Below are 144,179 nucleotides of genomic sequence, written 5' to 3'. Positions count from 1 at the left end.
CAGTGTGCCAGCAGCACCTCTGTTTCCAAGATGGCAGAGGTCTGGAGCACACTGGAGGAGCTCTGGACACCTCCCAGGGGAGGTGCAGGTCAGGGGAGTGGTCACTCCCCTTTCCTTTGTCCAGTTTCGCGCCAGAGCAGGGCTAAGGGGTCCCCTGAACCGGTGTAGACTGGCTTATGCAGAATTGGGCACATCTGTGCCCAAGAAAGCATTTCCAGAGGCTGGGGGAGGCTACTCCTCCCCTGCCTTCACACCATTTTCCAAAGGGAGAGGGTGTCACACCCTCTCTCAGAGGAAGTTCTTTGTTCTGCCATCCTGGGCCAGGCCTGGCTGGACCCCAGGAGGGCAGATGCCTGTCTGAGGGGTTGGCAGCAGCAGCAGCTGCAGTGAAACCCCAGGAAGGGCAGTTTGGCAGTACCAGGGTCTGTGCTACAGACCACTGGGATCATGGGATTGTGCCAACTATGCCAGGATGGCATAGAGGGGGCAATTCCATGATCTTAGACATGTTACATGGCCATATTCGGAGTTACCATTGTGAAGCTACATATAGGTAGTGACCTATATGTAGTGCACGCGTGTAATGGTGTCCCCGCACTCACAAAGTCAGGGAAATTGGCCCTGAACAATGTGGGGGCACCTTGGCTAGTGCCAGGGTGCCCTCACACTAAGTAACTTTGCACCTAACATTTACCAGGTAAAGGTTAGACATATAGGTGACTTATAAGTTACTTAAGTGCAGTGTAAAATGGCTGTGAAATAACGTGGACGTTATTTCACTCAGGCTGCAGTGGCAGGCCTGTGTAAGAATTGTCAGAGCTCCCTATGGGTGGCAAAAGAAATGCTGCAGCCCATAGGGATCTCCTGGAACCCCAATACCCTGGGTACCTCAGTACCATATACTAGGGAATTATAAGGGTGTTCCAGTAAGCCAATGTAAATTGGTAAAAATGGTCACTAGCCTGTTAGTGACAATTTGGAAAGAAATGAGAGAGCATATCCACTGAGGTTCTGATTAGCAGAGCCTCAGTGAGACAGTTAGTCACTACACAGGTAACACATTCAGGCACACTTATGAGCACTGGGGCCCTGGGTTACCAGGGTCCCAGTGACACATACAACTAAAACAACATATATACAGTGAAAAATGGGGGTAACATGCCAGGCAAGATGGTACTTTCCTACACAGCGCTAGCGTAAATCAGCAGCCGGGGCTGCGGTGGTGAATTTTCTTTAGAAATAAAAGGAGCAACTTTGGAAAAACGCTGTGGGCAAAGTTGTAGAGAGGGTTTGCAGGGGTGAGGGGCCACAGCACCCTGCCCCTGGGAGCAAACCAAAACAAGAAGGTGCACAGGGCTGGTGGGCCCAGCTCAGGCCAGCACAAGGGGTGCAGATGGTGGCAGTTCCTCCTAGTGACCAGGCAGGTCACAGGTAAGCACAACAGCAGCAGTCCAAGGTGGTTTCCTGGTGAGTCCATTCATCAGCGTTCTGTGTAGTTTCAAGTTCCAAGAATGTTCAAATTGTGGGGAAAATTCCCCTGTACTTATAGTCAGTTCTTACAGTGTTTCACAATGGTAGGGAGAGGAGGTTCCAGCCAGTTACAACTGGTTCGGGGAGTGCCCCTTCTCTCCTTTCAGCACAGGCTCCAAACATCAGTGGGGGGTTAACGACCCTATTGTGTGAGGCCAGGGCACAGTCTTTACAAATGCAGGTGTGCCCCGTCTTTCCCTTCTCTCAGCCCAGGAAGGCTTTACAGCATGTAGATGCACCTCTGTGTCACCTTCACCCTCCCTGTGTTCAGGCTGTCTGAGAAGTATGCACAAAGCCCCAACTGTCAGTCTGCCCAGACGTTGATTGGAGACAAGCTGCAAAACACCAAAGTTATAAGCACAGATAAATGCGCACTTTCTAGAAGTGGCATTTCTGTGATAGTAATAAAAAATACACCTACACCAGTAAGCAGCATTTCTTACCACTGTCACAACCATACCAATCATGCCTACGCTACCCCTCATAAATCAGACAATACCCCTTACACCTAAGGCAGGGCATTCCCAATGCAATCCTATGAGAGGGCAGCATTCACAGCAGTGAGACACCAAGTTAGGCTGTTTGTCACTACCAGGACAGGCCATGCAACATGGCACATGTCCTGCCTTCTACATACATGGCACCCTGCCCAAAGGGCCAGGTAGGGCGTACCTTAGGGGTGACTTACATGTAGTAAAAGGGGAGTTCTGGGCCTGGCAAGTAAATTTATATGCCAGGTCCCTGTGGCAGGAAACTGCGCACACAGGCTCTGCGCTAGCAGGCCTTAGATAGGTTTGACAGGCTACTTCAGTGGGTGGCGTAAGCAGCGCTGCAGGCCCACTAGTAGCATTTAATTTACAGGCCCTGGGTATAGAGATACCACTTTACAAGGGACTTATAGGTAAAGTAAATATGCCAATCATGTAGAATCCAATCATACCAAATTTGTAAGAGAGAGCACATGCACTTTACAGTGCTCAGAGTCAAAACGTCAGCCAACAAAGGTCAGAAAAATAGGGAGGCAAAAGCAAAAAGTCTGGGGCATGACCCTGTAAAAGGGCCAGGTCCAACAGATGGTCTTTGTTAATAATAATGTACTTCTAGCAGTTGATCATGAAATTGAATGTTTGGTTGATTGTGCCAATACTTTAACCAAAGCCTGTCTGAAGATGCAACAATACCTAATGTTCTTTCATCGAATCCTGTAGGTGAAGCACAACTTCTCTACAGAAAACCTTCTGGGTATTGTCAACAAGGCAAATTGGCCTGTAATTTGCAAAGGTGTCTTTTGGGGCATTTTTGTGGCTGGGCCATGTCATGACACTGGCTGTGGAGTTACTTAAAGTATTCAAATAGGGGATCCAGATGTCTGGTTTAGAATAGAATAAATCCACTGGTATACTGTGACGGCCAGGGAATTTTTCCATCTTGATATATGAGAGAGCCACCCTGGTTTCCTCTAGGTAAATACAATTGAGGATTCACTTGAAGGGTCAGTTGTCGCCAAGGGACAAACCATCCTAAAATCCTTCTTTGAGCCAAGTCCCATGCTGGAAGTGGCCCTGTATAATGCTTTGAAGTGGTCAGCTCACTGGTCAATAGGAACAAACACATCAGAAGCAGTTGGAGCACAGTTATTGCCAGCAGCGATAATTTTCCAAAATGCTCTATGATTTTGTGCCTCTATTAATTTAGCCTACTTTTCCTCCTCCCATTGTCCCTTGGTTTTGGTCAGTATTGCCTTGTAAGACTTCCTGCCTTGCAATATGCATTGTTTTAACCTCTCCTTAATGGCCCAAACGTTTACATACCTGCATTCTTGGGTGAACCAAGGGGATTTCATGTATTTTTCCCTTGTTTTCTAAAGTGCTGTTTAAGAAATTTAAATAATTCAGTGTGTTTAAGACTAAACCTAACTGAATTTGAACTAAGGCATAAATAAAAGTGATTCACTAGTGTTTGGTATATCTTACTCTTAGCATGAGTCACACGTTATTTGGAAGAGAGCGAGTCCAATACCATATGGCATAAGTGGAATGCACAGTTAATCCCCTATTGAAAGTAGGACAGTTGTTTTGGTTGTTTTAAACAGCCACCATAATTGTCTATGGGCCTTCTCTACTTAGAAGCATGAAGACCACCTTACCAGATTTATTTCCTCCTCTATGCAGCTTTATTTCCTCCTCTATGCAGCAACTGACAAAAAGATTCTAACTGGAACACCTGCAGCAATTCCATAATTCTGACAAGGCAACATTGCTGTGCAGGAAACTGTGTACTGTGGTGCTACATCCTAAAAGCTGTTTCCACCATACAGTTTTTTTCACCTGAATCTGCATCACATAACAAACCAAATTTTGTCTGATGCCCATCATTTTGCAAACCTAAGACCATTGCCTTCGCAGATTCCCATTTTGCTCATCGGAGGACTGCTGCCATCATTAAGTTACCAATGTGTTAGCTCCATACTTCAGCTGGAGTACATCTTCAAGACAGTGCCTTAACTCTAATAGTCTCCATAACAAAGCTAAAAGTGAGAAGGGATATGAGCGAACTCTACCCAGGCAATGAATATCTCCCCCATATTCCCATATTTTTGGGAAATAAAAGGAGTAGATTTTGTCTGTTCCTTCTTTAAGTCTGTTAAACCCAAGTCCTATAAAGATCCTTTCGCAAAATGTCTGCTTTGGAAGAAGTGGATCTAGCTCCACTTTAGTGCTTATCTGTTGCACAGTCCTCTGCACAGTTGAAATCACTCACTCATAGTGAAAAAAGAGTCAACACAGGGGCACACAGTCCTAAGAAAGTGAGATAAAGCCCACCTTCATCTCTGTTAGATATATATGTATATAATAATAAGACATTTATGCCATCCACCTTACCACTTATGGACTCAACAGGTCAACCTGTGAGAATGTTATTGAGTGTAGGGTTGCTGACATCACTTAGATACAGATCCCACTACAGATGGATGATGTTGGATGAAATATACATTTGGCCCAATTATTATTGCCTGACTTTAAGGTGTTTATTCAGGATCAAATGCAGTTTATGAAGGAACAAGATTTTCACCCTTTGATATTTCAGGATGAATCACACCCTTTGGTATCATTTCAGTGATATTGATGTCTGCTCTGCCACTTTACTGGTGATTTGTCAAGTAGCGGATTGTACTTCTGAGACACTGTCTGACACCTTACAGAGATTCACTTTAAGATCAACTGGTGCTGCACTGATACAAGACTCCTTTAAAGACACAATGCCTCCCTTGAAGAGCCTGAATCCTTGTTCTTTGCCAGTATATCACTGTTTGTTGGTTATACCACCTGAGAGGTCTTGTGAAGGGGATCTTGTCAAACAGCACTGCATTCCCCTTCACAATAGCAGTGGCACTGTGCTATTATCCATCTGGTGAGAATACTGCAATTCTGAAGATTTATCCTTTAGCATGTTCACCAACCTTCCTGGATGATCAATCCTTTAATGTGGTCAGACATGGACTGAGACAGCCAAATGAAGTTAAGCCTACGTTAATAATATTCAATTGTTCAAGGAAAGTCAGACATAGGTTTTACTGGGTTGGTGTGCCATGAAAGTTCTACTGGCCTGTCATTGTTCACTTCTTAAATCAAGTGACATTGTCAGGTTGAGGTCCGGCCCTTCAAAGCTTCATATGTTTGGTGCTAATGATTGTCATAGATGGTCACAATTGCAACAACAGTGTACACCACTTAGTCTTTATTATCAGTGCCCAACAGTGCCTCCAGGATGATAAATGTGAGAGATCAGGTTATTGGTGGAGGAGGTAGAAGCCCCACTCAGTCAACAAAAACAGTCCTTGTCAAAGTTAATAATAAAAGTCACTAAATTAACATGTGATCAACCCTCCTGTAGCTTGGCACAAAGCAGTCAGGTTTAACTTGGGGGCAAAGTCTAACATATGTATGCAGCACACAAGCAGTAATAAACTGAAAACAAAGCACACGAAAATTCACAAACCAATTTAGAATAATAGAGTAAATTAAAAAAAATAAAATGATGCCAGAACAACAAAAATCTATTCAGTATAACAGAGATATGCAACTTTAACGTTTTATATAGATTTAGTACTTGAAAGCACAAATTGCCACTCACGGCCATGTGGTCATGTAAGACTGGCAAAAAGTCACAAATTCAGGTTGTCAACGATGGAGCATGGGACGGATACAGGGACCAAGTTAGTCTTGCTGAAAAAGTTACTTTTTCAAATTCTGGGGTCAAGAGTTCCGTTCACGGTGGAGAAGACCGCAAGGAGCAAGGAAAGTGTGGCAGAATATTGTTGCTATAGAGTGAGGAGCAGGCAGGGAGTCGCAGATGGTCATAGCTGTACCAAAAAGATTCAGTCAGGTATGCTAGATTGCCTTTGATGGAGCTTTGTGTTGGTGGTTACAGCGGGCTGTCATTGCTGTAGCGGTAAGTACAGATCTTGTGTTTCTGGTCATCGCTGGAGGCCACTGGAACTTCAGACTGGCAATCATCACGAGTGGCGCAGTTTCAGCACAAATGGGCCCATTCATGGTCGCTAAGACCCCAAAAGGTCAAGATTTCACCTTCTTTCACAGGAGGAACTCAACTGATGCCAACCAAGGCTCCAAGACCTGGGGGGGGTGTCATTTCTTGGGGATCAGAAACTCACTCCAGCAGCAGCTAGCAGGGCTGAGGTAGATCCATTGCGGGTCCAGTACAGGAAGTCAGCCCGGTAGTTGAAAGGAGACCTTTGGGGTCTGTTCTGTCAATCAACTGACTCTTGGAGTCACCCAGTTAGCCTGGAATGAAGGGAGCAGATACAGTCTTCCTTCCCAGCAAGCAGGGCCATTCAACTAGCAAGGCAGCCCTCTGCAGGACATCGCAGTTCTCAAGCAGCAGGGAAGTCCCCTGGTGACAGCAGGACAGTCCTCAGGGGAACAAGGCAGGCTTCTAGCAGAAGGGCAGGCTCTAGGGAACAAAGCTGTCCTTCTTCTGTAATTTCACCGGGTCCAGGAGGGTACTGAAGGGTGGCTCTGGATGTCCAACATATATACCAGGTACCAACCTTAGGAGTGTGGGATTCCCGATAATACCCCTCACATCTGCAAAGTTCCTCCCTTCCCCTGTCAAGGCTCCAAGAAGCCTGGGGTGACAAACTCCACCCACAAACCATCCTGGTAGGATGACCCATCCTGTACACAAAGAATTCCCTTTTTTGACACTGTCTAATGCAACACACAAAGCCTTACAGCAGAGCAATTCACAGTCATGTGACAGAGGATCCTGGAAGTAGACAGAACTGGTTGGGAAAAGAAAATGGCAACTTCCTAAGAGTGGCAGTTTCAGAATTGTGACTTAAAAATTGGCTTTACCATTAAAGAGGATTTCAAATTACAATGTATTTGAGTCTAAACAGCATATCCCTACCTGTTCTCAATGAAAAGTTATGACTTATTAAACGTGATGAGGTATCCCGATGGTAGTCGGAGGTAGAGATAGGCTTTCCAGTAGTGAAAATGGCTTGAGGGCTTTTTCACTACAGGACATGTAAAACTTAAACCACATGTCCTACTTTTAAGTTACAATGCTATAATCCTTTAGGTCCTACCTTAGGAGCGATCTGTATGTATTAAAAGAAAGGTTTAAACCTTGCAAAAGGTCTACATTTCCAGGTAGAAATGGCAGTTTAAAACAGCATTTCAGGCTGCCGTGCAGGGTCTGAGACATGTTTTAAAAGGCTACATTAGTGAGTGGAACAATGAGTGCTGTATGCCAACTAACAGCATTAAATTTACAGACCCTAAGTACATGGAGAACCATTTACTAGGGATTTACAAGTAAGTTACCTGTACCAATTAGGGTAAGGCAATTTTACCATGTTTTAGAGAGAGAGCATGTGCACTTTAGCATTGGTTATCAGTAGTAAAATGTACAGAGCCCTAAAGCCAACACAAACTAATTCAGCAAAAGGAGAAACGAAGGCAAAAGGTTTGGTGGGGACACCCTGGATAGAGGGCTATGTCTAACAGTAACAAATCCAAAAAGCCTCCAGCAGTGTTTCACTCTGTAGTGCAGGGTTATGACTGACAACCCTTAATGTAGCCTTCAGTTTAAATCCAGAGAAACATATGTATGCTTACACAGTATAATGCGTATCAGCCTCCATGACCGTCCACACCGCAAGAGGCGAAGGAAAACATGGCCCTTACTTTTCAAGTCAAAAGGCAGGCTCAGGTAAACATTGGCAAGGGTCATAAAGGACAGTTAGTAGTCACTTTACAAGGTGCCAATTTCAGTCACACAGCAGTTCTACATCAACATGCACAGTGTTTGACCTCACTGTGCCATCTCCACTAGGGATAAATACGAGTCTCTGATTGACCTTGTGCCGATGGGCAGTTCATATGGTCCTCCTACACTCCCACAATGTTTCCAGTCCCCAGGTTTCAGGCCCATCCCAGTTGGCTTTTCTGTGGATCCTTAACATTCATATGACTAACAGAGCCTCTGTAACGATCACCACTGCTTGGCCTGACGCTGCATAACAAAGTGCAGTCATTGGAGCATAGGACTCTGCTTTGTCCCAAAAATTAGCCTCTGTCTGGTAGCAGCAATGCACCATTGTGCCAAATGGTAAAGCTGCTCCCAGAATACTACAGTGATCCAGCCCTCTGATCACCCCCCATCGTCACCTTCAATCTCAGATTTGGATAATTCCTCCTATGCCTGGCAGCCATGTTGCAGGAGACCACACTGCCACAGATGGTGTTGCTTAAGGATGCTTCAGTGCTTTAAGGGCCATGAGCTGTCCACGCCAACAGAATATCCCCAATTGAGTCTCTACAGAAGGGACAGATTTGATATGTTTTAGGAGTATTTTTCAATGAAACCAAGACACTTTTGTATGAGGCTTGGTTTCTTCTGTCTCTTAGTGCTGCTCACTATTATTATGTTGTAGCAGGATACAGGTTCATAAAAGGGATCCACAAAGCACTTGCAGGGTGAGCGTTCCCCACTCATTACATTTCAGAGGGGCCCACCACAGACCCAGCTGGCTGCAAAAGAAAATGAAAAAAAGCAACTTAGAAATTGCAGTGAGAAGGCCAGCCATCTGTCTTGACCTACATCATCTTAATACATGTGTGTTCTATGTCCACATCATGGCAAACCAGATGATAAATCATGCATTTTTAAAGTTCCGTTTTTTGGTTACCTTGCAGCCAAGAGAATGTGCTAAACAATCACTATGCGTCCTCTGATAACTTGGCCTTTCTACTTTTGAGAGAAATCGACTGGAGCAGTTCCCTCAGAACCATCTCTGCTCTTAGGCTGTGACAGGTGGCAAGCAGAACATGATCAGGTAGTACACGAGCAGGCAGCACACTAAGAGAGCCAGTAATGGCAGAAGATCAACTTGAACATGGAATCAGCATCTGTGTTCTGCTTAGAGAGGAAGCTTCTGCTTGAGTCCACTCAATAGGGCTTAGAGCAGAAACGTAATGTCAGCCTGCAGCCAGTGATGTTCTTCAAATAATTGAGATGCCTGCTGTATTTCCACATAGCTTAATATGGTGAGGCAGAGGCACTGAGTACCTTGGGATGGGTTTGGTAGGTCTCACCTACCCAGAGTACATGTGCTGTCGCTGCAGTGAGGGGATTGTTTAAAATTAAGGGTTTGAAGCCCATCCATTGCTTGCTATTTGTTGGCTTCATTGTTACTCTTTTTTTCTGCCTTCTAATTGGCCAACACATTCCAGATGTCAATTTCTGTTTCTTCTGATGAACATGGACTAAGCACAGATTGCTTTCTCTTGATTAGTGTCCATCCATTGCTAACACTGTGAATGAGGCACTAATTCTTTCCCACCCATTCCCCCCTTGTCCATGGTGCTTCTTTCCCCTCCCAGCCCTTTCCATATTTTTTCATTCAGAATGTAGCTACTGTTCCTAAAATGCCCTTGTAAACTCGCCAATCTTGTATATTCACAGTCTTATCCTGAAAACGTTATGGCACTTTATTAATCAGCAGAAGATGCTGTTTTCTTAACATCTGCAGTGTACAACTCATAGGTCCGGCACATTGCATTTCATTGCATTTCATTGCTGTAATTTAATCTATGTGCAAACATCCATTGTCTTTGATAATGTTCAGTTTAACATCTGTAAAAAGGAAAAGCTCCTCGCATTTTAATTTCTGATGCTTCATACTTTGTTGAACCATTTTTCATCAGAAACACACATTTTCTCTGGAAAATAAGAAAAAGACATTGAAAAACTCCACAATGGTCTGCGTGCCCTGTGCATTGGAACAAATGTAATACAACCATCTGAGCAGCTCTGGTGAAATGTGACAGCAGTTGTACAACTTAGATGAGAGAGAAAGCGACCGAGATATGTGTGCACACTACACAGTCCCACCTTATTCCATTCTAGTCCACTCAGCGACTCACAATTCCACATCATGCCACACAATCTCCCACAATGCCACTCCATTCCATTCCACAGCACACAATGCCACAGAATTCCACTCCACTTCACCCCACTCCACTCCACAAAATGTCTCACCACTCCTCTCAATGCTACACAATTCCACTTCATTCCATAACATACAGTGACTCACAATTCCACTTCACTCTTCCCCATGCCACAAAATGCCACACAATTCCACCATACTCCGTGCCAGACAATTCCACTCCACTCTACTCAATACCACACAATTCCACTTAACTACTCAATTCCATACAATGCTTCACTGCTCCACTCCACTCCACAGAAAGCCGCAAAATTCCACTTCACTACACTCCACTCCACGCAATTCTACTTGACTCCATTTCATACAATGCCACACAATTTGAATCCACTCCACATTATGCCACACCATGCTACAAAATGTCACTTCAACAATGCTGCACAGTGCCACACAACTCCACTCCATTGCACTCCACTCCAGACAATGCCTCACAATTCCACTCCACTCCACTCCACATAATACGACAATTCCACTCCACACCACACCACACCACACAAGGTCACACAATTCCACTACACACCCAGTCACAAAATGCCACACAACTCCACTCCACTTCACTGCACTCAACTCATTTCCACACAATGCCACAACATTCCATTCCACACAATGCCACACAATTCAACTCCACTCCTATCCACTCAGTACTACACAATTCCACATAATTTTTTTCAACTCCAAGCAATGCCACACAATTCTTCTCCATTCACTCCACTCCACTTCACACAATGCCACATAATTCCACTTCACTCCATACCATGTCACAAAGTGCCACGTAACTCCACTCTACTGCACTCACCTCCACACACTGCTACAAAATTCTACTCTACTCCACAAAGTGCCACACAGTTCCACTCCACTCAATGAACCATATTTTAAATACACGCCACTCCACTCCACTCCATATCACACAATTCCACACACGTACACACAACTCCATGCCACAGAATGTCACACAGTTCCACTTCACTCCACTACACTGCACTTCACTCTATATAATGCCACACAACTCCAACACACTTCAACCCCACATCATACTGCACATTGTCACACATTTCAAATCCACTCCATGCCACACATTCCACTCCACTTTATACCACACAATGCCACTCCACTCCAGTCCACTACACTCCACACCACACACTGCTGCTCCACTCCACTTCACATCACTCCATGCCACACAACACCACACAATGCTACACAATTCCACTCTACTCCATGCCACACAATGCCACTTAACCCAACCCCACTCCACTCCACACAATGCCACACAATTGCACTCCACCTCACTCCATGTACCACAGTTCCAATCCACCCCACTCTACAGAACACAATACATCAAAATTCATTCCATGCTACACAATGTCACACAGTGCCACACAATTGCACTCCACTCCGGACAATGCTACACAGGTCCACTATACTCCGTACCACACAATGTCAGAAAAATCTACTCCACTTCAATCCACTACACACCACACAGTGCCGCTCCCCTCCATGCCACTCCATGACACACAACACCACAAAATGCTACAAAGTTCCACTTCATTCCGCTCCTAAGAATCCAACCTAATTCCAGCCCACTTCACTTCATACAATGCCACACAATACCACTCCACATCACACAATGCCATACAATTCCACTGCACTTCACTTCATGCCACAAAATTCCACTCCACCCCACTCCACAATACACAATGCAACAAAATTCACTCCATGCCACACAATTCCACTCCACACAATGTCACACAATTCCAATCCACGCCACACCTCACATCAGACTATTCAACTCCACTCCATCCCACTCTACGCTACACAATTCCATGCCACACAATGCCACTCCACACCAATCAACTCCAAGGGACAGAATGCTTCTCCACTCCATGCCACTCACTTCCCCACAATGCTACTCCACAACATAAAATTTCACACAATTGCAATCTTCTCCATGTAACACAATTCCACACAGTCCACTCCACCTTAAGCCACCCCACTTCAATCCACTCCAAACCACTCCACACTACATAATGCCACTCCACTACACTCCAGCCACTCCAGGCAACATAATGGCACATGGTTTCACTCCAATCCACAACACAAAAATCCACACAATCCCACCCCACTCCACTCTACTCCACACCACTCCACAGAGTGCCACACAGGCACTCCACATTAATCAATGTCACACAATGCCATTCAATTCCACCACTGTACATGAAACAATGCCACACATGTCCACTCCACTCAATGCAGCAAAATGTCACACAATTCCAAACCATGCAATGTCATACAATTCCGCACAACTCCACACCACACATCTCCACTCCACTCCACACAACACAATGCCTCATAATTTCATTCCATACACAACAATGCCACACAATTCTACTCTACTCTGCATAACATAATGCCACTTCACAGCACTTCAATCAACTCCACTCCAAACCACATAATCCTGCTCCACTCAGTGCCAGTGCATGCCACACACTGGCACACAATTACACTCCACTTCACAAAATGCCACACAATTCACTCTATTCTACTTCACTCCACTCTACTCCATTCTACTCCATTCCACACAAAGCAACTCAATTTCACTTCACACCACTTTTTATCACACAATGCCAACAAATTCCAGTCCAGTCCACTCCACTCCACTCCACTCCATAGCACACAATGCCACACAGTTCCACTGTACTTCACACTATGCAATGCCATTCAATTCCACTCAACTCCATGCCACACAATGTCACATAGTTCTACTCCACTGTATGCCACACAATTCATCTCCTCTCCACAGAATGTCACACAGTTGCACTCCACTCCAGCCTACACAATGTCATTTCACTAATCGTGGCACTAAACATTGCCACTCCACTCTACTCCCCACCACACAATGCCACACAGTTCCACTCCACTCCACATCACACAATGCACATTAGACTCCATTCCATTCCACACCACACAATGCCACATAAATGCACTCCATACTACAGAAAGTCACAAAATTGCACTCCACTCCACACAATAACATCCAATTCCACACAATGCCGCTCCACTCCACAGTCCACATTGCCACACAATGCCACTTAATGTCATACAGTTCCACTTCACTCGACACCACATGTCACACAATTCAACTTCACTCCAAAAAACTTCACTCCCCTCCATGCCACACAATGCCACTCCACTACACTTCATGCCACAAAACGCCACACAATTTCACTCCATTACTTTCCGCAAAATACCATACATCTCCACTTCCCCACATGACACACATTTCCACTCCACACCACTCCTCAGCATATGAGGTACTGGGTTTTTCAGAACCGGTACTGATCCGGTAACCCAGCGGTGCCAGGGTACACCCAAAGACCTCGGGTACTTTCCTGATTCAGACTACAGAAACTCAGAGTCTTCTAGGTGAAGTCAAAGATCGAATTTATTGGCTGCAACCAATTGACAAGTGTCCTAGAAGTACAACAGCACGATTTGTATGTTCTCAGGAGACTGTGTGTCAATGCAAAATCAGGTTTCCTTATATACAGTTTTTTAAGCTTCAGGCAAACATTCTTGACATTTTGGTTGGTCATTCACATGTTTTCACTACAAAGGAAAAACCAGTGTCATGATGAAACCTCATATTTCATGTCATCCAGCCCATAATAAATTACCCGGCAAGGCCTAGAATTTCACATCAGATAAGTGTGGACCCCCAATAAAAACGGGCACCTCCCCCTCGTAAAGTAAGAAGAAGAAAAGAGCAGGTGCAGGTGTGAGCAAGTTAGGCAGGGTGTGTGAGCGATAATAAGGGTTTTATGGCCTGGTGTGCCTTGATGCTATCTGATTCGGCCACTGGGAGAGGGACTGACCAAACAGGTTTGGCCTGAGGCAATGGTTCCAGCTTGCCCAGGTCAGAGAAAAGTCAATCAAGGTGTACGTGTCCTTGGAATCAAATCTGACTGTATTATAAGCCTATGTGAGGGCAACTTTTAAAAATGGCTGCCGTGTATAAAATGGGAGCCATGAGTGCAGGACGAAAATGGCGATTTCGAGGTGAAAACGCTGCTGGAATTGAGCGAAAATGCTCATGCTTAGTGTACTAGTCATTATCGGTCTTTTGATACTAAAATCGTACTGCTGTGGCAAAGTAAATTACATGGGTCCAGAATTTTTAGAACCACACATACAATGAGAACAATTTCCACTCCACTCCACACATGCCACTTGATGCCACATAAAGCCACACAATTCCATTCCACGCCACATAATTCCACACAATTCCACTCCACTTCACACAATGCCACACAGTTCGATTCCACTCCACACAATACAATTTCACTCCACTGTAGCCCACATTATACCACACACACTGAGACCACAGCAGGTCTTACATGCCTTCTAGTCATATCCCTATGTTATGAAAACAGATTCACTTGTTACCTATGGAGCATGGACATCATTTAGGGGTTGCCACACAGTTCCACTCCATGCATCACAAAGTCACACAATTCCACTCCACTCAACAGCACTCAATGCCACACAATTACACTCCACTCCACTCAACATAATATCACTCCACTCCATGCCAGTCCCACCACACAATGTCACACAATGCCATACAATTCAACTTCATACACACCACACAATGGCACACAATTCCATTCCATTCCACTCCAAGACACATTATACCACACAATTACAATCCATTCCATCTCACACCACTCCACACCACACAATCCCACTCTACTCTACTCCAGTGTGCTGAACTCTACTTCATTCATTCCACTGTACTCCATTCCACTCCACTCCATGGCAGTCCCAACGCACAATGCCACACAATTCCTCTCCCTTCCATGTCACTCTCTACCACGCAATGCCACTCCACTAGAGTCAATGTCACTCCACTCCAATCACTGCCACTCTGCTCAAAGCCACTCAACTGCACTCCTCTCCATGCCACACAATATCACTCTGTTCCACCCCACCCAATGCCACTCCACTTCACACCCCACAATGTCACTCCACTCCACTTCTCACAGAACCACTCTAAGGCACACAATGCCACTCAATTCAATGCCACTCAATTCAATGCCACATGACACCATTGCACTCCATGCCATAAATGCCACTCCAGTCCATGGCACAGAATGCCACTTCACTCCAAGCTGCACAGTACATTCCCTACCACACAGTGCAACTCCGCTCTGCGCCACCCAGTGCCACTCCACTCCTTACCACACAATGCTGTTCTATTCCATGTAACTCCATGCCAACCCACCCCAATCCACACCACTCCACTCCAACGAGGCCAATAGATCTCTCATAGGAACAACCTATTGGACTTTCCAATGCTTGTTTTTGTGTTATGACAGGTAGTAAGTTGTGGGCCTTGCTCGGCTAGGAAACATTAAATCAGCAATTTAGCTTTTATTTGCACTGTGAAAAATGATAAACATGTTCACTTTTGTGGAAGCACTGCAAAGTTGCCACATGCAATGTGTGACTGAGTAACTCCTGGCTCTTTAATCAGCACTACTATTCATCATGGGATTTAAAGTTTCATTTTAATCATTTTAAGGACCAACTCGAACATGCTGTTGGCTAAAATGTGTATATAACTACTTGCCATCTTTACAGATGCAGCTCTGGAGGTGCACAAGCTAATAGATTAACAGGGAGATCCAAGCCAAGGGTCTGGTTCAGATCTTAGAGCTAGTGCACAAGTCGAGCCCTGAAAATATGTGTTATGTAAATCATACAAAAAACTATGTAAAAATTATAAAGTCTCTTCAAAGTTCAAAACAGTGCACTTCTTTAACATGTAGCAGCTCCGATGACATTAATAGGGCACAAAATAGCACTGTCCTGAGAAGTGCTTCTTAAAATTAATAGTTTTTTAATACTGGTGGTCTGATCTCACATATTCAAAGGAGTTGTCATACGCGTAATGAAGAAAAAAGAGATTTGGAAAAATAAAATACATAATTTAAGCAGGGAAGCTGTGATTTATATCGGGTTTTCTAGTTTCACTCTGCACAAATCAGCCAGTGAATGGGTATATATTTGTCTTCCCTCATGCTAAGGTTTTGTTTTTACATTTAGTAAATTCTTCTGCAGTTTTTAAAATATAGCACATATTCAAGCTGGAGGTATTGGAGTCTGTTACATGAGCACTAGTTACTTTATATAAGATCATGTGCATTGTTAATAGGCATGGGGAGATTAAGTGATTTGCCCAGAATCACATGATGTTGAGCCAACGGCAAGACTTGTGCCTGGTTCCCGAGTTCCATAGCTGGCAGCTCTGACCATACCACCACATCTCAGTATGGGCATCAATTCACCAAAATGCCAGGGGTAGCAGAAGTGCACCCTTTGACCTCCACTTTCAGCCTCAAACACATACCTACACATACACAGAAATTCACGCTTACACACACACTCCCCCAGATAAACACGCCCTCACCCACAAACATGCACACAACATACATTTAAAATCATTTATCTTTACTACAGCTGCCATCGAAGGGCATATTCAAATTTTTAGTTCCAAATAGTTTATTTTTCACTATTAGTGTAATAAAAAATTGACAGAAAACAAAGAGAGCGGTGCCCCAACTGACGTCCATAAGGACAAGCTGCCACAGTTCATGGCACTGCATTTGCCACCTCAGAAGCCAGGGGTCGCAAAGACAGTGCCATGGGTAGCAAATGGCAAGCCAGAAGTTGCAGCTGCCACTCCTGGCAACCCTTAAATGACATCCATGCACCCCAAGCAGAAGGAGGGAGGCTGAAGCCACATGAAAGCTCAGCTTGTTGTGGGCTCGAGATTTCAATAAGACCTTGAGCAGAGTCACAGACAGGCTTCAGGCTTGAGTCCAGCTCAAACTTTTAGTGGCTCGCTCACATCTAGTTAGGAGCAGGGCAGTCGCATCTCGCGGGGCGCAGAAAGGGCGGGGCGGCGCATGGAGAGGGAGGGGAATAAATATTAAATTAAAATTAAAAAAACACTTACCTGCACCCTGCCGCTCCGCTCCTCCATCTCCTCTGCTTCTTCGCTGCAGGCACAGGCTCCCAGCCTGCCCCACGGCCAATCCTGATGCTGCTCAAAGCAGCATCAGAATTGGCAGGGAGCGTCCACCCAGGGTGCTCCCAGGCAGACTGGGAGCCTGTGCATGCTCTCTCTAAACCCGGCAACTGTTTTGCTGGGCTTGAGAGAACCTACTGCACATGTGTGTTTGGCAGGCCCAAGACGGCCAGCCAAACACACATGGGCTCTGAGGGGGAGTGCTGTGCACTTCAACTCACTGCTCATCACCCTGTGGCCCGCCCCTTTACAAGAAAATGATAATAAACACATGGGGGTCACGCGCCTCCGCCCTGGAGCAGGGTACAAAAGTGTGCCTGAAACCATTTGTAATTTCATCTTAAAATCTGCGGCAAATGTCATATCAAAATAAAAAGATAAATGCTAAAATTTACTGAAAAGATTACATTTGTGACTGGTGATTTTATGTGTGTAGGCCCCTCCTAGTGCTGGCAGGAGGACCCCTCAAGTTTTTGCCACACTAATGATAGGATAAGTTAGGGTTTTCCCAACCAAGCGGAGGAGCCAGAGCACAACACATCTTCTTTGCATGACCCCCGTCATGTCCTGTGACCCTATGTTATGAAAACAGGAGCATGGACGTCATTTAGGGGTTCTGGCTTGCCCCATGTACACCCTGGAACTGCCTTAGTGACCCATGGCCTCAGAGATGGCAAATTCAGTGTCATAAAGACAGGAGGCAACTCATCTGTAACGTTTGGGACTCCAGTTTCCTTGCAATTTTTATTACACGAATAGTGAATATTTTATACTATATTATTCACTATTAGTGTAATAAAGAATGGAGAATGGTGTACAGTTAGTTGGAATATAACTCACCCTGGCAGCAGAGGTAAGTAAAAAGTGCTTTTAAATGTATGTTGTGCGCATTCTTGTGGGTAAGAGTGTGAGAATGTGAGAGAATGTGAGAGAGAGTGTTTGTGTGAATGTGTGTGTATGTGTTAGTCTGTGTGTGTCAGTGTGTGTGTGAGTGAAAGTAAAGGTCAAACGGCATGTGATGTCACTTCCACACCCCTAGCATTTTGGTGAATTGATGTTCATGCTAAGGAGTCTATAGTTATATCCAAATGAGTAATTCCAGTGCTTAATTGAAGCTGGTGGTTGCCTGAAGGGCCCACTCAGTTTTTGGAAAATACATGTATTTTTCCTCATGAGGTATTGACTGAAAGCAAGAGCAAGAAAAACAAAGGGGAAAAAGGAAGAAGAGAAAATGGAATTACCTTTACAAATGCATATAGCAGGAAACTCAAAGAGAGAGATAAAGTGTCAAGGTGTGGCAGGTAGTGTGTTAAAGAGGCATGACCTGGATCTAAGATTAGGAATTGGGGCTCCGACAGTGCCACAAGTATCTGAGCAGAGCTTGGAGCAATTCTTGTACAATTTAGGCATTCTTTAATTCTTCTGTATAAGGACCTTTGTTTTCAGTTCCCTGTGTATCATGTCAAACTGCATGTTCTTTTGAAAAACAAATATGGGCTGCGGCACAAAACTTTATTCCTTTAGGTCTCCCAAAAACAGTGGTGAATTTATCAAGTGGTGGGCATGCATACATATCAAAGCGTGAAAACCCTGTAAGACTGGCCTCTCAAAAACATTTTTGAAAGAAATAGGGCAGATTGGCACATTTTTGCCTCATTTTTGCAAACACCTCATATCCCTTGGAGGTTGCTATCAATGTCACAATGTGATTTTCAAACACCTCAGCCAAAAAATGCAAAGGGCTGAATGCCATAACATCAACAACTGTCTCCAAACCTGAATAGATTATCACACAAATGGCATCTTTCTAAATATTTGAACCACCAGCTTGTCGTTTTTAGTTCGAGCCTGGGAAGGGCGCATCACTGTCTGCAAGACATGCTGCATTCATTCTATGGGCATTAACCACGCCCTCTCTTGCCATTTGTTCTTTGTTGTGCTTGTCTTAAATGCTTCTTTTTTATTGGTGTATTTGTCTAAATGTCCCTCCTTTGTGTGCTGAGTTCCCTCCCAGGCTATTTCACTAAGAGAACATTTTTGTTGGCCATCACACTACATTCACGCTTCCTCCTGTTACAGCGTGTGATGGCCCCTCCTGTCTCCTCCCAGCGGACTTCACTGATTGATCTTTTTGGTTGGCCACCCCTGGCCACTTGTTGCTTCCTCGCTCACATGCCCGCCCTCCCTCCCGTCATCACTGCTGTCCTTCCTGCACTGCTGCTTGATATTGCTTGTGATAAAAACACTGGTCAGCATGGTGTGAAGGGAAAACCTTGAGGCACACATCTAAACAAGCTGTCAGCATTGACGCTCTGCCACCTATTTACATTGGCACAAACAGGAATTCATTGTTAAGATTAAAGAAAAAATACAAGAGTACCACATGCAAAATTACAGAAACAGTGTTTGTGAGAGATGAGGAAAAGAGGCTTTATTTGAGACTGCAGAGCTGCTCTCATTTTGACTTTTTAACTAGAAGGCTCCCTGCAAAAGCAGAGCAAAGATGAGGCCACATCATATCTCAGTGTAGGATGACAAAAGGATTTAAACAGTCCTCGTTAAAAATAGCAGCCAGCTGAGAAGCCTTAAAATGACATTCATAGGAAATCAGTATTCCAAATAAGTCCTGCTGATTAAGAACGGTAACAATGTTCTACTCGTTCTTGCAAGTACACAGATATAAATGGATTTTACTAGTTTGTGAAGATTTTGCCTATGTCCGAGAAGGCTTTTATGTCAGGAGCTGTGATGACTTTCAAGAACGTTTCACAGACTAAATAATCACTGCATCCTCTGCTCCTCAGACTACTGACAAATCTAAAAACATTATCTTTACCTTTTATAAAATGTCTACAATTTCTAGTTTTCTTTCCTCACTTAGTTCATATTTTTACTTGAATCTCATTCTTATTTTGTTTATGTACTGCGATAATGATGTAGCTCTCTAACCTTCTTTTTCTATTAAGTGAAGGTCTTAGTTTATATAAATCAAAAATGTGTGAGAGTGTGCATAAAAAGACATCTGTGCTTCGGGATACTTGAGTGCATTTTTATGGGCACAGAAAAGCTCTCCTTGTGGGAGGATGAGGATATCTTTACTTCCTCCTTACCAGTAGACTGGGAATTACCAGCAGTCAAAACGAACACTGGAACAAATTGTCTGTAAAAGTTGTTGTTACTGTTAAGTTTTTGCATTCAAGCTCACTTGAACATCAGTGACTATGATCACCCAATTTCTGTGTTTTCCTTACATCAGGCAGTTTGTAATGATTGCTGCACTGGCACTTTCTCCCATTTGGGTAGAGCTCTGTGTTTTCCTCCTTGTTGTCTGCAATTTCAAGAGGACATTTTTACAAAAAAATCTTTCGTTGGTTTAGTACTCCAAAGAGGTAAAACATAATTAAGGCAATGATATGGTGGCAAACAGTCCGTAGGGAAACACTCCTTAACTGTAATATCAACAAGGAAGTTTGCTTGAACATTGCTTCGCTGATGACATATTTGCCATTTCACACTGATCATCCATCTACACCCTTCTGGCCACTTCATCTGGTCATGCTAATGGATGTCCTACACCTTCTGTCTCTCCCAATACTGGACCCTTCCGCTTTGATCAAAACGATATCTTGTTTAAAAAATCTTTTTGACCATCAAATAGGTCTAATTTACGGGCTTCAGGATCTTAGGTTTAGACCTAAATTACAGTAGACCATTCTTGTGGTCGTAAATCTTGCACTGTACTGAGTTGTGATTCTCTCTCCTATCTTTGTTGATATTCACAGACACCGAATATCACTGCCACCTTGTGGCATCTCATAAAACTTCTGTCGAGGTAAATATCTATTTTACAACACTTAAAATATTAAAACCGTACACAACCTAATTTGCTCTCTTGTTCAATATGTTAGTCAGCCAGCAACTCTGATGGTGGGACGGTGAAAGTGGTATTCTATTCTAATTAGCATAGCAGATTAAAATTAGGATGTTAAATATTTAATTTTTTGCTGCCGATAGAAGAAGAAGGTAAATGAAAGTGCTTTAGTTATGTGCTCGGCCACTTGAATTATGTGGCAGAGATGACCAAATTATGCGGCAAGGTTGACAAATTTATGTGGCAAGAAAAGTTCAGTTATGCAATTCCAACACCAATAGCTCTAACTTAAGCTCTTAAGCAAATGTGATACCTCTTGTATTGCAAATGCTTGTTTAACAGTGCACCGATGCCATATACAAATGTCAGTTTTACATTTTAACAACGAACTTTGCGCTAAAGATCTCATCATCATCATCATCATTCTATGAATGTACACTTTTGTGCCCACAAATACCAATTTGTATTTGTTTGTAAAGTCCCAAGCATCAGCTAGTCATTTTCTGAAACCCCCCTGGTCGATATTCATACTTTTTGATGCAAAACTGCACAAACTCAGTTTTGCTGCAAAAATTTTACCACTGGCTTGCGTCATTCCTGAGTGGCAGCTGGGTGCCATATTTATAGAATGGCAAAAGCGGGAACTAAGGATCAAAAGAAAAGATGCTAGCCGGGGGGGGGGGGGAGAGGGGAGAGACGGGTACCGGGTAGGGGAGTATGGCGTTAGGGCACCAAAAATGATGCAATAGCACCCAAAATGACTCCTGTCTTAGTAAGTACAGGAGTCATGACCACTACCCCAATGGCCATGCCCAGGGGATGGCCATTACACCCAGTGCCATGCAGGGGGTGCCATGTAAGGGGCCCCCATGGCACAGAAAACAAATAAATATAATACTTACCTATCCTTACCCAGGATGGGGTCCCCCATCCTTTGGCGTCCCTCTGGTGTGGGTGTGGGTGTTCCTGGGGCATGGAGTGGGCACCTGTGGGCCTATTCAATGGTGTTTGGCCATGGCAATGGGTCCACAGGTAGCTTAATGCCTGGTCAGACCCATGCGTTAAATAATGATGTTAAGCAAGTTTACGACATTTCAGCGTAAAAAAATCTGACGCTAAAACGGCACAAACAAAGTATAAGCATGCCCCTAAGTTTAATTATTGGTAAATCAACTAATTTAGTCAATAATACAACCATTTTAAACGTTCAAAAAAACACTTTTCTGTACCAAGATTTCTATAAAAAAAAGTATTCAAGTTTCAGCTCAAGTTCTGAAAATGTGCTACTTTTGTTCCTAAGTGTTATATTATCAGTTTTAGAAAACTAATTTTGTCCTTGTGTAGTGGCTTATAATTTTCACACAGTAAATTATCTTTCTGTTCTCACATGCCACCATTGTGTTTTTACTTTGTATCCCCTACATTACGACTTGTCACTGGCAGCACATAATTACGTTTACTCCTGGCCCATAAGGACATGCGCAATCAACTTGCCATTGGCAGCACATACACAAATTTACTACTGCCCCACATGGACACATACTAACAACCAACTTGAAATTGACAACATATACTCAAATGTACTACTGCCCCACCTGACAGTTATTAACAATCACCTTGTCATTGGCAACATATGCTCAGATTTACTATTGCCCCACCTGGACCGCTACCAGCAATCATCTTGTCATTGGCAAAGTATACTAAAATGTACTAGTGCCCCACATGGACAAATACTAGCAATGAACTTTCCATCAACAGTCCATACTTAAATGTTCCACTGCCCTACCTGAAGAGATACTGTCTGACAATTCTGCATCACCATTATATGTCAGAGAAAAACATATGAGTCCAGATTATGCTCATATGCCATTGTAGTATCATTATGTGTGCTGAATGCAACAACAAAGTTGGAATTGCAGTCATATGCTTATGATTGCGATCACTTGCCATGTAATGATATAGGCAAAGGTTTTGCTAATAATGTGTAGTATTTATGTTGTTCAAATCTTTATTACATAGTTATTTAAAAACATTGCAAACAAATAAAACCACAGAGCAAACAACAAGGCAGGCTTTTTCACTTGGTCCTAATCTTTGACAGTTCCTTCCTTCCGGCCATAGTGAAAGCATTCCTTTAAGATAGCATCCTTTATTTTGACATCAGGATGTGTTCTACTGCTGCGCATTTAGACAGCAGCGGAAAACATCCTTATGGTCACACTACAGGGCTGCCTCTAGGCAGGCTGTTGATTCTGTTTGTCACACTTTACACAGTTTGCCACATGAACCACACAGGCAGACTGGGTCACAGCTTAGGCCAACTCTGGTTACGCTGCAAGTGCAAGTCCACCATTTTGGGTATTCTGCACACTGGGAATACATGTGAGCTTCTCCTTCTAGGCAGTCTCTTCCCCTGACGGGCACACACTGTGATTCCTTCTCCCAGTAGGCAAGCAGGCAGCTAGAAGCTAGGTAGATCCACAGCTTCTCCAGTAAGTCGCACAGACTTTAGGTGACGTCTTCTCACTTCTGCTGTGATCCAGACAATAGCCCTGGATCACAGTAGCTTTCAAGCACTCTGCAGAGCATTCTCTTCCTTGGTGAAGAGGCACTTGGAAATGGACTAATGTGGGATTGTTTGAGTCCCATCTTCATACTCATTTTCCAGAGAACAGAGTTTATCTTTTCTCTCAAGTCCAGGAGCCTGTTTGTGGTGATACCCATTCAAAACCAATTTTCTGGCTGATGTACAGAATCATATGTGTTGCAAGGTGATGACTGTCACAGCGGGCTGTAATGATGCTGGCCTCTTTCAGGACTATCCAGAACATAGGCAAAATAAAGTGTGAAAAGACTGCACCTGACTCTCCTTAGCATTCCTTAAGCAGCAATTATGGAAAGACAAACTGGAAGACCCTTCCAAAAAACTTCTTCACCCTTGAAGTCCTCAAGTAGGTACTCCCTCAACATTAACAGCAGAATATGCTTAATAACTGAACCTCCATTGCCATCAACGAAATGGCAGTGTTCAAGAAGGACTAATCAGCAACCCCCTGCTAAAAGGACCTTACAGAAATTATAGGAGTATCTGTGTCTCTACCCTCTCTCTCTTCAGTGCATGGGGCTTCCCCTTTCAGCTCCAGGAATGCAAGCAATATATTTCCATTGTTAAGAGAAGATGTATTCTATCTTTCATTTTGTGCCATATCAAACCACATCAAAATGGATCCGAATGGTCCAGGCAATTAGACAATGGGCTAGGAATAAGGGCTAATTAACCCCTTTTTACATTAGTAATAGCAATTACCAAATTGTGATTCTCAAAAAATCACTATTTGGTAATCAGTATTTCTTTTCTTCATACATCTATCCCTTTCTTTACAGCATGGAGGCATGTTACCGTCCACATCTTATAAAGGCCTACTCGACATGCACAGGGGATATCAGCACAGCTGTCTGGGCATCGCAGCTAAGTGGAAATTTACATGAATGGGGCCCATATTCTGCACTTTGTCTGAACCAGAACAAATTTATGTTCAGTTTTACAAATCCACAAAAATTGATATGTTGGTATACCACCTCCATTTAACTTGACCTACGCATGACAAAGACAGTAGTCCTACATTATGGCATGCTTGGTGCACCACTCCAGGTCACTGAACATGTCCTGGGCATTGCAGTCGCCACAGATAGGCATTTGGTCTGAGCTCATGTGCTAGATTAGCATGTCAGCTGAGCCAGCAAGAAGTCAGGAAACCAGTTTCACACACAATTGGGTCACCCAGTGCAGAGGAACTTGCCTGTGTACCATGCAGAGGACAGTCCCATCCCAAAATTCCTTAAAGAACAGCTTTGCTTTGGTAATATAAAATAATTCTGCATTGATACATCAGCTTGTAAGTTTTTCAAAACACAATAAAAATACATAATTGGCATGCTATATAATGCATAAATGGTGTCCCCAAATAATGCCTTAACATTTTTATCACACACTCAGTTTTACTGCTGTAGGTGTTAGAAGACTTCCCCTGAGGAATATACGGGAAGTATCTCACCAAGTGGGACAGCAGAAGTCTCTATCCCCCAATAAAATCAATATATTCCAGCAAGGTTAACATTATGGTTCATTCGTTAATTTCCTGTCTTTTGAGGGCTTGCATAGTAGGTACCTTTCATCAACACTAACTGAAAAAAAATCTTACAAATGTTATTTTCAGTGTTCAAACCACAGTTCCACACCTTCAATGGACAGTGGACTTAATGAGGATAAATTTCCCCTTTTATAAATGAGACTAGAGGCTTATTTAGATCTTGAGGGAGGGCAATACTCTATCAAACGTGGTGGATACCCTGTCAGCTGTATTACAATCTTATTATGTCCTATAGGGATCATAATACAGCACTTTTGTTTTGGAGTATTCCCTCCACCGAGATCTAAATCAGGCCCTTAATGACCAAGTACTTTCATGTAGTTTTTTTCCCTCACCAAGCACACATAGTTCTCTTTAAAGCTACAAACCCCATTCAAAGTACCCATATTTTGTAGCCAACTATTATTTGCATTGAGTCATTCATAAGAAAATTCAAGGCAAGTCCACAAGGAAAGATTTCAGAGTATTCAGAAATACAATCTCAGCAAGATTTTTTCTGGCAGAAAAAAAGTATTATGGACTCATCGGTGCAACATTATTTCAGGGTACTGTCAAGAAAAAAAATATGCAAGGAATGCATTAACATCGTAATGTGCTTGTGAGTTATGTGCAACTAACTAACACTTGGTGCTAAAACTATGGAATTCAAAAATTGTAGAAAAGGGTCCAATCAATATCTATGGTAGCCCAATAGTTGTGAACTGAACAAGAGTATGCTCACATAATAAAAACTTTGAACAGCCCTAGAGTCAAATAAAGTATGTGTTAATGAAACTCAATGGCCTCATACAGTAATGGCCATCAAAGGGAGCAAGCATTAAAGTCACTGAATGGCAACAGTATTAATAACATTTCCTTGTAGTAGTGAAGCTTACTGTGCAAAAGTAGAAATGAGCTTAAATAGCCCATTCAGTAATAACTGTTATGTTATGTTATGGGTAGAGCCCACAACTCATCCCAGAGGTATTCCGGTGCTGAAAAGCAGGGTCAGCATGGACGGAGCCAGGGTTTAGACTAGGTAAAGAGCCATGTCTTAAGTTTCTTGCATAATTGAAGAACTGAGTAGGTGGTTCTGGTGTGGCGGGGTTGGTTGTACTAGGCTTTGGGAATGAGGTAGAAGGTGGCACAGCTGCCAGATCTGGTTCTACGTTTGCAGGGGTTGTGTACCAATAGGAGGCCAGCTAAGCAGAAGTGTTGGGTAGCGTTAGAACTGGCATCCTAGGTGTGGGTTCCCCTAACCTTTTGCCTGCTGACTGCCTCCTTTTCTGACTTCAGTTTTTCTGGCTTTAGGGTTACATGCACTTTACCACTGCTAACCAGTGCTAAAGCGCAAGTGCTTTGCGCTCTAAAACACGATGATATAGGCTTATCCTCAACTGGCATATTTAATTTACTTGTAAATCCCTAGTAAAGTGCACTTTATGTGCCCAGGGCCTGTAAATTACGTGCTACTAGTGGGCCTGAGGCACTGATTATGTCACCCACTACAGCAGCCCTTTAAATACTTTAAATAGGTCTCAGGCCGGCCACTGCAGAGCCTGTGTGTTTGGTTTCAAACTGCCATTCCAACATGGCAAGCTTTTCAGTACTGCAAGGCCTACCTCTCCTGTGGGATAACCATAGGGTTACCTTGAAGTAGTCTTTAAATGTAACTTCCACTTGGGACAAAATGGAAACATGGAGTTTGGTGTCTCTGGACTCAAATATGCAATTTTCTTACTTTAATCATTCTGTGCCTCTGCCTGTGTCTGAATACACATCTGGGGAGGGTGACAGCTGGACTTTCTGCATTCCCTCTAGATTGCCACACACAAAGGGAGCTGGGGTGTGACATTTACATCCTGATTGCCCATTACAAGGCTGATGGGCATTTGTGGGCTAGATGGGAGGGAGGAGCTGACACTTACACCTGAATAGGGCTGTGCATATCCCATACAAAGAGCTTCATAACCCCCTGAAGAGTGTCTGGAGTCAAAGAAGGAGGGGTAGGGACATTGTGCACTTTAAATGCCCCTCTTTGAAGTCTCCACCAAATCAGTGCACTTCTGGATATGATGACATTTTGGGGGTGATTCTAACCCTGGCGGTCGGTGATAAAGCGGCGGCCAACCCGCCAACAGGCCGGCGGTCCAAAAAATGGAATTCTGACCCTGACGGGAACCGCCAACACAGCCCTCCACATTAACACTCCACCCGCCATGGCGGTACAAACAAACAGCGCGGCGGTCACCACCAACAGACAGGCGGCAGACAATGTACCGCCCACACTATCACAACTCACCAATCCACCACCTTTTCCGGGGCGGGAGCACCGCCGATAAAAACACGGCGGAAACAGACTACGAACGGGAAAACGCGCACCTCTACGCACTCCACGAGGAAGGAGGACAGCATGGAACCCGAATTAAACATCCTACCTGCTCTTGTCTACCTGCTCATCTACCACGAGTACGAACGCCGGCGCAGACGACAACGGTGAGTACCGCACCTACGACACAGGGGAGGGGCACACACATATATGCGATCCCCACCTCCCCCCCCATACTATGTACACACCAATGCAGAGCAACAAGTCACAGTGACACCACCCAAACCCCCGTGAAAAAAGCAAGGACATAATTAAATTGTGAATCGAAATTTATGGAAAAAAAAAAGCCACTGATAAGTCATGGTCAAATAGCAATAACAATTGTAAAAAATCAATTCAATATTTAGTGCATACGATAAACCGAGGCAATTAGTCCTGCACATCTAACGAAATTCCAAGTGTCCGTGGGCCAAAGTGTATCAACACAAGGGCAAAGCCCACACAGGGGACCTGAGTCCTTTGGAGAGAACACTGCAGGGGCATCTGATGACAAAACTACAGGCACCTCAGGGGGAAGGGAAGGGGGGGGGGCACCACAGCCACATGAGTCCACGACGCCAGATCCACGAAGGGGCCACCATGCCCACTGTGCCATCCTGGGGAGTGCAATGCCACAGTCTCTCAAGTCTCTACAGTGGGTGGCTTGCCCACTGTGCCATCCTGGGGAGTGCAAAGCCACAGTCTTTCAAGTCTCTACAGTGGGTGGCTTTCCCACTGTGCCATCCTGGGGAGTGCAAAGCCACAGTCCATCAGGTGGATAACAGTCTCCACCGGTCAAGGAGGAGGCATGGTGGGCACAGTGAACCGTGAACAGTAGCTCGAGACAGATCCGGCACTGTCATTGTGCCAGTGGTGCTTGAGACGGCGGGGCCCAGCGGAGCGGTGCTTGAGACGGCGGGGCCCAGCGGAGCAGTGCTTGACAGGAAGGGCCCAGCGGAGCGGTGCTTGAGACGGCGGGGCCCAGCGGAGCGGTGCTTGACAGGAAGGGCCTAGCGGAGCGGTGCTTGACAGGAAGGGCCCAACGGTGTGGTGCTTGAGACGGCAGGGCCCAGCGGAGCGGTGCTTGAGACGGCGGGGCCCAGCAGAGCGGTGCTTGACAGGAAGGGCCCAGCGTAGCGGTGCTTGACAGGAAGGGCCCAGCGGAGCGGTGCTTGAGACTGCGGGGCCCAGCGGAGCGGTGCTTGACAGGAAGGGCCCAGTGGAGCGGTGCTTGACAGGAAGGGCCCAGCGGAGCGGTGCTTGAGACGGCGGGGCCCAGCGGAGCGGTGCTTGACAGGAAGGGCCCAGCGCAGCGGTGCTTGAGACGGCGGGGCCCAGCGGAGCGGTGCTTGAGACGGCGGGGCCCAGCGGAGCGGTGCTTGACAGGAAGGGCCCAGCGGAGCGGTGCTTGAGACGGCGGGGCCCAGCGGAGCGGTGCTTGAGACGGCGGGGCCCAGCGGAGCGGTGCTTGACAGGAAGGGCCCAGCGGATCGGTGCTTGACAGGAAGGGCCCAGCGGAGCGGTGCTTGAGACGGCGGGGCCCAGCGGAGCGGTGCTTGACAGGAAAGGCCCAGCGGAGCGGTGCTTGACAGGAAGGGCCCAGCGGAGCGGTGCTTGACAGGAAGGGCCCAGCGGAGCGGTGCTTGAGACGGCGGGGCCCAGCGGAGCTGTGCTTGACACGAAGGGCCCAGCGGACCGGTGCCTGAGACGGCGGGGCCCAGCGGAGCGGTGCTTGAGACGGCGGGGCCCAGCGGAGCGGTGCTTGACAGGAAGGGCCCAGCGGAGCGGTGCTTGAGACGGCAGGGCCCAGCGGAGCGGTGCTTGAGACGGCGGGGCCCAGCGGAGCGGTGCTTGAGACGGCGGGGCCCAGCGGAGTGGTGCTTGACAGGAAGGGCCCAGCGGAGCGGTGCCTGAGACGGCGGGGCCCAGCGGAGCGGTGCTTGAGACGGCGGGGCCCTGTTCAGCGGTGCTCTTCTGTTCGGCGGGGCCCTGTTCAGCGGTGGTCTTCTGCACGGCGGGGCCCTGTTCAGCGGTGCTCTTCTGCACGGCGGGGCCCTGTTCAGCGGTGCTCTTCTGCGCAGCGTGGCCCTGTTCAGCGGTGCTCTTCTGCACGGCGGGGCCCGGTTCAGCGGTGCTTGTCCAGTAATTCAAGGGAGCCAGACCTGGCCTGGACTCCCTGCTCAGTCGCCCTCCGACCGTGCAGTCGCAGGACCCTTCGGTGACGGAGTCCTGGGCCCTTTGGTGTCCTTCCTTACAGCCGGGATGGGGCTTGTGGGGCCCTCCTGCTCAGCGCTCCTGCTGGCTGACTTCTCTGCCCTGCTGCCCTTTCGCTCCTTAGAAGACGCTCTCTGGCTCTTGCCTCCCCTGGATGTTGTGGCAGGTGAAGTGGCCGAACTCTGGTCCTTGGGGGCAGCCGTGTCAGTCCTCTCACGGCGGCCCTTGAGTTTCCGGGTCCTCTTGCCTGGGGGGGGGCTGGCTGTCCCCTTGCTGCTGATCGAAGTGTCACTGCTGCCAAAGGGTGGACTCCAGAACCCATGCACCACAGTGACACTCGAAGCTGGGCTGGTGGTGGCTGAGGTGCTCTTGGGACTCTTAGCAGATGGAGGGGGTGGGTCAGGGGAGGGAAAGAGGTTAAGATTGGAGAGGTAAACTTTTTTAGGACCAAGGTAAAGGGTGGGAGTAGTGGTGATGGGAGTGGAGGAACAGGATGTGGTTGTAGGAGAGTCAGGTGTGCTGTCTTTGGGTGCAGGTGATTGTGACGTAGGCTGTCGTGAGGTGGATGGCTGTTGGGTGGGTGGGTGGCTGCGTTTGTGTGTCTTGGAAGAGGGGGTGACAGACACAGTGGGAGAGGACACAGGGGACGTGTAAATGGCAGTGGGGGTGGTGACTGCACGTGTGCGGACTGTACTGGAGGGTGTGCTGGTGATGGAAGCACTGGCTGATGGTGGTGTGCATGCAGGTGTGAGTGTAGACGTCACAGGGAGGGAGGAGGGAGACGAGGAGGAGGGGGACACAGAGGTGGTAGTGACTGTTGGCATGTCTGCATCTGGATGTTGCTTGGGTGAGTGTTTGTGGGATCTGTGGTGCTTGTGTCTGGATGAGCTGACCTTGGGTGTTGACGTGTGTGCAGGCTGGTCTGATGGTGTGGATGGGATAGGCAGAGGAACAGGAGACAGAGACAGGCTGGAGGCAGTTAGAAGAGGGAGGCTGGAAACAGGGACAATGGCTGCCGTCAGTGCTGAGGCCAGAGCATTGAACGATCGTTGATGGGCAGCCTGACCCGAATGAATGCCCTCCAGGTAGGCATTGCTCCAATGCACCTCCCTTTCTACCCCCTGGATGGCATTCAAAAGGGTAGTCTGCCCAACAATGATGGTCTGAAGGAGGTCAATGACCTCCTCACTGAGGGCAGCAGGGGTGACAGGGGCAGGGCCTGAGGTGCCTGGGGCGAAGGAGATGCCCGCCTTCTTGGGCGAGCGGGCACGGACCGTAGGCTGAGGGGCTGCTGGGAGGGCGGGGCTGGTGCGCTGGGTGGCGGCTGTACCTGTAGAGGCGGGGGGCCCGGATGTTGCCGCCACCGCTAGGGAGCTCCCATCCGAGGACGTGTCGGTGTCGCTGGTGTCACCACCGGTCCCCGTTGTGGTGCTCCCCTCGCCCTCCGGATCACTGGTGCCCTCGGTGTCTGTACCACGGCCCACCGGGGCCTTGTGACTTGCATCTCCCTCGTGCTCCGATGCCAAATCTCCTCCGCCTGATGATGCTAATGCACACATGCACAAGATGATCAAGAAAAAGGGTGGGGGGAGAAATAATAAAACAGGTTGAGTGCATGCAATGTCAACACCGTTGGCGGAGAGGACAGACACAGGGGCCTCATGCACTACGCTGCGCAATCGGGGTATACTACTCAGTACTTGTGACCAGGCCTACAGGTCTATGCACAACAAATACACACATGGATGATGCAGGACCATGGATAGCTGTACTTGGCACCCTACAGAGGTGGGGGGCGGGGGCACAGGGCCATGCCTAAAGTAGAGGACTACACTACAGAAAACACCCTGGCCTAATGTCACCCACAACCCTCCTCCCCCACCCAGACGCCTCTACTGCGCAGAATGATAGCAGAATGTGCTGATACTCACCCCCTTGTGTCTGCTGTGATGTCCTCAAGCGCCAATCCAAATCAGGGTAGGCCACCGCCAGGATCCGGGACATCAGGGGGGTCAGGGTACGACTGGCACCCCTCCTGGGTTGGGAGGCCATCCCCAGCAGTGACTCGGCGGTCTTCCTGGTCCCGCGGCGGATGTCCTCCCACCTCTTGCGGCAGTGGGTGCCCCGTCTGACGTGGACCCCCAGGGCCCGGACTTCCTTGGCGATGGCACGCCAAATGTCGACTTTCTGATGGGCGCTGACCTATTTGACATGTACAGGGTGTGAAAGGAAAATTCATCATTTATCTGCATGTTAAATGTGATTGCCCCCCCTCCCCAAATTTGCCATGTGGCACATGCTCTCATCTGTCGTGCGTTGCACTCCTCATTCGCTCCCCACCCCACCATCATACATCCATCCCACTCAACACAGGCATAGCCCATTCCATGTGCACCCAGTGTACTTACCTGTTGGTCTGGAGGACCGTAGAGTAACGCATACTGGGGGAGGACCCCATCCACTAGTTTCTCCAACTCTTCAGACGTGAAGGCAGGGGCCCTTTCCCCAGTCGCAGCAGCCATTGTATCTTCCAGACCGAGGTCACAGCAGCACTTGCAGTATAGGTCCTCTCCTGTGGATGATCAGGTCTCGAGTGATTAAGCAGATAGAAAATGGTGGTCACACCCGCGGCGGTGCGTACCGCGGCAGTGCGTACCGCTACCTCCGGCGCACCTCGTCATTGGCTCCAGAAACCCATAGGCTTCAATGTTAACCAATGCGGCTTCGTATAGCGGTCTTCGACCGCCTACCGCCACGGTGTGCCACGCCAGCGCATTGACCTCACATCCCATTGTCCCACTTCACAGGTCAGGCAGCCGCCATTTCAAGGGGCCACATGGCATAAATTGTACTGCGTCACACAGGCCTAGGCCTTGCATTGCCACACATACACGCCTTTCAATACATAGATAATCGTGTGCTATGCATGCTGTGGTGAACGTACCTGTGATTTGCTTGACTCTGTGCTCCATGTTGTCCTTCCTAGGCACCGTCCGCTGGGACTTGCGAGGAGAAGGATGAATCCTCGCGTGTACCGACCGCTGGTGGACCTGTCGACAATGGAAGAACGCCATATCATACTACGATACCGACTTGACCAAGCCACTATACATGAACTGTGTGCCCAGCTGGAGCCAGCCCTGATGTCCCCCATCCGCCAACCCACAGGAATTCCCCCTCTAGTGCAGGTTCTGTCAGTCCTCCATTTTTTGGCAAGTGGCTCATTCCAGACAACAGTGGCCATGTCATCTGGAATGTCTCAGCCTATGTTTTCAAAAATTTTGTCTAGAGTGTTGTCTGCCCTGACGAAACACATGCGGAGCTACATTGTATTCCCTGAGGAGGTTGATTTGGCCACTGTGAAGGGTGATTTTTATGCCCTTGGACATATCCCCAACATAATTGGTGCCATTGATGGGACCCATGTGGCTTTAGTACCCCCAAAAGACGATGAGCAGGTGTACAGAAACAGGAAAAGTTACCATTCTATGAACGTCCAGGTGGTCTGTTTGGCTGACCAGTACATCTCCCATGTAAATGCCAAGTTCCCTGGGTCAGTGCATGACGCGTATGTGATGCGTAATAGCAGCATCCCTTATGTGATGGAACAGCTACAGAGACAACGTGTGTGGCTAATTGGTGACTCTGGTTACCCCAACCTGCCTTGGCTATTGACCCCAGTGAGGAATCCCAGGACCAGGGCAGAGGAACGGTACAATGAGGCCCATGGGCGAACTAGGAGGATCATAGAAAGAACCTTTGGCCTCCTGAAGGCCAGGTTTAGGTGCCTGCATATGACAGGGGGATCCCTGATGTACTCACCAAAGAAGGTGTGCCAGATCATCGTGGCCTGTTGTATGCTTCACAATCTGGCATTGCGACGTCAGGTGCCTTTCCTGCAGGAGGATGGTCCAGATGGTGGTGTTGTGGCAGCTGTGGAGCCTGCGGAGAGTGAAGAGGAGGAAGACGAAGAGGACGACACAGACAACAGGGACAGAGTTATCCAACAGTATTTTCAGTAGCACACAGGTAAGAATCACCCACGCCATTTAACATTTACTGAAAGCCCCCTGCATCTTTACTTTGTGTATTTCCCCCCAGTTCTTTTAAACTGATGTTTGATTTTCCCTTCCCTTTTCAGTGCTGTATGACCCACTGCGTGACTTCTGCTTGGTTAGCCCATGGACTAATGCTTATTGACATCGGTATGTTGTCATCACAAAATTAACTGAACATTATTGATCAGTAATGTGTTATACATTTGTAAATAATACAGGCTGACTCCTGAATGATTTCAGTGCAATGAGTGATTTATTTTTAGTGCTAGATATTGGTACATGATATTAAAACGGTGATGGGTGAGGGTGGAGTTATGTCCATGGCAGAGTCCAGTTCTCAGTTTCACAGGTGCATTTTCCATATGCCTGTGGAAGGATGGAGCAGGGGCAGTTCAAGGTTGGACAGGGTGACAATGTGGGACAGTGGGATGACATCAGGGGGTATCTTATGCTGGCGGGGGTCTTGGCATCCTACTCTGTCTTCCTGTGAGATCTCAGGTTCCTCTTGCGGGGTGGTTGTTCTTCAGCAGGAGGTGGGGTTCTGGTGGCCCGTCGTTCTATGGGGGCCTCCTGACCACTAGCGCCGGCGGAGGTGGTAGGCTGTTCCTGGTCCTGGCTAGTGACAGGGGCCCTTTGTGGTGCCACATGGTCCCGCAATGTGGTTTCTATCCGGTTGAGGGCCTGGACTATGGTCCCCATAGCGGTAGCCATGTTCTTGAGTTCATTGCTGAACCCCATGTAGCGTTCCTCCTGCTGTGCCTGGATCTCGGTGAACCTGGCCAGTACCGTCGCCATCGTCTCCTGGGAGTGATGGTATGCTCCCATGATGGTGGTGAGGGCCTCTTGGAGAGTCGGTTCCCTGGGCCTGTCCTCCCCCCCCTGTCGCACAGCAGCCCTCCCAGTTGCCCTGTTTCCGCGGACCTCTGTCCCCTGGACGGTGTGCCCACTACCACTGCCCCCAGGTCCCTGTTGTTGTTGGGGTGTTGGGTCAGCCTGGGTGCCCTGTAGTGGCGGACACACCGCTGCTTGACGCATCCTGGAGACAGAGGCATGGGCCCGCTGGGTGGGAGCTGTGCTGGTGTTCCCAGAGGGGGTTGGGTCTGCTGTGGCCTGTGTCTGTGTGTGGGGAACCGACTGTCCAGAGGTCCCCGATGGTCCGGGCTGGTCATCAGGTTCTAGGTCGACAGAGCTGCTGTCCTCACTGGGGGCCTGTTCTGGGGGTGGGATGGACAAATCTGGACCCTCCGTGGCGGTGTGTTGGCGTTCGGGCCCTGCAGGGGTAAAAGAGTATGGTTATTGTTTCTGTGTGTGCCATGGCGTGCATTTTGAGTGCCCTTGTCCCCCAGTGCTGGCATTCCCTTGTGGGAGGTGTTGTGAGGGTGGTGGGGGGGGGGTGTATGGGTATGTGCAATGGTCATGCTTTGGTGGTGGCTGTCTATGGTTTGTGTTGGCATTCAGGGGTTGGTGTTGTTTAGGGTGGGTTGTGCTGGTGAGACATTGGCAGGGAGGTTGTGTGCTGGGGGGTTGAGATTGAGGGTGAGGGGGGGGTTGGCATGCTGGTGGTTGGGGGGGGGGTGAAGTAGTTGAGATTCGACTTACCAGAGTCCATTCCTCCGTGTACTCCAGCGAGGCCATCAGGATGCAGGATGTTTACTACCTCTTGCTCCCATGCTGTGAATTGGGGTGGAGTGGGTGGGGGTCCGCCGCCAGACTTCTGCACAGCGATGTTGTGTCGCGACACCATCGAGCGCACCTTCCCCCGTAGGTCGTTCCATCGCTTTCGGATATCTTCCCGATTTCTGGGATGCTGTCCCACAGCGTTGACCCTGTCTACGATCCTTTGCCATAGCTCAGCCTTCCTTGCTATAGTGGTGTGCTGCAGCTGTGTGCCGAAGAGCTGGGGCTCAACCCTTATAATTTCCTCCACCATGACCCTGAGTTCTTGGTCCGAGAACCTGGGGTGTCTTTGGGGTGCCATGGGGTGGTGTGGATGAGGTGTGGGGTGGTGTTTGTGGTGATGTGCGTGGTGATGTGTGGTGATGTGTGCGTAGATGTGGTGTGGGTGATGAAGTTGGGTTCCTGTGTGTGTTGGGGTTTTCGATTGCTGTGCTCGCTCTCTCTATCTCTATCTCTCTCGCCTTCTCTCCGATTTCCAACTAGTGGGGGATTGTGGGTGATGTGGGTGTGTGTTTTATAGTTGCTTGGATGTGTGGGAGTGTTGTTTGTATGTGTCTCAGGTGTGTGTATTTCAAATTGTCCAATGTGGCTGTGTTTTGGAGCTGTGTGTGTATTTTGAGCGCGGCGGTGTGTACCGCCAATGGAATACCGCGGTTGAAAGACCGCCGCGTGGATTCGTGGGTCAGAATGGCATGGGCGTGTTTGTGTTGGCGTGACGGTGGAGGTTTGGTCATCTCCCGTTTTCCTTGGATGTCGGGTTTTTGGCGGTTTCACAGTTGGTGGTCAGAATGACTGTGGCGGTTTACCGCGGCCGCGGCGGTAGAATGGCGGACTTCTGACCAGCAGTAAGGGCCTTTTACCGCCGAGGTCAGAATGACCCCCTTTGTCAGGAAGAAGGACTGCTGTGCTGCCAGGACGGACTTCCACTTTGTTGAACTGCTTTGCTGTGTTGGCCTGCTGACTGCTGCCTCTTGCCTGGGAGTAAAAAACTGGACACAACTCTCTACATCATCTACTGAACAAGTGACACCAATGACTTGCTGGCCTGCATCCTGTTTTGGAAGTCTCAGGACTATTGGACTCCCCTCAACTCTCCTTCAGCTGCTAGGCTTTTCCACTGTGAGGCCTGCAGCTATTTTTCTTTAAAAAGTGATGCATTAAGTTCATTGTGCCGGTTAGAACCGACGTAGTGCCCTTTAATGCCGATGCAGTGGTGATTCGCCAATGGTGTGGGTAACTTCTGCTAGGCTCGATGACGACGCAGCACTGATCCTAAGACATCACTGCACAGCTCGATAATGACACAGTGCCTGCATCAAAAAGGGTTCGACAATGACTCAGGACCCGATTGTGAGGATCAACAATAACACAACTACCTGCGTGAATCGGAACTGACGCATCAAGTCTTCAACGCCAACAGTTGCTCCATTCACTGTACTTTTTCAGCGGGCCCTGAATGGGTCCTCTAGCTGGCCTACCCTCTATCATGGTTTGCCTGATCTTTGGATTTATCCTGGTCTAGTGTGAACTTAAGTAGCCTGTTAGCTCTATTGACTTTAAAGTACTACATTGCAGTTTGTTCTTTAAAAATAATTTCTTGAGATCTATTTATTGGATTTTTGTCATTTTGGTCTTGTTTTACTCATAACTATTCTCAGTTTTTCTAAGTGGGTGTGGTGTGTTTTTCGTGATGTTTTCACTGTGTTACTGTAATTTAAGTGCTGCACAAATACTTTAGACATTGCCCTTTAAGGTAAGCTTGACTGCTCTGTGCCAAGCAAACCAGAGGATGAGCACAGGTTAATTTAGGATGTGTATCTGACTTACCCTGACTAGGCTTGTGGTCTCTACTTGGACAGGGTGCATACCTCTGCGAACTAGAGACCCAATTTCTAACATGAAGGAATGAAGAAGGTAATGTGATTGTTCAGGTAGGTGGGGTCATTGTTGTGCAAGGCTTTGTATGTGTGTGAGAGGGGTTTGAAGAGTGCCCGTTTGAGCATGGGGATCCAGTGAACTCTTTGATCTGAGAGATGATGTGGGTGCATGAGTGAAATCTGAGTGTGCATCTGGCAACTGAATTCTGTATAATCTAGACTGGAGTCTTCTGGTCAGTAATGTGTTTACTCCTATGCGAAGTGCATTGGCGTAGACCAACTTGCTGGTGATGAGGGCCTGGGAAACAGTTCTGCAGGAGTTCAAGGGAAGATATTTTTTGTTGACTTATTCTGAGGTTCTTTGAGTGGGGGGTTAGATTGGGTGTTGGTCCAAGATCTGCAAGCCACCAGGTGATGCCCCATATTGAGGTGTCTTTACTGAAGACGACTACATGCGCCTTGTCTGTGTTGAACTTGAGGCAGTTGTTTTTCATCCATCTGGCGACTTTAGACATGCAGGAGGAGAAGCCAATGTGTGTGTTTGATGTTTTCTTGGTGAGGGAGAGAATGAGCTGAGTGTCATCTGCAAAGGATATATTGTTGGATCCTGCTAATGATGGTGGCATGTGGGGCTTGTAGGCATTGAGCAGCATGGGATTGAGAGAGGATCCTTCTGGAAATCCAGAGGTGAGTTTGGTAGCAAAGGTGAAATGAGTTAGGCTGACCACCTGGGTGTCACCTGTTAGAAAAGAGCATATTCAGAGGATCACTGGTACCTGAATGCTGGCATTGTGTAAGCATTGAGTAAAGATCAGGTGGAGTCATAATCGAAGGTCGTGGATAGATCCCAAATGATGAGGGCAGCATTCTTTTCTAGCCCCTGATCAGTCAGAAATCATCCATGACAACAAAGAGGTCAGTTTCAGTGCTGAGAGTGGGTCTTAAGCAGGATTGAGTGGTGTTGAGAAGTTCGTTGTTCTTGAGATGGGCAGCTAGATGTTTGTTCATGATCTTATTTGAGACTTTCACTTTGAATGACAGCAGAGAGATGGACTGGTAGTCTGCTAGTGTTTTAGGGTTCAATTAGTGTTTCTTTAGGAGATGGAGAACTGTAGCTTGTTTCCAGGTAACCAAGACAAGCAGATGGAGCATAGCGGAAATGACCTTTCTGGCCTTTAGACATGCTCAGGAAGGTGATGTATCACCGTGAATCTATAGCTGCTGGGTTGAAAGATATATGCCCCATCACCCCCTGGCAAAGAAAGGACATCAAATATCACTTTCTGGCCATTAGTAACGGGAAAAAAGAAAGCATATGGGTCTGAGGGTCAAGAAAATTCTCCCCGTCCTCTGAGCCAGTATGGGAATGGTTATTTTTCACACTGTTGCACTATGGCAATGCCTGGGTGTGTTTTATAACTACCCACACCCTATTGATTCCTGCCAAGGTTAGGTAGGAGTGAGTTGGACTCCTTTATGGTTTTTGATCTATCTCTGCTTGTCATACAGGTTGGTGAAAGACCCACATAGGTTGGCAGGACCAAGGACCACCTGCTCATATATACAGAAGGTTTGGGTATATGGTGCTGCATTCAGGTAAAGGCCTCAATGTGATTGTCTGAAATTGCTTCAAATGACAATAACAGCAGCGGTAAAGCTTGTTAGCGAATGGTCATTGCAGATTAATGGTTTAAAAAAAGAAAGAAAGAAAGAAACAATGTACACAAACACTAACGCACATATACAAAAACGTGCCTCCCCATGTAGGCCACTTGGATTTTTCGCCTTAGCCATGTACATGGAACAAGCACTGGCAAAGTCTGTAGAGTCTACATGTACCAACAGCATCTGTGCATGTCTGTGTGCATACATTAGCAAATAAATGTGAGACCTATTAGCGTTGCCAATTGTCCATCTTCCTGTTGGCAGACATACTCATCTGGGTTTGGACGAACCTGCTGAGGACTTCATTTTGGCTGTGGCTGCGGTGCCCTAGTAAGAAGTGTTAATTCGGTTATTCCTGTGATAGAGAGTCGTCAATCAATGAAATAACGATACCTCCATGAGTTGTATATACAATAATACTGACACTTCTGCTGACACAAGAATTTCGGCTTGGCAGCCCTGCAACTCAGTTTTTATCACACAGGAAAGACTGGGAGAGAGGAGTTCGTAGGAACCTATGTTTCCCTACCATCAGCAGGCATCTTATATCATCAATAATATCTGTAGGGCCGGCACTCCTGCTGCACAAAGGGAGAAACTTGGACTAAAGGCTCCGGCACCTACTCATTCTGTTTCAGCCCCAGCACATCACAAGAGCACTTTTGTTCTGTCAGTGCGATGGATGAGGCTGAAGGGAGGCCAGAGGCACCCATGCCTCCATCTGTACCCCCAAAGCGGCCGGTGGTCATGGGGGTTGATGATGGTCATCCGATCTGGACATTTGTGAGTAGATCCTTCAATGGGACTGGTGAAGGTGTGTGTGCTATATCATGATCAGCACTCACTTGTTTTTTCTGTGCCTAACTCGGAATGGTTAGCCCACAACAGCTGCTTTGCTTGCTCTGCCCCTTCTATTAGTTCTGTGTTGTTCCTCGGGCTGACACAGAAGGTGCATGATGCTTTAAAAATCAATGGATGAAGGGGATAAGTGGCCACCCTCGTGAAAAAAGAAATAATAAAAAATAGAGGATGCCTGGGCAGCGGAATCTCTCCCCATGCGATGTTACATAAATGCAAGACAATTTCAGCAGCCGTAAACAGAAATGACATTGACTGACAGTCTTTCTATCAAAGTCTCTCCCGGGAGAATGCTCCAAAACGTGTCTGCCACTTTAAGCAATGCAAAAGCCTATTAGTGCTAATCCAAAACTGATGTGTTTACATATTGCGTATGTATTTGTTTCCTAATTTTTTCTGTTTATGAAAGCTGTGCTGTCTCTAGCAAGACCTAAAAACAAACATCATTCCCTTTATAAAGCATAATTTTTTTAAAATGTTTCTCTTTTTGAGAAGTCTTTGCCAAGTTTGTCAGGGTCAAAGCCCAATTTTTGATTCATATTCTAAAATTGCGTGCAAGCTGGTGAATAAGAAGTAAAGTTATTATTAACGATGCAAAAACAGTTTTCCTATGGAGTGTTGTGTCAATCTTAACTACTGATCCATGACTCCGTCTATGTGATTAGGACATGTGAAGTGAGGATTAATAGTAAAATTAAGGAAAACAATATTGGTTAAGTGATTATGGGGGATGCTGTATTGTACAATTTGAGGATCCCAGACACTAGTATTCCCAGAAGCATCCCCAACTACAGAGAAATGAAGAGAGTTTAAAAAGAGAATTCATTGAAGTGATGCAGAAGCTTGCATTTCTTTGCAGCTAAATGCAGTGTTGCCATGGAGATAGGTCATATATCTTCTCGGACACGGATTCAACCTGCATGCTATTGTCTTCACTGTGCATCCACCCATACAAGCCCCAGCGCAAAATAAGGAGAAGGGTTAAACGGAGATGACCTTCATATATTGCCCTAACCTTTCCGTGATTGCTTTACACTAAACACGCTCATATTGAAATATGTCTTCCACTTGAGGTCTTTTTCTGGCTGATATTATTAATGTTACAATCCTTTGCTGCTGTTCTGCCAATAACTGTGAAATGCTTGAGGCTGGGAAAACTGTTTTATGTTGGAAGAGATGTCGTTTTCCAAATATATGACTCCTTACATACAACAGTGACCCATGGCCTGAAGTTGTATGTTTATTGTTCATTGTATGCTATCTCGAAATCTCTCCGTGAAGATATATAGTAAGCTAGTGCTTTATTAACATAATAAGAGTCTAGGCTCACTCGTGTTTTTTATGTGGTATCAAACAGTTCTCGACTGTGCAGACCGCTAAAATAGGTAGACTACATTACAAAAATGACACGGGCTCCTGTGCAGTTTTACACCAGCATTTGTGCAATTTAGAGGCAGTTGATCATTTCCAGTGTTGCTACCAAGAAAGTAAAAAATTGCACTGCAGCCAATTCTATCTATGCAATAGGCAAATGCTGTAGCAAAATAGATTTGACATTTTTTAGTAATTATTATGCGTTTTTATATCACTGAAATACCCATGATCTTCTCCTTAAGTCTACCATTCTCTTTATGACGCCACTTTAACCTGTCATCTTGTGCTTAAGGTGTGCTAATACTACGTAGTTACCGAGGGCCCCATTTAGGTCGAGCCTGTGCACTGAAGTCCGACACATCGGTCCCCTGTGTGTTTTGCGTGCTCACAGATAGGGAGCTGGTGCGCCAGAATTATGCACTCAATTGTAGGTACACTCACATGAACTACGGAAGGTTATCGGGTTTACATAGGAACTGCTCCTATGGCCTGAAGGGCATTCCTCAGCTCCTCCTGATAATCCAGAATTGAATGTCAGCTATCTAAGTAAATTTCAGCTTGAAAACTGAATTCTTCCTGTTTAAAAGTGCAAAAGCTGAATTCATTACTAATGATTTTCTTTTGTTATAGGTTAGGAATTTGCATAGAATTAAGGTAATATAGAAAATAATGTGCGACTTGAAAAATGTGCCCACTTGAGTGACTGCCATACAAATACGTAATGCTTCAAATAAATGCATATTATTATAAGTTGAAGTGAATGCGTAAAGAAAATTGTAGTAGTATATCACATTAATGATTTTAGGCTATGTATTTGTTTATTTTAATATAGGCCTTAAGTTAGCGAGGTTTGGGCCTAGTCTGCACAACCTCATGTTAATAAAATAGTCTAATAAAATAGTGGGAAATGTATGACCAGAGAATTAATGCTTTTATTGTTCACACTGTGCTGGCCAAACATTTTGCAGATGTCTTTTACTTTCTCATGACAACTGCCTGCTAGAATGCCTTGTATTTGAAAATGCAATTTTGTAAAGTTTGATGCGTGAGACAGTGATGTTACCAGGAACCAACAATGGATGCACTGACTGGAGAACGAATAGCAACAAAGTAGTTACCCGACTAGTCTGGCGTTGGGAACAGGAAAAGAGGAGCCAATCATCAACGTGTGAAAGACAGTTCAGTTATATCTTAGATCTGGGTTTATATTTCTATTGGACTAACTGTAAACGTAAACGTTTTCTGACCAATGACAAGGTAGGAAGTTTCTTTAGGAAATTCTAACTTAGCCCGACTGCACAGAGGAGTGGGAGCTCTTTTCTGTTCTGATTTCTCCCCGTAGTGGTTCTGTTTGAGGAGCTGAATAAGTTCCTGATTACTTTATTTATACTTTTGACTTTACTGCTTAAGTTTTTAATGCTGGATGTTGATCCCTTAGATATTGTTTTCAAAATAGTTCAGATAGCTTAGAGTCCCAGGTGTCTGAGCCATTCCCTTTCACTGCCTGTGGTTGAAGCTGTCCAGACGGATGTCCAACTGAAATTGCAGCTTGCTGATCCATTTGAGGAGAGGTATAACAAGTGCTATTGTCCTTGTTGTAGATTTGTTCTTTTTTTCTAGATACCAATTGCTATTTTGATAGAGCCACAATTTAGATGTTTTTCCAAATTAACTTTGACAAATTGTTTTGCATGAAGCCCAAACATGCTATTCTAATCAGAAGGTTAGATAGGGAGCCCTGGAGACGTTAACAAATTACAGTTAACAAAGAGTTGATATTGTTTACCTGTTGAATCTAGATGTATGCCATTTCTATTGCACAGTTACTTTTGCTATTCATTTGTATTCTGACTCTTGAATGCTTCGTTGCAAATGCTTTGGCTAAATTGAGATTCTTTAGAAGATTCGGTCAGCCGGTGTCATTCGTGCATGTTTATCATTTGGTATTGAGACTAATTTACATGACTCTAGCATTTTTAATATAGGAAAATAAACTATCTAACTTATACTTTAAGGGGTGGTTATTCATGGCCAAATGGGTCATGGTGCGTAAAGATCATTGACTGCAGATTAAGGGGGTGATTCTAACTTCGGCGGGCGGCGGAGGCCGCCCGCCGAAGTTCCCCCACCAAAATACCGCTCCGCGGTCGAAAGACCGCTGAGGGTATTTTGGGATTTGCCCTGGGCTGGCGGGCGGCCGCCAAAAGGCCGCCCGCCAGCCCAGGGCAAATCAACCTTCCTACTAAGATGCCGGCTCAGAATTGAGCCAGCGGAGTGGGAAGGTGCGACGGGTGCAGTTGCACCCGTCGCGTATTTCAGTGTCTGCTAGGCAGACACTGAAATACTTTGTGGGGCCCTCTTACGGGGGCCCCTGCCGTGCCCATGCCATTGGCATGGGCACGGCAGGGGCCCCCAGGGGCCCCGCGGCACCCCCTACCGCCATCCTGTTCCTGGCGGGCGAACCGCCAGGAACAGGATGGCGGTAGGGGGTGTCAGAATCCCCCATGGCGGCGCAGCAAGCTGCGCCGCCATGGGGGATTCTAAGGGCAGCGGTAAACCGGCGGGAGACCGCCGGTTTACCCTTTCTGACCGCGGCCAAACCGCCGCGGTCAGAATGCCCTGCGGGGCACCGCCGGTCTGTCGGCGGTGCTCCTGCCGACCCTGGCCCCTTCGGTCTGAGACCGCCGGGGTTAGAATGAGGGCCTAAATGTTTGTTTATTGATTAAGTTGAAATAAATTATTGTTTAGAGGTGAAGCTCATTGTGGAATCACTCAAAGCGTAGTCCATCGAACCTCTAACACGTCCCCTTATGAATTACAATTATAAAAGACCAAATAAGGTCACATGCGCCCACAGTTCTTGATAGCAGAATCGGATGGTTAGTGTCTGTGTGAGGCCACTAGAGTTGGATGGTTAGTCTACTTGAGAGGCCACTAGAGTCGGATGGATAGTCTCCTTAAAAGATCCCTATAATTCACAGATTTTGGTAGAAAAGTTGGATGTTGCATCTCCTTTGGAGGCCACTATGATCCCCCAGATATAAAGGCTATAATTTTGTAGATTTTGGAAGTGAAAACAAAAGATTGCGGTGGTCATTATGACATTGGCGGTCAGGTTACCTCCACACCAGTGATGGCGGTAGTACCGTCGCCAGGCCAGCGGTAATGACTGCCAAATAATGACCATGGCGCTGATCCCTCTCATAGACAGCCGCACCAACCGCCAACACGGTACAAATACTGAACACGGCGGTAGCCACCTACAGGTACGCGGAAGACATGGATCCTCCCACCATATAATGACATAGAACATTGCCAGGATTTCCGGGGCGGTAGCAACGACACCAAAAGCCTGGCGGAAACACATCATTTAAAAGGAGACACTCACCTCCAGGGACACAGAAGAGTCCGTGGCCGCCATGGAACCGGAACTGCAAGCCTCCCTGAAGCTGTACCATGCAATGGCCATCCTGGAGCACCAACGTCAACGAAGACGATGACGGTGAGTACAGCCATCTAGCACACAAGGAAGGGAGAGCGGGTGGGGAGAGTGACACACACACGCACACCACACACACCATACACGCACACCACACACCCAGAACCAGCTGCAGAGTAAATCGACAGTAGTAGGACCCAGGAGCCAAGAAGGCCAGGACACATACCTCTCTTCCAACCACTGTGATCATGTTGGTTGACAATTCAAATTAAAAACACATACAACTGCATATGTACATGCAGGCCCAAAGTCTCTAATGCCCACAGGGCAAAGTCCAAGCCCCAACCTGACTCCTGACAACATTGGGACTCCACTGTTCGGGGGCATCATGTTGGAAATGGGAAGGCACCTCAGGGTGCAGGGGGTTTGGGGTGGGTGGGGGATGCATATCATTGGGAGGGGCTCCTAGCCCACCGGACACTGAGGGGGCCCCTTGCCCACTGGCTACTGAGGGGGCTTCTTGACCACTGGTTCTGGAGGGGACCCTTTCCCACTGGTTATTGAAGGGGCTTCTTGCACACTGCTTCTGGACGGGACCCTTGCCCACTGGACCCTGAGGGGGCTCATTGCCCACTGGTTACTTAGGGGGCTCCTTGCCCACTGGTTCTGGAGGGGACCCTTGCCCACTGGATACTGAGGGGGCTCCTTGCCCACTGGGTACTGAGGGGGCTCCTTGCCCCCTGGTTACTGAGGGGGCTCCTTGCCCACTGGTTCTGGAGGTGACCCTTGCCCATTGGATACTGAGGGGTCTTCTTGCCCACTGGTTCTTGAGGGGACCCCTACCCACTGGATACTGAGGGGGCTCCTTGCCCACTGGTTCTGGAGATGACCCTTGCCCACTGGATACTGAAGGGGAACCTTTCCCACTGGATACTGAGGCTCCTTGCCAACTGGTTCTGGAGGGGACCCTTGCCCACTGGATACTTTTGGAGCTCCTTGCCCACTGGATAATAAGGGGGCTCCTTGCCCACTAGTTCTGGATGGATGTCCTAGGCCACAGGTTCTGGAGGGTTGTCCTTAGCCACTGGTCCTTGAGGGATGTCCTTGGTCACTGGTTCTTGAGGGGTGTCCTTGGCCACTGGTTCTTGAGGACTGTCCTTGGCCACAGGATCTGGAGGGTTGTCCTTGGCCAATGGGTCTGGAGAGGTGTCCTTGGCCACTGGTTCTTGAGGGGTGTCCTTGGGCACGGGTTCTGAGGGATATCCCTGGCCACTGGTTTTGGAGGGGTGTTCTTGGCCACTGGTACTGGAGGGGTGTCCTTGGGCTTTGTTCTTGTTGGTGCCTCCTTGTGCTTCGTTTTTGTAGGGGCCTCCTTGGCCTTACTTTTTGTAGGGGCCTCCTTGTCCTTGGTCTTGGGAGGGGTCTCCTTAGCCCTAGGTTTTGGAGGTAGCTCTATGCTCTTGGTTGTCTGTTTGGGAGGGGGCGGCACTAGAGCCCTCCATTTTAGGGGCGGAGGAGTGTCCTTGGGATGGGTGGCCAACGTCACACTCATGTGCCCCTTAGTGGCTGCTGGAGACTTTGGGTGTGGTACACTGTCAGACTGTGTGCTTGAGGTACTGTCCTGGTGGGGTGGGACCTTCCTCTTATGGGCAGGATGGGAGAGTGAAGAGGTAAAGGCAGGAAAGGAAAAGCTTCCTAGGGCCAATGGGGCAGGATGTGGGAGGAGGGATGGGACTGGAGGTAGAGGGAGTGGTTGTATCATGAGAAGGTGTGCTGGACTTGGGTGCAGGTGCATGGACAGTGTGTGTGTGTGTGAGGTGGATGGCTGTTGGGGGCCTGAGTGCAAGTGTTTGTGTGTCTTTGGAGGGGGCAGACAGCGTGGAAGAGGACAAACAGGATTTGTGAATGGATGTTGTGGTGGTGTCTGCAAGTGAGGTGGGTGTGCTGCATGATGTGGTGATGGCATTGATGGTGACTGCGCATGTGGTGTGCATGTCTGGGGGTCTGCTGTTGTGGTGACTGTGGGCAAGGCTGTGTAGGTGGCAGGTTCAGGGACTGTTGATGTAGTGCAGGCAGGTGTGAGTGCGGATATCACTGTGAGGGAGGAAGAGGAGGGGAGACAGTGGAGGCAGTGGATGATGCTGTGTGTGCATCTGTCTGTTGGCTGTGTGAGTGCTTGTGGACTGAATTGTGCTTCCAGTGTTTGTCTGTGCAAGTCTTGTGTAATGTTTTGTGTGCATGCTTGTCTGCATGTGTGCGTGAAATAGGTTGGGGGTGAAGAGACTGGGACTGGGAAGTGGTAGTTGGAGAGGGGACAGAAGTAACGGAGACACTGGCTGCTGTCAGAGAAGAGGCCAGAGCCTGAAACGATCTCTGTAGGGCCACCAAACCACACAAATGCCCTCCAGGAAGGCATTGCATTGCTGTATCTGGGATGTCAGTCCCTGGATGGCATTCACTATGGTTGACTGCCCTACAGAGATGTATCTCAAGAGGTCCATAGCCTCCTCACTGAGGGCAGCAGGTCCGACTGGGCAGGGCCTGAGGTGCCTGAGGCGAAGGAGATGTCCACTCTCCTGGGTGAGCGGGCACTGGCAACTTGGTGGGGGCTACTGGCAGGGCAGTACTGGTATGGGTTGGCGGTAGGACCTGTAGCTGGGGTGGTCCCAGAGGGGTCCCCCATCACCAGTAAGCTCAGTTGGAGGAGGAATAGGTGTCAGTGGCATCACCTCCTGTCCCCGCTGTGGTACTCCCCTCGCTCTCTGTCCCACTGGTCCCCTCGGCGTCTGTGGATTCTGCCTCCTGGGACCTGTGGGCTACAGCTCCCTTATTCACCGGTGCCCCTGCTCCTTCACCAGATGATGCTAATGCACACATGGACAGGATGACAAAAGGAGGGAGGGGGAGAAAGAAAGGGAGCACAGGGTCAATCACAGCACCAACAGCACAGATTGTATACACATCACTGTCACACACAGAGACTGAGAATGGGCAGTATGGACCACACTGGCATCCCATTTGCTAAGTACCACAGCAGGTAGGAGCCAAACACTGCCAGCTATACACCCACTGGGACCAACTAAGCCCGGTCTGCCATGGAAAGCCAGCTACCTAGGTATCAAAAACATGCATTTTACCCTAGTCACCTAAGCTGGACCACGCAACAATGTATGAACTGGCAAATTTGGGCATCCACTGAATAGTACCCTGCACCAAAATCCCATTCCAGGCAACAGAAATGGTTGTCGATAACACTGTACTCCCCCTTGTGGCTGCTGTAATGCCCTTAGGTGCCCATCCAACTCAGGATTGGCCATCGCCAGTATGTGGGCCATCAGGGAGGTCAGGTTCTAACGGGCACCCCTCCCTCATTGGGAGGCCGTCCCCAGCTGGGCCTCCATGGCCTTTTCAGGCCCAGCCTCTCAGGTCCACCCACTGTCTACTGCAGTGGGTGCTCTGCCTGCTTTAGACCCCCAGGGCCCGCAATTCCTTGGCGATGGCACGCCACAACCCCTTCTTCTCACCTGCAGAGGAAACACAAACAGTAGGACACCAGGAACAAGACAATCCAGCCTGTGACCATATGGCCTACAAACAAAATTAGCCCCTCATCCGGCACACACTTGACCTATACCCCTGTAGTAACACTGCCACCAGCCATACCCCCCCATGACACACTACTGGCACACTCATAAATCTCCATGCAGCCATGTTGCATGCAACGTACCCATGATGTACTCACCTGTTGGTCTGGAGGCCCATACAACTACCCATACAGGAGTAGGACCCCAACCACGCGCCTTTGCAACTCTTCTGATGTGAAGGCTGAGGCCCTTTCCCCTGTCACACGTGCCATGGCAGGTTCCAGACACAGGTTGCATCAGCACAAGCAGTGGATATGTCGTCCTGTGGAAAGTCAGGAATCAAGTGAAGTGATAGAAATAAAATGTCTGTCAGCTCTGCGGTGGCGAACACCATCACCACCCGCGTTGATCATCATTGGTTCCCATACACCATGGAGGGCCATGTTAGCCAATGAGGAATTGCAGGGTGGTGCAGACCGCCTTCCGCCATGATGTGAACACGGGGAGAGGGAGGTCACTTCCACCTCTCCCTGCATACAGGACAGGCGGTTGGGATTTTCTAATGCTAGTACACATGTACAGATTTAAAAGTGCGTCATTGTAGTTGAATGTATTCACCTATACAATTCCAGTGTCCAATGTACAAGCATGCTCTGCGTTCACTGCTGTAGTGTGTTCATGGTTCCTGTTGTCACTCCCTTCTTACTTTTGGGTCCCTTAGGTACCAACCACTGTGGAGGAATAGGAGGAGGAGGCAATCACTCATGTACAGACCCCTGGTGGACTTGGCTATACTGGAGGACAGGCACATCATACTCACATATCGTCTGGACAGGGCCACAATCACAGAGCTGTGTGCACAATTGGAGCCTGATCTGCTACCTGCTATCCGTTGCACCATAGTAATACTCCCTCTTATGCAGGTATTCTCAGTGCTCCTTTTCCTGGCAACTGGCTCTTTCCAGGTGACAGTGGGCTTGGCTCAAGGAATGTCACAGTCAGTGTTCTCTATATTGTGCTTGCAAGGGTTTTGTCTGCCATGCTCAAACACATGTGCAGCTACATCGCATTCCCCCAGGTAGATGATTTACCCACTGTGAAGGCTGGATTCTATGTGTTGGGGCATATACCCCATGTAATTGGGGCTATTGACGGGACCCATATTTCCTTAGTCCCCCCCAAGGGCCAATGAACAGGTGTACAGGAATCTGAAGAGTTTCCACTCACTCAATGTCCAGATGGCGTGCCTTGCTGACCAGTAGATCTTGCATGTCACTGCCAAGTATCCTGGGTCGGTGCATGATGTCTTTGTCCTGAGGAATAGCAATGCCCCAAAGCTGATGGCACAACTACAGCGGCACAGAGTGTGGCTTATAGGTGAGGCTGAGTCCCCACCCAATGTATGTCAGTGTATGCCTTTAGGAGACATACCCTATGCCATTGTACAGGACTAATGTGTGTCCCTCACTTCCTGCAGGTGATTTCAGCTACCCAAACCTGTCCTGGCTCCTGACCCCGAGAACAGGAGCTGAGAATAGGTACAATGTTGCTCGTGGGCGTACAAGGAGGATTGTTGAAAGGACCTTCGGGCTCCTGAAGGCTGGATTCAGGTGCCTCTGACAGGTGGATCCCTATGCTACTCCCCTGAGAAGGTCTGCTGGATTTTTGTTGAGTGCTGCATGTTGCACAATTTGGCCTTCAGACGGCATGTGCCCTATCTGCAGGAGGAGGGGGGCTGACAATGAAGCTGTAGTAGCAGTGGACACTGAGGACAGTGAGGAGGAGGAAGTGGAGGAGGTTGTGGACAACAGGCCACATATGATCCAACAGTACTTCCAATGACAATCAGGTAAGACTGTTGAACTAAACATTTCTCCATTTCATTATTGTGCTGTGTGGCTGTGGCATCATGCTAGTCAATACCTTTGCATCCCACCTGACTGTCATCTATGCCTTCCCTTTTTGCAATGTTGCTGTGGTTACAACAGTGTAATGCTGTGATGAGTACAGACTGCTGAGAGACATTTGTAGGATGGATCAACATATAACTGGACATTTACACAGGTTGATGCAGTTCATAACAGTTCTATGCATTGTACATTAACTTCAGATAAAGCACTATTACTCAAGTTGTGTCCAAGGGAGTTTATTAAAAATTGGTATAGAATGCAAAGTGTAATAGAGTGGGGTGATGGTTGAGAATAGTCCAGTATTGTGGGCCAGTCTGTTTGCGGCAGAGGTCCAGTGTCCAAGGGGCCATAGGAAGGGGAGCAGTGGCATTTCAAAGTGGAGAAGGTGAGACAGTGGAACACAAGGGGGACATTCAGGAGGGGCTAATTTTCTGGTGGTGGTCTTGGTGTTGGGAATTATCTCTGGTGTCTGTCTGGTTTGCAGGGACAGTTTGCGGGGTGGTTCACCTTCTGCGGGGGAGGGCTGCTGGTGGCCTGTGGGTCTTGTAGTAGGGCCTCCTGTCCACTAGCTGCAGCAGATGTGTAGGGCTGGTCAGTACACTGGCTAGTGAAAGGGGCCCGCTGGTGTGCTGTATAGTCCCTCGTGATATTGGCCATATCACCCAGCACCACTGCAATGGAGACCATGATAGTGTTCAGGGCCTAAGATTCTTGCTTGATTGCCTGGTGGTGTTCCCCCGGCAGCCGCTGGTTCTCCTGCATAATGTTTATCACCTGACCCAGCTTGTCCTGGGATTGTTTGTAAGCCTAAAACACAAAGCTAGAGTTATGGGAGTGGAGCTATCCCACACAAGCTCCCAAGCACCCTCAATCTCAACTATCCCACACCTTTAGTGGTTAATGAATATATTGTTTGTAAGCCCCCAGGACATTAGTAAGATCCTCCTGGGCACTCGGTTCCCTGGCCTGTCTTCCCCCTGGTGCACAGCTGTCCTCCCTGTGTCCCCTGAATGGTGTGCCCACTGCCACTGTCCCCAGGACCCTCACTGTCTTGCCTGTGAGGTGTGGACTGGGGTCCCTGTACAGGTGGGCACACTACTGATTGATGTGTTGTGGGGACAGAGGTCTGGAGACATTGGGTGGCTGTTGTGGAGTTGGATTCTGAGGTGCAAGGCTCTTTAGTGGACTGGGTGTGGGCTGGGGTAGCCGACTGACCAGTGATCCCTGTTAGGCCAGGCGTTCATCCATATCCAGAGCTCTAGAGTTGCTGTCATAACTGGGGGCATCTTCTGGTGGGGGACTGGGTAGCCGTGGCACCTCCTCGCTGCTGAGATTGACTGGAGCACCTGTGGGGATGTAAGTGGTGTATTATGTTACATGTGTGTGATGTATTCTGCATCACTAGCTTCCCCTAAATTATTGCTGTTGCCCTGCCACCTTTGTTGGTGTATGGTGATGTATTGTGGGATTGTTAGTTCTCCATGCTGTGCATGCATTGGTGGTGGGTGTACATGCAGGGCTGGAAGGGAAGTGCATGCAGTGGGTATTGCATGGAGGGCTTGGCATTTAGGTTTGTTAATTGTGGGGGTGCACTATGTTGGATGGAGTAGGGTGATGGGTGTCAGGGTGAGGGGTGGTGGTGGCCTGCAGGTATGGGGGTGATCGGTAATAAATGTTGACTCACCAGTATCCAGTCCTCCGACTACTCCAGTGAGTCCCTCAGGATGCAGGATTGCCAAGACTTGCTCCTCCCATACTGTCAGCTCTGGGGGAGGAAGTGGGGGGCCACCGCCGGTCCTCCGGATGGTGAGCTGGTGCCTTGCTGCAGTGGAATGCGCCTTCCCCCGTAGGTCGTGCCACCTCTTCCTTATGTCGTCCCTTGTGTGTGGTAGTCCCACAGTGTTCACCCTGTCCACAATCCTCTGCCTGACTATTCCCTCAACCATGACCCGCAACATCGGTGAAACAGGGGTGCCTTTGTGGGGACATGGGTGTTGTGCAGTGTATGTAGGTTGTGTAGAGGGTGATGTGTGATGTGGTGTGTGATGTGTGGTTTGTGTGGGAAGAATAGGTAGTTGTGATATGTGGTGCAGTTCTCTTTTGTGTTAGCGTCACTAAGTGTATCCGTCTTGTCATGTTAGAAAAGGATTTTGGGTGATGTGGGTGTGTGTTTTATAGTGCTGTTGGTGGGTGTGTTGGGTTGTGTATTTGTGTCAGGCTTTTGTTCTGGCCAATGTTGTCTTGTTTTGTATTTGGGTGGCCTTATCTGCTCTGGCGGTGTTCACCGCCAATAGTGTACCGCCGTTGAATGTCTGTTGTGGTGAATCGTGAGTCATTATTTGGAGGGCGTAGTATTGGTAGGGTAACGGTATTGGTGGTAGATCCGACAGTTTGTCACGTTCAGTGGGGCTAGTGGATTTGTGGTTGTGGCTGATTTTTGTCAGTTGTGCATGTATGTGTCATAATCTGGCATATGGATGTCTTCCTCTGCAGCGGTATGTTGGGGGCAGTCACCACAGCGGTATTTGGAATTCACCGCCAATGTCATAATGAGGGCCTATGTCTCCCTAAGAACTTTCCCAAAACCTTGAAGTTTGCCAATGCTTGTTTGAGGATGTTCTCAGTGTTTCTAGTGATAGTGTGAATGAAATAGGTTTTGCGCTTGCACAGCTAATCGCAGGTGAATTGTTATTTTTTAGAGTGTTTAGGGAGTTTGCGTACTCCAGATGAAGTTGTTTAAGGAGTTTGCGTACTCCAAAGTGTGAGAGTAGGGAAGTCGTCAAACTTCACATGTGTGTGGTGCTTTGTGCTCAAATTTGTCCACGTGGTTGTTGATATGCGGACCCTATGTGGTCTAAGACTTTGGAGTATTGAATAAGTGTATGAGACACTTGGGGCATATTTATACTCTGTTTGCGCTGAATAAGCGCTAAAAATATTGACGCACATTTGGTGCAAACCTTGCACCATATTTATACTGTGACGCCCGACCCCTCGAATGACAAAATTCCTTAGTGTGCGTCATTTTCTGGATGCGGGAAACCACCTTGCGTTAATGACATGCAAGGTAGGAGTTCCCATCCAAAAAATTACGTAAACACCCATGCGCCATATTTATCCTACCGCGCAAAAATCTTGCACGGCCGGGAGTCGGAGTCGGAAAATGACGCACAGCCTGACTTGCGTAAAAAAATAACGCCTGGGTCAGGGCAGGCGTTAAAATGGGGCAAACACACCAGTACTTAAGGAAAACACACAGAAGCAACAGCAGAGCTCCAAAAGGAAGACATGGAGGTGCTGTTCATCCAGAATGCACAAAGACGCAGAGCACAGGAACAACACCAGCAGCTTCCACCACACCAGCAGGTACCCCAAAGGCAACGCAGAAGGCAGGAGAGGATATTCTGGACCAGGACAACCCTTCAGGGACTCAAGCAACAAGACATCATCCAGAGGTACAGACTCAACTGGCAAGCCATTCAGCAGCTGCTGCGCAACATTGAGCCACAGTTGGCACCCAGCTTGCAGACATCCCACATCATTCCACCACAGACCAAGCTGCTAGCTCTCCTGCATGTGTTGGCAAGTGGCTCGTTTCAAACTACTGGTGGCCTGGTTGCCGGAATCTCACAGCCCTCATTCTCTGCCTTCTTACCCAAGGTATTGGATGCCATCATCTCCCTCACATCCCGCCACATCAGCTTCCCCAACACACAGCAGAAGCAGCAGGAGACCAAAGAGGATTTCTACCAAATCAATGGCTTCCCACACGTGCTTGGTGCCATTGACTGCACAGGAAGCACACACACTCAATCAATGTGCAGGCCATTGTCGATCACCGGGGATTGATCACCAACATCGTAGCAAAGTATCCTGGGAGTGTACATGATTCATTCATCTTCCGCCACTGCACCATCGATCAATACTTCCAGAATGGGCGATATGGCAATGGCCTACTTGTTAGTAAGTACAGAAACCTACATATATACACAAAGCGCAGCAACCCTGTAGGACACATACCCCACTACATTGACACTGCCAGGAAGACAATGAGGCTGTGACACTGCTAGGCATGTTTGATATCCTCACCCAATTGGATACACACCTAGGGACAAATGACAGATGCAAATAACAACAGATGGCACTCCAGAGCCACAAGGGACCAATTTAAAACCACACAGTGACAATGAAATGGCCTTAACTGCCAGTACAACTTGGAAGATTAATCTTACAATATCACATCAATAACACTCAATCACACACCCTTCCAAACAATATGTACAGTGTAAGGGGTATGCAATGTGTTTCGCTGCAGGCATAAGATCATGACACATATAGCATGATGATGATGACTCTAATGAAAGGGACATGGAATCATTGAGGCTGTACCAATATCTCACATCACTCCTGCTCTGACATTGCCCACTACCAATAAGCGAATGGACTGTGCTAAGAACACATATTGATGTGACAATATTGAAAGTGCACATTCCTACACATACGGTTTGAGACAATTACACATATACACAACAGATGTACAGGCATATGGACCTTCTGACGCTCAAACCGTCAACCTCAAAACCAAGTTAGCCAGCTGAACTGGACCAGGTTCAGTAGTGTAGGTACACGTTTGAACATGAGTCAATTCGGTAAGGGTAGATAAATAGGTCTGCATAGAACTTGTCACACATGGGATATTTGTGCATTGTCAATTGTCAACACGTCAGTGCTGCCAACTTATGTAGATGTGTTGTACAATGTCACCTAGCCAAATCAAAGGGCATCACTGATGTTTAACAAATTCTATTGCATATGTTAAATTGGATGGGATGTCCACGCCATATAGATGCAACAGTGTTACCACCACTGTAAAATTGATTCTGTGTATGGAAGTATCATGTCACCCCCAGTTAAGACACATGGACACCTCTTTCACATGACATAATGCATGGGAGTACACAATGTACTGCAAGTCTACAAAAATACCGCTAACATCCGGACAATCAGCCAAGCACCAGTTCAGATAATGAAACATCCCAATGCCAATGGTACATCTTGAATCCTAGGATTCCACACAATAACACAAACACAGATGAGTCACAGACAATACAAGAGAACAACTGCCATGCAAAGTGATAATCATGGTGCAAGGAACCTCACATTTTATCACTCATTTTCTCTTTCAGCTGATCAGGGGAATGGGATCCAGTCATGGATCATGACGCCATTTGCAAACCCAAGCACAGCATCAGAGCGTGCCTATAATGATGCACATCGGAGGACATGCACCATAGTACAGAGGACCTTTGGCATCCTGAAGTCAAGATTCAGGTGCCTTGACATCACCGGAGGCAGCCTTCTATATTCACCTGAAATGGTCTGCAAGATCATTTTGACCTGTGCCATCCTGCACAACATTTGTGTAAGGAGGAACAGTCCCCTCTATGAACCAGACCCACAAATGTCTGAAGAGGAGGAAGAGGAGGATGTTGTCCATCAACATGAGGGGGACCATCCAAACACTGCAGCAGGATTGCGTCGGAGACAACACATTGTGCAAAACCTCTTTTAACTATGGTCACCATCACCACTGTCTTACCATATGTCATTAAACACCTATTCTAATCACTATATCATGGTCTGAGTAATCATTTATGCATCACATTATCCGTAAGATTCATAATCAGAGTGTAGCCTCATGGAGCATTGCAGATATACAGATTAGGATACTGAAAAATCAACATCACATTTGATGGGTATAAATGTACACCCAACTTCACACACTGTAAATGACATATCTCCTGTCCATTTCACATTTGAAGGGCAATATCAGAGGACCACAGCTATGGCACACATACATGTTGGCAACATGGTTCTTTGCAGCATATGGCACACAACTAAGACACCATCATTCATAAGGTAAAAAACTGCTGAGGCAGTGGATGTGCTATTGCATTGGTAACAGGAATGTATGACCAGACCCTTGACAGCAGTAAGTGTGACATCAGCTATCTCTGCAAGGAGTATGTTTGACAAGAAGTCCATGTAAGCTGCAAATGGATAGCACAAGTGCCCCAGGTATGACTAGCATTGCTCACAAGACATGCCCTGCACATGCCATCCCAGGTCTTAAGTCCTGCCACTGCCATGTTTTCAGTCTCTGCCCACCCTTCTCTAGGGGACCCTGGAAATGGACTATTTGTACCCAGATAATACTTCATCTACACACACCGAGACTTGCATTCTGACTCCAGTGTGCTTCCCTCTTCAGTATGGCATGCCATAGTCATAGTTCATCATTCTGCATGGACTTCTGGTCAAGTAATGCACTGCCTGGTAGTCTCTAGAACCTGTAATCACCTGTCCATTGCTTCCCATGTGAAAGGCACTGTTGTCCCTTTGAACTTGATACTCACCTACAGTACTTGTGAGAGACTGAAGCTGCACACACCTGTGAGCACTTCCATGCAGACCAGCCATTTGAACCTGCACTGCCCTTGCTGCTGCCTGGAACGGCATAGAAGCTGTCATTATGTGTATATCCCTGTTATGCATTGCCGTATAAATCACTTGTGTTACACAGGCCTTGGGTTATTGTATAACATTGCAGCACACAGGACAAATACAATTTTCATCTTCCACAGTGTTTTTCCAGCTTTGACCAGTCTCAGTCTGCTCACTGTGTATTTGCCTTGTTCATGTTAGTTCCTGACACAGCCTCCAACCTGTTAGCCTGATTGGTCCCTGTCTTTCTGTTACCATAAAGGTTCCATGTGGCTACTTTTGTCTCATAGTTGCTTTCCATGCCCTCACTTTCCTTCTGGGGTATTGTGTGAGATAGTTCTACAATGAATACTCAAATACATTGTATAGCGTAATCAGTTTACTTATCGTATCATGGGGTGGGACATGTCTTCAAGTAGCTTAATCATGGCCCATCCTTTGTCTGGGTTTCATGTATGCATGAGTGACAAATAGTGACAGTGTACCATGGCTGTAAGCATGAATTGGGTATGGTGCCTCCAGCACAACAAACAACGTTTGCTAATGTGCATGAAATGTCAAAACATGTTTGTACCCTGATGGTCCACACACTGATTCACATCGGCCCCAACCTATTGATGGGGCTTGTGTGGTGAATAGCTGTGAGATTAATCAGCACAGAGGCACGGATGTTCCCAGTTGCAGTGGGAATTTTAGAGGCCATCCTGTGTACAAATGTTGTAAGGAAACCTGCTGGCTTTAAATTACTGATCCATTAACTTTGTGAGCACACCAAGGTTGCCCTGTTGTCAGTCTCATAAAACCTTTGCAGTGCCATAGCCTGACTATCCCCATGTGTGTTCTCAATTCCACTTTGGCTTTCGTTCAATTCAGCTGTGAAGGATACTTTAATAATGCAGGTAATGGCTCCACAGACTCATGACCAGAGCTGCACGTAACTGTGACAACATGGACCGAAATAATGACACAGGGTATACATGACCACACACTTGAATTGGACACCTTTGTGCACTTGACCACTGGAAATATGTGAACACATACTGCTTGGTCTGCTGGTCCTCCACTGCCACAAGAGAAACATAGGTCATGTGTTTGACTCAAACTGTGGAGTGACATGATATTTTTGGATTGGTTTTTGGACTCTGTGTCACAAACACTGTACAGACATAGCATTTTCAAATGCCTGACTCATGGGGAGTATACAAACAAGTGACCAGGAAGTGGTATCCAACATTCCAGTACATGTGATGGCTTAGTCTTGTAACATTGCCATAATCAACCGTCCTCTATCAATCTTGTGCATGGTTTGCCATGGGAGATGCTTTTGTCCCAAAATTCAGCGAAGTTCACACACCATTTGTTGCTATGTGTATGACAAACACATATTCTGACTCATTTCAACACTGAATAGCATCTGATGGATATCCACATTGACAACAGAGGCATACAGGCACATTTATGAAAACACGTCTTGTGATGTCACACAGTGGGACAACTAAAATTAAAATAGCCAATTCACAGACATTGACACACAGGCAATGAGTTACTATGTTAAGTTGTGTAGCCTTGCTATCCTCTATTGACACTCAACCTGCTCAAACTGGGCAATATCAATTTGTATTCCAAAAGCTTGGGTAGCTATTGCATCAGTGAAGAGTGCAAATCCAGAACAACAACTAGAGGATCATGGTCCGCAGTCGTGTGATATGCCACATGTGCCCAAACACTGGAATGCACAATGTAGGTGCAAACAGCCTATCTCTGTATAGTTACAGCTGTCATGTACTATACAAATGTGAGAAATGACCCAAACCCAGTAAAAGATATACATTTTGACTCATACTCGTAAAAAAAGACGCATATGTGTAAAAAAACACTGCATGTGTGTAGAAACATGACGCTCACAGCCATGATACATCCATTGGCCCTGAGCGGCAATTCTAACACTGTACCTCATGAAATTGGTTACCAATTTGGAAATATGGATGCCGGGAAATTTCTAAGCATGTGCGTCATAAAAATGAAATTGGTACAGTGGGTATACTTTCACATTCACTTTGCAGTTTGTGATTTTTCTTGACTGTGTGGCTGTGTTTGGACTTGTCTCTCTGTGAATATTGTGAATTTATCTCCTGTGTGCCCTTTATATTTTCTTTTGGTGTTTTCTAAGTGTCTGTGGTATCCTGTGTAAGTGCATTTTTATCATTTCTGGTGTCTAAATTTGTCTTTGTACTGTTGGGAGTCTGTTGTGGGTATTGTTAGTTTGGGGATAGTAAGGCTTTTTTAGGGTTATTTTCATTTCATTTTCCCATCCTCCTTTCCCTTCATTATCCTCTGTAACCCCTTAATTCCCTTATTATTTCAGTCATGTTGGGTAGGCCACGTCTGGGAAGAATGGGTGAGGAGGAGCTGGGGGCATTCATTTGGCTGGTGTGCCACTTCCTCCCATTGATGATCTAAGCAGATGGCAGGGTGATACAAGGGTATCACACAGAGGCGAGGAGGCTCCGGTGGTCAAAGGTCTTGTACCATCTGCGACGCGTCTACAACACACCGCGCAACGACCACCAACTAAAGCACCGCTGGGCTGACCTTGTTGCCAGGGAACAAGACCTGCTGGACCACCTGGGTATTGTGATTGGTGGCCCTGTTGGTGAGTACAATTCAGAGTAATGTGCACATTTAAATGCTCTGTAGTGACAGTAGCAGATTTGTTGATATGCTGCTGGCAATGTATTTGGACATGTGGAATGCAAGTTAAAATACAGTGGCCCTGAGTCATACAATAATTGCTACACATTTCCGTCATTTGTTGACGCAACAGCTGCACTAAGTTACAAAACACAACTGGGCCCTGTAAATTAGTGATGCCTTCACGTCAATAGATGATGCAAATGTGGCTCTAACATATGTTTTATCAATGGTCTGTGAGTGTACCAGGAAAGACATGTTTTTTACCAGTTAATTCCAAGAATTAATGTGTTCCCCAATTATTTCTAATACATTTCTGAACTGTATTCTGGCCCATACGTACCAATTTCTTTCTAACCTCGGGTAATATTTTAGGCTGATAGTTTGACTTGGTTGTTCCGCAATTAAATTAGGAATGGATGCCAAAGTACTGCACACAGGTTCATAGCTAAATGTTTGGTGCTACTTTCCATAGCTGTTGCATATAAAATGAACCAAGTTATACAAATTGAGGAATAACAACTATCCATGGCCCCCTGTTCATTGTACCTGTGTGTTTTAAATTGGTGTTGGGCACAACAGCTGGAACAGAGCTAATGCATTTCCCATCTGTGTTACTCTATAGCCATGCACTTCTCATAAGCTATGGGGTCATCATGGGATACCTGACGTTGGGGAGTGCATGGTCACAATGTATTACGTGCATGATTTCGTGCAAGGGACCCCTGAACAATTCCTTCATACAAATAAAGTTCCCTAATACTTTGCTAGTTTTGTTTGGTACACTCCTGCTGATCTAGTGCAGCATATGTTCAATAACTAACTTCCCAGTATGGAAGCTATCACAGACATGGGTGTATGCTAAGAACAGAAGACCAGCATTCCTGTGAGTGCTGCCATTCCCAGGGTACAAACAAATTAATACCTACATCATCATGATTGACACAGTGGTACATTTGCTAAACCATGTATTAATAATATGACAGTGTCAGTTTGCTGTATACCCGCTGATCTCCCAACTTGGCAAATGTAAGATGGTGAATGTGACTCACTGTGATTTCCAAAACCCGTAATGGGTACATAGGGCAATGAGTGACACATTTCAGGTGCAATGACTACACCTGTGCCCATGCAGTCTGTCATGGATGACCACAATATGCACTATCAGCATATATCTCCTTGTTGTATTAAAATATTAAAGCTGGTCAATCCATGGCTTGCCTCAAATTGTCACCAATTAACGCACAGGATCCCTGACATTATGGTGTCATAGGGGGCATATGTGGCTCAGGGTACACTGTTAATGTAGCATATGTAACCTACACACAACACAGGCCCTACATGTAAGGGACCATAGAAAGCAAGATAAATCATGACCTGAAATCAACCCACAGGTGCGTCACACAGTAAATGATTGTCCCTTGATGCACAAGCCACAATACCTGAGTGACTGGTATTGCAGTGCTCCAGGAATGTGGCTTTGCATGTCTCTCATTACTACAAATGATGAGAGGAGTATACTCCATAAATGAGTCTGCAACCAATTGATGGAGCATGTTTGTCACCACATGATAGGGCCACTGCATGTGTGCAGATATGTGTGAATCACTCACTGGAGTGACCGGGTCTGTACATGTTTGCAGTGGTATGTCTGTTGGAGTATCATCATGCCTGAGAGGCTGGACTTTCAGATTTAATGTTACACACAGTAATTTTATTTAAAAGTGTTGTACAGTGCACAGACATTGAACACATGCCTCTCTTCCATGCTTTACAGGTGGACCTGCCCCTTACACAATCAGAGAAGTGGCTCCATTTGCGGACCCAGACATATCCATTAGGTGATGATATTTCAGTTCTGTGTTGTGTTTGCAGCTGTTGTGTGATTGTCTCCTGTGTGTTGGACACATAGCAAGGTATGATGTGCTGGCAAATGATCTGATATGTTACTTGACTGGAGTTTCACTTTTTTCCACCTTTGAGTTGGACAATCAGTAGCGTATAGTCATATTTTGGGATTGTAGGGCAGCCCTGTAGGCATGGCCATGTGAAGAGGGTGACATTTAAAAAAAAACTTTTATAAATAAAAAATAGCATTGTCATCCAGAAGATAGTCATTAGTTGGCCTGTCACATGTGGAGGACTTGCAGCATTTTTTACGTGACTAATGGCTGAACAATGATGCATAGGTCATTTTAGTTGGTACACATCTTTTAGAGCATTGCTGTGCTGTTAGATAGGACATGTGTAGGCTGCATTGGCATGTACTTCCTCAGGGAGAATCTGTGATCTGTATGGTGATCTGGCCTGTTTCAGCTACATTAGATGTATTGTCTGATACTCATCAGTAGCTATATCACACAATGAAGTACCTAATGTTTGGCTTTATCTTTTTTAGCAGCAGCCAATATGGATGCCAGACAGATTTGTGAGTTTCAGCGCCGGGCAATGCGTTACCGCCACATTCTGGATGTGGAGTCTGGGTTCCGCCACATGGCACGGTGTTATCGCCATGAAAGAGCATCAGTAGTGTGAAGGGCATTTGCCCAAGGAGGCCCTTCGGTGTCCCCACAGCCATTACCACCAGCACCACCACTACGGCCCAGGTGGCACCAAGGATATCAGCCACCACTGCAGGACCATTCACTTCCACTGCCCCAGGACCACTGACAGCAGCACCTGCACCTCCCCCTACAAGCATGGCACCACCAACCAGACATACATCAACAACTGGCACTTGACCCTGGTGATTTTAGAGTAATGCAACGTGACATGCAACGTATGTTGCGGAGACTGGACAGGCTGCAGCAGGAGGTGTCACAAATTAATAAGAGGGTGCGTGCCATAAAGAACCTGCGGAGGATGAACTTGTGACATTATAACCTCTGCCATGATCCCCTCCCCTCCCTCCTCCTTCCTGGTTCTTTTAATTAGTGGGTTTAGGGGGCTTAGTGTTAGGTTAGAATAGGCTGTTAGTTTAGTTAGTAGTAGTGGGTTCCGGGGTGGGGGTATGATATTTTTTAATGTTATGTTTTTATGTGTGTGGGTTGGTGTGTGTTTCGGATGATGTTGGGGTTTTGGTGTTTCAAAAAATATATATATATATAAAAATACAAAAAAATATATATTTGTTTAGTATAAGATAGTATGTGTTTAGGTTAGTATATGTTGTCCTCCATGTGTCCCATCTTATAAGGGGGGTGGGGGGTTGATGTTTAGAGTGTTTAGTTAAATGTGATAAGTAAGTTTAGCTTAGGTTAGGTAGGGCCAGTTGTGAGTAATGTGTAGTTAGGATATGTTAGGTTAGTTAAGGTGTTTCCCCTGGTTTTAGTATCCTTTTTTACTGTTAAATAAATATTTAGGTACTCCTTTACAGTATGTGTCATATGCTTGGGGATCAGGGCCTTGGCATGGGTGAACAGTGTCTCTTTAGTATTTGCATTTGTGTCCCATCCTGCAACCCAATCCCAATTGAGCTGTCACGTTGGCAGCTACACCAGAGCTACTTTGCTAGGAATCTGCCATCCATTGCACCCACCACTCAAGGTTACCATGGATCCCATTGTTAATTTTTGATGTATGTTTTCAATCTCACATACTTTGGGACCAGATTTGGTATTGAGGACACTGTGTTACGCCTGCCTGCAGTCTGATGTTCAAGTGAAGCCTTATAAGGTGAGTCATGGTATAATCTCAAGTAGTATAGTATACATGACTCACACCTATCATTTGTTACATTGTACAGCCAGGTTACTTATTTGTACGTACACTCATACACATCCATTCCTGCTGTATGGTGTGTGTGGAAATAATTGTGACAAATGTCACATACGTAAAGATTGTCTGGTACAATAATTTGAAGGCAATATTTTTCGGCTTAGACATCCCTTGAAGAAGACTTATTCTGTCCAACACAGCATTTTACTGTATAGTTTTGAGTTACCTCAGAATTAATCTTCAGGAAGGGTAGATGATGGTACAATCCAGACCACAGTGCATACTTATCAGCCCACATTCTTTCAGGGAAGTTGTATTGACATTGTATGGGCATTGACATGAGACAAACATCACTAATCTCCCTCACAGTTGATGTGTCACAGTACACAGAGACAAAGTGGTTGTTGAAGTGCTATTTATTTTAAAGTGCTGTTGTGCTATATTTACATTGTCCATGATTGTGAATCCATTAGTGTGACAGCTTCCATTGTGATCCTACACAAGTGCAAAAGGACATGTCATTGGACATGCTGGGGTGAAGTGTCATACAGTGCAGAGGGACATGAATTGCCAATGAGGTAGTGAGAGACAATCACAGGGCATTGTAACAAGGTAAACAGTGGGCTGGAGAACAGTGCTTGAGAGCAGCTGTTGCAAGACTGGAAGGTTACAAAGCACAGGACCTTGGTTATAAGTGGCCAGGTGGCAGGGACTAGTGCTACCGGGTACTCATATGGGTGGAGGTGATCTGTTCCACGTCTTCATCTTCTGATATGTGTGTTGTCTCCTCTGCCCTTGGTGGTGGTGGGTGTGAAGGGGCAACAGACACCTCAGTGTTTGAAGACGTGGATTCAGAAATTCCGGTAGCTGCCAACTGTGGGGCTATTAAGGGCAGTACTGCAGCAAGGAGGAGCTGCTGGTTCTTAAGAATAGCAGTCACATCACTGTGGTAGGCAGCCAGGTCAGCCCTGAGGGGGGTCAATATCGCATTTGTGCACGCTTTGAAAGGTTTGTTGTTGGAGGTGTTGTGTCAACTCTCTTACAGCTGTGCTGATTTCCTTCACACTTTTTCAAGTTCTTGCAAGATTGATGTTCGCCCTTGCATGGCTGCTTCCTGTTCTGCAGTTGACATCATGCACGAACGCACCCCCTCTAGGCTGGCTGCCATATATTCCATCCCCACCCACACCTCCTTGGCCAGCTCCCGCTGAACTCCAACTACAGTTCTCTCAAAGCTGGTGCCAGTGTCGTCAGAGTCCTCAGCTGTCAGGTCGTTCAATTGGGGTGGTGGGTGGGTCCTCTGTGATGGCTGCTGTATCTGTGCTCCTCCTTGCGACTGAAGGTGGGGTCTGGAGGGTTCCAAGGACATCTTGGAGGGTCTGCTGGCTGATGTTTGTCAGCTCGTCATCCATGTCATCAGGGAAGTCCAGGACAGGCATATCCCCAGGAGGGCCATTGTCCTCTGCAATGCAATGAGATATTGTACAATTGGTGTGTCTGTGTTCTGGCATTTGTAATGTGATGTGCCTGCCTTTCTATTAGTTGCACATTGTGATATAGGTTCCTGTTCATTGTTCCTGTCTATAATATTAGCATTCTCCCAGGCCTATGCCCCACCTGAAGTCACATGTATTGTGGTCAGTTTGGGGACTTGTCAGCATCACATCCTCTACGTGTAGGTTCTGCCCAAATTGTATATTGCCACCTTTTTGTCTTACTCAACCCTCCGTCTACTTCCATTCTCATGGTGAGGCCTTGCACTGGCTGTGTGTGTTCTGATGGCACCTGCACCACACTTAACAATCTTGAACTGCCCCAGTCTTTGATATTTCACATATGTTTCTGAAACCTAGCATAACTAGGTATAGCATTGGCATGGCACACTACATATGTCAGCATTGGTAGTGTGTAATGTTGATGTTGGGGAATGTGTGCTACCTTGGATTGCACTGATGGTCCTAGCAGTGTTCCATTTCCTCTTCTGACTGTGTGGGTGTATTTCACTAGCCGGTGACATATGTCCTCCCCCTCAATGCTGTTGTCTGAGCAGTATAACAGTTGGGATGTTGCATGGTGTCATTGGAGCTATTGTGACCCAGGCACAGGGTGGACCCTGACATATGCAGCATGGGTATGACATTAGTGCTGTGTACCTCATAATGTTTATGACAATGGCTGATGTTTGTAGCAACTATGGACATTAACATTTGACAGGATTAGCACATTTGTATTGATTTCAGGGGATTGATAACATTGTCATCCTGAACCCTCTAATTGGGGTGTGTTTGATCCATGGGCACGTAACTGCCATTAGCTACTCGACCTGCACACATAGCAGAGGTGGTAGAAGCAAATGTTGTCAATATTACATCCCACTTGCGGATATGGCTGCGACTGTTAATTGAGCCCTAGTTCATGTAGGGAGAATACCAGCTGTCGTGTGACAGCAGGCAAGTTTTACATTGTACCCTACCCTCCTGGACTGGCTTTACCTTTCCAACTTCCTTGACATGGCAGCATACCCCCATGCAAAGGTTGTTGGTGTAGTGTACTACTGTGCCCCAGGTTTCTTCTGAACAGCCAATGCCCCCGTGCTGTGCCCCTTTACCCATGCCACTCCTTGAATATCATGACTTACATGCATTGTGTAGTAGGCATGTCCACCCCCCCTGCTTACAGTTAACATATGTGCATTTTAATTCCCTATGCGACTTATCCTGCATGTGCGTTGTCTCCTGGTAGTCTGTGCTGTCCTGTCCTTGAATCCCTGTGACAATCTCCTCAGGGATGACAGCTGCCACCATCTCCTCCATGTGGTCCAGGGCCTCCTGTGGTGCTGGACTCCGACCTCCAGTCTGCAGTGCTGCCTTCCAGTTCCTGGCTATCTTTTCCTTTGTCCTGCGCTTGCAGTCCTGCCATCGTTTCTTGCACTCAATGACTGTTCTCCGTACTTCTGCCACACTGTTTATCTTGTCACCAATTTGTTGCCATATTGCCTCTCTCGTACTAATCTGCATTTTTGAGGTGACAAAAAGTTGGTGCTAGTGTTCCGTCACCTCTTTCACCAGTATTTCCTGCCCCTCTGCACTGAACCAACACTTTCTTTTCTTCTTCTCCCTCTCCTGGGTCTTGTGTGGGTCCTCCTGGCTGGTTCCTGGTCTGTTGTCATCTTTCTGGGGTCTGTCCAAGCATCTGGGATCCATTTTGGCACTCCTTAGCACATTTTGCAGTGTTTGTGCCGCTTTTTGACGCTATTGCATCAAAAGAAGGTGTGTAGCCAGTTTGCAACGTCGTAAACCGGCTCACAGTCATTTTCGCCGTGTTAACGTTGTTTTTCTTTACGACATGGCGCATTGGTTTGAGTAAAAAAAAAAGATTCACACCTGTGGTTTGTGCCGCTGTGTGTCAAACTGTAAATTTGATGCCTGAGTGGCGCAAAGAAATGGCGTTAGCCGGCGGCACATTTTTTGACGCAAAACTGCTTTGCCGCAGTTTTGCATTGAAAAGTATAATTATTGCCCTTGGTTCATGTTGGGATTTATCTGTTTAATAGGTCAATCGGGCATTGTTGACAAACTCAACAGTGCGTGTTAGAACTCAAGAGGGGTGATAGACGGAGATTTGGGGAGTCCTATGTGCACCAGGAGGATCCAATGATCAGTTGAGAGTAAAAATTGCCGGTCTAATTTTGCTTCAGATGACAGAGATCAGAAATCCACAGAGACTAGGAAGTTTTTAACTTATGATGAAGAGTCAGGCCATGATGAGTTTATTTTGCAATTACTGAGACATCATCCCCCACCATATGCAGCACATGAGAGACGTTCAAGTACTAGTGTAGACCCTACAGGTCCGATACCAATTGAATCTACCAGAACCAGGTTAGCCATAGTGTTCCAACTACTTCTGTGATTCAAAGTCTTATGTCTCAGATTGACATACCCAGCATTTATCCACATGTACCTATTATAGATACTGCAACAAACTTAGTAGTGCTGACAGGACAGGCTGCCCACATGAGACAGTTCTATCAGAAACCGACTCTGATCCATATAGAGTCTACCATGAATTTGATGTCAGTTTTCACAGACAGAGATGCCTGCATTGAAAAGTCAGAATACAGGAGTGATATACCTAAGAAATCCAAATGCCCAACCAGGTCCAGATGCAGTGTCAGTACTGGTTACCACAGGTCCAGTCATACCTTTGTTCGCCCACGGAAATAATAAGAGCAGTGATCAGAAAACCCTGAATCCAAGCATAGAGAATCTGTTAATTGATTTGAGTTACCCTAGCACCCCACTGAATGATTTGGGAAGACAAGAAACAAGTCCTAACCCATTTACCAAGACACCAGGGACCCCAAGCTTAACATTACAGTGAATGTCCACTGTAAATAATAAAAACTTTTCATTACAAGGCTTGACAGCACAGCAGTTAACACAATGGTTGGAGAAGTTGAGTACCACCCAAGGAGATTCCAGTGGAGGAAGTGCACTGAATTTGACCAGGCTTAGATTAGAAGCAGAAGACTTACTTGAGGGTACAATGGGATTAGACAGAATAGACTCATACCGTGAAGATGAGTTACTTTATTTGTGCAAACTGATTACCAACAAAGCAGGAATAGTACATCAGAAATTATCAGACCTAGCGGAAAACTATGACGTAGAAATTGAGAAAATAAAACATTTAAAGAGGAGTTACAGATTAGAATTTGACTCAAAGGACTTTGAGAACATGAGAGTACTGGGAATGAAATTTCATATTAGGGAATTAATTCAGAACATTGAAACATGGGGAGCATTAGATAAGTGGGAAGACAGATGGTTGAAGAAAAGAGACAAGAAGAAAAGGGATTCTATGAATCATACTATGAATGTGCAGTAGGTTCAGGATCCAGTGAAAATATTACAGATGAGAGAGATTTCCAGAGGGAATTTTGTTTATGTCCCCTGAAGCAGAAGTGACATTTTGTCATTTACAAATGGTTATTCCAGATTGAGAGAGAAACCAGTGGAATTGTACCAGCAAACGGATAGGTTTGTGAAACTTGCAAAAGGCCTGTGGAATGATTTGAACACCATGTTAGAAATAGTGGTTCCACCAGATTTGTAGGTAGAGTGCAAAAGGAGCATAGATAGGCCAACAAAAGAACGTTAGAGAGATCAAGCTGCAGGTGCACTATCTTCTGACTTAATTAAATATTACTAGAAGGTGGTCGCATTTTTTAAAATGAAAATTTCAACCAAGAATATCGACTGGCAGAGAATAGAGAGGGCAGCTCAGGAAGTGAAAGAGTCGATACATGCATACTATGAGAAATTGTTGCAGTCATTTAAACATCACATTGGTACGGAAACAATTGAGCTGAAAGACATGATTAATTTTGTGTTCCAGTTTGTTCAAGGATTGAGACCCGAGATTTCCCAGATGATTAAGAGTAATTTGATTTGTGGGCAAGCAAAGCCGATTAATGAAGTATTGTAGCATGCAAAATACTGTAGTGACGAGAATGTGTTGAGACAGAGAAAGTTGAAAGAAAAGGCAGTGGTGATGTAGATTAAAGCTGAGCAATCAGGAATGCAGGGAAGTTTTCCACAGCAGCAGCAGGGAAACATGTGGTTGCAGAACCAGGCAAAAGGTAGAGGTCATGGTGGAATTGGAAACGTGAACAGTGGTCCTGATTTGAATACTGTGGTTATTCAGAATGATGTACAAGGGATGAAAAGAATTTCACCATGTCAGGCTTGCGGAGGCATCAGACATTGGAAACGTGAGTGTCCGATGTTAGTGCAGGAAGGTGTTGTACAGCAGACAAACAAAAATAATTATTTCCCAAATATGAGAGGACCAAGAATAAGAGGCCAATATCCAAATTTCCAAAGTAATGTGAATCAGATGCAAGGTTTTCAGCCTATGCAAAAAATGCAAATGCCACGTTAGCAGATGCCCCAGTCACAGCAAATGCCACCCCAAGTTCAAATGGTACCTAGGCAGCAAATTCAAATACCTCAAGCCCAATTAAGTAGCAGCAGGTGATGCTTCCTCAGCAAGTCACAGATCAAAGGCTTACTGGGTGAGCGAGAGTTCAGATGAGGAGGGATGCATGTTAGCAGCTTCCTCAGAAGTAGATCACAAGGGTCCATACGTGAAGGGAAAAGTGATGGGTCACAAAGTTTCATTTTTAGTTGACACAGGAGCTACACTCTCTACAGTGAGGACTCAAGAAGTTCCAAACCTGCCACTTTCAGGGAAAACAGTACAGATTGTAGGAGTTGCATATCAGTATCTGACAAACCCAATTACAGAACTAGTTCAGGTTAAAATTGACAACTTTAAAGGATTACACAAATTCATAGTTTCTGGTTTCTGATTCGGGTCTGGTACCCTTACTAGGAAGAGACTTGCTACGCAAAACGTGATGTTCAATTACTTGATCAAATGATGGAATTGCCATTCAGACTAACAGTGATGACGAAGATGACTCGTCCACAGGGTCAGATTGTGATACAGTGAATGAGGAGTGCCTTTTGATCAGTTTCTTTCCAGTTTTCACAATGCAAGATCTTCCTTCTGACTTACAGGGAACAATTCAAATGAAAGTGTGGGATTTTACAGGAAAAGACATTGGTCTAATTAAAGGAGTTGACCCAGTTAAGGTCCCAGTCAAACCAAATGCAATCTTCCCCCAGATTCCTGAATACCACATGACACAGAATACAACTGAAGGAATTGCACCCATAATTGCAGACTTTGTAAACCAATGTGTTTTAAAAGAAGTATTGAGCAGCCCATGTAATTCAGCAATAATGAGATTGCAAAAGCCATGTGGGAAATTCCAAATTGTCCAAGATTTGAGGAAAGTACATGATATTGTGATTAAATGTTGTCCTGTGGTGCCAAATCCGGCAGTGATATTGTTTCAGATCCCATGCGATGCTGAATGGTTCACCGTAGTATAGTACATTGATGATTTGTTAGTTGCTTCAAAGACAAGAGAAGCATGCAAGTGTGATACAATTGCTTTGTTGAATCACTTATGAAATAATGGACATAAAGTATCCCCAGCAACAGTGCAGTGCTGTTAGAAAGAAGTAAAGTATTTGGGACATCTAATGGGAAGGGAACTAGGAAAATCTCTAGAGAAAGGGACAAAGACATATTGCAGATGAATCCCCGAGTTACACAGAGAGATGTCAGAATGTTTTTGGGCATGGTGAGCTATTGCCATCAGTGAATTTCCAAATTTTCTATCATTTCAAAGCCACTGCAGAAGCTGACTCACAAAGAACTTACTGATCCCTTAATGTTAGATCAAGCTTGTATGAAAACTTTTACTGAATTGAGAGAGACTCTGTGTAAAGCCCCAGCTTTAGGTATGCCTGACTACACAAAACCCTTCATGTTGTTTTGTTATGAGCGCAATGCATGCTCTTTGTCTGTTCTGACTCAAGTCCATGGTGGTGTAAACCACCCAGAAGCATATTTTTCAGCTACTTTGGACCTAGTTGCAGCAGCTTTACCAGGCTGTTTGCGCACAGAAGCTGCGGTTGGATTGAACCTCACTCAGAGTCAGAGCATTGTGATGGGACATCCTTTAACTGTCATGGTCCCTCACTCCATTGAACTTTTACTTACCAAAACCAAGACCCAACATTTGACTAATGCTAGGTTGACCCTCTACAAAGCTGTAATTCTAGGTTCACTGAATGTAACTCTGAAAAGGTGTACAGTGCTTAACCTAGCAACTTTGCTTCCAAAAGAGAATATTGAGGTTGACAAATTGAAGGAAGTGAACATGACTGTCTGGATCTTACTGAGTTGTGCACAAAATCTAGATCTGACATTTGAGATACTCAACTGGACGAAAATAATCATGTTTTTTTGTTGAGTTTGAGACAACGTGGGAACATAGAGAGCAGGATATGCTGTATGCACAATGTCTGGTATATTCAAAGCGTCCTGGCTTTGGGGAGTGTATTCTGCACAAGTGGCAGAGTTGGTAGCCCTTATTAGAGCATGCCATGTCTCAGCACAGCTCAAAGTCACAATATATACAGACAACCAGTACGGATTTGGAATAGTCCAAGATTGTGCCCAGCTATGGTCACAGAGAGGTTTTCTGACCTCTTCTGGTCCACCAGTTACATATGGTGAGAGAATTCATGATTTATTACAAGCTTTACAAATGCCTGAAAAGATTGCTGTGGTGAAATGCAGTGCACACCTGAAATCACAAGATTTTGGGCCAGATGTATCAAGCTCCAGGTTTGCATTTCTTAAATAGCAGATTTTAAGAAATCGCTATTTTAGAAATGCAAAATGGGATGTATGAAAATTGCGAGTCGGTAATAGAGATTTCTTAAAATTCGCAATCGCTATTTGCGAGTCGCAAATACCGAATCGCAAAAAATAGCAAATCAGTATTTTCAAATCGCAAATTGTGAAAATGCGAGCCTGGAACAGCCTGATGACATTACAACCAGGAAGTGAGTCAGCCCATGGTGTTCCAAGAAGCCCCACCCACAGGAGAAGGCAGAGAGACCTAGCCAAGCACCAGGGAGGCAGCCTTGAGAGCCAGCCAGGACCAAACAGGGTAATTGCCACTGATGGGAATGTGAAGGAGAAAGGAGACAGGAAGCACAAGATCAAAGTCAGTGAGCAGGAATTGGAGGTGCTCACTGTCAACACCAGGACAATGCGCGCTCTACGGGCAAAATATTGCAAAGAAACAAAACTTGTGCAATGTAATAATTCATGGATTGTGTGCTGATATTGCATATTAACGTTTTGCATTGCAGGTATTTATATTGATATACCTTTAATACTGTTTGCAATGTATTGTTCATTTTCAAGCCTTTCCTGCAGCCTGACTAGGTGTGGCTGGGTGTGGCAGTGGGGGGGGGCTTGGGTCTATTTAAGGAACCCAGCCCAGCTCCACGTGCTCACTATTCAGAGGTTCAGGTGCAGAGCAGCATCAGTTTCCAGGGCTCCTGTTCCAGAGGCCTACTTGGACATTTCCAGGCCCTGTCCTCATTACCTTGGTGATCCTCAAGCTGGGCACTAAGACAGAGGTAGGGTTAGGCCCCCGACTCCATTTCTTGAGATTTTTCGCGTTTTGGTCTTTGGATTAAATTGCAAGTGCAATTGTTTCTTGGCATTTGAATCTTGATGGTTGAATCGGTAACAGTGTGCGCGATTCATTCTTGGCATTTAACTCTTGCAGTTCAGATTGGCAGAGCGCGCGATCATTTCCTGACATTTAAATCTTGATGGTTGAATCGGCAGCAGTGTGCGCAATTCATTTTTGGCATTTAGCCCTTGCAGTTCAGATCGGCAGAGTGCGCAATCATTTCCTAACATTTGAATCTTGATGGTTGAGTCGGCAGCAGTGTGCCCAATTCATGCTTGGCATTTAACCCTTGCATTTCAGATCGGCAGAGTGCGCGATCATCTCCTGGCATTTGAATCTTAATGGTTAAATCGGCAGTAGTGTGCGTGATTCATTCTTTGCATTTAACTCTTGCAGTTCAGATCGGCAGAGCGCGCAATCATTTCCTGACATTTAAATATTGATGGTTGAATCGGTAGCAGTGTGCACAATTCATTCTTGGCATTTAGCCCTTGCAGTTCAGATCGGCAGAGTGCGCAATCATTTCCTGACATTTGAATCTTGATGGTTGAATCAGCAGCAGTGTGCGCGATTCATCCTTGGCAATTAACCCTTGTAGTTCACATCGGCAGAGTGCGCGATCATTTTCTGGCATTGGAATCTTGATGTACAGTTTAGCAATAAGATGCATAGTAATTTCTGGGCAATTGAATCCTGCAACTCAAATCAAAACGGAGTGTGACTTTACAGTATTATTCATGAATCTTTCGCTGTTCATGTTTTGGGAATTAATGTGTTTATTGACTTTGGTCATGCCATAGTTACTGTTCCAAGAATTAACTTGAGAGAGTTCCATGGTCAGTGCATATGGTGTTATTCTGGCAATGCTTAAATGAAAGTTTGCATAATCCTTCTTTTACTTCCAGGTATCCAGAACTAAAAAGTCATGTTATTGAAAAGCTTTTGGTCTCTCATGTTATCAAAGTATAGATATTTATTAACAAAGTTCATGAAGATCAATGTGAATAACTTTGCTATTGTGTTCCTAACTCTTGCTTCCACAGGTCTCCTTCCCATCTGTTCCCAACCTAAAACCCATCCCCGCTTGGCCATTCTTTAACTCTGTGCTATAATGGCTAGTAGAGTTTGGATCTGCCAAGAGGTGGACATATTGGGAACAGACGCAAACCCCGAGGATCCCGTCTCTCTGACACTTACTGAGGAGCTGGCCCGGAACCTCAACAAACTCTTTGGGAAAAACTCACTACAGGACCCGAAAGTGAGAAGAGGAAACTGGTCAGACATCCAGACAAAAATATGCACAGTGGGTGTGGCGCAGCGTTCTGTCGAGGAGATACGCAATCAATGGTACGACTTGCGTTCACATTCTAAAGAAAGGGTAGCCAGCAGGCTAAAGGAGGCAAGGAGCACCGGAGGGGGACCACCCATCAAGATACTGTCTACACCAATGGAAGACATGGTGGAGTCGACACTGCTTCCTGAAGTTGTCACTAGTGTCACTGACAGTGACACCTCAGGCACACCCAGCACCAGAAAAGGTAAGGGCAGTAATGATGTGTTTTCACATATGTACATGTACAAATGCCCCATGGAAAATAACTATTGGCACTATGCAGTGTGATAAGTAGTCCATGCCACATCTTACATACAACACAACAATGCCTTATGGGAGTGGTAGTCCACACCCCTAAAGTGCAACTACCACATAAATAGCAAGATAGTGTTAAACCAAATAGAGATGCAACACAAAAGACTCTTAGTGATACCATGCCAGTGTACATTTAATACTATTATGCAACTATTTGAGTACTAATCAAAAATTACATGTTCCACATTGTTGTTGCAGATGTTCCGTGCTCTGATGCAGCAGAAGGTGGAAATGTGGGGGATAGCGAAACTCAGCCATAGTCTGACACAAACACCAGTGAGTCCTTCATGCATTCACCAACTAGACGCAGGGCAAGAGTGCTACCTTTCCCTGAGTATAGCCTGTACTTTGATGAAATGCCAAATGAAAAACCCACACCACCCCCACTGGCTAGAAGCACAGTAAGACAGCAGTCCCTGCCCCAGCGTCAGTCCACTCCCCTCAGGAGGCGTCACGAAGCAGGCAGACAGTGCACAGAGGACGGTCAGGGCCCATCACTCTTTGGCGGCCTTGAGGCTTCCATGCTGAAAGTTCAGCGCCTGCAATGTAAACACATGAGTTCAATGCACAGGCAGTTGGTGTCAATCGATCATAAGATGGGTGCAATGCACAGGCAGTTTGAGTCTCACAATGACAACATGGGAACAATACACAAGCAGGTGGATGCACTCAATGAAAACATGGGAGCAATACACAAGCAGTTCGAGTCTGTCAATGAAAACATGGGAGTAGTGCACAAGCAGGTCAAGTCTCTTAATGAAAACATGTGCAAGCTGTATGAGGGACAGCAAACAGCAGCAGAAAAATCAAAGAGATGACAAACTCCATTAGGGAACTCTGCACTGTGATGCAGCAGGAGCATGTCAGCCACCATAGGCGCCATCACCAACTGATGGGCAGGTTGGATGGGTTCTGTGATCTGTCAATCTCACTACCACAACTGCCTTGATATCACAACGTGCTGTGGGCATACAAGTGGAGATGGCACATTGCAGTCGGGACGTTGCACAAGGATTGGTGCAAATAACCAATGTTTTGGAGACAATGCAAACAGCACAGAGTGCTACAAACAGCGAACTGGGTGGGTGGGATAATGAGGAGCTCTCTAGCCTCAGCAGTCTCACAGCCCCTGTGATTGATCCTAGGCATCGCAGAACCATACACAGTACTGTCTTTGAACTCGCTACAAAAGGTGCCACCGAGGCCACTGAGCACTCAAGTGGAGTGCGTGGACATAGGAAGTAATGTTGAGGGGTACAGGGGACTACATTAACATGTAGCAAAACAGTTATACTATGATGCTGATAGTGTGGCACTGTTACTCGCACCTGTTTGTCTATAGTGCATAGTTATGTACTAATCACACATATATTATCTGAGGTCAAGGCAATAAAGATGCTACCTACAGCAATACATAAAATAGACGCTGTATTGTCATTACTTACATCAGAAATAGTTGCGCGTGATCTCTGCATGTCTTTGTCTGCCCTCTGCTGCACTGCTTTTGTCTGCTGGGTGAAGGGGTGGCAAGGGATCATCATCCTCATTGGAGTCCGGCTTGGTGGGTTCTACAGATACGCCCCTCGTTGTAGCAATGTTGTGCAACATAGCACATGTAGCCATGATTTTGCATGTTGTTTCAGGGCTGTTTTGTAGTGCACCACCACTCTTGTGTATGCATCTGATGCGGCTCTTCAGCAGGCCAAAGGTCCTCTCAACAACTCTGTGGGTTGTCCTGTGAGCAACATTATACCTCCATTCGGCTGGCGTTGCATGACTCATGTAGGGTGTCAGTATGAATGACCACATGGTGTAGGGACTGTCTCCTGCAATGATAGGAGAGTAAAATGAGTAATTGTTATCCGTGACATCACATTTATTTACATCAATGCAAGATTGTCAACTATTACATTAACCAGTAGGTATTCGCCAGACTCCCCATCAAGTAGTCTTGTGTATATTCCACAGTGCGGAAAGATGTAGGAGTCATGTGTGCTACCTGGGTATATGGCCATGAGATCCATTATGATGTTGGAGGCTTTGCTAATTACTGGTATGTTCATGGAATGTGTACTTTTACCGTTCCGATAAACATACTCTGTTGCCGATGGTGGACAGATAGCTACATGTGTCCCATCGATGCCGCCTATTACATGTGGGAATTGGTCAATCTGGTAGAAATCAAATTTTGTCTGTAGTAATTCCGGTGGGGTGTTGGGGAGTCTTATGTGCTGTTGAATTTTGCTCAGCATGGCATTGAGAAATGCATTGAAAAATCACAAGAGAGCACTTTGTGAGACCCCTCCAGCTGCTCCCATGACCCCTTGGTAGCTCCCTGAGGCTAATAGGTGCAGGGAGCTTAATACCTGCACATTGGTGGGTATGCTATTGGTCCTGTGTGTGTTGTGCTGCAATATGGGTTGTAGATCAACTATCAGGTCAAATATCATGGCTGCGCTTAACCTGTACTTATCATATATCTCCTCCTCTGTCTGGTCAAAAAGGGTAATGCGCACTCTAAAAATGTGCTCCTGTCTCCTCCTACCTCTCCTCAAACCTGCCAGGACCCACATCCTCCTCCCAATCACGTAGAGTGCAGCCATTGTGGAAAAGAGGCTGAGTCATTCTGGGTCTCTTTATATAGGTTGCTCCTGTTTACCACCTAATTTCACTTTGTGTAAATTGCACGTGCAAAAGGCCATTCTGCAAATATTCACTATTTGCGAATTGTTAATTCATTGCATTGCGAGAATGAGTTTGCGAATCGCATTCTGCGTATCGCAAATAGCGACATGATTTTGTGATTCGCATTCTGAGATTCACAAATCCAGGTCGCAATTTGCAATTCGCAGAATGCGATTCGCAAATTCATGTCGCTATTTGCGATACGCAGAATGCCGACCCACAAATTCATGTTGCAGTTTCAAGGAATCACTATTTTTGTGATTCCTCATATTTGTACTGCAAATGCCTTTCATACATCGTGAAAGGCGATTTTGCATTCGCAAACAGTGAAATTTACAGATTCACACCATTTGCGAATGCAAAATCCTTTGATACATCTGGCCCTAAGTTTTAACGGGAAATGGATATGCAGATCAAGTCACAAGGTTTTGCACATTGAACTGTATATCATTCAAAGACAAATAGCAATTGTTACCTGAGGAAGAAATATGTAACAGTTATGCACTAAATGTGATTGACACTTGGGAAGAATTTAAAGCATTCCAGGATAATGTTGACCAGGAAGGAAAGAAAACTTGGCTAAAATTGAAAGGTGTTCAGTGTGAGGACAATGTTTGGGTGTCTGGGGAGGGACAAGTGGTTCTACCAAACAATTTGTTGACTCAGATGACTAGATATTACCATGGTCAAGCACATGTTGGAAAGGATGCCATGATTTGAACATTTAAGCAATTCTGGTTTAATCCAAAGTTTAGACAGGTTGCTGAGGCAATTTGCCATTGTTGCATTACCTGCCAACAGATGAACTTGGGAAAAGGGGCTGTGGTCAATATGAGCCACATTGGAAGAGCGGGGGGTCCATTTAGCAGAATGCAGATGGATTTTATTGAGATGCCTGTATGTGGAGGATTGAGGTACGTGTTAGGGATTGTATCTTTAGTCATTGGATTGAAACTTACCCCACACGAAGAAATGACAGCCTTACAGTAGCAAAGTTACTGCTTAGGGAACTGATACCTCATTTTGGTTTTGCAGTCTAGAATCAGATAGAGGGAGTCACTTCAACAATGAAGTAATTAAATTGCTATGTTCAGCTTTAAACATTGAGCAGAAGTTGCATTGTAGCTACCGTCCTGAAGCCTCAGGACTTGTTTAGCAAACGAATGGTACCTTGAAGTAAAGAACTGCAAAGACGTGTGCGTCCACGAATCTGAAATGGCCACACGCACTGCTGTTAGTTCTGATGAGTATGAGAAACACACCCGAAAAGAAAACTGGATTTTCACTGCATGAAATCCTTATGGGCAGAGCAATGAGATTGCCAGCACCTGCCAACGCACTTGTGAACATAACAGATGATATGGTGTTGAATTACTGCAAGGGTCTGGCTGATGTGGTTCACTCTTTCTCTCATCAGGTGGAAGCTACCACACTGCAACTGTCACAAGATCAAAGCCACAACTCGAGAGTGGTAGATTAGGTTGTAATCAGAAAACACATGAGGAAGACTTGCTTTCAGCCCAGGTAGAAAGGGCCATACCAACTGACTACTACTGCAGCTGTGAAGTGCACTGGAGTTCTGAACTGGATTCATGCCAGCCATACGAGGAATGTACCCTGTCCTTTGGACAATGAACAAGCGTTTTTGAGAGTACCAACAACTTCCAGGTAAACTCCAGAATCAGAGAAGGAAATGGGAGAATCAGAGACTGAATCTGAGCAGACCGAAAACAGTGTAAACACTTCTGTGAGAGGCGAAGTGGAAGACACACAGAAGAGTGACAGTGAACCAACCTCAACTGAGGTAGCAGGAGAATCTAGTCAGAGGAGGGCTCTCCAAGAAGCAGATGGTCTTGAAAGACAAACAGAGTAAACTACAGACCCCGAGGTGGAAGGAGTTAAGGTGGATCGAAGCCAAAACGATCTGACTCCTCCTGAACCAGTCGCAGGTGCATCAAGTGAGAATCCTGCAGAATAAAGAGAAATTATGAGTCCAACACCGAAAAGAGCATTGACAAGAGGTCCACTACAAGAAGATAAGTGGCCAAAATCACAGGCCAAGAGGAAAGAAGCAATTACAGTGACAAGATGCAAAACACATAGGGAAGCTTTTTGAATATAGGGCTAAATCTAGAACTGACACATTGTTTGTGGGAATGAGTGAATGTAGACATGTGTTTTTGTTTCAGAGTAAATGGATTTTCATGTTAAATGGACAAGACCCAGCACTTCCAGGAGTGTATTAAATCTGTGGACCAAATACATATCTTCGTCTTCCAAGAGGATGGTTTGGCACATGTTACTTGGGGATAGTTTTCCCAAAGATTTATCAACTTGAGAACCTGAATAAAGTACCTAAAGTGACTGAATTACATCATGTTAGACAAAAGCGAGAATCATATTCTGGCATAGTTGGAGACATATTTGGAGCAATAATTCCTTCAGTGGGGGTTATTCTGAATTCTTTGAAAATTCGAAAGTTGTCTACGATTGTGGATAACATGGTGACTAATTTTTCAGGAGCCATGATCCTAATGGATAAAGAAATGGCTGCGGTAAGATCTATGACTCTTCAGAACTGCCTTTCGTAAGACATCCTTCTAGCAAAGGAGAGTGGAATTTGTAAAATTCTGAACTCGCAACATTGTTGCACATATATATTTAACGAAAGTAAGGAAATTAGAGGTCTTATTAACAATCTGACTAATGATAGCGCTGATTTGAAAGAGTTGAAAGAACCTGGAGCTTGGGAAAAGGTTGACAATGGTCTTGCTTCTGTGGGAAATTGGCTGGGCAACCTAGGGAAAGGGATAATTTTAAAAATAATACAGATAATATTGATTATTGTTACTTGTATAATTAGAGCATGGAGAATTTATAAATTGTATCATGTAATTAAAATAAAGAAGTTGGAAATTGATCAGCGGAGGAAAGAAATTAAAATGGAAAAGTTCTTTAGAGAAAATTCGAGAAGGGATAGAAGCAATACAAGTCACAGAGAATGCACATTTTAGGTGAACAAAAATGTGTATTGAATGATGTAAGGTATAATGACATATTTAATCATCAGAGGAGGGATTGTGAAAGCTGAATTAATTACTGATGATTTTCTTTTGTTATGGGTTAATAATTTGCATAGAATTAAGCTAATATAGAAAATAATGTGAGACTTGGAAAATGTGTCCACTTCAGTGACCGCCATTAAATACATAATGCTTCAAATAGATGCATATTACTATTAGTTGAAGTGCACGGATAAAGAAAATTGTAGTAGTATATCACATCAATGATTTTATGCTATGTATTTGCCTATTTTACTATCGGCCTTAAGTTAGTGATGTTTGGGCCTAGTCTGAACAACCTCATGTTAAGCTGCAATGTCTGATAAAATAGTGGGAAATATATGACCAGAGAATTAATGCTTTTATTTTTCACACTGTGCTGACCCAACATTTTGCACATGTCTTTAACTTTTTCATGAGAACCACCTGCTAGAATGTCTTGTATTAGAAAATGCAATTTTTTTAAGTTTGATGCATGAGACAGCGATGTCCCCAGAAGCCAACAATGGACGCACTGACTGGAGAACGAATCACAACAAATTAGTTACCTGACGAGTCTGGCAATGGGAACAGGAGAAGAGTAGCCAATCATCAATGTGTAAAAGACAGTTCAGTTATATCTTAGATTTGGGTTTTTATTTCTATTGGACTAATTGTAAACGTATGCTTTTCTGACCAGTGACAAGGTGGGAAGTTTCTTTAGGAAATTCTAACTTAGCCCGACTGCACAGAGGAGATGGAGCTCTTTTCTATTCTGATTTCTCCCCGTAGTGGTTATGTTTGAGGAGCTGAATAAGTTCCTGATTACTATATTTCTAACTTCAACTTTATTGCTTACGTTTCTAATGCTGGATGCTGATCCCTTAGATATTGTTTCCTAAATCGTTCAGATAGTTTAGAATCCCCCATGTCTGAGCCATTCCCTTTCAGTGCCCGTGGTTGAAGCTGACCAGACTGATGTCCAACTGACGAAGAGAAATCTCAGCTTGCTGATCCATTTGAGGAGAGGTATAACAAATGCTATTGCCCTTGTTGTAGATGTGTTCTTTGTTTCTAGGTACCAATCGCTATTTTGATAGAGCCATAGTTTAGATGTTTTTCCAAATTAACTTTGACTAAATTGTTTTGCATGAAGCCTAAACATGCCATCCTAATCAGAAGGTTAGATAGGGAGCCCTGGAAATGTTAACAAATTGCAATTAACAAAGAGTTTATATTGTTCACCTGTTGAATTGAGATGTATGTCATTTCTATTGTGCAGTTATTTTTTCTATTAATTTGTATTGTGACTCTTGAATGCTGAGTTGCAAATGGTTTGGTTAAATTGAGATTCTTTAGAAGATTTGGTCAGCCGGTGTTATTCACGTATGTTTATCATTTGGTATTGAGAATAATTTATGTAACTCTAGCATTGTTAATATAGGGAAATACACTTTCTAACTTTTACTTAAGGGGGTGCTTATTTGTGGCCAAATGGTTCTTGGTGCGTAAAGATTATTGACTCCAGATGAAATGTTCATTTACTGATTATGTTGAAGGGATTGCCGTTTAGAGGTGAAGCTCATAGTGGAATCACTCCAAGCATAGTCAAAAGGTCCATCAAACCTCTAATGTGTCTCCTTATAAATTAAAATTATAAAAGACCAGACGTGCTCCTAACAGCAGCTCAAAAGTCCACAATTTCAGGCCGAGCTCCCTGGCATAAACATATGTGGATTCACATTGCTCACTTAATGCAAAATGATCTTGATTTACCCTTAGCACATACCTCACATTCAACGAACACACTCTTAAGAAAGCGAAACATTGTCTTTAGGCAGTAGATTTCAGAACAATAGTGCCAACTCTGGTCCTCTTCCACTTTGCTGGAAGTAACTCATGGCCCAGAAGACCCTCAGACACAACGCTGTCATCTCTAAAATGCATTCCACAGACTGATAGACATCTCATCAAGGCCCTGAAGTAGTTTAATCACATTACTCTGCATTGGCTTTCTGTCTACGCTTGTATCATCTTGCAGACCAAGTGCATCAACTATGGGGCCATCACAAATGAAACCCTGACGTAGCCACTACCGGAAGACCACACCACACCACCAGCAAGGACATTGCCAGATTGGAGATCACAAGATGGAGAAAACATTAAAAAGGCCTTTGCTATCCATTGACATTGAATCTCGAACAGCATCCAAATCTGTAGCAGAACTGTGTCTACCATCCTGCAATTCACAGAGAAGCTAGAGACATATCACTTCAAGGAGCACTACCGCTCCTACACTATCTTTTGCCTGCCTCATTATAAACTTTAACAATCTCATTATTGGGCTCTTGCCTGTTGTTCTGTGCTGTGTTGCTTCCCATCTAGGTTCACACTAAACAAGTAAGGCTACATGCATGGATTCATTAATAATGACGGAATGTTATTTTGGTGGTCAGCTGCACCACAAAAGCCAAAGCGATACTTGGGTATAAACCATGGGCGCTTTGGATGTCCCATAAATATACTTGAATGTTTTGTTTAAAATTGTGGACACATTTACAGCCACTGCCTGTGTTCCCATAGTAACAAAAGTAATTTTAGCACAACCCGCAGTGACTCAAAGCAGCTCCACCACAGATGGAGGAGCGAGGCTTTCAGAACAGCATATTTCGGTTTCATCATTCCAGCCCCCCTCCCAACCCGCCCCCACACTTAATACATGGTGAAGTCCAAGACCAAACAAAAGCAAAGTGCAACAGTTGTGTACTAAAAATTCCTTCTGTAACAAATGAGAAGTGGTTCTACCTTTAGGCTTGGCAACCTGAAATTCTGAAACAAGAGAACCGCAGAGTCATTGAACATTAAATTGGTTCTCTTCTTAAGCAGGAAGGGGGCAAGTTAGGGCCATATGCAAGGTACTAGTTGAAAAAATGAAGCTCTAAAACACGATGATAAAAATCTTATTTTTTTATAACTGTGAGAAATCATTCTGTTTTATGCTTTTACAATGAAGACTAAACTCAGATTGGTAGTGACATGAACCAGGTTCATCTGCAATCCTCTGCTACCTTCCATTTTTAATTACACCATTGTTGGTTGAAATGGCACAGTACTGGGTATCACATGTACACCATTGGCACTCATGGACATACAGTAAAATATGAGGCCTCAAAGAGCCACCAGCATACCTCAGATTCCTTCACCATATCCATCTCTGGATGCAACAAACTTTTCTCTGCCTGCCTACATCAACATCTGAAGTCCTTCTACTGGGCAACTATGAACTTTTTTCACTCCAATCGTAAGGGCCTCTGTCTATGGCCTCTCTCCTAGGACTTGAAGATTGGTTCACAACCTTTGGGTCTCCTTTGTTGTTGATTGGTGCTTCATTCCACAGGTCAACAGTGTGAAGATCATATGCCTCACGTTCACCTCCTATGTGGAATCCTGCTAATTATGATATTTCCTCTGGATAACATTTGTCGTTTAAGTCATGTTGATGTCCACTCTGTACAGTGCCCAGAATTGCTGGACCCACTTTATTCTGGGCCTAAAGAAGATTAGCCATATCCCATCAGCATTGAACTATTCAAACTACATGCATTTGGCTCGGAGGGTAGAATTTGTGATCCGATTCTTGGACTGCAATTTTCTAAATAGCAATGGCCCACAGTTCTTGCCTAGGAATCGTTTTTCAAAGCCTCTGCTGTCTGAATTCTATATGCTCTGAGAAGGTCTGACCTGGTCTTGGGCAGCCTGAGGAAACTACATTGGTTCTCAGTGCTCAAGAAAATATTTTTTACAAATTGTTCATGTTTGATACATTGCATCTTCGACCTTGAGCTGCCTTGTTTTAGCCAAAAAACATAGAAAGTAGTGTCCCAAAGTAAATCTTCATTGTGCCTTCCATTTTCCTTTAGTTGTTTCCTTCTTTGATTAGGTGCACTACATGGAATTCCTTTCGAGTTAAATTGTGTCAAATACCTGAAATGTTGTCTTCCAAAAGAGTCTGTAAATATTTATATTGTAGATTGTAGCGTTCTGTTGTAGAGCTGAAAGACTCTCTTGTCAAGGCACATGATAATACTTTCAAACATTCCAATTTGAATAGAGTAGGTGAATAGAAACTCCAGTGTTTGTTTAGACTGAACTTTGACCCACCCTCCCATCCTTGGTGTTACCTGTGCCCGCCTTGCTTCTCTCCTCCCTCTAAGGAGAGCAATTGAGGTTTGGGGTTGAAGCTGATGGCAATGGGAGTTTGACACACAGCGTACTGAGGGGAGGTCATACCATAAGGGGTTCCAATTACATGCTCATCTAATCCTTGGCCTCTCAGCAGAGAACACATAGCTCTGGAGGATGGACTTTGAGCTTGTGTATATGTTTTGGAACAGTGCTGTGTCTTATCCGCATGACCGCTCACAACTTTGGTCTTTTGTTCCACTGTTCCAGTTGAGTAGCTTGCATCAGTTGACGCCTGCCTCTCTTGAAGCCTGTTGGTTGTGGTTCCTTTGAAACAGCTGGAGAAAGTATAGTCCTTGCTCTGCCTCCAGTTCAAGTGAACGTTGCTCGCTGACTTCTAAGAGTACCCTTCTACATAACTACTCCATTCTTGTCATCCAATCTGGGCATCCAGATAATGGGCAGACAGGTTATGCTGTTGTAACTGTTGTGGCCTGATAAAGGCTGGCAGGGCCTGTGGGCACTTAACTTACCCTTGTTAAGTGGCACCACTACCGTAAACTCAAACCTACCACAATAACACCAGCCTATCCTCACTTTTCTACATGGAGCCACAATAGTTAACTCTCTACTGGGTTCCCCTTCCATAGCTATGACGTTTTCGGATTATCCTATGTGTGACATTTGTATGGTTTCATTGTTAATATATTTTCACTTGTACTGCCCATTGTGTGACACTTCTCGTGACACTTTCTCAATTGAAAATCAAAGCAGTGGCCAGTACTTGAGAATCTCTCTGTGAGTTACTGTGGTATGTGGGAGGAATACGACTGGTCTTTGAAGTGTCTCAATTGCTCACTTTTCCTTGTTCACACCATTTCCCACTGCTGTTTCTCATTGTTTGGCACTTACACCCTTTTCTCCTTTCATCTTCTGAAATCATCAATCTGCATAACTCACACACCGCCTCATTCCTCGTTCCACTCTGTCCTTCTGCATGTAATGTCTTGTTTTGTCCCCTTTGCCACGCACACACACCTACTCTCTTCACCAGTAAACATTCCGTTTTCTTTGTATTTGGCAGTCACTGTTTCAAAAGTCATATACTTTCTTCACATACTTTCCTACAGAGTGGTAATTGCAATTGTTCCATATGTGACCACTACTCTGTGTTTTCTGCAGGGAGGACAAGGATTGGATCAGCATGTAATTTAAATCCTTTTATGACCTCCCTCAAAGAGATTCGGGGGCATAGTTAGACTTTTTGGTGCAAAACTGCACTAACGCAGTTTTGCATCAAAAGTTTTGCACCAGCTTGCACCATTCTTGAGCGCCAGCCAAGCACCATATTTATGTAATGGTATAAGCCTGTGCAAAGGGTAGGCTAGAATTTAAAAAATTACATTAGCCAGGTGGGGGTGGCAGTATGGGAGAAGTGGGTGTTTTACACCAAAAACACAGCCTTGCATCATTCTCTGATGCAAGACCATCCATACCACACAACTCCTGTTTTACAAAAGACAGGAGTCATGCCCACCACCCCAATGGCCAGCACAGGGGACAGGGCCCCATGGGCATGGCCATTAAACCCAGTGCCATGTAGGGGGGACAATTTCAGGACCCCCTATGGCACTTTTAAAAACAAATACATACCTGTACTCTCCTATACTTACCTGGGATGGGGTCCCCCATCCTCCGCTGTCCCTCTGGTGTGGGTGTGGGTGTCCCTGGGGCTTGGGGAGGGCACTTGTGGGCTTATTCCAGGGTGTTCCACCATGGAAATAGGTCCACAGGTCCCCTAACGGCTGCCCTGGCCCAGGCTTTAAAAAATGGTGCAAAGAAAGCTTCACAGCATTTTTAGACCCCTCCTTCCTCCCATGCGTGATTTTTTCACTGGAGGATAAATAAGGTGCTAGGGCCTTAGAGTAATTTTTTGCATGGGAACGCCTACTTTGCATCTCATTGACACGAAGTAGATTTCCACGTTCAAAAAATGACTTTAACTCCATAAATTTGGCGCTAGACAGGTCTAGTGCCAACGTATAAATATGGAGATAGTTTTGCACTGAATTTGCATAAAACAATTACACAAATTCGGTGCAAAACAAGTATGAATATGCCCCTAAAAACAACACATCTTACGGAGCCCAACATCTTTGTTTTCCTCTGTTTTGACCCTTAGCTACTTCCAGGTGGACCGCATGGCCTCTTGATTGTCAGGTACATTTGGATGCTTCTCTTTAGAGTGGCTTGAGCCATAGCCCTATCAAGGTGAAACTGATAATTTCTTAAACATCTGTTGGTTTGTGCCTTCCTGTGGGTGACACCTTAGCAATTTCTAGGTAGACTCCACAACTTTTAAATGCCTGGTAATTTTTTGAAGATCTATCTTCATGTGGGCTGCACATGTGCAGCGTCTGAGTAGGCTACAGGTTAGAAAGCTGCATCTTTCTTCCATTTGTTACGCCTTCTCCACTTCTGTGTGGACCCCACAAACTTCTAATTACCGGGTGCCTTTTGGAAGCAATGGTTTTTGTCATTTCTAGGTGGAACCCATAAACACTTATGTACCTTGTCCACCCAACAACTCTTAAATGCCCTGCCTTCCTATGATTTTTACCTCACCACTTTAAGTGGACCCTACATACCCACCACTATTAGGTGTGTCATGCTGGTTACAGGAGTACTTAATAGACTTTTTAATATTTGACCATTTCCAGCAATGTTTGTTATAATGGGCTATGACTTCAATGTATTTAGACAACCTCACAGACTTTAAAGTATTCAGTAGCCTTGCTAGCTACATCTTCTTATGTGTCGGGCCTTCACCTATTCCAAGTGGATAGATTTAAAAGCTGGTCCCTCCTGTTGGTTACACCTCCCCAACATCTGAGTAGACCCTATACTCTTCTAATTACCTTGTGGTATTGAAGCTCTGTCTTCCTGTGACATACAGCTTTGCTTAATCAAAGTAGACCCCATTACTTTTGGGTACATGATTGATCAATAAACTCTTAGGTTCTTTGTGGATTTGAAAGCTGTACTTTCCTGTCAGTTACATTTTCAAAGCATCTAGGGGGTCCCAGTTGTCTCTTAGGCCCGTATTTATACTTTTTTTGCGCCGCATTTGCGTCGTTTTTTGACTCAAAAACGGCGCAAACTTGCAAAATACCATTGTATTTTGTAGGTTTGCGCCGTTTTGCGTCAAAAAGCGGCGCAAATGCGGCGCTAAAAAAAGTATAAATACGGGCCTTAATAACTTTGCTGATTGTACAGCCATGCAGTGAGTTACATCTCAGTTGTTTTTGAGTAGACCCCATAGACTTTTATGTGTATAGGTGACCATCAAAATCCTAAGTGCCTTGTGGTTTTAAAGGCTAGTTCTTCCTATGGGTTGGTTTCTTACAGAACAGAGGTGGACCTTTTAATGTATTCATTACCTTGTGTATTTGAAAGCTCCCACTTCCTGTGGGATACCCTCATGGTCCTAATAATCACTGCAACTGCCCTTTGCCACCATACAAATTTCATTTAACTCTCTAAGATTGCTCCTTTTTCCCTACCAACCAGGTCTGTATTGGAATACCAAGCACCAGTATGTTGGTTACTACAGGACTCTTTATTTAGAAATGCCAGGGAACAGCGAAAATGCTGCAGCCCATGTATTTTAAAATATGTTTTACTGTTATCATAACACGGTGTCTATTGCTCCTTTCTCATGTTAATAACAATGGAACTCCTGGCTTTTAACCAAGGGTGCACATTACATAAACAAGTACCTTGGAGAGAACTAGTGAGATCTTCATTCAAGGATGTGTTTGGGGTCATTTCAGGGATGTAATAATTACAACCGTACACAGATTTCCGATCCCTGCACTGACAATGGCTTGAGCAGGGATTAGAATATACTTGCCTACTCATATTAAGGGGTTAAACCAAACCAACCCCGGCTTTGAAGGTCATTGGAGGATTTTCCTGAGGTGCTGTTCATTAGCTGATGCATACCCTGGTTATAGAGTCCATTGTGTGGAGCTTGCCAGATGTGTACCCAATTGGAAGCATTAGTTGGCTACCAAGCGCAAGCTACCTTTGGAATTGACTTCAACATCCATTCAGTTGTCATTGCTAGTGTTTGTACAATATGTTTTTACAAGCATTGTTTAGTTCAGATTTTCACATTTATCATTCATGCCTCCTTTATACCTCCTGTAAAGTCCAGGATGATTTAAATGCATTTAGGCATTAATACTATACATTTTTAAGTAGAGCCACCACTACCTATAAAGATGTTTGTGAAACACATGCACTTTTGCCCTATCATACTGACATAGTGTGCTTTAAAATGCAGAGTTTGTCTCTAGGGTTTACAGAAACTGCCTTGTCCAGAACGTGTAGGCTACAATATGGAGCTGTCTTTAGATTATAACCAGTTCCAAAGTAATTTAGAAGTACAGCTTGTGACAAAGGGCCACATGTACGAAATTCAGGTTTTGCGACTCGCAAATTGCGAGTCAGAGGAACTCGCAATTTGCGACTCGCAAAACCTGATGTACAACAGTGTCAATGACACTGTTTTCACTTCCCAATGGGGTCGCAAATTACCTACCTCATGAATATTCATGAGGTAGGTTGCAATTTGCGACCCCTTTGGGATTGGCTGTCCTCACAGGGATGGTGGCCTGCTGGAGAGAGCAGACCACCATGTCTGTGACTGCTTTTAAATAAAGCAGTTTATTTTTAAAATGCAGCCCGTTTTCCTTAAAGGAAAATGAGATGCATTTCAAATACAAAAAATGAAAAGTTTTCTTTTTAGTTTTTCAGAGAAGGCAGTGGCCCGCAGGACCACTACCTGCTCTGAAAAAATATTTTTGCTGCCATTCACAAAGGGAAAGGGATCCCATGGGGACCCCTTCCTGTTTGCGAATGGGTTAGCATCAGTTTGAAACTAGTTCTAACTGCGATTGTTTTGCGACCGTATTCACGGTCACAAAACAATCATACATGGGACTGCGATTAGGAAGGGAACACCCCTTCCTAATTGTGACTCCCAAACCCTTTTTGCGATTCGGTAAATAGACCACCTAATCACAAAAATGGGTCTGTACATCCCAAACGGCCCGATTCGCTGTTTGCGACTTCAAAAATGCTTCGAACATATGGCCCCAATTTAAAAAAATATTCATTCTGGTAGAATCCGAAATAAGGCCTATAGAGGTTTTTTTTTTCTTTTTAACACAATTCAGTTTTCAGCAGTTATTGGCCCAATGTGCTTTCAGAAGTACTATTGGAAAGGCCACACGAATTATGCAGCAGAGCAAGTTGTGCAACAAAGGTAACTAAATTATGCTGCAAGAAAAGGCAAATCATGCAGCTTAATGCAGAACATTTTGTGACACTATTACTGCAATATTTTGTCTTTTTGCACGTTAACACTATCTGGGCAAAGCATTCGCCTCATTAGTAACAATTTAACAGTTTAACACTCAAATACAGCAGAAGGCAATTGAAAGGTGACCTGTACACTTTTGCAAAGGATCTTCCATTGCGAAGCAATTGTTGCAGTCCGAGTTTTTAGTAACTTTTCCTGTTGTTGAGCTAGAAACAATATTTTTGGGAACTTCTGCAAATTAAGTGATAATGGGTTGAGTGGCAAATGTGGCAAATGTGGCAAATCTATAATTGTGCAAAAACTTATGTGGCTACAGAATCACATAATTCCAGTGACCCTGACTACTGACTACTGTGTTCTCTCTATTTCCTTTCTATAATAAATAAGGGTCTGATTTGGAGTTCGGCAGACGGTTACTCTACCACACGCATGATGGATAGCCCTTTTGCCATATTACAAGTAGGCCGGGATGGATTTTGTGGAGGTTAACGCTGCGAAATTCCAGAGTCACCAAAAAAAAATTAAAAAATTCCCGGAGTTCCACAAGTAGGCAGAGTTCCACCCACCGTGGTACAGGAGAGTGCTGTCTAACTCGGCTGAGGAGTGCAACCTGAAACATGAAGTCAAACAAACTCTTTTCTGCACAAACTGGGCAAATACTGCACTTAATTAGGAAAGTGCATAAACCTTGCAGTAAAGCGTGGGGTAGTATTACTTAAAGACAGCATGAACAGATGAGCTGAAGCACAGAAACTCATTGCAGGAGAAAATGACAGGAGGAAACACTGCATGTGAAAGCACACCACATTTCAGTAAGGAGGAACACAGCTTAAACAGAGCACATATAGTTGTTCTCCAGGATGTAACACAGCCTGGGCACAATACAGTCTATAAGAGCATATATAAATGCACCCTGGCACTGCACAGCACATTGTGGGATCAAATTGCACTTATTGTATGAGCACAAGCACTACGATGCCACACGTCGCATGAGATTGTTTCATAGCCGGCCAGGGAGCTCACTGCTCAATTTAAGCGATAATGTACCACTGACAAGAGAATTGCTCTGTGAAAAAGAGCACTGCACAACCAACTGAGCACCAACCAAAGCCATCAGCTGCCCAGATCTAAAAAGGGTAACTAATGGCTCCACACAAAAAGACAAAGCCTCAACTTGTCTATTTAAACACATTGCTTACCTCACAAACCAGCTGAGAGAGCACAGCTTGGGATAGCTTATCCCACAAAACAGCTGAGCGAGCACAACTTCGGTAGCTTTTCCTCCGTGCTGCCACTCAGCACTGAAGCGTTCTTTCCTGCTGCCTGGCACAACAGGTTGGGCACCCCCAAAGCTGGGTAATTGGATGAGATTCAGGTGCGTGTCACACAGAGCGCCTCAGCCAAGACTAAGGACATTCATGCATTCAAAAGAACACATTCTCATGCGTTTACTTAGCACATATCCCTCACATTGAAAATCCTCCATGAATAATGCGTGTTTTGCCAGAGGTTCAGTGAGAGCTGCCACTAATGGCCCTGGTGACGTTCCGCAAAGACCCTTGGTGCTGCTTACTGTGCTTGGGTCGTGGCGGAAGCTTGAGTGTCAGAAGATGAAGTGTCCTGGACTGAGGGAGAAGACTGGCTGTGGACTTTCCAGCTCTCTACTTCCTGGGCCCCTCATCTTCCAGGCTGGGTCACTTGTGCTGTCGCTGCTCTTCTGGTGGTGGTGACGATGCTGATGATAGCGGTGATGGTGAGAGGGCTCTTGGCTCAGCTTCACCCACTTGACCCCTGGGCTGGCCAGATCATCATCCTTGTGGCACTTCTTTATCCTCCCCCTACTCTATCCTTTGCATCTCCCCTTTTCCAGGACACGCAGAACCTCGACCTGTGCAGCCATTTCCAACTTTATTTTTTTAATGGCACCTCAGTTTTTGAGTGAGCATGTGCCGAAAGCAAGTGCAAACTGGGTCTTGTAGTTTGTCAATGGCATTACTGCATTGACAATTGTAGGCTCCGGTGCAAAAACAGCTACTGCTATTCACACCCTTACTGGTACACCTTGAACAGTAGCATTCTAGCAGTCCTTGGAATGTGGCTGTAGTGTAATGAGGTGAGCTCTCAGCAATAGAAGCCTGCGCGCCTGAATACAAGTATCAGCTGGCCCCTGATTGGTTGGCTGAGGTTTAACTGGCAGTTTAGAAATCGAGAAAGCTGTTCTCGGGTACATGGCAGGTGTAAAGTTAACAGCCAACGTCAAACAGTGTGAGTATGCCGGTAAACTCCGCTCTGCTGGCAGTTGGTGGAGGTTTTTTTGCAGACCTCTGAGCTCAAAGTGGAGCGCGGAGTGAGCAAAACTCTGCAAACTCTGCTGGTGAAGCATAATACACTCCCCGTTGTTACAAGTATCATTGAATATGATGTCACGTTTCCCATCCATGAACTCCAGATCAGGCCCTTAGACGTCATTTGCCTCGAAACATTATACCTGAACTCCCTATGGTATTGACACGCCAGCTACAACCACAAGTGAAACTAATGGGACTTTTCATTATGAAGATCTAAGTGGCCATGGCCCATATTTATACTTTTTGATGCAAAACTGAGTTTGCGCACGTTTGCGTAAAAAAGTGTAGCACCAGCTTGCTCCATTCCAGGACACCAGCCAGGTGGCAAATTTATGGAATGTCGCAATCCGGTCCAAAGGGTGCGCTAACGACATGGAAAATGACATTATCAGTTTGGGGAGGCGATATGGGGGAAGGGGGTTTTGCTCCAAAAAATGACATTGGTTAGAAGCAAAAACATGCCTCTAACCAGCCTAGCGTAATTTCCTGACGCAAAACCATCCATACCACATGACTCCTGTCTTATGAAATACAGAAGTCATGCCCACCACCCCAATGGCCAGAACAGGGGACAAGGGTCCCCTGGGCATGGCCATTGCACCCAGTGCCATGTAGGGGGCCCATTTTAGGGCCCCCAATGGCACTTACATTTGTTTTTAAAATACTTACCTATACTTACCCTCCTTAGCTGGGATGGGGTCCCCCATCCTGTGGTGTCCCTCTGGTGGGGGTGTAGGTGTTCCTGGGGTTTGGGGAGAGCAACTGTGGACCCATTTCATGGTATCTGGTCATGGAAATGGCTCCACAGGTTCCCTAACACCTGCCCTGACCCAGGCATTAATTAATGGCACTAAGCAGGCTTAGTGCCATTATTTAGGCCCGCCTCCCCCGTGCACCATTTTTGCACGGGAGGATAAATAAGGCGCTAGGGCCTTAGTGTCACTTTTTGGATGGGAACGCCCACCTTGCATCTCATTGACACAAGGTGGTTTCACACATCCAAAAATTGACTTAAACTCCAATATTTTGGCACTAGACCGGTCTAGTGTCAAAATATAAATATGGAGTTAAGTTTGCGCTGAATTAGCATTAAAAAATGACGCTATTTCAGCACAAATTCAGTATAAATATGCCCCCACATATGGAGATGATCAGTGGACTAATACATTCACTGTTGTGGACAACTAATGTAAGTGTTGAAACTAATGTCAAAGGTTTGCTTCCTGACAGGCCCGCTCAGCCTTTCACCCTTCTCAGGGTGCCTAGAGATCATTCAAAGGAGCTCTACAACTAGCTATGTTATGCTTGTATTTTTATTTGTAGGCTACAAATGCAGTGATATCACTGGTGTGAAATCTAATGTAAAAGAACCGAAGGTGATAGCACCATGGTATGTAATGACAAGGAATGTATTTTCTACTTCGTTGTAGCAAAATATTATTTTGACACTAGGTGGCAGTCATACACTATGATATAAGTTAGCGAAAAGGGTATGAGGAATATGTGTGTATACGTTCGGCAAAAGTAGAAACGATGTCAGGAAAGGAGCAATAGGGACAGGAAATGATAATAAGGAATACTTAATGGATAAAACTGCTATGCATCACATTTAAAAAAAAAAAAAAAACATGAAACGGGCCGCTTCATTGTGCCCTCTTATCTTGGCTGTGGGCTCATAAAATTATCCTAAAAAGTGCTCCCAAAAGGCAGTTGGTTTATCAGGTAAAAAGCCAGCTTTTAAGCTGTTTTCTAAAATGAATGTAGTTGGACTATGCTCTGAGATGCCGAGGCAACAAAACAAAACAAAGCTTCTGCAACCACAAGACGCCTTAATTATTTTAGGTCTTTCCACTTTTCTTGAGGTGGCTGATCAGAGAGATCTCCTCAGTGTGTGCCATCTAAATTTTGTCTTAAGGTACTCATGTCCTGTACTGTGAAGGGCTTTGTGAGCCATACATTGGGCCAGATATAAGAAAAGTGGTACCTTTTGCCTCTTAGCGCCCCCTTAGCGCTCCCCTAACACTACCATGTGTGCACCATACCTAAGATACAGTTCACCAAGGCGGTAGTTAGGAAACTAGCTAGTTTGGAGCTTTGCAGGATTAGTGTAAAAAATGTTGACACTAATCCTGCAAAGCACATTGAGGCCATTTTTGAATAATGGTGTGCCTCCTTTTAACGCCTGCTCTGATCAGGCGTTAAAAGTGCCGAAAACAATAATGCAAATTAATCTATTACATTTTTGTGGTATTTTTTCAGGCACCCTAACGGGGGAATGCCCCCTTTGCATGCATTATGCATGGCTCATGCATAATGTAGCACAAAGGGCGCAGCACTTTTGGCCATCTAATGCCACATTAGTGTAATATGTCATTAGATGGCGCAGAGGGCTCTTAAATCTGAGCCATAGAGCCTTAAAAGCTACTCGTTTCCTGATAGGAAGCCAGTGCAGTTCCGACAGTACATGTGAAACAGATTTGAATTTAGGAATTTTTGCTAAGGGATGGACTGCTGTGTTTTATAAAATATGAAATGTATTCATAGATTGTTTATGGATACCCAAATAAACAGCACTGCAGTAGTCCAATCTGGAAAGCACCAGGGCAATGATTTCCAGTTTCTGTAACTTGAATGGTATAAATGAAAGAACCTTCCTCAAGGATTTTAACTAAAAGAAACAGGACAAAGTGAGCTTATCTGTTCAGAAAAGTTACGTTTTGCATTAGAGATTTCGCCTAGATTCTTAACTTTGTAAGCGAGTGCAGGGAGTGGCCCCATGTGCTGAGGCCACCAGGCCATACCCCAAAAAGAAGTGTTCTTCCCAAACAAAAGGACCTCTGTTTTCTCTGAATTAAAATTAAGGCCGTTTTTTCTCATCTAACGAACCACATTGGTCATGCAGTTATAAAACCATTTGGCAGTGTCATCTACATCAGTTCAAATAGACACTCCAATGTCTGTGTTGTCTGCATACGAGATTGTAGAAAACCCGAAGGAGTGAATCAAGCTGGCCAAGGGAGCACATAAATATTAACAACGGTAGAACTCAGGAAGAACCCTAAGGACACCACACAGCAGTGAGAAAGGGTCCGATGTAAATTCACCAGGAGAGACAAAGGGGCATAATTATACTCTGTTTTCACCGAATTAGTGTCATTTTTTTTACTCTAATTCGGTGCAAAACTAATTCCATATTTATACTTTGGTGCTAGACCCCTCTAGTGCCAAATTTATGGAGTTAAAGTTGTTTTTTTAAATTGGAGACCTACCTTGCCTTAATGAGATGCAAGGTAGGCGTACCCGTGCAAAAAATTACTCTATGGCCTTAATGCCGTATTTAGGGGCATATTTATACTCTGCAGCATATTTATACTCTGTTTGCACCGAATTAGCGTCATTTTTTTAATTCTGATTCTGTGCAAATCTAACTCCATATTTATACTTTGGTGCTAGACCTGTCTAGCACCAAGGCCCTGATTTATACTTTTTTAATGCATTAACATCATTTTTGGATGCAAAAGTGGCACATACTTACAAAATGTTGGCCCTTTTTTATACTTTTTGCTGCAAAACTGCACTAACTCAGTTTTGCACCAAAACGTTTAGCACCGGCTTGCACCATTTCTGTGCACCATCCGGGCACCATATTTATGGAATGGTGCAAGCTGGTGCAAAGGGTAGGCTAGAGTAAAAAAAATGACTTTAGTCGGGTGGGGCTGGCAGTATAGAAGAAGAGGGTTTAGCACCAAAAAATGACTTTAGGCAGTTTAGAGTAAAAAAAAATGACTTTAACCAGATTAGCGTCATTTTATGGTGCTAAACCTACCATGCCACATGACTCCTGCCTTAGAAAAGGCAGGAGTCATGCCCACCACCCCAATGGGCAGCACAGAGGACAGGGGTCCCCTGGGCATGGCCATTGCGCCCTGTGCCATGTATGGGGGCCCATTTCAGGGCCCCCTATGGCACTTAAAAAAAAAAAATGCAATCTTACCTGTACTTGCCTGGGATGGGGTCCCCCATCCTCTGCATTCCCTCTGGTGTGGGTGGTGGTGCTCCTGGGGCCTGGGAAGGGCACCTGTGGGCTTCTTCCATGGTGTTCCACAATGGAAATAGGCCCACAGGTCCCCTAACGCCTGCCCTGACCCAGCCTTGAAAAAATGGGGCAAAGCAAGCTTTGTCCCATTTTTTGACCCCTCCTCCCTCCCTTGCACCATTTTTGCATGGGAGTTTAAATATGGCGTTAAGGCCATAGAGTCATTTTTTGCACGGGAACGTCTACCTTGCATCTCATTAAGGCAAGGTAGGTTTCCACTTCCAAAAAATGACATTAACTCCATAAATTTGGCGCTAGACGGGTCTAGCACCAAGGTATAAATATGGAGTTAGTTTTGCACTGACTTAGAGTAAAAAAAAAAATGATGCTAATTCAGTGCAAACAGAGTATAAATATGCCCCTTGGAATCAAAATATTATGCTAATCTGGTGAGAATAATTTATTTTGACTCAAACCTGCCTAATGTCATTTTCTTTTAAGCTAGCCTACCCTTTGCACCAGCTTGCACCATTCCATAAATATGGTGCCTAGCTTGTGCTAAAAAATGGGGTAAGCCGGTGCAAAACTTTTTGGGGCAAAACTGCATTAGTGCAGTTTTGCCCCAAAAAGTATAAATAAGGCCCAACGTGTTCTCTATCTGCTTAAGGGCTGAACCTCCGTTGCCCATGGCTTTGAGTTGGCTTATTAGCACTGTGTGACTTACTGTGTCAAAGACTGCGGATAGATCCAACAGGATCACAGCAGCCTTCCCTCCATTATCTATAATTGATCTAACTTCTTCGGTAGCGACTATAAGTGCTGACTCAGTGCTATGATTTCTCCTGAACCCATATTGCATGCCATCCAATGCATCATTTTTGTTTAAAAAGATTGACAATTCAGAGTTGTCTTTCCAAGATTTTAGCTGGCATTGGAACACGTGTGATTGAATGGTAGCTTTTAGCCTCATTATCGTCAAGAGAAGGTTTTTTTTTTAATCAATGGAAGGATAGATGCTCTTTTTGAAGCCTTAGGAAACTTTCCCTTCAGATTGATAGCATTTAATAAATTAGTAAGGGGGCCTACTACCATCGCTGATATCCCATGGATGGTTTTGGGGGGCAGGGATCAGAAGGCTCACCACACTTGGTGATTTCAATTAATTTCATCACTTCCTCTTTCGTCAGAAAAGGGAACTCACTGAGCAGATTTGTACAATTTGTAGCCACACCATATAGCAGCATGACTGCTGTGTAGCATTGCTAAAAAAAATCAATCCAGCGTAAATAACATTATTTCTAGATCAAATTAATCAAAGATTTTAAAAAAATGTTGTGTCACGCCGTGGCACACTGTGCAACAGTTAACTGGTTACCTTTAAGTGGCTTGTTGCTGCTGCATTCATTGTGTTAATGAGGTAAAAAGTTCACCCAAACAGTGTTAATGTTTTACATTGACAAAATAGCCCAGAAATTCCTCCATAGAATGGCAGCGTAGAGCTGCATAATTTGCATTTTCTGCTGCATAATTTAGTCAGCCCTACTACATTAGTTGGTCCACCACAGCTGCATAAATCCAGTGGCCCTACTCATAGCCTAGATACATACTGTGTTAAATGAATAACAAAACGTTTGCATTATTGCTAACTACATTGAGAAGTATTCACAAAGGTATTCTGGAGTATGTAAATGAGTACTCCTGTAGTACACATTTACATTCTTTTGCATGCCTTTGTGAATTAGCACCCTACACATATACAAGTAGATCAAAATGGGAAAATTCAGGGAAACTTCATATACAGGTAATGCAGATAGAAAGGACGGTGCCCTCTTTTGCACTTTTACTAGTAGGAAGTTTGTTTTTTTGTGATATTCACAAAGGCATGTAGGATCAAATTAAAGAGTCCTTCAGAAGTAGTACCTCTTCTACTCATACATGCTTTCGTAATTCTGGCCCCGAAGTTTCCAAAAATAAAAACAGTTTATATAAATTGTAGTTGCAGTTGTTAACGTACACACTTATTTCAGCAAAGCAGAATTAATAATGAGTGAAAACATAGAGGTAAAATTATTGTCCCTGACATGTATGCCTATGAAAAACACAAATGTATAGAAGAAAAAGTAAACTGTTACCTCTACATTTGTGAATTGTACATCGAAATGAACTAACCATTGCCCACACCTCTGTCGACCTAACATAAGAGGTTTGGGCTGCGTTACTAGTATCTGGTTTACCCTCACAAAAATGCTAGTGATCATGTGTGAACAGCTGGTTCGTGTCTGTTTGGCTACACTGCTGTTGGCTGTCCCTCCCTTCCATCGCATTTATTGGCGCTCTCTGACCCTCTGTGCGGACCAAGTGGGTCAGCACCGGCCTGTTTTATCTCGTGCAAGGTAGTGCTTCGTATCACTTGTAGTCATGGAAGGGCAGCCTTTGCGCACATCTTTATTCTTGTGGAATATTTTTAACAGTTTCTGCCACATTTCTCCGGTACCCACTATCTGACATTCCAGTGTACACATTTATCCTCATGTCCACATAGATGATTCTGTAGTATTGCTCGCACTCCTGCTCAGTAGTTTGCACGCACATCCCCCCTTATATTGACCTTTAAGGCCTCCCATTGTGCCAGTATGGCATCTACTGATCTCTGATTCAAACCAAAGTACTGATCATTTTTGCCAGCGATTGAGATCCTAAACATCTGGTCTTCCAGCATATGTGGCTGAAGCTACCTGCTAGTATTCTAGTAAGTAATTTCCCCCAAGTGCATGCACATAGCGGCAGATTGTAGTATGACAAGGTGCAGACTAGGTGCTCTCATAATGCAAACTACCCTGAATATTGAGAGATAGGAATATCATGTCAATACACATGTGCAGGTCATGAACAAATAAATATCACAAGTGTTCCTGGTCTGTGGGCTGTAATGCCCTCCAAACGTCCACCAATACCCAGTTTGTAATCCAATCAGAAAGTGTCTCCGCGATCCCAAATTTTACTGCTTGCGGGATTGAAGGGTGTAATTTATATTTTTGTTTGTCCACTACTGAGTTAAATTCACCACCACAACACCAATGGAACATTTGGATTCTTTGACAACAGAGAACTAAGCCCTTGGCGCATTAGCTTCTTCTCCATGTTCGGGTGATCTAATGCCAATATATGTATTTGCGTGACTTCCACATACTCAGATACCCAGACATAACCGCCTTCTGTGCTGACCTGGTGATTCAGCTCTCCGAAAAAGACTCCTGGGCGGATCCACACCAAATCTGCCCTGGAAAATGGAGAGCAAGACATAATAAACAGCTGTCTTCTGCATGTACCCTGCAATTTTTCCCCTCTGCAGAGTTGAGGTGTGTTTCCTGCAATAGGGTTACATGATCCCCATCTCTTCAAGTGAGAATGTACTTTGTGCTTCTTGATCACATTTCCCAACCCCATTACACTCCATATTATGCAATTATAATGCACTGTTTTATCCGTACTCATTTGAGGAAATCCACCGCCCCCGTTTGTCTTTTGGAGTGTCCTAACTGCTTCATGGCTCGATGACCGGAAGCGCTGTTTGCTGCCGGCTCCTGCGCAATGAGCCGCTTTGCTAAATCATTTGAGCTTACCTGCGTTAATATCCTGTATGCCCCACTATGCCTCTGTAAGTGTGCAAACCCAGGTTCAACTTCCCAGCTGAAAACTCCAACCCTGGCCCGATGTCAAAACTACCTCCCGCCCAACGGACAAAAACGTGAACATCTCATACTTGCAAGGGGTGCACCCTGCGATTAAGTAATCCCTCACTGTTCTCCCCCACTGGGCTCCCTCATACTGGATAGTTGTAATGTGGTGTCAGTGATAAGTCGTTTTACAAGTGGAGCACACAGTGAAGCCCGCTTAAAAGGGGGTGTACCCCAGTTGAGTTCCCATTCAGGAGTGAGTTCCCAACACGTGCCACAGTCTGCACTCAGCAGAATCGGACACCTACCTATTATGGCACGAGATGACTACAATGAGTCCAGCTTCCAGTGCTTAATTTGTGATTGTTGTATCCGGTGCTGAGCACCGGCACTTATTTTTGCAGGCCGGGGCTTATTCTTCTGTCTCAAGCATTTGCTGCGAGCAAAAGACACATATGGGAAAGACGGAGGAAGGGAAAAATAGAAAAAGCGTCACAAAGGGAGAACACAGAAAGCTGCTAGAGTGAGCTGAGGGGGCTGCGAGTGGCTGTAAATGGATTGAAGAGGCCCGAGATGGCTTCAGGGTTACGCTGCCTCAGTATTCCGTGTTCCCACATTTAATTACAGAAGCCGCGTATTTAAAAAAAGGGCTTTGAGCACCGGCACGCTTTATTTACAAATTAAGCACTGCCAGCTTCACATCACAAACGTTACTTGGAGGAATCCATGTCATTTATAGGCGAATCAGCTTTGGGCTCTGTCAATAACAACTGCAAGCTTCAAACAAGTACGGCAAATTATAAATACTTATGACACGTTAACGCCAGAACCATACTTTGTCAGCAGTGTTCCAAAATATTTAAACAGTAATTTCATATTGCATAGATTTGGCATTCACACCACGTTATCTAGAGCCTCACCTTGATAGAAAACCAATAGCGAGTTGCAGGCTCTCTGGACAGCAGAAGAATCACTGCTGTATGACCTATGCATCTGTTCATTACTCCTAAAAAATGGCAACTGATCCTTCTCCCACTATTCAATCAGCTCTCAATTCGGACATTCAGGAAAGCAGTGGTGGTGGAGCTGAACCCTAAAAACCTAAAAATAAATTCAAATTTTATGAAATGTATGCTCATTCATAGGACCAAATTAGGCCAAGTGCAGGACATCTGAGAATATGCATATGAAACTGTTATTTCAACATCCTTTCGGGAGTAACCAGGCAATATCATCTTGGAAGCACTATATCACAGATGGGGACACACATCTGATGAGAATATCATGAGGGCCTCCCCTCGCTAACTACTTGACGTAATTTCAGTTTCAGCGTATGTGGCTTTTATGTGGGATAACAATTGAAAGTTGCTAAAGATTTTTATTGTAGGTATTTATACATGCACAGGACAAAAGGGACATAACATAAAGTCGCCCTCATCCTCCTCGACCTCTCGGCTGCCTTCGACACCGTCTGTCACCGCACCCTAATAACCCGCCTCCGCTCCACCGGGATCCAAGGCCAGGCCCTGGACTGGATCGCCTCCTTCCTCTCCAACCGCTCTCAAAGAGTCTACCTCCCACCTTTTCGCTCAGACCCCACTGAGATCATCTGCGGCGTCCCTCAAGGCTCCTCGCTCAGCCCGACACTCTTCAATGTCTACATGAGCCCCCTCACCGACATCGTACGCAAGCACAACATCATCATCACCTCCTACGCCGACGACACTCAACTCATACTTTCACTCACCAAGGACCCCGCCAGCGCTAAAACCAACCTACAAGATGGCATGAAGGACGTCGCAGATTGGATGAGGCTCAGCCGTCTAAAACTGAACTTTGACAAAACGGAAGTCCTCATCCTCGGCAACACCCCGACCGCATGGGACGACTCCTGGTGGCCCACGGCCCTTGGCACTGCACCGACCCCATCAGACCTCGCCCGCAACCTCGGCTTCATCTTGGACCCTCTTCTCACCATGACCAAACAAGTCAACGCCGTGTCCTCCTCCTGCTTCCTCACCCTCCGCATGCTCCGCAAGATCTTCCACTGGATCCCCACCGACACCAGAAAAACCGTGACCCACGCCCTAGTCACTAGCCGCCTGGACTACGGCAACACCCTTTATGCTGGGACCACCGCAAAACTCCAAAAACGTCTGCAACGTATTCAAAACGCCTCCGCCCGCCTCATCCTCGACGTACCCCGCAACAGCCACATCTCCGCACACCTGAGACACCTGCATTGGCTCCCAGTCAGCAAAAGGATCACCTTCCGACTTCTCACCCACGCACACAAAGCCCTCCATGACAAGGGACCTGAATACCTCAACCGACGCCTCAGCTTCTACGCCCCCACCCGTCTCCTCCGTTCCACCGGCCTCGCGCTCGCTGCCGTCCCTCGCATCCGCCGCTTCACGGCGGGTGGGAGGTCTTTCTCCTACCTGGCAGCCAAGACCTGGAACACCCTCCCCACCAGCCTCAGGACCACCCAGGACCACTCCGCATTCCGGAGACTCCTCAAGACCTGGTTTTTCGAGCAGCAGTAACCCCCCTTCCCCCTAGCGCCTTGAGACCCGCACGGGTGAGTAGTGCGCTTTATAAATGTTAATGATTTGATTTGATTTGATTTGATTAAAGAAGTGGCTCCTCTGCTCTCTCTAAAGTAATTTTATTTTAGTATATGTGGACTTGCACTGTTGTTATAGTAATATTTATTTATTTGATCACTTTCTATTATGCATGTGAAGGTCTTTATTGACTCTGCATCTTTTAAAACTATTTGAAACTTGAAGCTATTCATGCTATCATCTTCAGTGGCCAAGAGCCACACCAAGAGCCTGTCGAGAACGCCACAACCTCACAAGAAATCCGTGCCCTCTGGCACCATGGCTCAGGGTATACCGACCCAATGGCTCCTTTATTCTTAGAGGTCACATGAACACCAAGTTTAATGGAACAGGTGAAGATGTATAGTCCAGTCCAGTAGTCCAGATGTAGCACGTCCTCGTCTGATGCCCAGGCTTACCTCCCTTCTTAGGATTGTGGGCCGAGGGTATAACGGCCTTCGACCATGGTGGTAGGAGCACCCAACAGGACCTTGTGTATTTCCACCGCTAATGATTGACAGCACCATAGGGACCCACGGATGCAAGTCGAGTCCCGGTACACCTGAGCGGAGAATCAGCAGGGTGGGGGAGATAAGGAGTGGTTGGGGTACCTGTGGTGCCAGCTCATCTCCTCCCAGACAGGGGTCTTCCCCTCACACTCTCCAGGGCCTCGCATGGACAGCATTAAAGGAGTTGTGTGTGCGATGCCACCGCGTACCGCTGTGGGCCAAGGCCCGAGCTCAACACAATGCAAGGCCACTGCAGCACTGCAGGCTAAGTGAAGCACCCTGCATGGTCCTGCTGATTCTTGCCGCACTGTGGGGACCGATGCCAGTGGTACCCCCACCGACTTCCTTGTGGACCGTGGCCTTACAAGGTCTCCTTGCAGCCCGAGGGCCGGCTTCACCATGCCAGAGCATCAATCCAGGCTTCACACAAGCACAAGAGTAGGCTCCACAAATCTGCCAAAAACTGTGATTTCTCTCCCAATGTGGCAGCATTATTATTTGTACATATGAATGCCTATGGAAAAGAGAGCATGGGTCACAGACCTGAGCTACATCGTGGCAGCCATCTTGCCGCACTAACCATGCCCCCACCGCCACCATTGCCCTGACATCTAACATCTGCTTGTGCCTTAACCCTCAACTACAGCTCTAACATTGCTTCCCTTCCACCGTATTGTCTTTGCCAGCCCTTACACCTTCCATTACTCCAAACTAAGCCCAACCCTCAAACCGAACCTAAACCCCATCTCTAATCTCACCCCAACCCATAACCCATTCTTAATGCTAACGATAACATTAACCCTAAACCCTAAGCATGACCTAAATCTAACCCTACATTGCTTCTTTTTGAAGGGCCCCGTGGAGAGCAGAGACGCAGTCTAGTTTCTCCATGGGATCCTTTGTGGTGGGGATGACATCACAAGGACAGGAGATTGGAGGGGTGGAAAGCAGGGTTGGGCTCTGGGGGTGGGTATAAATAGTGAGTTAGGGAAAGGGGCCTGCCTCTTCGGTGCGGATCACTTGCGCTGCTGAATTTGGCCGGAGATAGTCAGGGGGGTTTTCTAGTGCGGGTAGGCTGCGTTCGTACCATGGCAACCGCACATGACACGGAGGCGGTGTGCGCTACTTTACATGTTTTGGGGGAGGCTGAACACGTGGATCTGCTCAGGCCTGGTGTCTTGGATCAGGCCTGGGTAGGCATGGTGCGCCCCGCGCGCACAGCGGCAGGCGGCGTGGCAGCATCTGTAGCTGCTTGCGAGTCACTTGTTAAAGGCAAGGTGAAGCGGAAGTCCGGGGGAGGAGGAGATGTAGTGCTTCTACCCCCGTTCTCTAAGCACAGCAGTGAGCCCAGCAGCAGGGACTATGTCCTTAGATTTATCATTGTGGACGGTAAGGGGGCCACAGGGGGCAGGCCATTTTCCTGGGGCCCTTACAAAAGGGGAGGAAAGGCAGGTAAGATGCAAGCCAAGGGCCAAGCGAAGAAGCAGGACGGGTGGCAGACAGGGAGGAGGCTGAGACCAGCAGGGGTAAGGTGTCGGGGGCAGTGTGAGCTGCGCTGACAACTTGGCTTGGGTGGCTGGGGACATTGAGGCAAGAATCAGGGAGCAGCGCAGGGCGGTGGCTGAGAAGGAGTAGAGATGGGCCTATTTGTGCAAGACAGGGAGGAGGCGTTCAGAAGAGATGGGAAGCGCAAGAGTAAGACAGGCATTGAAGGGGGTTGGGGGGCCAGCGGAACAGGCTGAACAAGGGCAGGAGCAGGATAGTTGGGTATGGGTACCTTAGTACGGTACAGGGGGACAGCAAGAGGCCTGTGCGGCCGGTAGGTTCAGCAGCATGAGTGACACAAGTGGCAGGGGCAGCCATGCATGGCGTGGAACAACGATGCCAGCGAGTGAGGCTGTCAGAAAGGTGGCGCAGCCAACAGGGTGAAAAACGGCCCTGCGTTGTTGGTCTGAAGAACTAGGGGGGTCTTTAGCAGCCTTTCCTACAGCCGGAGATCGCACATGATAGAGTTATGGCAGGCGCCTTGGGGGAGACGGTGCGGCGGAGCCTCAAGGAGTTATGCATGCTGAATATGACAAAGTGAGAGATGACATGAATGTGGAGGATGGGATAGAGCTTGTCTATGAAGCAGACAGTGATGAATGGGAAGCAGGGGAGATATGAGAGACAGAGGTGAGCAAGGAGAAAGTGACGAACAAGGGGTGCAGGAGTGGCGCAACCCCCTCTTCCTTTGCTGTTTTGCAGGACACAAGGTGGAGTGCGAGAACGCAAGAGGAGGCATTGAAAGACGATCATGGACCTGGTTGCAAGAAGGTTCAGGAGGCAGATACTCATGAACCGGGGCTCCAAGGTAAGGGGGAGTGGTGGTCTGCATGGGGCCCAACAAGGCACTTCAAGTACACCACAGTTTCAGTCTATCGGGGTGGGAGATGAGTCTATTCATCAGGCACCCAGTGCGGTACTGGCAGCGGGCACGCAGACGGAGGGTTCAGCTGCAGGGCAGGACATAATGTCCAGAGGCGAGGGAGATAAAGGCGCTGAGCCAGACGTGGACAGTGAAGCGAGGGATGGGTTTGGACATAAGAAATGCCTCCCATGTGTGCGTTTGGCGATGCCATTGGGGTCGCATTTGGGGGAAAAGCCCAAGAATCGTATATGGAAACATGAATATGTGGATGTATTCATACTTCTCCACAGGGAAATACAAGCTAAGAAAGGGTCCACGGAAGAGGAGTGGGAACTGGCGCACAGGCCGAGGGTTCCCATTATAATGGAGAACTGGAGGTTCGTTTTTCTGATCTATGCGAGCATTTATTGCGACAAAAACCCTGACAGGGCTATTGCGATGTTTAAGTATATGGGCATCATTCGCAGGGCAAAGTTGTATTTTGGGAGTTTTGAATGGCTGAGTTATGATGAGGAGTTTGGGGCTAGGGAGAGGGTGAACCCAGACAAACCATGGGGGGACGTGGATTCTGAACTATGGATGCAGTGGATGGTGTCTTTGCATTCTGCTGCATCAACTCACACAACAAGTGGATTGCCGGTGATATACAAACCTTTTCAACCCTGTCCCGCCCGGGTCGGGGTGGGTAACGTACTGAGAGCTCCAGTTTCCAGTGGGGGAGCATGTTGGAATTTCAACAAAGGTTTATGCTTCCGCCACCCCTGTAAATTTACGCATGAGTGTTCCAAATGCTGGGGCAGACACCTGGTCATGCAGTGTTTTTCACTGGCAAGCCCAGCAGAACAGTGGAGGTTGGCCAGAGGTCGTGGAGCTCAAGGCGCTCTTGGGCCAAAGGGCTCCTACATCAATTGAACTGCCAAAACTGCACCCTTGGCTGCACCTGCATCCTGACGCAGATGTAGCACGTAGATTGGAATGAGGTTTCAGAGAAGGCTTCAGGGTGGGCTATCATGGACCGTGACGGCAAAGGTGAGCTGACAATTTGCGGTCAGTCAGGGAATTGCCGGAGGTGGTCGCTGGTAAATTGAGTAAGGAAGTAGCTAAAAGGAAGATCAAGGGCCCCTATTACGAGTGGCCTGTGGCAGATTTGATGATTTCACCATTGGACGTGGTTGCAAAAAAGAGGTCAGGGGAGTTTTGTCTCATCCATCATCTGTCTTAGCCGGAAGGGGTGTCAGTGAATGACTTCATCGTGCCCAAGGACATGATGGTGCTGTACTATATCAGTTGATGATGCCATCAGGCTGTTTCGCAAGTGTAGCAGGAGAGCTGAGCTAGCAAAACGTGACATCAAGGCGACTTTTGCCCATTCATCCTGAAGATTTCCCCTTACTGGGTAAGCAGATGGACTGGGCTATCTATGCACACAGGGTTGTCCCATGGGTTGTGCAATTTCTTGCACCTCGTTTGGAGCTTTCAGTACCTTTTTGCAATGGGTGTTTATGAAAGTGAGTGGTCATCGAGCGGTGTCCCATTGCCTGGATGATTTTCTGTTTGTCGGTGAGGCGAAGTCTGGGACATGTGAGAGGGTTTTGAGGTCTTTTGAACGGATGGCCCTAGGGGGTTCCATTGGCTCCAGAGAAGACCGAAGGCCCTAGTACTACACTGACTTTCTTAGGTATTGAACTGGACACAGTGGCATGCATAGCACAGCTGCCAGTCGAGAAAGTGAAGGAGATTGTGGATTTTCTTCAGCACCTCCAGTTACTACATAAGATTGAGTTGAGGGCAGCACAACAACTGTTGGGTGTTCTCAATTTCACTTGCAGGGTGGTGCCAGGAGGCAGGGTGTTCTGTTGGAGCATGGGCCTAGCTTTGTCTGGTGCATCACTACCATATCACCAGATTCCCATGTCTGTGTGCTTGAGGGAGGATACCAAGGTTTGGGAAATGTTCCTTATTCAATTAATGGGGTTTCCATGGCTTTTCCTGAGAAGGACATGGTGTGGCAGGTGCATATATTTTCTGACGCGGCAGATGCAGTAGTTTTTGGTCTCTTTTGGGATGGAGGGTGGTGTGCAGAGGAATGGCCTCAACAGTGGATCACTCAGGAGCATTGCCTTTTTGGATTTTTATCCGCTGCTGGTGGCGTTGGTTGCGTGGGGTGGTGAACTTGCCTATGGGATGGTGATATTTCAGTGGTGGAATTGACGAATAGACAGAGAGCAAGGGATCTCAGAGTTTTGCGGCTGCTGCAGCACTTCATGCTTTCTTGTCTGACATTGAATATCATTTTTAAAGCTGCTCACATTCTTGGGGTTAACAATTCCATTGCGGATTCCTTGTCTCGTTTACAGTGGCAACGTTTCCGCACATTGACACCCGGTGCAGACGAATGCAAGACTTCAGTCCCGGCGGACACTTGGGGGGGGGGCTTTATGGTCATTAGGCTTGTGGAGCAGTCCCTAGCAGAATCCATGCGGCAGAGTTATCGGATGGCATGGTTGGAATTTCGATCCTTTGACAGTATTGAGGGGCAGTGGTGGTTACAAGAGCAGGGCGCTCTTGAGACTTGCACAGTAAGTTTTGTGCTGTTTTTGATTAAGGAAGGTCTGTCGCCAGCCACAGTTAGGGGCACATTAGCAGGAGTTTTATTTTATGGCAAATTGATTTTTTGGTTGTGATCCTGCAGAGGATGAGATTTTTGGGAAAATGTTAAAGAGGTGGGGCAAAGAAAGGGGGACAAGGGCGGCAGTAAGGGAAGCCATCATGTTTGATTTATTGCTGGAGGTGTTACATGTGTTCCCGGTATGTTGCACGTATAGTTATGAGATGACGCTTTTTTCCCTCTGCATGATATGGACTTTTTAGGGACTTTTCGTGTGTCGGAGTTGTTGGGGGTGGGCAAAGCTGTGGGAGTGAAGCTTGGGGAAGTGCGGCTGGAAGTTGACCATTTGGGCATATGGTTGCAGAAGTCTAAAACAGATCAGCTTGGAAGGGGCAAATGGGTGTGGCTATATAAAAGAGGCAATCCAGACGTATGCCCAGCCAGTGAGTGGGGGAGGTTTTTGGAGCAGGGGGCCCACGGGTACGAAGGTGTTTTTTGTCATGCGAATGAGTCAAAGCTTACAGCGTTTCAGTTGTTGCCTGTGTTGCGGATGGTGCTACGGAGGTTGGGCCGGCAGGCGGGTAAGTTTGGTACTCACTCATTCCGGATTGGGGCAGCAACTGCGGCTGCATGGCTTGGGTGGTACTCGTCTCAGATCAGGCGGATAGGACGGTGGCGTATGCAATGCTGTGAGCGGTATGCGAGGGCATGAGCCGGTTCGGGAGCAGGATGATTTGAAGGGAAAAGGCGGGAGAGAGGTGTTGAGGAGGGCGCAATGTTGGGGGAAGGAGGGATTTTTCTTCCCAAACTGATATCTGTTTTTCTCCTACAGGATGTGTGCGGGGTCCTGGGATGTTGAAGGTGGTACGTGGCTGGTCAGCCACTCCTTTGTTCATTGGGCAGCCAAATAGGCGGAGAAGGGTGGTATAGGAAAGAGGCTAGGAAGTTGGAATGTTCTTAAGTTGTTCAAATGTTTTTGTTATTAATTGCAACCCTGTCCTCATAAATGGCCTTTTACACTACTATGGAGAGTGATGTTGATTCTGTCAGGACGGCCCCATCCCTTACACATATCTTGACGACATTTTTACCTAGCATTACGTATCTTATGTTTTTGTATTCTGCTTTTTTACTTTTCTAATTTTTCCTCTCTACTGTTTTATTACTTTAAGTTTTGATTAAAGTTAACGTTTTGCTGACTAACGAAAGCGTGTTGTTGTCCGAGCTCTCACAAGCTTACTTCAGCAAGAAAAATATAATGGATTTGCATTGATCTCCCTCTAGTGTCGTTGAAAAGTACTGCAGCCGGACTAAACAGCCTCTTGAGAGGACGAACCGCCCCTGAATTTCGAAGCCCTGGTTTATTTCATTCGATAGTAAATATACCTGGGGTATACCTTTCATTGGTGCAGCGGGTGCTATGGGAGCGAGACCTAGAGTACTGATGGGCTCACTGAACCTTGAGTATTTCCTTCCATGCGCTAGCGCCCCTTACACACTGAACACGTCACTGTCGCGCAGTTCGCCTGCTCCTAATGGAACTGAAACGTTCTGTCAACTCTCTTAATATGCAAGGACCTTTTCGTCTAAAGAGGTCACGCTGTTAGCTGTTAGACTGTTTCTTGAACATTTAAAAAAAACATGAATAACATTTTAAGTCTGGGACTCTCTCGTTGTGGCAGTAGAGATGGCTACCGCCTGAAACGGAGCTTCGTTTTCCTATCTTATTATGCCAGAGAGATAAGTAGGTGACAAGTTACATATATGGTAACAATGATATGCAACTTACTGTAGGGCTAAAATGACTGTGTGACACCCCCATTACATCATGGAAACAATAGAAAAGATTTGGGGTCTCTCGATCTAGAGGTCACTCATATAACCTTTCACCGCAAATACTTTTTTTAAAAACAAAAATACTAATCTTTCTAGTCTGTCGGCTGCATTATTAAAGTTACTATAAACAACGAGCATGTGCATGTCATATCCATTTACAATATCATTTTTTATAAACATTGACAGACAGGTTCTGTCACCCATCTTTTTCGCTAGACTTCATGACTTAGGAGAAGTGACGAAAAGGCAGATATCACTCAGTGAAATCTACTACCTGTCCAGATATTCCCCTTGCGTACCACGCCCGAGGCACCACAGGCAGCGGTCTCCAGTTACCAACAGGGAACAAACCAGGTTAGGAGGCACACCTAAGTGATACATGTTGATGAAACATGACAAACCACCTTCACAAAAGGCGCCGATCTGCCTGACAGAACCTCAGGCGGCTCGCCCTCGTTACCTGCCAAGCTGCCTCCTCTGGGAATGGAAACCAGGGTAGTGTCACCAGAGATGCATGTTTGTCAGGTCTGTGAGATGACGAGATAAGGTGTGAATGAACGCCGGCAAGTGAAGCGTGTTCAGCACGTGAAAGTCGCGGATACTGAAGGAGAGGACGCAGGTTACAAAACTGGGAAAGCATTGGCACTCTCCCTGGATATCTCTGTCCATTTAAGCCACTGCAAAGCTGGGACCAAGACTGTCTGTCTAACAGACCCATACGCACACAAGCAGACACCACATTAAACAGTGGCTCAAACCTGCCTAAAACACTGCGGGGACCAGTCTACATAGCACTGTGTTGGCACACTAATGCTGTTTGTCAGTGTTGACCAAAACTACGAAGTACAGGTCAGTCTATACTGCAAGGATATACACACACACACACTCAGGGCAATATTTATCATGGCTTTGCACTGTTGCAGTGTCATAAAAAGTGATGCCAACCAAATTATTTTTTTATTAGACTTGTCTTTCTAGCCCAACAGTAACGAAAAGTAGCGCCTTCCTCAACTTTGTGACAAGTGGGCATACCATGAGTGGTACTTAGGCGATCCCATGCAACCACCTACGGATTTTAACATGAAATCCTAGCTACTAAAAATGTAGAGAGGGCGTTGTTCATAAACTATATGCCACTTCTAGGGTGACGTTACATTTGCAAAAAGCTTTCTTTTCTCAAAACTATCCTAGCATTGCATGTGTCCTGCAGTATACAGCACATTTAACAAGTTAGAAAATGTTTAAACAATGTCAAAGTATAATATTTTTTACTGAAAGTGTATCCTTCCAGGACGAAACCTGTGCTAGATATTACTCACATACGCATCTTAATTTGTATAAGAATAAGTGCCTGAGCTGAGGCTCCGTTCAGAAACTCATTGCTGGTGCCAATAGTGTTGATGTGCCAAATAGCAAGCCTGCATAGCCTTAAAACCACCCAGGCCTCTTTAACTAGTTGGGTGCCCAGAGCGAGGTGGTCTCGTCCTCGTCTTTGGAGCTGACGTAACCACCTCATCCTGGTGTGGGCCCTCTGGAGAAGCACTAGCGCTCCCCCCTCAGGGCCTCGCACCACTCTCCCATGGGCAGGGCTTGAAGGGGAATCGCTTCCCCTTCCACCCCAAACCCCTCAGTGACGTCTGATAATGTCAGCGCGCGATCGCGCACTGAGCTCATCAGAGGCCGTCTGAGCTTCCACCGCGGATCGGCAGAGAAATGTAAAAGTCTTTCTCTTCCGATCATGGGCAGGTGGTGGGAGAGGCATCAAAGGAAAGAAAAGGCCTTTCCTTTCCCTTGATGTCTGTCTGAGCATTTCTGCAGCACGATCCTGAAAACAACAGGGATGTTTTTTGTTTTTATATTTCTGCAGAAAAAAAAATAGAGTGGTGATGGGCACCAACCAGTATGGCATGGTTATGCCCCCTCCCCAACTGAATGGGGTAACAGTCTTTCAGCTTCCCATGCGCACACTAAAACATCTTATCCCACGGCAAGCAAGAGGTCATTTGATTATTTTGGGTTTTGGTTTTACATTTGGGCCATGAGAGCTTGTCTAACTCTCAAAATCATCCCACTTGGAATGGTAAAGGCTGCACTTTTTGGACTTTGGGACGCTGGCATCTAGAAAAATCTACGAGAGCTAGACACATCTGAAAACTAAACATTTGGGTGAGTCCATGGAGGTGTGCTTTATATGCACCCGTACCATTTTCTTACCCACCAAGTCCTGCAATATTCCAACTTTGCTTTAAATCACACATTTTTCCAACATTTTTGTGATGGAACCTTTCAGAATCTGCAGGAATAATCAAAATTCCTTCCACTCAGTATTGTCGCATCTATACCAATACAAATTCTGCCCCACTTGTCAGCCTAAAACATTTTTTTTTTCAAACTGCCCTTTTGGACCTGCTTTGGTTCCCCCTCATTTTGGGCATATTTTTGGCTCTTTCCCGTCACAGACAGTCCGCCCACCTACACAAGTGAGGTATCATTTTTACCGGGAGACTGACAGGAATGTTCGGTGGTAGGGAATTTGTGCCAGTGCGGTGATCCCACAAATAAATGTTGCCCTAGGCCTACCCACACAAGTGAGGTACCATTTTTATCGGGAGACCTGGGGGGACACTACGTAGATAGAAATTTGTAGCTCCCCTCAGGTTCCACAACTTTGCAGCACCGAAATGTGAGGAAAAAGTGTTTTTTTTGCCACATTTTGAGGTTTTCTAAGAATTCCGGGTAACAGAACCAGGTGAGAGCACCACAAGTTACCCCATCCTGTGTTCCCCTAGGTGTCTGGTTTTCAGAAATGTCCAGGTTTGCTAGGTTTTCCCAGCTGCCGGATGAGCTAGAGGCCAAAAACCACAGCTAGGCACCTTGCAAAAAATAGGTCAGTTTTATTTGGGAAAATGTGATGTGTCCATGTTGTGTTTTGGGGAATTTCCTGTCACGGGCACTAGGCCTAACCATGCAAGTGAGGTACCATTTTTATCAGGAGACTTGGGGGAAAGTTGGGTGGAAGGAAATTGGTGGCTCCTCTCAGATTCCAGAACTTTCTGTAACCGAAATGTGAGCAAAAAGTGTTTTTATGCCAAATTCTGCGGTTTGCAAAGGATTATGGGTAACATAATGAACCTGATGAGAGCCTTACAAGTCACATCATCCTGGATTCCCCTAGGTGTCTAGTTTCCAAAAATGCACAGGTTTGGTAGGTTTCCCTAGGTGCCGGCTGAGCTAGAGGCCAAAATCCACAGCTAGGCACTTTCCAAAAAACACGTCAGATTTCAATGTAAAAATGTGATGTGTCCATTTTGCATTTCCTGTCGAGGGCATTAGGCTTACCGATATAAGTGGGGTCCCATTTGTTCCCCTGGGTGTCTATTTTTCAGAAATGTCCATGTTTGCTAAGTTGTCCTAGCTGCCGGTTGAGCTAGAGGCCAAAATCCACATCTAGGTACTTTACAAAAAATAGGTCAGTTTTCTTTTGGAAAATGTGATGTGTCTACGTTGTGTTTTGGGGCATTTCCTGTCGTGGGCACTATGCCTACCCACACAAATGAGGTACCATTTTTATCGGCAGAGTTGGAGGAATGCTGGGCGGAAGGAAATTTGTGGCTCCTCACCGATTCTAGAACTATCTATCACAGAAACATGAGCAAAAAGTGGGTTTTTTATTTTTCCCAATTTTGAGGTTTGCAAAGGATTCTGGGTAACATAACCTGGTGAGAGCCCCACAAGTCCCCCCATCTTGGATTCCCCTAGGTTCCTCGTTTAAAAAAATGCACAGGTTTGGTAGGTTTCTCTATGTGCCGGCTGAGCTAGATGCCAAAATCCACAGCTAGGCACTTTCCAAAAAACACGTCAGATTTCAATGTTATAAATGTGATGTGTCCATGTTGCATTTCCTGTCAAGGGCATTAGGCCTACCCACACAAGTGAGGTGCCAATTCTATCAGAAGACTTGGGGGGACACTACGTAGATGGACGTTTGTGGCTCTCCCTCAGATTGCAGAACTTTGCAGCACCAAGATGTGAGGAAAAAGGCCCATATTTATACTTTTTGACGCACAACTGCGCCAACGCAGTTGTGCGTCAAAACTTTTACCGCCGGCTAACGCCATTCCAACGCGCCAAGCGGGCGCCTTATTAATGGATTGACGTTAGCCGGTGTTGCGGACTGGTGTGCATAAAAAAAAATGACTCACACCAGGCAGCGCCGGCGTATGGGAAAATGGGGGTTGTGTGTCAAAGAACGGTGCAAGTCAGGTCTGAGGCAAAATTCAGGCCTCAAACCGGATTTGCGCCATTTATTTTTTACGCCCAGCCTCCATTGACATGACTCCTGTCTTAGCAAAGACAGGAGTCATGCCCCCTTGCCCAATGGCCATGCCCAGGGTACTTATGTCCCCTGGGCATGGTCATTGGGCATAGTGACATGTAGGGGGGCCCAAATCAGGACCCCTATGCCACAAAAAAATCAGAAAAATATACTTACCCGAACTTACCTTTCCTTCCCTGGGATGGGTCCCTCCATCCTTGGGTGTCCTCCTGGGGTGGGCAAGGGTGGCAGGGGGTGTCCCTTGGGGCAAGGATGGGCGCCTCTGGGCTCCTTCCGAGCCCACAGGTCCCTTAACGCCTGCCCTGACCCAGGCGTTAAAAAATCGCACCTATCAGGCTGTGCGCCGTTTTTTAAGGCCCACCCCCTCCTGTGCGTCAGAATGACACCAGAGTATAAATAAGGGGCACAGGCCTTAAATTCATTTTTTGGAAGGGAACGCCCACCTTGCATATAATTAACGCAAGGCTCGTTCCCCCTTCCAAAAAATGACACACATGGTGGAATTTTGACACCCGCGGGGTCGGACGTCAAAGTATAAATATGGGGCAGGGTTTGCGCCGATTGTGCCTCAATAATTTTGATGCACATTTGGCGCAGAGTATAAATATGCCCCAAAGTGTTTTTTCCCACATTTTGAGGTTTGCTAAGGATGATGGGTAACAGGTCCTGGTGAGAGCAGCACAAGTTACCCTATCCTGTGTTCCCCTAAGTGTCTAGTTTTCAGAAATGTCCATGTTTGCTAGGTTTTCCTAGCTCCCAGATGAGCTAGAGGCCAAAATCCACAGCTGGGTACTTTGCAGGTCAGTTTTCTTTTGGAAAATGTGATGTGTCTACGTTGTGTTTTGGGGCATTTCCTGTCGCAGGCACTATGCCTGCCCACACAAGTGAGGTACTATTTTTATCGGAAGAATTGGAGGAATGCTGGACAGAAAGAAATTTGTGGCTCCTCTCAGATTACAGAGCTATCTATCACGGAAACGTGAGCAAAAAGTGGTTTTTTTTGCCCAAATTTTGGGGTTTGCAAAGGATTCTGGGTAACAGAACCTGGTGAGAGCCTCACAAGTCACCCCATCCTGGATTCCCGTAGGTGTCTAGTTTTAAAAAATGCACAGGTTTGGTAGGTTTCCCTAGGTTCCGGCTGAGCTAGAGGCCAAAATCCACAGCTAGGCACTCCCCAAAAAACACGTCAGATTTCAATGTAAAAATGTGATGTGTCCATTTTGCATTTCCTGTGGTGGGCATTAGGCCTACCCACACAAGTGAGGTACCATTGTTATCGGGAGACTTGGGGGAACACAGAATAGCAGAACAAGTGTTATTGCCACTTGTCTTTCTTTACATTTTTTCCTTCCAAATATAAGACGGTGTGTAGAAAAGACTTGTATTTGAGAAATGCACTGTAAATTCGCATGCTAGTATGGGGACCGTGGAATTCAGAGATGTGCAAATAACCATTGCTTCTCAACACCTTATCTTGTGCCCATTTTGGAAATACAAAGGTTTCCTTCATACCTATTTTCACTCTTTATATTTCACCAAATGATTTGCTGTATACCCAGTGTACAATGAAAACCTTTGCAAGGTGCAGCTCCTTTATTGGCTCTGGGTACCTAGAGTTCTTGATGAACTTACAAGCCCTATATATCACCACAACCAGAAGAGTCTATCAGATGTAACAGTATGTTGCTTTTGAAAATCTGATATCACAGGAAAAAGTTACATGGTAAAACGTGGAGAAAGATGGCTGTTTTCTTCTCAATTTCAATATTTTTTTTATTTCAGCTGTTATTTTCTGTAGGAAAACCTTGTAGGATCTAAACAAATGACACCTTGTTGAATGCAGAACTTTGTCTACTTTTCAGAAATGTTTAGCTGTCTGGGATCCAGCATTGGTTTCACACCCATTTCTGTCACTAGCTGGAAGGAGGCTAAACGCACCAAAAATAGTAAAAATGGGGTATGTCCCAGTAAAATGCCAAAATTGAGTTGAAAAAATGCGATCTTCTGATTCACGTCTGCCTTTTCCTGAAAGCTAGGAAGATGGTGATTTTATCACTGCAAATCCTTTGTTGATGCCATTTTCAGGGGAAAAAAAACACAAGCCTTCTTCTGCAGCCCTTTTTTGCCATGTTTTAAATGAAAATATTGCTGCATTTTTGCTAATTCTTTGGTCTCCTCCAGGGGAACCCACAAACTCTGGGTACCGCTAGAATTCCTAGGATGTTGGAAAAAAAGGATGCAAATTTGGCGTGCATGGCTTATGTGGAAAGAAAGTTATGATGGTGTAATGCTGGTCTCCATAAATGGGTGCTGGTGGTCTCACCAGCAACTACCTGCTCAAATTAAGCACCTCACGCATACTCTTGTGCTATCATAGAAGGGTATGTGCATTACTCAAGGTAGGTAGCCTAAAGTGCATGAGTGCAGGAGGAGAAAGTAACAGTGCCATATCTTAGTAGCTATGGCTCTAACATACTCTCTCTCTTTCACACAACACAAAACAGCAACTTTGGTTGCTGAACTGCATTGCATGAGTTTTTAGTACATTTTCAACTGAGTGTCAGAATTTAATGGTGAGGCTTGGCACTCCTGTAAAATAACCAAGTCAATTGCTTCTTACATTTGCACAGAATGACATTTGCAGCTGAAATAGGTGACCACTTCTCTGTGCGCTCTGCAGAAAGGACAAGGAATGGATGGCCTTGTATTGTAAACAACCTTACACTCACCAATAGGCACTGTGAGAAACTTGCACTTCCTTCAACCAGAACTCCAGAGCACTCAATCATGGTGCATTATAAACACACTGGAGGGACTCAGTCCAAAGTATGCATTACACAAGAGTGATATGCTGAATGTAAAAAACTAAAACAGAATGTCCTGGAAATAGCTAACACACTTAGTAAATGAAACAATAAAGGACAACATGTGAAACATAAATATGAACTAAATCACTGACATAGACCACCTTAACATTTTTACATACATTATGAACAAATCGTTCATTGTTTTTGCTATCAAAGTTAAGGACATGAATCTAGGGCCCGCTAAGGACCCATCTGAATGTCCATTTTAAATTACTATGAGGTGTGAGCCATGATTATACCCCTCCCACTTAAATCCCTGACTTCTCCTGAATGTTTTGCCATAACTTGCCAAACGTGCTCTGACTAACGAGAGTGAGCACAAATAATATCCAAAGCATAATTTTGTTTTTTAAAAAACAAAGACCAATGTCCCCCGCATAATGAGAATTGTCTTCAATAGTGAGGGGGTAATTTAACATTTTCATTTTCCCTTATCACCAGATTTATCACAACAGTAACAGACAGTGAAAACTGACCATTCGACGAGCGACTCTAAATTTGGCAGGCAGTTAAATGATCAAAACTCCAATGGTCCGTACTCTATCGGACGGTCGGAGGAGTATAATATGACATGATATTTGAAAAGCACATGGCTACTCTAAGGCCTCCCAGCACTAAGTGAGGGATGAAACCAACTATGATGCACTCCAGTCTGGCCCTGTATTGAATGTAGCTTAATTGAAGGGTTGTGGAAAGAGCCATATTTTTATATACTTCCTAAATCTTGATTCCTCGCTTATTGATCTAATTTGTATTGGTCGAGCATCCCAATGCTGTGGGGCCAGATATGCGAAGGATCTGCCACCTCATTTAGCTCTCCTAATTCTTGGGACCTTCAGGAGATGACCCTCAGCTTATATAAGAGGTGTAGAGGGGTGGTGTTGTGTCAGTAAGCCTCTTAATTTCTGTGGGCCTTTATCATGGATCAGTTTGTGAGCTAGACTGGGGGCCGTATTTATTGTCCCCCAGCACCACAGGAGCGTCACTTTTTGTGATGCTCCTTTGGCGCTAATCACAGTGCTATATTTACAAGGTGGTGTTAAGCCACTTTTTGTGGCTTAACGACACCTTGTAAAAACGGCCCATTCCCATGCAGCACTGTGCGTGGAAGGGGCGTGCAATGGGTGTTGCTTTGGGTGTGCCACAGCAACATACATTGCATTTTGCTGCTGCCTCAAATTTATGAAATTTCGTAAACCTGAGGCAGAGCCAAATCTAATGCCACCCCCAGGGATGGTGTTAGCAGGGCGCAATGAGGAGGAATACTTTTATTCCTCATCGTTTCCTGCTTTTTCAATGCATGCTGCATTCTGCTGCACGCTTAGAAAAAGCAAAATGCCAGAAATGATTGTTTATGTGGGTAAGGTGTCCCTTCCTGTACATAAATAATTATTTGAAAATGACGCTTTGGCACTTCTGTGTGTGCTGCATTGTGCAGCACACACAGAAGAGCCAAAGCACCATTAGTGATTGTTTATGTGCAGGAAGGGACACCTTCCTGCACATAAACAATCACACCCCTCAACACAGACATCCTTGCACAATGGTGCAAGGATGCCTGCATTGGCGTTGGCAGCTAAATGTATCACCAGCGCAGGGGGAAGCGCAGGGGGTACACCATATTCCCTTAACTATGGCACATCCCTGCATTTCTAAAGTGACGCAGCGCTGTGCTGCCAATTTTGGTGCAGCCCGCACTGCGCCACTTTTCTTTAAATATGGCCCTTAGAGTCTTGAACTTTACTCTTGCTTCAGTTGGCAGCAAATGTAGCATGTGTAATGCCTTCTTTGTTGACTGTGTCTTGGGAATTTTTAGTAGTGTTCTAGCGGCTCCATTTTGTACTACTTGTAGCTTTTTTATAAATATTTTGGAGAGCCTAGGTCAAGAGAGCTATTGTAATCTAGACGCGAGGTTATCAAAGCCTGTATCACAGTTTTTCTTAGGTTTTCTGGAAGCAACTTGATAATTGTTTGAGTAGTCCTCAGCGCCCCAAAGCAGCTGCTGTCAATGTTGTTGCCTGGGCATCCATTGTAAGGTCATTATCCAGCCACATACTTAGATTTTTTATGAGAGATTTAGGAGTGGGAGGGTTACCTAGACAATCTAGCTATCCTAAATCAATATTTGCATGTGGGTTATTTCCTAGAAACATCACCTCAGTTTTTTCACCATTGAATTTTAGGCAGCAATTTGCCATCACCTAGACACATCTTCCAGGCATAGAGATAGCTGTGTGTTCTTCAGTTCCTTCCGTTTTGCAGTTGATACCACCAATTGTGTATCATCTCCTTAGGATACGACTGATAGCCAGTGTTTAATCACAATATTTGCTAAAGGTCTTACATATATATTAAAAAAGGTGGGGCTAGGGGAGGAGCATTGAGGTACTCCACATTTAAAGGCACTAGTTTCTGAAAAACACCCACTTTCTATTACTTCAAAGGTTCGATCTTCAATAAAGGATTGCATCCACATCTGGGCTTTATCTTTCACCCGTATTTCTTCTAATCTCTGGATCACAATCTTATGATCCACTGTGTCAAATGCTGCACTTAAGTCTAGCAAAATAATAGCGACTGTTCCTCTTTGATCCAGTATCCCTCTGAGTTCCTCTGTGACTGCTAGCAGTGCTGATTATGTGCTATGCTGGGCTCTTAAGTCCATCTGTGATAGATGCAGGAGTTGATTAACTTCCAGATGGCAAATTTAACTCTTGTTAACATGTTTCTATCCAAAAACTTACCCATAGTTGGAAGAAGTGACATGAGACAATAGTTGTTGGTATCTATGGGATCTAAATGGGATTTTCTCAGCAATGGTCTAATGATGGTATGTTTCCATCTACTAGGTACTGTTCCCAGCTCCAGAGATCTATTTAGAATCTTTGTGACACTTGCAAGAAGTATGTGAGCGCCTTTCACTATAATCTGTGGAGGAGCTGGTTCTAATGGGGATCCCAACTTTACTGTTCTCATGATTTCCAGAACCATGCTTGCGTTAACACAGACTCCCTTTTTCTCTGCCTTAACCACGCATGTGCTGAACAATGCACATGCATGGTTAAGGCAGAGAAAAAGGGAGAGTGCATCAGGAGATGACTCAGTCAGGTAAGTGGGGCAGGGTTGTGGGGCAGTTTTAGGGGTGGGGCTGGATTAAGGGCTCTGGGCGGGGGGAGGTCAGGGCAGTTCTGTTTTTAGGGGCGGGTGGGGTCAGGGATAGTTTGTTTTTTGGAGGTGGGGGATCAGGGTGGTTTGTTTTTTGGGGTGGTTGTAGTTTGTTTTTTTGGGATGGGGATCGGGGTAGTTAGGTTTTTGGGGGTGGGTGGTTGGGGTAGTTTTGTTTTTGGCGGTGGGGACGTCAGGGTAGTTAGTGTTGTTGGGGGTGTGGGGTGAGGGGGTTGGGGTACATTGTTTTTTGGGGGTGGGTCAGGGTAGTTTGGTGTTTGAGGGGTGGGGGATCGGGGGAGTTTGTTTTTTGGTGGTGGGTGGGGGGTTTGGGGTAGTTAGTGTTTGTGGGAGTCAGGATAGTTTGGGTTTTGAGGATCAGGGTAGATTGGTTTTTGGGGGTGGGGGGTCGAGGTAGCTTGGTTTTTGGGGGTGGGAGGGTTGGGGTAGTTACAGTTTGTGAGTGTGGGGATTGGGATAGTTTGTTTTTTTGGGGTTGGGGATTGCGTCATTTTGTGTTTACGGGTGGGTTGGAGGGGGTCTAGGTAGTTCATGTTTTTGGGGGTGGGGTCGGGTGGAGTGGGGTGGAGGGTGGGGTGTTTGGTTTTTGTGGGTAGGGCGGTCGGGGTTGATTGTTTTTTGGGATTGGGGGTTAGAGTAGATTGATTTTGGGGTGGGGGTTCAGGGTAGTGTGGTTTTTGGTGGTGGGGGAATCAGGGTAGTTTGGTTTTTAGGGGTGGGGATTCAGGTAGTTAGTTTTTGGGGGTGGGGGATTGGGATAGTTTGGTTTTTGGGGGTGGGGGTAGTTTGGTTTTTGAGGGTGGGGGATCGGGGTAGTTTTGTTTTTCGGGGTGGGGAGTCGGTTGTTTTTAGGGCGGGTGGGTGAGGTCGGGGAAGGGTTTAGGGCTCAGGGTGGGTGGGAGGTATTCGGGGACGTTTTGTTTTACGAGTGGGGGCTTCGGGGTAGTTTTAGTATTAGGGCTGTTGTACTTCTGGGCCTTAGGACAGGTGGGATGTCGCATGCTAGAACAACGCTTGCCGTTCCCACACATGCCTTTACTGGGCATGCTCTTACAATGAAAAATCATTGTAAAGGCATGCATGGTAAATGCATTTGTGGTAACAACGCAGTCGTTGACATGACCGCATTGCTTAGGCATGGGTGGTTCCAGCATTCGTTGTTCCATCATACATTAATTGTTGATGATGGAGGGATTGTGCCCAATTTGTCTAATTTCAAGGTCTTCACAATTTTAAATATTTCTCTTGAGGGATTTGAAGCCTTTAGGATACTTTCTTCAAAATACTTTGCCTGGGACTTTTTTAGTTCTTTTTTATGTGTTATATGGCTGTTTTATATTTCTGCTCCAACTTTGTTCTATGTTTTTTACAGAATTTCTTCAAGGATGCCAGGTCGGTTTTGAACCAAGGGGTGGTTTTAATTTCCTCTTAAACTTTGACAACAGTAATTGAGATGCAGATATCCAAAGCGTGTGTGATCCAGTAATCCTAACTATTATAAGTATCTTCAATTTTACCTCCTCTTTTAGCAGGGATTGTGAACTTAATAACATTTCCTGACAATCTTTTTCTGCCAACTTTCTCCATTTCCGTCCAGTTCTCACTGGGGGTTTAGTCATCATTATTCCTGGCTCTTTTGTAAAGGAGAATACGACCAAATAATGGTCCAAGGTTGTGGCACAATCCTAAGCTTAGGGTTATTGCAAAAAATTGGATCCAGCAGATGACCTTTTTCATGTGTAGGGGCATCAATTTTTAAAGTCAGTTGTATGGCTTCAAGATCTTGTCTTAGCCTAGCTGCTGATGTGTTATTTTGACCCTCTAAATGTAAATTAAAATCCCCTTAAACTGTAACAAAATGTATATTCAGTGTCTTAGTTGCTAATGCATCAGGTAGTGCTTCTATAAATTGTGTGCTGGGGCGTGGGGCTCTGTAGATCAGTACCCATGACAAAGTACAGGTACTGGATAGACTTATATTAAATTGAAAACTTTCAATGTCTGGGATTTTGAGGGGCGATATAGAGGATCACAGTTCCTCTTTTAATATTATTGCAATCCCACTACCTTTTTTTCTAGCTCTATCTTGTTGGGTAATGTAATATCCCGGATGAAGTGCCATTTGAATATCAACGGCTGAACTATCCTTCAGCCAGGTTACTGTGACAAATAAAATATCTAATTTCTGTTCCTCTAAAATTAGGGTTAGATCTGGCAGAGATCTGCAATTAATTAAGCCTAGCCTTCAGCATGTCCTCCACCTTGACCTCTAGTATGTCTTCATTAATGTTCTCTATCTCCTTTCCTATCTCTGTATATCTCTTCTTGGTGGTAAACTGTTTATTACAAGTGAAATCGCAGCAAGTGTATAATCTCTCTTCCTTCATAAAATCTAGAGGCATACATTGTTGAGTCTTTGCTCCTTGTCTTAGGGATAGAAGCTTTTGGGAGGTATATTGCTGCAAATTAATGGTGTTTTTAGCAGAATGCTTGGCCCCTGGTCCCATTTGGGCATGGATGGGCATAGACAGGCTTACCTATGGCGCACCTTCTGCACTCCATCGGCACTCCCGCTGCACGTGCCCGCTGCACACTCGTATTCCCGATGCCCTTAAATGGCCTGGTTCTGCAACACTAGAGAACCACCCATACCGGCTACTCTATGACCCTAGTAGTACCTTTACAGAGTGTCTCCAACTCTATGCTCTCTGCCTCCGGGTCTCTAATCTTGCAAACTTTAAAAATGTTAGGGTTAGCATATTCAACAGTTAAAACACAATCTGCATTGAAACTTTATCAGCGCTTTCCATAAAACTCTGTTGTGAATCCGGCTCAACCATGGTGTTGTTAGGTGGGGCAGGGGCGATGCAAGAAAAGTGGCTCATCGTGGCCAATGTGAATATGCCCCTAAGGTGTTTTAAGTAAGGTGTTTGTAAGATTTCTTTCTTACCTAAGTTAGAGTGCATGTTTGAGCTGGGAAACCTGAACAAATTAGACTTGGTCAGCTGTCAGAGCATTATCAAATTACACTCCAGATACCATCAGCATAGAATTCATTATTCAGTCATCAGAATCTGTCCATCAGGACTTTCTCTGTCTGTTTTGTACTTTAATTGCATGTAGTCATGAAGAGATCATTGCACTTCTCTTCTTCATATCATCATTTGGTCCTTCTTGGTCGTTTGTGAGCCCTTACAGCCAAAGCGACAAGCAAAGTCACTGGAGCTTCTGGTTTCCAGTCTCCCTAAACCGACAGTGAAGGTATTTCTCATACTAACATCCGTTCAAGCTTCTAAAAAATATACAGAACACGAAATGTAAGACTCAGCCACCGCTCTTTGTTCTTGATGGAGAACCCGCCAGTGGATTCACTAGTAGGTTCTGCTATTTTTAGGCAGGTCAGTTTCTTTTCTTTGTCATCATTGACTCTTCCAGACAAAAACAGAAAACAAACAGACTCTCAGCTAAATGTGTAACAAACAGAAGCAATGTGTTTTCAGGTAGTCTCTAGCCTACCTGAATCACTATGATTGTGCACTTTGGTATCACATGGGGGAGCCTGATCCTGTTTCTCCCAGAGATCACTGTGAGGTTGTCAAAGGGGTGCGGGCATATGCTCACCTTGGATAAGACATTAAAAGTTGTAATAGAATCAAATATCATCATACAGCTATAAAAGTGAAGGCAGATGTGGAAAAGAAAAAAACTACATGCAGTTGTACCCAGGTCATTTGCGGGAGGCTACAACCTCTGGCATGTTCAAACAACCCAATCAGACAAGCAGCTACACCAACAAAAGCAGAAACAACACCTGAAGCCTGCTTTCTAACAACTGGCGCAGGTTCCACAGCCCCTCAATCAGCATTCCTCCTGTGGTAATCAGGACATTTTTTCCTGTCCTTTGCAGAGTAAAGCAGGTGGTGTGACTGAAAGGAAAGGAAATAGAACATAGTAAAGGATCATTGAAAAAGGTCATAATTGCCAAAGTAACACAAGTTAAAAACAGACCCAAGGCAATATTTTCAAGCCATAATTGATCTGAAAATACAAAACAAGTGTATCAAAAGAGAAAAATTATGTATACCGCAACTGTACCATATTTACCTCTACATAGAAAAGTGAAGTCTGAAAGTACATTATAGATGATCTACTCTGATAAAGGTATGTCCATATTTGATATCACAAGCATTGGTAGGCAATGGATGTTCCTTCCTATCAAATTCAAAATGTGCATATGTGTTAAAGAATCCTGCCATTTGAATTGAAATTGTCCTCCACATGCATTTCTGAAGCTCATGGCTAAGAAATCAGAATTTTTGTCTATCCATACACAGGTGTTCACACACTCATTAAAAAGTAATGCAACATTTACAACATGCCTGACAATTTTTGCTTGCACATAAACTACAACAGGTCAATGGCAACTTAGCAAAGGTCATCCAATACGTATGGACAGTTTTGGGCACAAGAGTCACTAAAATGTTTCCACCAGTGGAAAAATGGTCTTTTACATGGGAAGATGTATTCAGCTGAGAAAATGATTCAAACTCTGGCCAAACACATTTCCTCCATTCTCAGCTACAAAGCATTGTGTATCTTCATAGTTCAAAATGCAGGATCTACATCATATCTCTTCAAGGTTTGCTTAGAGGATCAATGGTGCCATGTAGCAAGATACTGGAAGGACAGACAAGGTTCATCCTAGTAATTGTGCAGTCAGTCACTTCCTCACAACATGATGTTATGGATGCCTTGATGGAGGACTGATGGGCTCACATAAGGCAACTGGCAGTCCATGGAAGACGGGTGGGCACTGTGCTGCCCCCACGGGTTGCAGTGCCGACAGGAGCGTCTGTTGATGACGCTGGAGTCAATGGTGCTGGCTTTGGTGGACTGGGGCTGCGGGACAGGATGGTGCATTGTGTACCTCATGAGCGGTGTCCACAGGCCACGGTGCAGGCAGCAGCGTCTGTGTCAGTGTGGAGCATTGTCGTTGGGGATGCCAACTGCGGGATGAGCAGGGTAATGAAGAGTGCAGGTTCCATAGGTCGCAGTGCAAGCAGCGGCTCTGTGACAGCATCAGGTTGCGTCATCGGTGAGACCAGGGCTTTAGTGCGACTTGGGGCACAGCTCTGTGTGGAGTCATCAGGTCAGGGTGCAGGCAGTGGCGTTGTTGATGGCATTGCAGTGGTTTTTCTTATTTTGCAGCACAAAACACACAGTTCCCAGTGCTTTAGACAGATGGAGCTGAAGTCTTTGATATCCCTAAGACTTGCAACAGGAGGCAAGCTCTACTCCAAGCCCTTGGAGAAGCTTCACGAGCAGGATACCCAGCAAAGTTCTGTCTTTGTCCTCTTTAAGTCAGGAGCAGCATTTGCAGTACAACCCAGCAAAGGACACACAGCAAAGGGGCAGTTCTCCTCCTCCAGCTCTTCAGCTCTTCTCCTTGGCAGAGGTTCCTCTTGATCTATATGTATTCTGAAACTCTGGTGTATTGGGTCCACTACTTATACCAGTTCTGGCCTTTGAAGTACTCAAACTTCAAAGGAAAGTCTCTGTTGTTCGCAAAATCCTGCCTTGCCCAGGCCTGGCTCCAGACACACTCCAGGGACCGGAGACTGCAGTGTGAGGACAGGAACAGCCCTTTTAGGTGTAAGTGTCAGCTCCTCCCTCCTCACTCTAGCCCAGGAGACTAATCAGGATATGTAGGCCACACTCCAGCTCCCTTTGTGTCACTGTCTAGAGGGAATTAACGACAGCCCTACTGTCAGTCTGACCCAGACGTGGATTACTTAAGCAGGCAGAGGCACAGAATGGTTTAAGCAAGAAAATGCCCACTTTCTAAAAGTGGCATTTTAGAACTGACAATCTAAAAAACAACTTTACCAAAAAGTGTATTTTTAAATTGTGAGTTCAGAGACCCTAAACTCCATATCTCTGTCCGTGCCCAATGGGAAACTGAGCATAAAATATATTTATTAAAGGCAGTCCCTATGTTAACCTATGAGAGAGATAGGCCTTGCTACAGTGAAAAACGAATTTGGCAGTATTTCACTGTCAGGACATGTAAAACACATTGGTTCATGTCCTACCTTTAACATATATTGCACCCTGACCATGGGGCTACCTAGGGCCTACCTTAGGGGTCTCTTACATGTAGCAAAAGGGAAGGTTTGAGCCTGGAGAGGGGTACACTTTCCAGGTCGAATTAGCAGTGCAAGACTGCACACACAGACACTGCAGTGGAGTTCTGAGACATGTTTACAGGGCTACTCATGTGGGTGGCACAATCTGGACTGCAGGCCCACTAGTAGCATTTGATTTACAGGTCCTGGATACACAGAGTGCTCTTTACTAGGGAGTTATTAGTAAATCGGTTATGCCAATCATAGAAAAACCAGTCGCCAATACAATTTACACTGGAAGCACTTGCACTTTAGCACTGACCAGCAGTGGTAAAGTGCACAGAGACAATAAACCAGCAAAAACAGAATCCAGCATACCATAAAAACGGGAGGTCAGAATGCGAAAAGACAGGAGAAAGACGCCAAAAGATGCCAGGTCAAAAATTTACGAATTTGGATCAACAGAAAACCTCAAACAAAAACAATATTAAAATAATTTCCAATATAATGGCAAAAACACATCATTATAATGCCTATATTTTTTAAAATGGCAGAAGGGTAGCTCTGAGGAGTTATTTTCTGTCTCTATACAATTACATGACCCCCAAAACCTATGTTTTTACCCCAAAATGAAGAATATAGGTCTCATGGTTCCTTAAATAATACATCATCACTTCAACACATCCGTCATTTTTAAAAATTTCCGCCAGAAAAGTCGGCCCGGATCAGCAATGTCTAACCAAGCTAAATGACTTCTCTAATGATCCAAAAATACAAATCAAAAATGAAAATCTCTGGACACCAATTTTTTTTACAGATGTAAATGAGGGAGCCGGGATTATTAGTGTCAGAATTTATTTTCAATTAGCTGGTTTAAAAAAGGTCATAAACTGTTTCCTCTTCTCTGAACATATTTTCTTTACAAACTCATTTCGAAAAATACATTAAACCTTTGAAATATTTCCTTCTTTTTTGACTGTCATGTGATGTCTCCTCTTAGTACATGAACCGGAATTATCAACTCTTTTTACTATCACACTATTTTGTTATGCACAAAAGAATGCAACAATCAAAAAACACCAATTGAAATTGTGGAAGAATAACAAAAATAAGAGTTATCTAGAATGTGACATAGAGCTGAGGGAATTGTAGGATTTATTGCTGTGACTCCTTGTATTCAGTTTATGTTTCGTTTTGATTGTGTTAATGCTAAACAAAAAAAACGTTTGCGCTATTTGGAATAAGAAATTTAGGGCCAGATGTAGCAAGGCTTTTGCGCCTCGCAAACAGCGAAAATCGCTGTTTGCGAGGCGCAAGAGCCACATTGCGATGCCCATTCCCATTTTGCAAGACTCGCAAAATGGGAATGCGAGTCGCAAATAGGAAGAGGTGTTCCCCTTCCTATTTGCGAGTCGCATCGCGATGCAGAATTGCTTTGTGACTGCGAAAACGGTCGCAAAGCAATTTGCAGTTACCACCAGTGTCACACTGGTGGTAACCCATTCGCAAAAGGGAAGGGGTCCCCTAGGGACCCCTTCCCCTTTGTGAATGGCCCTGAAAAATGTTTTCTGAGCAGGCAGTGGTCCTATGGACCACTGCCTGCTCTGAAAAAATGAAACTGACACGTTTCATTTTTTCGTTTGTAATGCATCTCATTTTCCTTTAAGGAAAACGGGCTGCATTACAAAAAAAAAATTGCTTTATTTAAAAGCAGTCACAGACATGGTGGTCTGCTGTCTCCAGCAGGCCACCATCCCTGTGAGTGCTGCGACTAATATTAATGAGATGGGCCTTTGCCACCCCCTTGCGACTTGCAGGTGGTGTCAGGGACACCATCCTGCATCCGGCTTTGCTACTCGCAAATTGCGAGTCGCAAAGCCGGAACTTCCTACATCTGGCCCTTAGAGTGAAAAGAAGAAAATCCAGATAAAGTAGCAAATGGGCATGTACAGCGGATTGATGTTGCTTTCTTTTCCTTTTTGTTGGAACAACGGTATCTCAAGGTAGTTTGTAACCGTGACCCCTCCCTTACCATCCTACCTGGAGGTTACCAAATGGAGAAAAAACTTTATGCAATATTGATTTAATTATTTGAACGTTTTATTAACTCAGCAATATTCTTCTGCTCGTCATTCTTAGTTCACAAGCCTTTCGATTGTAAGGATAATAATTGTTCTGTTTTCTTATATCAACAGAGCCACAATCAGCATTTGAAGCCACACCTACTAAGGCAATATGTCGTTCCTGGTCAAGGTCCCTCGGCGTTCTTCCGAAATCAGAGCAAGTTGCAATGTAAGCACCCCATTACAAAAAGTAGTGGATTTTATGTTTTTTTTGACTGCCCAAATATTCCATGTTTTGTGATTCATACTTATCAATCAATTGGACACTATCTTATTACATTTCAATGCTTTATACTTCATTAAAACTATTTCATTGAAAGATCAAAAATAATTACCCTTGATGTTTGGCCAATACAATGCTTAGAGACAACTACATCAACTGAACAGGTACATTTTAACCGCATTTGTCAGGAACATCTCAGAGCTGGCCAATCATTTATTCGATATTACACTCATTTCCCTGCCTACACCGGCTACGTTTTTTGGTGAGCAGGAAATTGGTAAAATTAAGCTGGATTGTCTGGAGTGAAAACATGAGAGAGGAACTGAGGATTCCGTCAGACCACACAAGTGAAGAAACAGAAAGCTTGATGAGAAACTGCCCATGTTGATGTAGCATCTTTAATAGAAGCTGTCAGATGCTCCTGCCATAAATGAATACATACAAATGTTCTAGCGTGAAATATATGTCGGTGAGAACGACATTGGAGAAATATATTTGTATGTCACGTAGACCTTTTTGGGTATGCGTCAACCAGCCCTCACACCTGGTTGCCAGTCAAGTGCCTAGTAGCTCTCTGTGCAAAAATCATGAATATACTTCTTCCCCAGTTTACCACGTGCAGTTCTCAGTATATGTCAGCGGCTGCTTGCTCCCATGCTCTAGAATGATTAAATCACATTTCCATCGTTGTGTAATTTTCTTTTAGGTTTGGTTAGTACTCAGGGCAAGCAGGAGTGACCACTCTCCCACCGTCCTCGTTTTACCCTGTGGCAGGTGAGAGATAAGTGTACTGAGCCAAGGAAACAGACTAATTTCTCAATGGGAGCTTGTGCGTCGTTTCTTTCCTTAGGGCTGAATGTTGGAACAGTGTGGTTCCCTACCAAAGATAATGTACCAATTGAGAGATTTGTTAGTGACACATGAGCAAATAAACACTCGAAAGGGAAGCAATATCAGGCTTAGTACACACCTGTGCAACAAATCAAGAGACCATGTCAAATACAGCAAATAAAATGGACAGTGCATGTATGAAACAAATAAAAAAAAGATGTATTCTCTCCACCTATGGAGAGGCAAAAATGATAAGTGCATCAGTGTGGTAATGCAGAGCAGGCAGGCAGTTCACCGCTGTCAATGCACAGCTCCAGGCGAAGCTTAGAAGTGACTGGGTCCCTCATCAAGTTAGGACCGTTCCTTGTAACCGGAGATCATCTCCTGCCGCTGGGTGTTCGCCTATTTCCATAGATCTGGATCATAGATGCAGGAGGCTCCTTTCGAGCCTCCAGTTCAGTGTGCAGGCGTTCTGGTACCTTTAACTTCTCTCTTGGCTAGCTTAACCTGACCTTTACAACCGTCTTGATATATATTAAACTTGTCAAAGAAACCACGCTGCTAAGTCTTGTGCTTATTGAAATTTCTAATGATTTAATTGTATATGTTTTTTGTATACTTTCATGCCATATTATCACATATTTCTTTAAGATTTGCTATTGTGAAACAAATGCAGTAGCAACATCAGATACACTACTTAGGGACATATTTACAAGCCCCTTGTGCCTCCTGGCACCAAAGTAGCGTCATTTTTTTTACTCTAATGTGGCATTAAGGAGGCAATTTCCCCAAGCCATAATTACAAAGAGGCACAATGCACACATTGCACCACATTGTAAACCCTTGTGCTACATTATGCCTGCACCAGGCCTAATGTAATGCAGCAGGGACGTTCCCACACAAGGAGGACGAAATAAATGGTGCAGTGAAATTCACTAGATTTCACTGCACCATTTTTCGCATCATTTTTAAAGTGATGCACCCGTAATCTCCTATGGGCCTCCCTCTACTTTATTGGACTATCGTCAAAATGTTTGGCGCTGATAGAGCGTTCAATACTAATAATTTACCTGTATTTGGACGCTCTTGGGGTCGATGAATCTTTTGACCAAGTGGGACTCTCTTCACCCGAGATCAATCAATTTAATCAAATCAATAATCAATAACGAACATAAGCAATACCCTGATCAACATAACACTTAACAATTAATCCAGAAAACATTTCGGCGAACCATGACCTTTCGGTCATGAATAACCACACCAGTTTATTCAAAGTTAATGAATTTATTTCCCTATATTAACAAAGCTAGCACAATATAGATGTGTCTCAACACCAAATGATATATGTAAATGAACATTAATAGCTGTCCATAACGGCGAAAAAGATGCAATCTATGCAGCATTTGAATAACAATGCATTCGATAATAGCAACGCAAATCACTAAAACTATAATCTGTAATGAGCTAATTGCATACATTAGTCAGCATAACAAGGTCTCAAATTGCATCGTGCAACAATGATTCCTCATCTAACCTCAAATTAGCATCTGCATGTGGGACTTCATGCAAAACAATTTAGTAACATTAATTTGGAAAACTCCTAACTAGGGCTCTTATCAAAAATCAGCAGTTGGTTATCTAAAAAGAAACACAATGCAATTGTACAATTTTTCTTTCATATTTACCAAATTCAATCAGCATTCAAGGAAGTCTTCGTCTCACAGGTACCGTTTCTCGATCAGCATGGGACGGGGCAAGGGGCAGGGTAGACGGGGCAATTGCCTCAAGGCGGCAAGATAAACTACTACTTCATGCAAAGGGGCAATTCAAAGTTAAAGTCTCTAGGGCAAGAATTACTTAAAGTCTCTTTCTCTCGATTAGAGAAAGCATCAAAGTCTCATTCAAAATGGCATCGAACATCAATTGGCATCGTAGAAGATGGCAAAATGACGAAGTCGACAAGATGGGCCATAATGGCTGCAATGTCCTCAATAGGTGCAATGGGTAATGGACGAGTAATGGCTGCGATGGCGAGTAATGTCCGATGGGTAATGGCTACTTTCTTCTCGTGCACCGGGTTTAAATAAACAACAGTTCAAATCCAGTAGGGTCTTCCATTGGAGGGTTCATAGGTTGGCTTCAAATTGTCCAATCAAAAACAACAGTTCTCAAGCTTCTACCTAGGCATACATTATCCTTGGAGTCGGGAACGTAAGTTGCAACATATTTTACCAATTAACTCACTTTCAGAGCTTCCATTGTCCGCACCTGCAGATTGACCTTGGAGCAAAGAAGAAGATGCCAGGCTGGCACGAAACCTTAAAGATAAGCATGTGAACCGGTCTCACTGGAAAAGTACAGCTTCAAGCAAGAATACACGTTTATTAGCACATTGGAAAAACACGAGCATCTAAACCGTGAGACAAGGCAACTAGGCCGAAGCCTCCACTAAAGTTATGCTAAGCTAAAACATTTCAAACAAGCAAATCATGGCACACGTTTACGGTTATGTCAGATTAGTACAATTCTAATACATCACGTTATATAGAGCACGCTTATAAATGTTGGCAAACTACTCTGAGGGCACATTTGTCCCCGTACAATCTTTATTAGTTCGGTTAAAGTCACACTTGATTATTGCAACACTACGTTCATGCGCTAATAAATGTAAAACCTTCATTTCCGCGTCATCAATCCCTCCTCTGATGACTACTTGTCATCACACAAAACTATTCCCACAAATTTTATTCCATTAAAATTCTGTCAGTTCTCTTTTCCTTTTAGTTCCCCTCGTTTTTGCTTTGTATTCTTCTGCCATTCTTTTCATCATTTTCTCTTCCTTCCTTCTCTTAATTCTTTCCATTATCATTATTATTCCCCTTTTTATTCCCCAAATCCCAAAAATGCAAATTAGTACTATTAGTATTCCCTGTATTATTTTGAGTAATATTCCATTCCAAATGCCACCAAGCCAATTTCCCACTGAAGCAATTCCTTTTCCAACCTTCTCCCAAACTCCTGGTTCTTTCAATTCCTTCAAGTCTGCACTCTCTTTTGTTAGATTAGCAAGCATTGTTTTAATCTTTACACTGTTGTCTGGTATGTACGTGCAACAGTGACGCGCACCAAGCATTTTGCAAACGCCGCCATCCTTTGCTAAAAGAATGTCTAAGGCAAGCCTGTTTTGAAGAGTCATAGCTCTTTCTGCTGCAAGTTCAGCATCCATCAGGATCATAGCACCTGAAAACTTTGTCAACATGTTATCCACTATAGTAGACAACTTTCTTATTTTGATGGAATTCAACACAACTCCCAATGAAGGAATCATGGCTCCAAATATATCTCCTACCACAGCAGCTGCGGTCTCTCTTTTCTGGATACGATGAGATCCAGACGTCTTTGGAATCACCGATAGGTCATCCAGTTGATAAACCTTTGGGAACACTATACCCAAATAACATCTCCCCCACCACCCTTTTGGAAGACGATAATAAGCATTATGCCCACAAATGTAATATACACCAGGTATGACAGGGTCAAGTCCGTTCAGCATGAATGTCCATTTGGCCTTAAAGATAAACGTATGTTTACATTCACTCGGTCCCACGAAAATGTTATCATAATAAGATTCACCACGATATATACAAAATTTCCCTACATGCCAAGCATCTAAAGCTATTCTCCCTTGTGTTTTTATTGCGGCAAAAGCATAATTATCTACTGAAGTCCTCTTATTTAGCTCTTTTTCTAATTTCGCATTCATTTGTGCCCTTCTATCATCTGTGCGATCTAAAAAGCTTATTTCTACTGCAGTGAGTGAGCATGTAAGGTTTTCCCTATGTGCGTGAGCTGTTTCAAAAGGTTGCATTGGCTCGAAAAATTCCCTCATTAATTTAGCATCCCAATCTTTAGCAATCTGGCTTAGCTGTGTTATTATAGGAACATATGCAAAGGTAACATCATAATTTGAATAAAAATACTGTATGTTAGTTTGACCATAAAATCTAGAAGTTACTATACTACATGTAATCCCGTATGTAAGAGGCATGTGGTGATAAGTCACCCCTTCCTTTACCGATGTCGGTATCTGTGTACACACATAACAATCTTTCGCATCCATAGTCTCAACATATTCTGTTAGTAGGCGATAGAAAACATTATACGAAAGTTCCTTCTTATCATGCAAGTGTCTCTCATCTAATTCTAGTCTTTTCAATGCGGTTAGTTCAGTGACAGTAACAGGAGCAAAAGTAGAAGCATCAATTTTCTCATCCTCACCCTTTCCACGTGTTGCAAGCACTATTGCCATTATTATTAGTACACATGCAGTTATCAAGCCTATACACGCATATTTACAATATTTCACTCTACTGTTTTGTGTAGCCATGATCTGTATAGAATCAGAGAGCTAGAAGCACCTATAAAGAACGATTTAGCAATTAGTTACAAAGCTGAACGAGCGCAATGTTCACACAGTTTTCTTCAGCAGCCCAGTCACTTATTGGTTAGCAGCATTTGTCTCAATTCGGCAATAACTGAGTCTTTTTTTTTTTTGTTTTTTTGTTTTTCAAGTTAGCAACGTTGTCTCAAATCGGGTTTAAGAGTCAATCAGGTTATCAAAGTCTTATCAAGTTAGCAAATGTCTCATCCAGTTTAGCAATGTCTCAGCTGGTTATATCACGTTAGATTATAGCAAGCAATGTCATTTATCAATCAACAGTGTCCATAAAACTTTTCTTTTCTATTGGTATCTCTTCTTCTTCGTTCTCGAGGCTAAGAGATACAAATTCGTCAGTCCAATCGTCATTGACTACATATGCCCATTCTGGACCGGAATATCCCCTGTTTGGTATCCTTTTCCTTTTCAATTTTGCATCTCTCTTTGATTCTGCCTCACTGGTACTTTCCTCTTTGGCCAAGTCTTTTTCTTCACTTGAGGTTGGTACCACGACAGACACTTCCTTTCTTTTCTCTTTCACTCTTGGCCTTTCACTGTCGTTCAACTTTTCTCTAGTTCTTAGTTTTACTGGTGATATACTTGGTCTTTTCTTTGCACTGTGTCCACTTGATGGACCTGCGATCTCTTCCGAGGAACTTTGAACAGTTTCGTTCTGTTCTGCCTTGTCCCCTCCTTCTGGGGAGTCAATCAGATTTTTCTTTTCTTTTTCTGTACCGTCTGCTTCTGGGAAAGCCCTCCTCTGATCAGGCTCTCCTGCTTCTTCACCTCTTTCGAGCCCTCTGTCACCGTGACTTTCTTCAGGCTCTTTGTCACTTTCAGCTGCTTCAGGCTCTTTGTCACCTTCAGCTGCTTCAGGCTCTTTGCTACCCTCAGCTGCTTCAGGCTCTTTGTCACCTTCAGCTGCTTCGTCGCTGTCTGAGGTTTCTCCTTGGTCTTCCCCAAGTGAATCGGTGGTTTCGTCCTCAGAGAATATTTCTCTCTCTCCTGTTTCTGCCTGTTCGCTTCTAGTTCTGTTTTGCTCTGTCTCAGCGCTCGGCACTGTGTTATCAGGCACTGGCAGTTTCAGCGCTTCAACTTCCTCATCTGTGGGACACAACACCTTCTTTGTGTGACTGGCGTGAATCCAGTTGGGAACTCCCGCACACTTCACAGCGGTAGTGGTCGTCAGGATCACTTGGAAAGGGCCTTTCCAACGGGGTTCCAGACACGACTTCCTCACGTGCTTCTTTATCACGACCCAGTCACCTGCTTTCAGTGTGTGTCCTGGACCTTGGATCGGTGGCAAGGTGGTTGCTTCCACCTGGTGAGAGAAAGAGCGAACCACGTCAGCCAGACCTTTGCAGTAGTCTAACACCATATCATCTGTAATATTCAAAAGCGCGTTTGGGGGAACTGCAGGAAGTCTCATGGCCCTGCCCATGAGAATTTCGTGCGGGGACAATCCAGTCTTTCTGTCAGGGGTGTTTCTCATTGACATTAACACCAAAGGCAATGCGTCAGGCCATTTCAAATTTGTCGATGCACATATTTTCGCCATTCTTGATTTCAGTGTACCATTCATCTGTTCCACCAGTCCTGAGGCCTCTGGGCGATAGCTACAATGCAGTTTTTGCTCAATGTTCAGCGCTGCGCAAAGTAACTTTATCACCTCGTTATTGAAGTGACTTCCTCTATCTGATTCTAAAGAGATCGGGAATCCGAAACGTGGTATCAACTCCCTCAACAAGAGTTTTGCAACTGTAAGGCTGTCATTTCTACGTGTGGGGTATGCTTCAATCCAGTGACTAAAAATGCACACAATCACCAACACATACTTCAGACCTCCATGCACAGGCATCTCAATAAAGTCCATCTGCATTCTACTGAACGGGCCTCCCGCCCTGCCAATGTGGCTCACGTTCACAACTGTTCCCTTTCCTGGGTTGATCTGCTGACAAATGACACATCGATGGCAAATTGCTTCTGCAACTTGACGGAATCTGGGGTTAAACCAATCAGTTTTGAACAATCTTATCATGGCATCTCTCCCTAGGTGAGCCTGCCCATGATAGAACCGCGCTAGCTGCGATAAGAGACTATTTGGTAAAACAAATTTTCCCTCATTTGAAACCCATAACTCATCTGGTCTCTTTATACATTGTGACTTAATCCAGGAAACTCTTTCATCCTCCCCGACGCTATTCTGTAATGCTTTTAGTTCATCCATTGTATCTACGACCTTCAAGGCAAATGCTTCAGCTGGTTCGAGTTCTGGTTCACTTATCAAATTCCATTCATCCCTGAGCAATATACAGTTCAAGGCACAAAATCTTGCGACTTGATCCGCATATGCATTTCCCAGAGAAACATAGTCCTGTCCTTTTGTATGAGCACTACACTTCACCACTGCAATTTCGGCTGGCATTTGGATGGCGTATAACAATTCCCTTATTCTCTCCCCGTTTTTCACTGGGGACCCTGAAGAGGTCAGGAAACCTCTCTGTGACCATAGTTGCCCAAAGTCGTGCACAATTCCAAACCCGTACTGACTATCAGTGTAAATGGTAACCTTCATCAATGTAGACAGTTGGCATGCTCTTGTAAGTGCTACAAGCTCTGCTACTTGTGCAGAATAGACTCCTTGGAGCCAGGACGCTTCCAAGACACCTGTTACAGTACATACAGCATATCCTGCTTTCAATATTCCCAATGTATCTCTTAAACATGACCCATCAACAAAAACAATTTGGTCATTTTCATCAAGCTTAGTATCCTTAATGTCAGGTCGGGGTTTTGTGCAAAATTCAGTCACCTGAAGACAGTCGTGCTCGACGTCCTCAGCGTTCTCAACTTCAGCATTTTCACCAGGAAGCAAGGTTGCTGGATTCAACGTAGTGCACCTTTTCAGCTGCACATTCGGTGAGCCCAGAATTATTGTTTCATACCTTGTGAGTCTTGCTCCAGTCATGTGTTGCGTTCGGGAGCGGGTCAAAAGTATCTCAACTGAGTGAGGGACCATGACTGTTAATGGGTGTCCCATCACTATTCCTTCACTTTGAGTGAGGCTGATACCAACTGCTGCTACGGCGCGCAAACACCCTGGCAGTGCTGCTGCGACCGGATCCAAAGTAGCTGAAAAATACGCTACTGGTCTGTTTACGCCACCATGGGCTTGGGTCAAGACAGACAAAGAACATGCATCACGTTCATGACAAAACAATGTGAAAGGCTTTGTGTAATCAGGCATACCTAAAGCTGGAGCCCTGCACATGCATTCTTTCAATTCAATAAAAGCATCCATCTCATCTCCTTTCAGCTCAATTTGATCCAAGGCATCCTTCTGGGTCAGTTTCAGTAAAGGCTTTGCTAGAGTCGAAAAGTTGGGGATCCACTGGCGACAGTAGCTCACCATCCCCAAAAACTTCCTCACCTCCCTCCTCGTCTTTGGTGGACTCATTTGAAGCACACTTGTTATTCTTTCCTTCATTATTCTCCGTGACCCTTTCTCTATTTGATGACCCAAGTATTTTACTTTCTTCTGACAGAACTGCAACTTTGAAGGAGACACCTTGTGTCCATTCCTTCCCAAATGGTTCAGTAGAGCAATGGTATCGGCTGTGCAGCCACTTTCTGTCTTGGATGCAATCAGTAAGTCATCGATGTACTGTACTAGGGTTGACTCGAATGGCAATTCTAACGCTTCCAAGTCTTTCTTTAGAATCTGATTGAAAATTGACGGTGACTCCGAAAACCCTTGAGGAATTCGACACCAACTGTAAACTCTGTCTAAGAATTTGAAACAAAAGAGAAATTGGCTATCCTCATGTAGAGGCACCGAAAAGAATGCTTGTGACAAGTCAATGACTGAGAACCACTCGGCATCGCAAGTGACTTGAAACATTATCACAGCTGGATTTGGTACGACAGGGCAGCACTTGATTATGATGTCATTTACTTTCCTCAAGTCCTGCACTATTCGGACCTTTCCACTCGGCTTTATTAGTCCCATGATTGGTGAATTACATGGACTGCTTAACACTTCTTTCAGTACTCCCTGTCTTACAAACTCGTCAATGAGTTGGGCGACTTTCATGAGGGTGTCTTGTGCCATGTGGTATTGTGGGGTCTGGGGAAAGATTACATTGGGTTTTACAGTCACTTTCACTGGTTCCACTCCTTTCATCAATCCCACCTCTTTCCCTGTCATATCCCACACTTCCTTTCCGACTGTTTCCCGTAATTCAGCTGGAATATCTTCTTCAGTTATCATCGGGAAAAGGTTAATCAGAGGATATTCTTCATTGACAGTTTCCATCTCATCCCCTTCTACACTGTCCTCTTCTTCCCCATCACTGCTCGTCTGAATTCTTATTCCATCGTGCGAACACATAATCGAACATCCCAATTTGCACAATAGGTCTCTCCCTAACAGTGCTATCGGGCTTGAGTCACATACCACAAATTTATGTGACCCTTGATAGTTACCAATTGTGACTGGTACTGGATCTGTTATTGGGTTCGTCAGGTGCCTGTTTGCTACTCCCACCACTTGAACTGTCCTCCCTGAGAGTGGCAAATTTGGTACTTCAATGCTCCTAACAGTTGAACGTGTGGCTCCTGTGTCAACCAATAATGAAACACTATGACCCATAACTCTTCCCTCCACATATGGACCCTTTTGATCAACTTCCAAGGATGCTGCAAGCACACAATTTCCCTCCTCATCTGAACTTTCACTCTCCCATACATTGTTTATTCCATTCTCACTGTGTAATGGGAACTGTTGTACGGTGCCATTTGTACTCATCACCTGACTCGAGACCTGTGGAGGAACCATCACTTGCTGCTGACTCACTGGTGCCAAAGGTATTTGCATTTGCTGATTAGGTACCATGGGAAACTGCTGTTGCATTGGCTGCATTTGCGTCATCTGCATACGGGGCATCTGCATCTGCTGCGGCTGCATGGGCTGTAATCCCTGCAGCTGATTTATGGTCTGAAAATTTGGGTTTGGACCTCTCATTTTCGGTCCCCTCATTGTCTGGAATGCATTGACATCATTGTTTTGCTGACCAACACCTGCACCTTCCTGCACCACCATCGGGCACTCGCGTTTCCAATGACCGACGATTCCGCACACGTGACACGGCATCACCCTTTTCATTGCCTGTACACCATTCGGAATTACCACAGTGTTCAAATCCGGGCCATTATTCCCAAAACCTCCTCTGCCTCTGCCTCTCGCCTGTGGCTGAAACGCCATGTTTCCCTGCGGCTGCGGCTGCGGTATCTGCGGTTGGAACCCTTGCAACCCTTGCAGACCTGTCTGAGCTGCTTTAAGTTGCATCATCATCACTTTCTCTTTCAACCTTTTCTGTTTCACTTCAATTTCGTCGCTACAGTATTTCGCATAATTCAACACCTCATCAATAGGTTTCGACTGCCAACAAATTAAATGCGTCTTTATCATCTGACTTATCTCTGGTCTCAGCCCTTCCACAAATCTAAACACAAAATGAAGCATGTCCTTCGCCTCTATTGTTTCCGTGCCACTGTAGTTCTTGAACGCCTTCAACAACCTTTCATAGTAACCATGAATCGACTCTTTAGCCTCTTGGGCAGTTCGATCAATCTTCTGCCAATCCACATTTTTCGCGGCAACCTTCGTCTTCAAATGCTCAATCACCTTATAGTACAAGCTCATCACCATAGGTGATGGTGCACCCGTATCCCTGTCTCTCTCTGGTTCACTTGTCGGCCAACCTACAGCCCTTTTGCAATCCTCCCACAAATCTGCCGGAACCACAATCTCAAAGAGGGTGTTCAGATCTTCCCAAAGACATTTTGCAAGCTTCACAAACCTATCAGTCTGTTGATACCATTCAATCGGTTTCTCTCTTAGTTTGGGAAAATCATCCGTAAAAGACTGAATGTCGCTTCTGTGCCACGGTACATGTATTAATTTTCCCCCTGCTGTCTCCCTCATTGGTAACATGGTTATTGCATCACTACTCTGTGGTCTTTTCTCGTTGTGCTCTGGGACACTGTCTTTCCTCTTTTCCTTTCTCTTTACCCATCTGCTTTCCCATTTGTCTAAGCACCTCCACACTTGTGCACTCTGCAGCAATTCTCTAAGGTGCGTTTTCATGCTTGCTGACCTCATGTGTTCAAAGTCTGTGGTTCCGAAATCCAATCTATAGCTCCTGCTCAAGTGTTTTGTCTTGTCTATCTCAACCCCGTTTTTGTCAGCTATTTCCTGCAACCTTCTATGTACCTTGTTCACTTCTCTCGTAATCCTAGGACATAGATACCTCAGCTCTTCTTCCGAGTAGGACTCTAACCTATTCACACCCATTGTCCCTTCCACCAATTCTTCTGCTTCCATGTTCAACCTGACCCTATTCAGATAGTCTTCTCCCTTCCCACTGGCTGAGCTTTGTGTGGAATTCAGACTGTTGAACCACTGTGTCAGCTGTTGCGCATTCAACCCCATCAGTGTAGCATTCACATCGACTGCCATTGATGGTTGCGGCAACTTTTCAGTGTTCGATGATAGCGGTATCATCAGTGGGGGACTCGACCTCACCACTGTTGACTGAGCACATATGGGACTGAACTCCATCAAGGACCCAGATCCAGTTGGCAGAGCCGCTATCGGAGTTGTCTCTGGAGTGTTTTGTATGCACCTCCTTTCCATCCCACTCTGCACCATTGATCCTTGACCGCTCATACCTGAGTTAGGCTGAATGTACAAAGGTACCGGTGGACCTACAGTAATGGGTAGGGATATCGCATCTGCGTTCTGTCCATTCCCCATGTTCTGAGGGATGTTCATTCCCACACTATGAGTCATCATTGCCGGCATGGCCATCTGACTCCCCGTCATCTGAGCATGTGCGGTTCCCCCATGCATCTGTTTTTGAGGCATCAAAAACTGGGTTGATTCAGCTTGTGCCAATGTTGGGTTGCGACCATTCTGTACTCCCATTACGGTTGGATCTAGAATCATTCCCGTACTGTTGTCACTGCTGTAGTACCTTGGGACCTGCGGCTGATAATTTTCTGCTGTTTTCAATATAGGCACATCTGGATATATTCTCCTAACCTGCAGTATCTGCGGGGTGAACAGTAAACTCGGGTCCTTAGATCTCGATGGCGTTTCTGAACTCGGAGTTTCGTTATTCTGTACCGGTGCCTGAGGGGCAGAACTGGTACTTGGACCTTGTCCACTCTCTGCATAAGGTGGTGGACGGTCGTTCAGCAATTGCATGATTAACTCCTCATCCTCTAACTCCTCTTCTCTCCTTAACTTTTCCTCGTCCTCTCTATCTTTGGAACACCTCCTGTTTGTCTTACAGGTAACTTTCTTGCCTGTCGCCTCTTCTTCCTTAGTAATTGCGGGAAACAATTTTATCCCCTGCAATACATCTGACCTCCACACCTTCTGTGCATTATCCCACCTAGCATCCGCTAGTGTCTTTTCTACCTTCCTTATCCTGGTCTCGAACTTATTTTGCTGTTGCTGTCTAGCCATTAGTTCCCAAATCGCTAGAGCCTCAAACTGTGCTGGCCTTGGAGGTACCTTCATGTCGTACATCGCGAATCTCAAATTCTCTAGGATCCTTATATTGAATGTCCCATGGATCGGGAACGCTACGCTCCCATGTTTCTCTGTCAGCTTGTGCCATTGTTTTAGCCAAAGGCACCGAGCTACCCCTTTTTCCTCCATTACAATGTAAGCTGGTGTACCTTCGGGCGGCGTCTCCTCTCCTACGCTCGCTTTAATGTAAGACTCCCCCTTCATCGCACTCTTTAATGCTTTAAAAAATTTCATTTTCTCGTCTTTTATTTCACAAAGTTTGTAATCAATAAGTGACTTTAATTCCCGGAATACTCTTCGCTTGCCTTTCCCCTTCCAATCGAGCCCCACGGACTGCGTCCAATCCGTGCGCGACCCTTCTCTGCAACCAACCTATCCCAGCGCGGCTCCTAGTGACGTCACACTCACACACACTGCGGCTGACAAAGCCTCGCGGCTAGTCCTCCTTCACTCAGCTCCTCTCGTAACAACTTCTGGCATGTATCGCGAGCAACCAAAAAAATAATAATAAAACAGATCTGTCGGTTTACTACAGGAAGGGTAACACAATCGCTTCAGGACCTTAGGGATTTTTCACTAGCCTCGGCAGTTATTCCATCTTTCTCGGTCCCCACTTTCGCAAGCAAATCTGACCCGCAGACTCTGCTCTCAACTTGTCAATGATCTATTCTAGTGCACTTAGAATTTGTCAAAGCCCGAAGTCGAAGTTTTCTTTCACTCCCTTTAACACACGTACCGACTCGTTGACCACGCCCGGTCAACCTACTAAACCGACCAGACCACAACATAAAACAAGTGTCTCATACACTTTTCAACATACTCCGGAGTCTCTTGACCTCGCAGGGCCCGTCTCAACAACAACAACCACGTGGACCTTTTTCTGCACAAAGCGCCACATGCACATGAAGTTCGACGACTTCCCTACTCTCACTCTCGGAGTCGCACCTCCGCTATCCTCTAAAATCCTCAGAGTCGCACCTCCGCTATTCTCTAAAATCCTCGCAACCTTTTCAAACAATCTGCGGCAATAAGCTGTGCAAGCGCAAAACCCTAACTTCACTCATACCGTCACTAGTACCGCCAACGCCGATTTCACACCTCCATTCTCTCCATTCGCAAGCTCCGAGATCCCGGGAAAGTCGCGGGGGACTTAGCCCATCATCATTCTCTCAATCTGTTTTACCCAAGAAAAATCTAATTCAACACCATATACCTTTCGAGTGGGGTCCCAAAAGTCGGAACCGTCCTCTGCTACCATCTACTGATAGAGCGTTCAATACTAATAATTTACCTGTATTTGGACGCTCTTGGGGTCGATGAATCTTTTGACCAAGTGGGACTCTCTTCACCCGAGATCAATCAATTTAATCAAATCAATAATCAATAACGAACATAAGCAATACCCTGATCAACATAACACTTAACAATTAATCCAGAAAACATTTCGGCGAACCATGACCTTTCGGTCATGAATAACCACACCAGTTTATTCAAAGTTAATGAATTTATTTCCCTATATTAACAAAGCTAGCACAATATAGATGTGTCTCAACACCAAATGATATATGTAAATGAACATTAATAGCTGTCCATAACGGCGAAAAAGATGCAATCTATGCAGCATTTGAATAACAATGCATTCGATAATAGCAACGCAAATCACTAAAACTATAATCTGTAATGAGCTAATTGCATACATTAGTCAGCATAACAAGGTCTCAAATTGCATCGTGCAACAATGATTCCTCATCTAACCTCAAATTAGCATCTGCATGTGGGACTTCATGCAAAACAATTTAGTAACATTAATTTGGAAAACTCCTAACTAGGGCTCTTATCAAAAATCAGCAGTTGGTTACCTAAAAAGAAACACAATGCAATTGTACAATTTTCCTTTCATATTTACCAAATTCAATCAGCATTCAAGGAAGTCTTCGTCTCACAGGTACCGTTTCTCGATCAGCATGGGACGGGGCAAGGGGCAGGGTAGACGGGGCAATTGCCTCAAGGCGGCAAGATAAACTACTTCTTCATGCAAAGGGGCAATTCAAAGTTAAAGTCTCTAGGGCAAGAATTACTTAAAGTCTCTTTCTCTCGATTAGAGAAAGCATCAAAGTCTCATTCAAAATGGCATCGAACATCAATTGGCATCGTAGAAGATGGCAAAATGACGAAGTCGACAAGATGGGCCATAATGGCTGCAATGTCCTCAATAGGTGCAATGGGTAATGGACGAGTAATGGCTGCGATGGCGAGTAATGTCCGATGGGTAATGGCTACTTTCTTCTCGTGCACCGGGTTTAAATAAACAACAGTTCAAATCCAGTAGGGTCTTCCATTGGAGGGTTCATAGGTTGGCTTCAAATTGTCCAATCAAAAACAACAGTTCTCAAGCTTCTACCTAGGCATACATTATCCTTGGAGTCGGGAACGTAAGTTGCAACATATTTTACCAATTAACTCACTTTCAGAGCTTCCATTGTCCGCACCTGCAGATTGACCTTGGAGCAAAGAAGAAGATGCCAGGCTGGCACGAAACCTTAAAGATAAGCATGTGAACCGGTCTCACTGGAAAAGTACAGCTTCAAGCAAGAATACACGTTTATTAGCACATTGGAAAAACACGAGCATCTAAACCGTGAGACAAGGCAACTAGGCCGAAGCCTCCACTAAAGTTATGCTAAGCTAAAACATTTCAAACAAGCAAATCATGGCACACGTTTACGGTTATGTCAGATTAGTACAATTCTAATACATCACGTTATATAAAGCACGCTTATAAATGTTGGCAAACTACTCTGAGGGCACATTTGTCCCCGTACAATCTTTATTAGTTCGGTTAAAGTCACACTTGATTATTGCAACACTACGTTCATGCGCTAATAAATGTAAAACCTTCATTTCCGCGTCATCAGCGCTAGTGCAGCAAAGCGCCACAATAGCGCAAAAAATGTTGACATTATTGTGGTATTGTGCACCATGGTGCCATTGGGGGGTGCAAGAAAAGTGGTGCATCAATGCTGATGCGTCACTTTCTTGTAAATATGCCCCTTAGTATTCCCATTGTTTACTATCTTGATATGCTGCACAGTTCTTTAGACAATTGCATTTATGTCCAAAGGACAATTGAGGGAAAGTGGATGTTTTGGTTTTGGAATGTGAATAGAAAGAAAAGGAAAGGATGACAGGCTTTTTGGAGTGACATGGATGAAATCTGGTATTTATGTCGGACACAAAATGTATATATGG

Source organism: Pleurodeles waltl, chromosome 11 (genome assembly GCF_031143425.1).
Source record: "Pleurodeles waltl isolate 20211129_DDA chromosome 11, aPleWal1.hap1.20221129, whole genome shotgun sequence".
Lineage (NCBI taxonomy): Eukaryota > Metazoa > Chordata > Amphibia > Caudata > Salamandridae > Pleurodeles > Pleurodeles waltl.
Note: the sequence above shows the minus strand (reverse complement) of the source record.